Below are 143,692 nucleotides of genomic sequence, written 5' to 3'. Positions count from 1 at the left end.
CCTGGGCCACGTGGCCGGGGCGGCCCTTCCCCGCTGAGGCTGGGCCTGTCCTCCGCCTCCAGGTGGAACAGCTGCAAGCAGAACAAGCAAGGAGCCAACAGCCGGACCGTGAACCAGACCCCCCCACCCGAGGGAGAAAAGCTGCACAGCGACAGCGGCATCTCTGTGGACAGCCAGAGCCTGCACGACCAGCAGCCCCACACACAGACGGCCGCGGGCCAGGGTGAGCAGCAAGGCAGGGCGATCGGGAGTGATTAAGGCTAGACTGTAGGAAGGACTGGCAGAGAGGCTGGTGACCCGTGCCTCTGGGTAGAAGGACAGAAGATGGGGTGAGGGAAGAGGTGGGGGAGGTCCTTTCCTGTGGAGTGACTTGGGAAATGGACCATTTGACAAATTGGAGCATCCAGACTCATCAAGCTAATTGTGCCCCCTAGGGCTAATTACTGCCCCAAGTGGCTGCAATTAGCCTCCTACCCTGGACTTTAAAGGAACAAGTAGTTAATTATGTCCCATAATTTCAGTGGTCCTTAGTCCAGCTCCAGGATACTTGCTACAGTTGAGTCTGGGACTTCAAAGTCCTGTCTCCTCTGCTTTGATTAATTGCAGGGGGCAGGGACGGGGGTTAGGTTGTGGGGAGAGTGTGGAGCTGTGGGTGGGGAGGGCACATGAGTCAGCCTCCCCTCCTGGCCCCGACCTCATCTTGGCTATCCTTCGGTGGCCATAGGCCCCCAAGGCCGCCCCAGATTGGGAGGAGAAATGCCTTGGCCTTTGTCCGGTCTGTCCCAGGCGCCCAGGCTCACTGTGGGGGGGGGGGTGGGGGTGGGAGAGAGCCTGGCGGGTAGTGTCTGACTTCCCCTGGGTTCTTGGCAGCCCTCAAGGGGGACGGAGGCCTCTACAGCAGCCTGCCACCAGCCAAGCGGGAGGAAGTGGAGAAGCTGCTCAATGGCTCTGCGGGGGACACCTGGCGGCACCTGGCAGACGAGCTGGGCTACCAGCCCGAGCACATAGACTCCTTCACCCACGAGGCCTGCCCGGTCCGGGCCCTGCTCGCCAGCTGGGCCGCCCAGGACAGCGCCACGCTCGACGCCCTCCTGGCCGCCCTGCGCCGCATCCAGCGAGCCGACATTGTCGAGAGCCTTTGCAGCGAGTCCACTGCCACGTCCCCTGTGTGAGCTGACCCCGGGGCCCCTGCCCTGCCCCGACTCCAGTGACTGATGCTCCGGCCGACCCCCATGGGCCAGCGTCAGGGCTGAGCTCCTCTGGGCAGAGCCGGGGGCCCCTAAACCGCAGCCCTGTCGTTGCCCCCTTGTGGTCCCATCGCTTCTGATCACGCTCCCTCTCCAGCACCAGAAGTGCCCCTGCTGCCTCTCCCTCCCCGCCCCCGCCCCCTCACCATCTCTGCCTTCCACTCCTTCTCCCCAGACTTTGAGGTGGGCCAGCCCCTCCCCCTGGGAGCAGGTGTCCTACCTGGAGGGCTGACCCCAGAGATGGTGGTGGGGTGAGGATAGGGCCCCAGAGACTCAGAGAGAGAGACTGAGGAACCAGAGCCATGGACTCTACACTGTGAACTTGGGGAACAAGGGAGCATCATCGTGGCCTCAACCCTCCCTCAGCCCCACCCCGTCTCCCGTCTGGCCTAAGAGGAAGAGGATGAGAAGCTTGTCAGAGCTGGAAGCAGGGTTGAGATCCAGTCCACCCTCCTTGTTTTACATACAGGACAGCGAGGCCCGGAGAGAGGCAGTGACTGGCCCAAAGCCACTCACCAACAGGGCGGCCAAATGTGGGCTGGCCTCCTTCTCTCTGAATGAGGGGTGCAGCCTTCAGGTTTTCTTAAGAGCTGGGAGAGGGGAGCCAGGCGGCCCTCTGGGAAAGGTCTTGCAGCCAAATCTGGCCCACCCTCCACCATCTCCTGGCCTGTTCGACTCCCGTGGAGACGGGATACTTTACCCAAAGCCTGGTCTGTTCATCCAACACGACCCAAGTCAGGTTTGCAGTTTGTAGAGAGGGGTGCTGCTTCCCTCTCCCTGTCCCCCCTCAGGCGTGTCCGAGTGGCATCTGTGAAGTGGCCCGGTCTGTAGGCGCGTCCCCATCCCGGCCCTGTGTTGGCACAGACCCAGAGCTGACACGGCAGTACTGGGGATCATGGGCTGAGGACCCCCCGGCCTGCCGCCCACCCACAGCACATATACACGGGATGAGAAGTCTTTTCTCCACAAGTTCCTTCTCTTAGGCTGGGACCGGATCCTGCCCGGGGCAGCTGCCAGACAAGCATCACAGGGGACTGAACTCTGCTCGCTGGCTTCCCTCGCCCCCGGGTTTGGCGGGCCAAGGACGGCTGAGGCCTGAGCTGGCGCCTGTCTTCCAAGGGCCTGCACGTGGAGGAACGCTCCCCACTTCCTCCCCATCCCCGAAGCCTTGGGTTTGGCTGGGCCCCGAAGGTTGCGACCAAGAAAAGTGGACCGGTGTGGGAATGCAGCAAGAAGGAATTGAGTCAAACTGCAGCCAGCCCTGGACGGTTTGTCCCAAGTTTAGAGGACCCTACAAAGGACAGTTTCTCCCTAGCTTGGTGCCAGGAAGGGGCCTCGAGGTCCCCTCCAGGCCTGTTCTGTTTTGCTTGATGTTGGAATGAGTGGTTCCCTGTCTATTTAGCATGAACGAGCCCAGATCAGGACGTGCACTGACAGCCGCCCCCGCCCAGGGTCCTCCCCTCCCTGTAAGGGGCTGGGAGCACTGTATGTAGATGGTGTTTCTTTGACCTCAATCTGCAGTGGGAGGAGGAAACTCACCTGCTGGCCCCTCACCTGTGCAGCTGGGAGTGGGACAGAGTCTGAGTGTATTTATTTCCCTCCCCAGCAGTTGGGGGAGGGGGGTGGGGGTGGCAAGTATGTTTTAGCATGTGTTTGGTTCTGGGGCCCCTCCTGCCTCCCTTCTGGCCTCCCAGCGGGGGGCTGTGAGCTCCAGACTCCCTGACACCTTTCCCTTGCATCCTGTGTAATCCATTTCTTGGGCCCTCCTGAAACTTACACATAAAACATAAATGGTGAACATTAAATAGCAAAGAAAGAAAATCTGTGCCGTGATTTTCTGCAAATGCACGTGCTTTGAGTCGGCAGAGGTTTGTGCGTGCCCCTTCCAACTCAGTCCCTGTCCTGTTTCTCCCCGCATATACACGCACCCCAGATGGGGGAGTGTGAACAGAAATCCAGCAAATTCACATGTACTAGCCATGGCGTTAATTTATGTGGGATAGGAAAGGAGGGGGGGGGCCTTTTGCCTCCAGATCTTGGAGAGGGAAAGTGAAAATGGCCATGCAGGAAGCAGGCCAGCTGTGAATTTGACCAGATGGCAAAAGTGAAAGTGACCACAAGGGAGCCAGAGGCCTGCTAGAAGGGCCAGGTCACAACCCTGCAGCTCCCAGCCACCCACGTGGTCTGGAAGACAATCCACCACCGCTAAACCTCATCCCCCCCCTCCCCGCCCCGCCCCGCCCGCAGCCAAAACACATGCACAAGCACAGGGTCTGGCTCCAGATGGCCTGGAGGAAGCCCGGCTGGCCTGGCCTGGAGTTGGGCAGGGCCCTCCCTTGTGGCTCTCCCAGGCAGGTCCCAGACCTGGCTCCTACTAGCCTGGCTCTGAGCCCCTGCCTGGCCCAGGCCTGGGAGCTCCCTGGGCTTCAGGGTTCTGGGCCCCAGGCCTGTTCCCCTGTTTGAGGCTGGCCCGGGCGGCTGATCTCTTGGCCAGCTCCCCTGATGGGGCTGGCTTGCGGTTGTTGGGAAAAGCACGGGAGGTTTGCTCCCAGAAAGAAAAGCAAACAAACCTTCCCAATCCCCAAATCCTGGGAGGGGCCAGCCGAGCCCCTGCCAAGAGTGAGGCATGAGTTGGAGGGGCAGCCGACCTCCATCTTCCACCCCCAGGCCATGAGGGTGGTGAGGAAGGTGCGTGTGGGGGGCGCAGATAGGTAGGAGAAGTGAGCCTGGAACGTGGGTAACGCTCAGTACGCAGTGTGCGCGGGAGACAGTCTCTGTCTTGAGGGAGCCTATCATTTGATGGAGAGACGCAGTCCCAGACTTGAGGATACTTCCGATCTGACGAGGGAAGCACCATTCCTGTCCTAAGGGCACGTCCATTCTAATGGGGAAACACCTCCAATGTGGTGACGGAGAGCCAGTTGCTGCCTGTGCGAATGAGGGAGACGCAAATCCCTGCCTTCAGCGATCTTCAGTTCTCGAGGCGGTGTGTGTGTGTGTGTGGGGGGGTAGCAGAAGGGCCCTGTGTGGTGGTGTGCAGCGCCACCCTAGGGGTGAGAGGGAGGTCCCAGCCCCGCCCCCACCTTCTGCCAGTGAGGGAAGGTTTCTTAGAAAAGAGACATTGAGCCTGAGTCCTTAGACGGGTGGAGTCGACGAGCTGAGAGGACAGTGTTTCTGGCAGAGAACCCAGTTCAGCAAAGGCCCTAAAGAGAGAGAACAGAGCTCACTGGGCCCAACGCCTGGAGAGTGAGCAGAGGTCAGGGGGGCCAGGCGCAGAAGGGCAGACGAAGAGACACGCTAAGGCGTCTGGACCGCATCCTTAGGATGCTGCGCAGCCCCTGGGGTTGTAAGCAGGGGGGTTTCCACAGACAGATCTGCAGTTTAGGGAGCAGCAGGTCTGGCTGCCGTGTGCAGGGCGAGGGTGCAGTGGGATAGGCCGGGGGTGCAGGCAGTGGCGGCCTGAGGTAGAGAGGGGGCCACGAGGATGGGGAGGAGGGGGCATCCTGAAAGTCGCTCAGAGCACACAGGACTGGGTGAGGCAGACAGAGGCGACTGGCTCTGGCTTGGGGCTCCAGGGTGGGGGTGGGATGGGGGCCAGAGAGCCTGAAAGACTTGTGCCAGATACTTGCACCGACCCCCTAAACTGTGGAAAAACCCTGCTTGCCCATCTTTAGCTTAACCTCTGCCCCTTTTCTCCAATTCCCCCGGGAGGGCTAATGAAAATGCTTCATGAACTTCCCGTCCCTTTTTTCCCCTTTATTTTTTAAAAAATATTCTATTTATTTATTTTTAGACAGAGGGGGAGGGAGGGAGAAAGAAAGAGGGGAAGAGAAACATCAGTGTGTGGTTGCCTCCCTACCAGGGACCTAGCCCGCAACCCAGACGTGTGCCCTGACTCAGAATCAAACCAGCGACCCTTTGGTTCGCAGGCCAGTGCTCAAGCCAATGAGCCACACTAGCCAGGGCATTTTTTAAAATTTTTACTGCTGACATGATTGCAGATGTCCCCATGTCCCCTCCCCCCACCAGCTTCCCATCTTTAATGTGGCCTGCACGTGTTGCATGAACCCCTGCCAACTCCCCCAGCCACCCTCTTCCTCACTCTGTTCTCCCCGGAACCATCCATCTTACCATTTTTCAAGCTTTGATGATCCCTCTAGCCACAAGGCTTTGGCATACGCTGTCCCTTCTATCTGGAACACTCCTTCCCCTTCTTTTCCAAGTTACCTCCCAGTTCAGCGCTCCCCTGGGGAAGTGCTCATCACTCTCTGCGCCCAAATCTCCCGTCTCGCTTCCAGGTCCAGAGAGCAGCACCACGTTGCACTCCTGTCTTCAGACCACTTATCTGCCTTTGCGATTAGGCACCCGTCTGAGTGATTATTTGATTATTGTAAACTCCAGGAAACCAGAGACAGGGTCTGGTTTTGCTCACTTTCTAATCCTCAGCACCTTGCCTGGCACAGAGCTAGCACCCAATAAAACTTTGTTGACTCAATGAAGGGAGCTCTCCAGAGCAGCCCTGTCCAATAGGGAGAGAACGGGAGTGACATAGGTGACTTTCAAGTTTTTAGTAGCCACGTTACAAAATGAAAAAGAAGCAGACGAGACGAACTTAATATTTCGTTTAGCCCAGTCTGTCCAAAGTATTATTTCAACATGTAATCAATATTTTTAAATTATTAATGGAATGTTATTTGTTTTTTCCTACTGAGGAAAGAATTTTAGTCTTACAGTACCTCTCAGTTTGGACTAGCCCCATGGCGAGTACTCAGGGGCCACAAGTGGCTATGGGTATCACACCAGGCAACTCCAGAGCTTCTTATGTCCTGGAGCAGGGACTCATTTGGAGCCCCCAGTGGGCGCAGAGGACAGAGAGATGCTCCCTTGCTTCTTCCTGTGTCATCGGTCTCCTTGGACCCGAGGCCTGTGGCTCTCCCTTCCCACCCCTCCCACTGTCCCCGAGGCCTCTCTCCTCCTCCCTCATGTTGGGGAAACTGTTCCGTCTCTATTATTCTGTAGGCTAGAGGGTGAGACCCTTTATCTTCACTGGCCCAGCAGACCCCCTTCCCTTCCCCTCCTGCCTCCCTCCTCTCTTTCATCCAGTGCAATGAAGCCGAGATGAGATTTGGAACAATGTGAAAAGCCTCTTCATCCAGTGGGGAGGGGTGTGGTGGGAGCCACTGAGCTCGCAGCCCCATGCTCCGGGGGAACAGGGGGCTGGGCCAGAGTTGGGACCAGGAGAAGACATTTCCCATGATGCTCCTGGCTGGGGGGTCTGCTGACCATATGCCCGGGGGACGCGGCTCCTCTGATAATGCAAAGCAGATTCCTGCCTAGCTTTGTGGCAGCTGGTGTGCAGAAGGCAGGCGGGTAAGACTGAGCCCTCAGGAACATGGATACAGAAGAGGCAAGGAGGGCTCTACCAGCCTCGTGCCCCGTCATCCCTGTCTCCCCGCAACATGCTTGCCCTTGTGCTGACCCCTCCCAGCCACACCAGGCTCCTCTGCAGGAATCCGCCTGCCCCAGGCCCTGCCCCAGACTCCGGATCACTCTCCAGCTCCATCAGAGACTTCCAGTCCTTGGCACCAATCCTTGGGGGTCTGAGATGCCACACCTCCATCCAGGTGGGCACCCAGTATTCTTCCCAAGGCAGACCCAGAGCGGCCTTTTCATCTATTCCTACACGCAGGGTGATTCTTCCCAGATTCAACAGAAAGTGAGGGCTGCCCATTTCCGCACCTCAATCCTACCTATTCCAGTCCCCCAACTATGTCAAAGGAACGGCCAGAACATTTCCCCAAGGCTCCATCATGAAAGAACATTCGGAAACATTCCGACTCTCACCCACCATCCCTCCCAGGGCACTCAGCCCTGCCCTCTTCCCACAGCATCCGGGCACTTCTCAGTCCCTCCGCTCCCTTCCCGTCCGCTCCCTTCCCGGTAATCCCTGCTCCAGCTGTTTGCAGCTACATTCCCGAAGGGCTCCTGGGAGAGGGGGGATTGGTCTCCTCCGGTGATGACTGCTCCCTTTGGAAAAGTCCGGGAATGTTCCCATCCCCATCCCTTTCTTTTTCTTTTTTTTAAAAAGACTTTATTTATTTATTGTTTTGGAAAGGGGGGAAGGGAAGGAGAAGCAGAGGGAGGGAAATGTCGATGTGCTGCAGATACCATTGGCTGCCTCTCGCACGCCCCCTACTGGGGACCTGGCCGGCCACCCAGGCATGTGCCCTGACTGGGAATCCAAACCAGTGACCTTTCACTCGCAGGCTGGTGCTCAGTCCACTGAGCCACACCAGCCAGGGCCCCATCCCTGATTCTAATGACTCATAGAATCTGGGGGTCCTTTTGCATCATTGCAGCAACACTCCACCTGGGCAGCCTGACGCTCCCCTGAGAAGTGCTTGACACTCACTCTCTGGCTTGGGCCTGAGGCTCAGCGTCCACATTCCAGGGACCCAGCCCTAACTCAGGGCCTAAGCCTTCAATGAGTGGTCCAGATGGTACTCATCTACTCCTCGGTGTGCCACCAGGCCACCCGGGGTATGCGGGCCATGGGCACAGAGCATCCAGGCTTCCATCCCTCTGCCTTGGAACCGAGGGAAACCACACCGTGACCTCCTGGAAGATGATGCCAGGATTCAGAAGCCAGCCACCTGGGAGCTCCTCCCTTCTCACTTTTGTATCAGTTCAGATTTTTTGGGGGGATGCAAGAAGGAGAAAACCCAACCCAGGGTGGAGCAAGGGAATTTACTGTCCGTCAGAAGTGGAAGGTCCACCGGGTACGGCTGGCTCTAAGCCCAGCTTGATTCAGGGGCTCAAATAACATCCCAAGACCCAGTTTCCCCCTCTCCAACCCTTGCCCCTATCTCCTCCTACAGACAGTTCCCTCGTGGGTTGGTAAGAGGGGTGTACAGCTCCAGGTTCAATCACGTGGGAAAGAGAACCTCAAGTCCTGGAATTCCAGCGCAAGTCTTTGGGCATCCTTGGCTCTGATTGGCCCATCCCAGGAATGGTGATCACTGATTGGCTAAGGTGGAGGTCCTTATCTGGGGCTCGATTTCCTGGGCAGGGGTGTGCCCTGTCTTTCAAAGCATCCGTGGCTGAGGGGGGGGGGGGACGGAATTGAGGTACCGTTTGAAAAGGGGCTCTTTCTTGTCACCAGGCAACCTGAGCAACACTCCACCTGCAGCTGCATGTCCTTCTAGTAAGAATCGCCATGAAACCGTAGGGATGTAGGGGAGTAAGGGCGTCCAGGAGGCACTAGGGGTCTGAGGAAGGAAGAAGTCCTCGTGGGGAGGGTCTTAGAAGGAGAAACCTTGATCTGATTTTGAAGTTTTGAAGAATGGACAGGATTTGGATTAGGAGGATGGAAAATAGGTGGGGGTAATAGTTCCCCACCTATTTCCAGCAAAGGAAACAGCTGGAGCACAGACACAAGAATGAGGAGTGAGGCATAGTTAACTTTGACTGGCATAAATAATAATGGGAACTAAGGGAAAATCAGGCCAGGTCTAACAGGGACCAGAATGCCAGGCTGAGGAACTTGGACTGCATGGGGCAGTCCTGAGGCTGTCTGAGCAGCAGAGTGTTCTGGAAAGAGGAAGGAACCAGAGGCAGGAAGACCAGCTGAGAGGTTGGTGCTGCAGCCATAGAAACTAGCGGTAGGAAGGAAAAGAGGGAAGCAATTCAGGAAACATTAAGAAGGGAGAATGAACTCGCCTTGGCACCGGATCAGATGGGAAATGGCAAGGCAGAGAGGGGAGTCTCCCTGATTCCCAGTCTCCAGCTTTGGCAGCTGAGGGCAGACAGAGCGCTGGAGGAGGAGCATGCATTTGTGGAGGATCGAGAACCCCCTATTGAGTTTCGGAGTCTGTGGGACATTCAGGGAGAAAGGCAAGAGGCATGGTTATACAAGTCAAGAGCTCAGGGAAATTCCAGGGGATGGATTATAACCACCTGCCAGCCCCTTGGTGAGGTCTCCCTGCGACAGAAGGAGAGAGAGCCCTTTGGGCTAGGCCAAGGACAATGGGGCAGAGCTGACCAAGAAGGACCAGTCAGCGAGTTGAGGGTGGGGGGTGGGGCCTGGGTCTTGCAGCACCAAGGAAGGCCAAGAAAGGAGGGTATTTCCAGGAGGAGGCAGCAGGTGATCCACAGAGTGGGTGCTGCAGAGAGTTCTGGAAGGGGGCGTCTGGGACGAGCCCTTGGGTTGGACTGCGGGGGGATGCAGGAGATGGACGGCAGTCGCCGGAGGAGATAGTGGGGACACCGTTGTATACACAATGTTTCTTCTCCAAGCTTTGCTGGGAGGGGAAGGAGAGAGGGCAGGCCCTGAGATGGGGAGGGACTCCGTTAGAGGAAAAAGGAGGGACGGTGTGATCTCCACGGTCAGGGAGCTTTAAGATTTCACACTGGCTGGCTGGAGCCATTCCTCTCAGCTTGGACTCCACAGCCTAGGTCCAACCACCCGGCCCCTCTGTGTGGAACTCCACAGCTCTGAGGGTCCAGGCTTGCTTCAAGGGGTCAGCTTTGGTCCTCAGGATCCTACCTCTCTCCTTGCCTTAACCGTCTTGCCCTCTACCCCCTGCCCATTCTTCAGGTCCCCGCCCCCCCAACACCCATCTCAGAGCCGATGGTGCAGGATTAAGTAGCCAGAACCAGTGCTTGTTCTCAAGGGGCTCAGAGTTCAGTTAAAATGAAGAGAAAAATTGTCTGAAAATCTAAGTGGGGTTGGATTCTGCCGGAAGCACCACAACCTAGATCCCTTGTCAAAATGCCACCTCTCTGAGGCTTTAATAAGCAGCCTCACTCCATCCCTTCCAGGGGAATGGCTGGAAGCCAGGGCAGGACCAAAGAACTGCCAGCATCACAATAGGTTCATGCAGAATCCACCTTGGCAGCTCCGCGCACAAAGCCCCACCTCTTCCTGGGGTAACACATGGACTAGGCACGTACCCAGAGAGTGCCACATGCCTGTCAGGCTGGTGCCTGTCTCAGGCCCCTCCAGGGAGGCTGCCAGAAGCCCTGGAGCAGGGCAGACCCAGAACAGTGACTCAGGCGAAGAGTAAGGGCTGGGAGAGAAGGCTGATGTCCAGGCCAGATTGTGCCCCACCCTTCCTCCCACCAGGTGTCTGGCCAGTCAAAGGTGAGCGGGGGGAGCATGGGTGCCAGGAGCAGGGGCTTGGCATCCCATCTGGGAGCAGGGCATTGCGGCTCTCTTGGTAAGAGAGAAGTCTGCTTGGGTGACTGGCATCGGGGCTGACTCAGTCTGACCCAAACTCAGACTTGATGCCCAAATGCCAGGCAGTCCCCCATCAAGGAAGAGCTTCCACTGAGGACAAAAGAGCGGCCACAGTCCAGGCCTGGGAGGACGTGTCCCTGGGGCCTGCAGTGAGGACAGGACTGAGGGTAGGGCTGTCAGCGGGCGCCGCAGCCTGATTCCCTGGACTCTGGGCCCTGGTTTGGCCCAGAGTAGGGGAGAGGACCTGGAGAGCCCAGGGGACCTTATGGGATGGAGGCTAACCACAGCCACTATAGTGAGTGAACCAAGCAACACAGCACCTAGTAACTGGGCCTCTGAAGACACCATGCAATGATAACAGGTGACATTTGCAAAGCACTGTCACAGCTGTGATTTCACCTGATTGTCTCATTAGCCCTACAGGGAAGCATTAGTGCACCCACTTTATAGATGAGCCAACTGACACCCGAAGATTTGCCCAGGGCCGCCTGATAGCAAGTGGCAGAGCCCACCTGGGAGACAGATACGGCTCCCCAGCACCCTCCTCTCCTGCTCTTCCCCCTGGCAGCTGAGTCTGCTGCTACTGGGCAGAGGGTAGGGTGGGGACAAAGAGCGGGACAAAGGGCTTGTGTGGGGAGGCAGGGAGCCTGTGGTGGGGACTGGAATTCAGACAGAGGGATGGAAGTTAAAGATAAGCTGACCTCGTGTGGGTATTTCCAAAGGTTCATTTCCCCTTCCAAAGTCCCCTGCCCCCTCCCGCCAAGAGTGGCAGGGACAGCTGGGACCCACAAGGGGAAGTAGAAAGAGGATCCCAGTGCAGAACCTGGTGTCTTAACCTCGATGCTGCCACCAGCACCCACTTCCCTCTACTCCCAGACCCCACCCAGGCTGCCGGAGGCCGGCATAGAGCCACAGGGGCCAGGCCTGGTCAGGGGGACACAAGGCCACCATGGCCACACTGCAGCGCCAAGTCCCACCCTGGGGGACCCTGGCTGGACCCCTCTGCCTACCCCCAGTGGGCCACCACTCTGCTTGTTCACGGAGACTCCTCAAGATCGGAGACCTCCGTCTAGAATTCAGACAAGTCTGCTTTTTCGAGACACTGCACTCCTCACCCCCCATGCCGGGCTCTGCTGGTCCGTCCCTGGGTCCTCAAAATGAAGGCTCCAAGGCCCTGCTGAGAGAACAGTCTTCCCACATTTGCTGCTCATTATTTTGGCCCCATCACCCAAGGACACAAGCGGAGAGGATGCGAACCGAAGAGTCACACCATCCTGGGTTCAAACCCTGGCCTCGCCACTTGCCAGCTCTGGGATCTAGGGCAAGATGGTCACATATGGTCACTGAGCCTTTGTTCTCGATGCCAAATGGGAAGAAACAATAGCTCCCTTGGAGATTTGCTGTAAAACTTAAAGCTTCAAGGGTAGATCAGGCACAACCTTAGGTCACAGAGGATACCTGAGTCACTGTCACTGTATCCTGGCACTAGAGGTCTCCATAAGCCCCTGACCCTGCCCTTCCAGTCTAGGTCCCACCCTGCAGCCGGACTGGGTGCCTTGTGTCCCCTAGCACAGCCATGCCTCCCGCTGGGACCTCTGTGGCTGCATCTGCTGCCTGCGGGGTCCTCTGGCCGCCCAACCTGTAGCCACATCCCTTCCCCAGCTCTTCCCGGAAGCCCTCCCAGATCTCCCTTTCACATTTCCTCTAGGATCTGCTCAGCACTTTGCATAGAAAGAGCTCCATTCTATTTTGAGTCCTTGCTTTATATCTTTTATTAAACTACAAGGTGATTCATTTCTGCAACTCTCTCTATTCCCACCGAACCCCTCCCCCAGGCCCTCCTGCACAGTAGGTGCTCAAGAACCCATGGAGTGCCACCTGCGTTTTCCTCCCATGGAGTGCGCCTCCCTGCCACCTGCTTGGGCCCACTGCCACATGGAGCCTTCACACCATCCAGCCAGGACCGCTGCTCACCAGGGAGAACCTGGAAGCTAACTGTCCTCAGACGGAAAGACTGGGAGAGTGGAGGGAAGCACATTCATGGGGAACCAGCCCTGTGACTTAATCCAGCTTGACACTGTTTGGCAAGGCCGTTCAAGTCGTCCCTCTGACTCCAGCCAGGCCAGCAGCTCAGCCTCCCCGACTCTTGGCTGATGATGTGGAGAAGAAGAAGCCACCCACCGACACCAATTGTGAGACAGACGTTGCCTGGGCCTCCAGGCAGGCGCTGGAGGAAGACTGAGGGGTGGGGGAAAGTCACATCGGGGAGTGATGGCTGAGATTGGCTGCACCTGACACGGGGCTGGAGACAAATGCATCAGATACCTGTCTGCCTTCCAGGCCGACACACCGTCCCCACTCCAATCCCTTTTAGATTTCTAGTGACGTCTTCTCTTCATTTCACCTGAACTGTATGCTCCTTGAGATCAAGAGACTGGCTCTTACTAATTAATCCACCACACCCAGTGCTGTGCTTGATGAACAGCTGATGGTATCAGGACCCTGTTGTACAGACGAGGAAAGTGAGGCTCAGTTAGGTATGTGACTCTCCCAGGGTCACACCATGGATGCACAGCTGATGTGGGAGCCCATTTGAGACACTGGGCCTCTGAATGCCCTGGGCGCTTCTCCCCACCACCTGGGGATGGGGGAATCTCAAGGGCGAGATACAGTCTGCAAACAAATTCCCAAAGCTCAGCAAATTCTGGCGGCTTAAGGAGCAGAAAGCAGGCTCCTTGCTCCCCAACCGTAAACTCCCAGGTCTCTCCCAAAGCTACCTCCTACCTTAGAAGGCCCTGAGCAAGGTCACTGGCTCCCGACCAGAGGAGCTTCTCTCCCGGTTTTGCAGCAAACCTCTACCCTTCCACCTTCCTTCGCCGCTGGGTCCCACCCACCAGGGAGGACCCCCGCCCTGGGGTGCAGCGAGGCAGCCAGTGATGCACCTGGTCAGCAGCTCAGGGGTCTGACTCCCAGGGTCCAGGCTTTCTCGGACTCTGAACCACCCCTGTGTAAATAGCAAAGCTCTACACTCTCCCTTTGGCCTGCCTCAGGTCCAACTTCAGTGTCTTCTGCTATTTAAGGCAAATAAAAATTGCTTAGAGCAACCCTTGAGAAGCCCCCAGACGGACAGGAAAGGCATGATTCTTGTCTCTGGTCAGCTCCCCGTCTGACGTGGAAACAGGTCACCCTTGGAGGATGGCAGAGAGACAATGGACAGTGGCCATGGGGCAGGGGATTTGGGGGAGGGAAAGGGAACATGACATGCCTGGGCAGGGTAGGAGGGGAAGGAAGCTGGGTTGGGGGACGACCTAGGGGACGGCCTGGGGGAGGAGAGGAGACTGGGGGGGGGGGGGTGGAAGCTGCCCGCCAGGACTTGCCGAGGGAATGGAGATGGCTGAGCGGGTGGTGTTGGGGAGCAGGACCCCTGAAGGCCCCAGATCCTGGACTAGGCTCCAGCAGAGAAACCTAAGCCTGTGGGCCCTCCCCCTTCCCAATCCTCCCCGTGCTAAAAAGCCCGGGACATTTACGACTTCAGGAGGGTAAAGAGCCTGAGAAACAATCGCAAACCATATGGATTTGTTTCCTGGGTTTTTAAAAAAAAAAAAACTTTAATTGGGCGGGGAAAAGACATTGCCTCTGTCTCAAGGTCCCTGGATTCAATTACCACCCAACCCCCCACTAGCGCTGTGGCCCTTCCCACCACTGCCATGCCGGGGCTCAGAGTGGTGCCCTGCGACGGGGTGGCCCAGGGAAGGCAGCAGGAGGGATGGGGACCAGGGGGAGCCGGTGTGAGAGGTGGGGGGTGGGAGCTCACTGTTTTTACTCAAGTCCAATAGATTCAGTATTCAATCTCGAGGCCGTGACAAGCCCTCACGCCCAGCCCTTCTCTTCCTCATCCCTGAGAAGGAAGAGGTCTTGGGACAGGACCTCCCTGGGTTCCCTTTGTCTCTCTGCCAGGAAAAACTTCTTGACATCAGAGGAAAATGGAATCATTGAACAAAGTGAGCGATGGAATTATGGGTGTTTCCCCCAAAATGTTTTTATTGGTGTGACACTTTCTCTACAATAAATGAAAACAACTCATGAGAAGGTCCTTAGTCTTTCCACCTGTGCCCCGGGTCCTTCCTGAGGACCCCAACCCCTTGGTCTATAAGCAGCCCCCCACTTCTCTCATCCTATAAACACCTCCTCTGAAACCCACCCCCCTCTGGAACCCCTGTCCTCTCGCCTTCCCTGTCAAACCCCAGACTGAGGGAAAAAGAGGTTCACCCCTCCTCCCCCCCACCCTGAGCAGCAGCTCCCGGCTCTCCGCCAACCCACACGCCTCTCCCGCCCAAGCAGGCCTCCTTCTGGTGGGATGCAGCTCTGCACTCCCAGGCCTCACCCTCCCAGCCTCCCTGCGCCTGCGCATTGGAGGGACACAGCTTCCCAGATAGGGAAACACACACTTCCCGGAAACGGAAACCCTGTCCTCCCTGCACTGCCCGGCCCTGAACCGCCTCTCCACCAGCTCCATCTCTGCTCACCGCAGCAGCAGACCCAGGGCACTGGGTCCCCTTCCAGGCCCTTTATTCTCTCCTGGACCCGTGCCGTCTTCCTGTGTCACATGACCCACTGCAGGGTGGCCCTTGTCCCCACTCTAAATGGCACCACCCCTCTCCAGGCCCCATTTTCTGGTCTCCTGTTGGAGACCACCTTCGGCATGTGCTACCGACATCTCAAACTCAACCTGCTCAAAATGCAACAGCAATTCATTCTTTAGCTCCACCACTCCTCCAAAAACAAAACAATGACAAAAGTTCCTCCCTCCGTGCTTGGTTCTTTCTTCTTTCTCAATTGATAAACTTTATTTTGCGGAGCAGTTTTAGGTTCCCAGCAAAATTGAGTGGAAAGTACCGAATTTCCATAGACCTTTTGTCTCTGTCCCTCCAAAACAATCCTCCCCCACTCTGGGTATCCTGCACTCCAGTGGTGCATTCGTTACAATGAATGAACCTACACTGAAACATAATTACCACCTAAAGCCCGGATTTACATTAGCATTCGATTTCTGTGTTTACAGTCTATGGATTTGGGCAAATATATAATGATGCGAATCCAGCATTGCAGGGTCATGCAGAAAAATTCCACCGTCCCGAAGATCTCTGCGGCCCCCCATCCACCCGTCCCCCTCCCCACCCCGTGGCAACCAGTGATTCTTTTACAGGCTCCATAATTTTGCTTTTCCCAGAATATCCCATGGTTGGAACCATACAGTAGGTAGCCTTTTCAGATTGGCATTTTTCACCTGGTAATGCATATTTAAGGTTCCTCCATGTCTTTTCATGATTTGATAGCTCATTTCTTTTTAGCGCTGACTACTATTCCATGGTCTGGATGGACTTTGGTTTGTTGCTTCTTTCACCTACTGATGGACACCGTGGCTGTGTCTAAGTTTTCAGCAGTCGCTGGTATCAATACAGCTGCCATAAATATCCATGTGCAGATTTTTGAGTGGATAGAAGGTTTCAGTCCATTTGTGTAAATACCAAGAAGCACAACTGCGGGATCCTATGTTAAGAGTATATTAGTTTAGAGAAAAAATACAATAAAAATAAACTATTTTTAAAAGAGAGCACGTTAGTTTCCTAAGAAACTGTCGAACTGTCTGCCGAAGGGGCTGCACTGTTGTGCAATCTCACCAGCGATGGACGAGAGCTTGTTTTGCTCCACATGCTCCCCAGCATTTGGCATATCCAAGTTTTCCATTTTGGCCATTCTGTTGGGAGTATAGTGCTATCTCACTGTGGCTTTAATTTGTAATTCCCTAAGGATGCATGAGCTTATGATCTTTTCCTGTGCTTACTTGCCAAATTTGTGTATCTGCTTTGGTGAGGTGTCTGTTAAAATCTTTTGCCCATTTTTTATTCAAGTTGTTCATTTTTTTACCATTGGGTTTGAGAGTTCTTTATAGATTTTGGACAAGAGTCCCTTACTAGATATGTTTTTTGCAAATATTTTCTCTCAGTCAGTGGCTTGTCTTCTCATTCTCTTTACATTTTCTTTCACAGGGCGGAAAATTTAAAGTTTAATGAAGTCCAGTTCATCCGTGATTTCTTTCTGTGATTGTGCCTTGGGTAATGTATCTAAAATGTCATTGTCCTAATGAGCATGACATAGATTCATTCACTGAGAGCCCTATATGCCCAGGCAGAAGGCTAAGCACTTGCTGTGCATTATTTTATTTAGTCCCTTTCAAAAAACTAGAGACAGGAAATGTGTAGATAAATAATTTGCACAAGATACGCACAGCTAGTCAGTGGCGGGACTAAGATGTTTAACTAATTTTAACTGCCCCATTCCTTACTAACTGAAAAAAAGGGTAAGCAACCCAAGATGCTCTAACAGTGTTTCTTAAATATGAGGAATGTGTGACCCCCTTTGAATCCCCTCACGGATTTCTCCATCACTACATCCAGGTCAGCTCGAGAATGTGAAGGGGGAAACGTGATAGACCTGGCAAGCCCAGGCGGCCACGTGGCAGGCCTGACAAGCTGAGTGGCCAAAATTAACCTCACAGGATGGTCTGGCCATAAACTGCCAACTGGGCAGGTTTAGGTGGGCAGTCCCATCCCCGGCCTATAACTTCCCTAGCAGAGGTCAACCTTTGCCATAAGTGATGCCTGTCCGTTCTTCTTGCACATCTAAGATAACATACCTTTGAAATGTTAAAGTAATTTTTGCTTCCAGACCCCTCACAGGCACAACACCTGGCACCAAAGCCTAAGCCCACGAAACTCCTCATTGTTGTCTTGTAGACGTTAAATGTGAGCTACTCTGTTCCTACCAACGTAAAAGAAGTGCGGATCTCTCCACTGCCGTCCGATCCCAGCGATGACTCTTCTTTGCTTCCCTCCGCCTCCCTAGTCCACCACCAGCGGACTTCGTGTAACCTTCCTTCCATCTTCTCATTTCACTCTACATTCATAAAAAGAAATGTAAAACTCCAAAAAAAGGGATCACATAACCAAGGTCAGTTAGGTTTTCTTCTATGTTATCTTCCAGGAGTTTTACAGTTTTGCATTTTGCGTTTGGGTCTGTGATCCATTTTGAGTTAATTTTTTCCTTTTTTTTTTTTTTTTTTTTTTTGCCTTTGGTTGTCTAGTTGTCCCAGAACCATTTGTTGAAAAGACTGTCTTTTCTCCGTGGTATTACCTTTGCTCCTTGTCAAAGATCGGTTGATGGCATTTACGTGGCTCTGTTTCTGGGCTCTCTATTCTGTCCCTTGGTCTGTCTGACCATTCTCTCACTAACACCACACGGCTTTGATTACCACGGTTTTATAGTAAGTCTTGAAGAGCAGTATCAGCTTCTGACTTTGTTTTTTTCCTTCCATATTGAGTTGGTTATTCTGGGTCTTTTCCTTCACCATATAAATTTTAGAATCAGCTTGCCAAATAACTTGTTGGCATTTTGATTAGAACTGCATTAAATCGATACATCAGGTTGGGACTGAGATCTTGACAAAATCCAGTCTTCCTGTCTGTGAGCCTGGAATATCTCTCAATTTATTTAGTTCTTTCATCAGAGTTTTGTGGTTTTCCTTATATATCTTGTACATATTTTGTTAGATTTATATTTCAGTACTTCATTTGGGAAGATACTAATGTAAGTGGTAAAGTGTTTTTTTCTATTTACTTTAGAGGGGAAGGGAAGGAGAGAGGGAGAGAAATATCAATGTGTGGTTGCCTCTCGTGAGTCCCCTGCTGGGAACTGGCCTGCAGCCCAGGCATGTGCCCTGACTGGGAATCGAACCACGATCCTTCGGTTTGCAGGCCTGTGTTCAATCCACTAAGCTACACCGGCCAGGGCAAAAAGTGTTTTTTTTTAGTTTCAAATTCCACTTATTCATTGCTGGTATAGGAAACTGATTGCCTTTCATATGTTAACCTTCCTATAATGACTCATTAATTTCAGGATAAGGGTTTTTTTGTAGATTTTTTTTATTTTCTGTTTAGATAATCATACCATCTGTGAACAAAGATAGCTTGACTTTGACTTTTTCCTTCTCAATAACTTATTTTCTTCTCTCATTTTACTGGAGTAGCTCGACTCGCCAGTACAGTGTTGGACGGCAGTGCTGAGAGGGGCACCCTTGACTCGTTCCTGATCTTAGTGAGAAAGCGTTGAGTTTCCCACCATGAAGTATGGTGTCAGCTGCAGGGTTTCTGTAGATGTTTACTACTGAGTTGAGGAAGTTCCCTCTATTCCTAATATACTGATAGGTTTTTTTTAATATCACGAGTGTTGAATTTTGTTAAATGTTTTTTCTGTACCTATTGATATGACCGCGTGATGTTCTTTTTTAGCCTATTGAGGTGATAGATTACATTAATTGATTTTCGAATATCGAACCAGCTCTGTATATTGGTTGTGGTACATACACGTCTTTTTACACATTGTTGGAATTCATTCGCTAGTATCCTGCTCAGGACTTTTGCATCTATGCTCATGAGAGAGTTTGGTCTGTGGTTGTCTTTTTTTTTTATGTCTTTGTCCGGTAGTTAGAAAGTATTTTACCTTCTGGAGAAGATTATAGAGAATCGGTGTCATTTCTTCCTTAAATACCTGGTAAAATTCACCCATCTGGGCTTGATGTTAGAAATGTAATTAATTACTGATGGTCTATTAGTACTATTTTTAATTGATAATACTTTCACCCACGCAGGCTCAGAAACTTGGTCATCACTGACTCCATTTCACCCCAATTTCTAACAGCAAACCAGATGAACAAATCAGCAAACCTGAACATTCGTGCAGGTCTCCCTCCCTCCAGAGTAACGGAGGGATTGGAAACTAGGTTCCTGGAGACTAAAAGGGCTGTTTCAATATTGTCACTCACCAGCTGTATGACCTTGGACAGGAAATTGAATTGATTTCAAATCCCCTTTCCATGAAACGACGAGGGTTGGTTGTCACAGTCACACTGCACTGTAGCACGCTGCCGGTGCGGCAGTGAACTCGGCAGTGAACGACATTTACGAGGCCCAATGCTCTTTGTAGGTCGTTGTTATTTTCGCAAGGCTCGACGTTTAACAAATCGCGGGAGACTTGTCTACGGTTATAACCTAGCAGGTAAACGTGCATGACTTGATGTGAAAAATACTGCTCCCAGTAGTGGAGGAGCAGAAGGAAGAGGAAAGGGGTCGTGTGGCCCTGTAGTGGCAGCCTGGCAACGTGCTGAGCGTGCAGGTGCCCAACCTCCGCTCCCCAGCTCTGATTCAGAGGCAGGGTTGCTGGGCCGAGGCTGGACCTCTGAGCCCAGGTGATTCTGCTACGGCATCTGGTCTGGGATTCCATCCTGAGAGGCAGTTCTCTGTGCAATGGGCTCCTTTTCCTCAGAGAGTTGCTGGGAAGGGGGAAAGCCTGATAATCTCAGGGCTTTAAGACTCTCCCAGACAGGGCCCAGTGGGGAATTGAGATGCTGGGGGATGTTCTGGGAGGGAGCCTAGGCAAGCAGCGGGAGGTGAGCTTGGGTGGGGGACTGTCGGCACCCTTTTAAAATCCCCTGTGCCCTGGGCTCCCTCCCATCCCAGATTTTATCTTTAGGTGCCTGTCCCTGGACGGAGCTTTCCCTGGGGCACCCCAGGACCCCCATGGTAGGAGGAGGGGGCAGATCAAAGGGCAGGCTCCCCGACAAGGGAACCTGAGATGCCTTCTTTGTCTGTACCCTGGAGAGGCCCAGCCTGAGACAGGATGGATGGGAGCCCTGGGCCAGCGGCTGGGATGGGGGTGGGAGTGTCAGCGGAGAAACCAAATCCTGCTGTATTCACTGTGGACAAAAGGAAGGGCTTGGAGAGGGGGTCCGGCTCCCCTCACCAGCTGTTCTGGCTGGAGGCTTCTGGCAAGGTCTTGGGACATCTGAATCAGGCTCTCTTCAGGGGAGAGAGAGCAGTTTGTAGCCCTCTTGGTTGGAGACCTGGGTCCACTCACCAAGTCCCACTTTTAGCTGATTCCAAGTCACCCACAGCTAACAAGGGTCCCTGGTGCCGAACTGGGCAGGGAGAGGGTTGAGTAGGAAGTAGCCCCATCCAGGTTCTCCCATCTCAGACACCCCCTGACATTCCCATCCCTCCTAGGAAAGCAGACCGGCCACTTGGGTGTAACTCTATCCCCAGGCTCTGGGCTCCCCCACATCTGGATCCCCAGCTGCCAGCCTCCGTGGAAGCCGTGAACTTCCCTGCAGCCAACAACAGCAGAAGAGCCAAGGGGAGCAGCAGCTGTCTGTTTAGGGCTGTCTGGGCCACAAGCAGGCGCCTGGTCTCCATAAGGGGGTGTGGAGGGGGAGGATCCGTGTTTCACCTGCCTCTATGGTAATTCGGGGCCTTACTGCTGTCGTTAGGATGGGGGTGGTGTATGTGATACAGTTAGCCTTATGCCAAATTTGGTCTAAATTCAAGGGCACTCAGAGACTAGCACCTCCAAACCATGTCCCCCACAGGTCATCCACTGAGACCACTTAGAATCCACAGGGACTCTCAGGTCAAGTCCCCGGTATAGAGGGGCCAGATGCAGAGATGGAGATAGGGAGGGGAGGGGGAGGTAACCCCAGCGGTGGTGGCCATGTGAAGGCCTGAATGTAGCCTCCGTTCTCTGGGTTCTCTGACACCCATGACCCCCCCCTTAGTGTTGCTCCCTGGAGCTCATTGCCCCAAGCCCACCCGGATTGGTTGCCCAGTAACACATTACCACAAATTTAGTAGCTTAAAACACACACAGACTTTTTTTTTAAGATCTCAGTTTCTCTGAGTCAGACTCTAGGTCCAGCTTAACTGGGTCTTCTTTCTGCTCAGGGTCTCATGGTCTGTGGTCAAGGTGTTGGCCAGACTGTATTTGTTCCTGAGTTCAAGGTCCTCCTCAGAACTCACACAGTGATGGGCAGTATCCAGTTCCTGCAGGTTCAGGACTGAGCTGCTCTCGGCTCCCCGAGGCTGCCCACAGTTCCCGGCCACAGGGCCCTCTCCTAAACCCCCTCACCCCCTGGGCAGGTTACTTCTCAGCCCAGCAAGAGGATCTCATGATCTCAGGGAGGGTCTCAGTACCTGTTTTAAGAGATTGCACCTGATGAAGCCAGACGCAACAGAGTTGTCTCCCTTTTTTAAAGATTTTATTTGTTTGTTTGTTTGTTTGTTTTTAAAGAGAGGGAGAAAGAGAGGGAGAGAAACGCCAATCTGTTACCTAATGTACACACCCCAGCCTCAGGACTGAATCCGCAGCCCAGGCATGAGCCCTGACCGGGAGTCAAACCAGCGACCTTCTCCTTTGCAGGACGTCGCCCAACCCACTGAGCCACACTGGTGGGCTCATCTCCCTTTTGAGATTTGAAAATAAACTGATTTGGAATCTTAGTTACATCTGCAAAACCCCTTCACCTCTGTCGTATTCTATTGGTCAGGAGCAAGTCCCAGGTTCTGCCCATGCTCAAGGGGGAGGGGATTACATGAGGTGGTGACTCGATGGGGACCACCTTAGTGTGTCTCTGCCACACCAGCCACTGAGGGTCTTGGTCGCTATTCCTCCTCCCCCAGACTTCTGCCCTCTCTGGACTGTGAGACAGTGAGCCTGCTGATGGGGTGGGGGGCCAGGTGTGGGCCCTTTCTTTTTCTACCTCCACTCACCAAAGGGCTGTTCAATGCGCACAAGGCATGCTGGGGTGTGCAGGTGGGTGAGGCTGTGGCTCTGGCCACTGGGACGCCCGTTCTCAAGAGGGAGGCCAGCCCCGCATGAAGAAGCCACTTTAGACCTTGAGGGGAGTCTGAGGGGGCTTGTCAGGGGCAGGATACCCTGTGCTGGGATTTTGAAGACGACCAAAGTAGGGGGGGCGCGGCAGGAGAAAGGGCTATTAGGGCTAAGGACAGCTTACAGGAAGTGAATCTGGGGAACAATGTGGCTGTTGACTACAGGCCTTTCCATTAGAAAGCCGATGAGGGAGGGCTCAGGAAGCCGTGAACGTGAACTTCCGTGAGCAGGGGAAGGATGCGATGATATCTTGTCATGGACACCTCCGGAGAGCCCCATCTCTCTCTCCACGTTGAGCTCCCACTGAGAGCCAGACACCGAGTTTGGCGCTGGGAACACAATATTAAGTCAGCAGAGAGAGGGGACCTCGGGGATGCTAAAGAGGACTCAGGGACACAGACATTAACCAAATCATCAATTACATCTGGAATGTGAGCTGAAAAGAAAGAATAGGCTATTGTAAGAGCAAAGAAAAGGGGCCCTGCCCTAGTCTGGCGAGTCCACAGAGGCCAGGGTTAAGGTGGGGGGTGGGGAGCTGGTATATCACAGCCCAGCGGCAGAAAAGAATGCACAGGTGGGCGCTGTTTCTGCTCCACACGAGCATCTTCGGTCTGAATGAAGGCAGCTCTCTGTCCCTAATTCTCACCCTCTCTCAAGGCAGGGGCCGAAGGCACGCACTCCGTGCACCCAGCTCTGAGCTAGTACACTCCCTCCAGCTTTGCGCACTGCTGAAGGGAAGAGCCTTGACTTTCCTGCTTGCAGAGACCCTCAGTCAGGGGCACAACCACGGGTCCCGAGCGATGGGAGCTCCCTTGGACCTTCGTCCCTCCGTACTACCACAGCAGGCCCAGGGGACCCTGCCCCACTGCCTGGCCTTGTCTGCACACCCGTCCCCAGATGTTCTCACGCCCCGCTGCCCCAGACACAGCCCCAGACAGCTGCACAGCTGGCTGTCCGGCCTGTGGGACAAGGAGCCTGCCAATAGCTCTGGGAAGAAGGGCAAACAGGGGACGCGCCTCAGACAAACAGCGGACTCCCTGAGCCAAAGCATACATTGGTCAGGGGCCTGAGCAGGCAGGCTGGGGTGGTGAGGGGGCGTGCTTAACCCCTTCCCTCCCAGCTCAGCTCCAAGGGGTGCCCCGTGTCCTCATCTCTGCCATTCCCTTGCCCTCCAGCCAGATGCCCCCGCCCCTCAGCCATCACAGCAGGCCTTCTTCTGGCTGGACAAGAAAAGTCTTGCTTGCTCCCCGGGGAGCAGTGTCACTCATTCATTCATTGTTACTGAAAGACGATACAGTTCGTGTCCCCGAGGAGCCAGGGTCTGGAAGTCCTTTCTGTTGTCTGACCTTGCTCCCACTCTCTGGCTTGGTCACTGCCGTCCACGTGCTGTGGCAGCTGCCGACTCCTCCCCTCTCATCTCCAACGCCCCCTCAGCTTCCAGGCAGAGAAACGAGAAATGGGTGTAGAAAAAGCAGGAGAAATGGCAGCAACAGGGTCTGGAGAAGCCTCCAACCCTGTCATGTCCTAAGGCCACCGCTTTGCTCTAGAGGCAGCTCAGCGCAGCAGGTGAAGCTGAGCTCCCATCTCAGTGCCCCCCCACTAACCTCGCATCTGTGGACAAGTTCCTGGGGTCTCCGCGAACCTCTCTCTGAGACGGCAGGAAGTGCAGGAGCTGCCTTAGCCGGCTCGGAGGGCGAAAGGAGGTGATATGTTCGAAGGCCCGAGACTGGCACCAACACCCAGAACTGCCTGGCTATCCTCCTGACGGCCCAATGCCGGGCGGCTCCAGGCAGAGACGATGCCTGAGCCATCTTGAACTCCCATTTTAGCGGCCAGGCAGACACTGAACATGTAAACAATGAGCACGTGAGATCATCCCAGGCTGTGACAGGTGACAGGAAAGAACTCGGAGGGGTGAGCAGGAGTCTGAACAGAGGAGTGTGGGCAGCATGGGAAGGCCACGCTGGTTAGAGGTCAGCTGTTTGCCCGTCTCTTTGGTGCGTCCTGCTGTTTAGCGGAGACTCAAAGGTGAGTGGCAGGCAGGCCCATCACCTTCAGGGTGACTAGGGCTCAGGGAGACAGAGGGTTACAGGGGCATCCTTCCCGCGGCCGGCGGAGGGAGTGGACCCCCTTGGGGCTGTTGGAGAGAACGTGTGAGGCTGGGAGGAGGCAGGGCAGGCCCATGAGTCCGAGTGTGAAAGGAGTTGGGATTCGGAGTTGGGACATTCTCCTGGGGCACTGGGGGAGCCGTGGGAGGTTTGAGGTCCAGAAGTGACCGCTCAGATGTGGGCTGGAGGAAGATCACTCTGGCAGTGGCGAGGGGAAGAGATGGGAAGGGCCGCGGCTCAGGGGAGGCAGGGAGTCCAGGCAAGAGCCAAGTCTGCGTTTAGGAGAAAAACCAGCGGCTCCTGGCGCCTGACTGGACCTCCTGGGTTCTGCCCGGGAGCTGGCCTCTGACCCATCCCACACCCACAGTTCCCCATCTCAACAGCATCTGCTGGGGCCCAGGCATTGGGACAACCATGAACAAGCCAGGGATCTCAGGCGGATGCCAGCCAGTGGGGGAAGCAGGCATTAAACAGATCGCACGGGGAGGGATGGCTCGTGAGTTATTAAGGGAAAGTGGGGCGGGCTGTCTGCTCCAGACCTGAGCTCTCTGAGGGCAGGGCCCTCATTTCCCCTTCACCCTGGAGAGGCCTGAGGTCAGGGCAACACTTTCCCCGTGAGGCTGGAGGTTCCCTAAGGCAGGGTCTGTTTCTGGTCCAGCCACCAGGTGCCTGCCTGCTCCCACATCTCCCGAGGGGCCAGGAACAGAGCGAAACCGGTCATGTCATCCCGAAACACTCACCAGCCCCCTGCCATTTCCTGAACTGAGCCCACAGCCCCCGGGCAGTAGGGTAAACCTGCACTTTCTCAGAAGCACCTCTCAGGGGTGTGGCCGGGCCAGGGAGGGCCAGCTCCCACAGAAGGTCTCCCCTCGGCCTCAGCTCCTGCTGCCCACCTCCCTCCCCGCAGCTCCAGCCTTGGTGGCCTGCTGTCCCCCCGCCGGAACTCCCGCAGCTGCTGAGGTTGGGGATAATTGCTGCGTGGGGCTGAACGGGCTCTGGGCAGAGCCAAGGTCCCTACTCACCCTCAGGAAGGACCTGCAGGCAGGACCAGGGTTGGAAGAAGACCCAGGAGAGGTTGCTAGAACAAGGTCCAGACAAAGAGCTGGGAGAAAGGGCCCTTAGCCTCTGCCCTTAATTCCCATGGGCCTTGGGTCAGCCCCTTCAGTCCTACTGGCTGGTTTTCCTGTGAGCCTGCGATGGTCACTGCCGTCCCTTCTGCCCGCACGTTTTTCTTTATTCCAACAGGGACAGTACATCTCCAAACACTGAAAGGTCAGGGGACACCTCGTGTGAGAGTTCAGTACAGCCAAATGAGAGAAGATGCCACAGCGTGAGAATTGGAGGCTGACACGAAGAAGGACTTCCTGGAAACTTCTGGCCAAGATGGAGGCATAAGTAGACACACTGTGCCCCCTCACACAACCAAAAGGACAACAACAATTTAAAAACAAAACACAACCAGAACTGACAGAAAATCGAACTGTATGGAAGTCCCACAACCAAGGAGTTAAAGAAGAAACACTCACCCAGATGGTAGAAATGGGCAGTCGGGGAGAGAGGACTCGTGGCAAGACGGCAATTGGCGGACCGTGCAGTCCCACATTCGTGTGCAGATTGAACCGGGAGAAACAACTGGGGAGCGAAACAGACCACACAACCCAGGGCTCCAGTGCCGGGAAATGAAGCCTCAAACCACTGACTGAAAACACCTGTGGGGGTTGAGGTGCCAGGAGAGACTCCCAGCCTCACAGGAGAGTTCGTTGGAGAGACCCACAGGGTCCTAGAACGAACACAAGCCCACCCACCTGGGAACCAGCACCAGAAGGACCCAATTTGCTTGTGGGAAGTGGGGGAAATGACTGAAAACCATCAGAGAGCAGAGCAAGTGCCATTGTTCTCTCTCGACCCCTCCCCCATGTACAGCGTCACAACACAGCGACGTGGGTTACCCCACCCTGGTGAGCACCTAAGGCTCCATCCCTCACTATGTAACAGGTGTGCTGAGACCAGAAAAAGAAAAAAAATGATCCAAATGTAAGAATAGATCAAAGCTCCAGAAAAAATACAACTAAGTAACAAAGAAAATACTGGTAATCAGGATGCTCACAGAATCGGTTGAATATGGTCACAAAATAGCAGAAAGAGTGAAGACTATGAAAATTGGAAGAAAGGATAATGTACAGGGAACCAAAAGTGACGGGAAGAAAACTGGGACTCAAATGAACAGTTTGGAGCAAAAAAGAAACATTCAACCAGAACAGAATGAAGATACAAGAATTCAAAAAAATGAGGAGAGGCTTAGGAACCTCCAGGACATCTTTAAACGTTCCAACATCTGAATCATAGGGGTGCCAGAAGGAGAAGAGGAAGAGCAACAAATTGAAAACTTATCTGAACAAATAATGAAGGAGAACTTCCCTGGTCTGGTAAAGAAAATAGACTTCCAGGAAGTCCAGGAAACTCAGAAAGCCCCAAAGAAGTTGGACCCAAGAAGGAACATACCAAGGCACATCATAATGTGCCCAAGATTAAAGATAAGGAGATAAAGATAAATCTTAAAGGCAGTAAGAGAAAAGGAGACAGTTACTTACAAAGGAGTTCCCATAAGCTGATTTCTCAAAAGAACCCTCGCAGGCAAGAAGGGGCTGGAGAGAAGTATTCCAAGTCATGAAAGGCAAGGACCTACATCCAAGATTACCCTATTCAGCAAAACTATCATTTAGAATGGAAGGGCACATAAAGTGCTTCCCAGATAAGGTCAAGTTACAGGAGTTCATCATCACCAAGCCCTTATTATATGAAATGTTAAAGGGACTTATCTAAGAAAAAGAAGATAAAAAATATGAACAGTAAAATGACAACAAACTCACAGGCAGCTATTAACTGAATCTTAAAACAAAAACAAAAACAAAAACAAACTAAGCAAACAACTAGAACAGGAACAGAATCACAGAAATGGAGATCACATTAGGGTTAGCAACAGGGGAGTGGGAGGAGGAGGTAGGGAGAAAATGTAGAGAGAAGAAGAAGCATAAATGGTAGGTACAAAATAGACGGGGGCAGGTTAAGATAGTATAGGGAGTGCAGAAGCCAAAGAACTTACATGTACCACCCATGGGCATGAACTAAAGGGGGGGATGTAAAGGTGGGAGGGGGTGTGCAGGGCAGAGGGGAATAAAGGGGGGAAATGGGACAACTGTAATAGCATAATCAATAAAATATATTTTTAAAAAGGACTTCCTGGAAAGGAGGGATATGAGCCGCAGGACAGGCCCTCTGTCACTACCTTGCAGGGCTCCATCCGGCTGGACAGCAGGAGGGACCTGTGGCCAAGGCAGCATTGGAAGAGACCGCCTGCCTTTGTAGCCAGGATGGGGACTTTGTCCTGGGCAGGCTGGATTTCCCTTCCAGGCACTCAGGAGGTGTGACTTTTGACCTTTAGCTTGGTCGTAGAGCAAGGCTGTCTGTCCAGTCACCCCATACCCCTAGGACGGTGCGGTGCCAAATGCTGGGTTTGAGGTTGGTGGCAGTCTGCCTGGTGGGGCAGACACAACACCCGCCTGCAGGGAGCTCCTGATAGGAGGACAGGCACTGACCCAGGGAGCTCCGGTCTGATGGGGGCCACAGAGCTCTTGTTTGCAGGGGCCCCAAGACCACAGAAGAGTCACAGGCCCCACCTCAGGTAAAAGACCTGCAGCCTGGAGAGATGACCCGGGAGTCAGGCAAACCCCAAATCCCCCACTCTGGAGGCAGCTGGACCCCCAGCTGCGTGTGAATCTGAAACTGGATCGGGGAAGCAGACATGGCAAAATGCCCAGCATTATGTTGGGGAGCTTGTGGGGGTGAGGGAGCCATGCACTGCCTGCCGCCAGCCTGTCGCAGACATGTGCTTGGGTGTAAGAGAGACTGAGAAGTCAAAGCCAGCTGGAGGCTGTGTGCACATCTGTGGGCAGATGTCCTGACACCTGTGCTCCGACCTGGGGGATGGGTGTGCCCAGTTCATGTCCTCAGTGCAGTGAGCACACTCCATGCAGAGGCGATGCAGTTTGCAAGCGCGGGATATGCAGGTGTGTGCATGAGGTGTGCAGTACATGTGCCTGAGTCAGGTCGCTGACCCCTGGGGGTGGGAAGCTTGGGCCTGGCCTCTGTCTGGGTCTCAGACCCTTGAAGTCATGCTGGGTGACCTGTGAGCCCTCCCTGGGCCTCAGATGCCCTACACTCAGGAGGGCTGTGTGAAGCTTTCCCAGCTCCATCCCATCGGTCTGGGCTCTGAGCCCCAGGGGAAGCCCCAGAGCCCCTACACACCCACCTCCAAGCCTTCTGTCTGCCCTTAATCCCTCGCTTTGGCGCCCAACAACTGTGCCTGACCAGTGAACACAGACCAGGCCAGCTGTCGCTGTGACATCCATTCTCCATGGTGGGTCTGGGAACTCCCACCCAGTCCCCACAACTCTCTCACCCTTCTCCCTCCTCATTGCACCCACACTGGGGAATTAGGCCCATGTGACCTGGAAGCTTCTGTGGCCATGGCATCTCTAACGGGGTTTGGAGCCTTAATCTTCAAACTGGGAAGGATTAAGGAGACAAGGAACTCTGCTCCCAGCACCCCCAGAGAGAGTCTCACTTCCCACTTCCTCTGTCCGCAGGGCTCCAGGAGGACTTCTGGGGCCCCAGCTCAGGTCCGAAAGAAGTGTACTTATTTGCATATCACTTACATCTGATTTGCATATGCCTCCTGGTTGGCCATTTCTAAGCAACGCTGGAATCTGATCTCACAGGATGAAAAGGCTTTTCCCAGGGCTTGTTTCCTTCTATTTCCCCTGGAGCCAGATTTCTCCTGGGGGTTATCACCTACATGTACACATACATACACACACATACCTATGAATTCTGTCTCCACAATCACCTGAACTTATGTATGCACATGCACAAGAGTATACCAGCCTGCACCCACACGTAGAAACCCCTGTGCACTCTCACCGATGCCCTGTGGGACCTGCGTCAGATGTACACTCACACAAGAAACTGCCCACGGTTCTGTGCCTTCACATGCACTAAAATTCACACACATTTGTCTATACTTGTCTACACACATGCCCCCATAGCTCCAGCACATTTTTTGCACACAGATTAGTGCACAAGTGCACACAACTGAGCTCCACCTAGGGGCCCAGGGCCTGCACGTGGCCTGTGAGCCAGGGCTGGCTGCCACCGAACAGCAGAGCGCACCCAGACCCTCAGTTGGGCAGGACTGGAAGGGAACCCCTGAGTGACTCTTTTGGGGGAGGCAGTGCTGATCCAGTGGCTGGTTTTAGTGCCTTTGCCGCCAGCAACCCTGGAACACCACACTCAGAGCAGTGATCCTCTAGTCAGAGCTTCATCCCCACGGAAACACGGCTTGGCCCCGAGTCTTCCCTCATCTCAGATGCCTCCCTCCCAGGCTCCTGATCTCATGGATCCCCAAACACAGCTCCCTTAGGTGGCCCTGCCCTCTGGCTGTCTGCCGGGCTCCCCACGGAACACCCTCTGCTGCCTTCCTCCAACATAAACACTCATGCCTTTTGCTTTTGCAGCATTCCCTGTCCTAGATGGGCTTCCCTCCCCGTTCACCAGGCACAGTCCTACACATTCTTCAAGTCCCCTTCAGATGTCACCTCCTGGGTGACACCTCCCCTAGCCTCACCAGGCAGAAGCAATTGCTCCGCACTCCACACCTGCTGGAGCAGAGCAGTGGGGCGGAAAGGCAGGGATGGCCCTGAACATCTGTACAGGGCATGTGTGGGGGGCTGGGAGCTGCGGTCCTTTGTTTGTAAAGGGGCCAGAGAGCTTTTCTGAAAACTGTAATTACGCGGACAGCACTTTTGCTTCAGCTATATTTGTGTTTATTTGGGGGAGAAGAGCATGGGCACCGGAATCAGACAATGATGTGTCCATCCTTTCTGCTGTGCACCTTTGGGTGAGCGTTGCAGCCCCTCTGGGCCTCAGTGTCCTTGTCTGTAACCTGGGCTTGCCATGGGGGATTATGAGGACCCAATTAGAGCCCCAACAATTATGGCCCGAATTTTCATTTAATTGAAGAGTATGTTTTGATTTGGCTCGAAGGATTTTTGCTCACTTCTCTGTCTCCCCACTGGAAGTTCCGTGAGGGCAAAGGCAGTGTCTCTGTCTACAAAATGGGGATAACAATAGAACAGGCCTCATAAGCTTATAGTGAGGATTAAATGAATTAATTCATGTCATGCGCTTAGAAGAACTCCTGGCGCTTCCTACTCAGCATTTGCTATTGTAGTTATTTCATACCCTATCATTTAACTCCTACAACAATCTTGTGTTATTGGGGATACTGTTATCCAACTTTACAGCTGAGGAAAGTGGGGCTCAGGACATTTAAGGGCTTCCCTGGCAAAGTGAGCAACTGTTAGAACCCAGATTTGAACTTGGACTTGGCAGACTCTTAACCACGCAGCAGGATGTGACTGTGCTAGGGAAACTGATCAACTATCAGGCCCAGGACCTCCTGATACCACTGATTTACCCCTGGCCACACCCCTCACCGTGTCCCTACAGCTTAGAGGCCTGCGCTCCATCTGGTCTCATAACTGACGACAGCGTGGGGATACCCTGCAAAGGAGCTGCCCGTTGGCCTGATTCCCACAACTAACTGAGGTTCATCAGCACTATCCTGAGAACAGGATTCTGTGTGGGGAGGGGGAATCAGAGTGAGGGCCTGGGGCATGGGGTCTTTGTCCCAGGATAGGGCGATCAGTCAGACCTTCCCCTCATATCCATTCAGCATCCCAGCCCAGAGCACCTGGCTGGAGACACCTTCGCCACTCCACACTCACACAAGTGCGGGACCCACCTCCCCAGAAGCTTCCCCGGCATGCATTTCGCCGAAGCTCCACCAGCTGGGCCTCACTCACACCACCCTTCTACTACATACCCTGGGACAACAGCCTATGGGGGCCCTCTGTCTGTCTGGGGAGGGTCTGGGGGGGGGGGTCTGGGGGCAGTGGAGGACCAGGGAAATAGGGACACATAGGTTTCCTCTGTGGCAGCTGGGCAAAAGCTAGGCCAGAGAGTGAGTCTTGCACAGTTGGGCCTGCCCAACTCCCGGAATTAGTGGGACCCCCCTTTCCCTGGCCCTGCTGGGGGCTAGGCCAGCAGGCAGCTGGAGTCCCCAGTGCTCTGCAGGGTCTGGTATCATGTGTACACCCAGTCAGCTTCAGGGAGGGTGGCCCCAATGGCCAGAATCCCAGCAGAGACCAACTAGACATCTAAGAGGCTGCAGAGATTCCTCTGATCCTGGGATAAGACACGCCTAAGAGCCTTCCAGGCCTGAGATGGCAAGTCAAAGAGGCTTGGAAGAGGGAAGAAGGGCCTTTCTTGGGATGAGATGAAGAGAGACACGGGAGTAAAAAGCATGCAGCTCAAAGCTGATCCTGCTCACAGATGTCGAGGCCTGGACCCTGGACCCTGGACCCAGGGAGAGACGCAGGGAGGGAGACGAGAGGCCGAGATTAGAGGCAAGGGAGTGTGGAAGGAGTGACTTCTTGAGCTCCTTTAGGCTCTGGATCCAGCCTGCCCTCTTCATCCCAAACCCAAAGAAGCGCATTCTCGAGCCCCGCAGACACTCTGGAGTGACCAGGGCTATAGAGAGAATTACCTGGTGGACAGGGAAGTCACCGGTGGACGCTGGGGTATACCCCGAGACCACAGCGGCAGCGACCCACTCTAGAAGGCAGCGAGCCCGGCCACGTGCGGCGGCGCCGCAGCGCCCTCTGTTGTTCGGAGGCGGAGGCGGCCTGTTCAGAGCTTCATGGTGTTTAGAGGTATATATAGGGTGCCTGTCGGGCTGGCCCAAAGCAAGTTCTGTTGAGTCCCAGGGGTCAGCACGGACTGAGGCGGTCATCCGACGTGGGAGGACCTGGGAGGACCATAGAGTTGCCTGCGTCAATCCCTGCTTTATTGCTGGGTAAATTGAAGAGCGAGATGACTAGCCCCAAAAGAGGTCAGGGCCAATGATAGATAGGACTAAGGGGCTAAGTCCCAACTGTGGTGCTGTGGGATGGCCAGGGATTCCAGATCAACCCACTGCCAGCTCCCTCCAAACAAGTCTCCCAGCACTGCCTCTGTCTCCCACCCCTCTGTCCAAACCCCCTCCCATAACGATTCTAGAACTTCCCAGTCTTGCGCCAAACCCCCTCCTCTTCAGCCCACCCCACTCTCCCAGCCTCCGGTGACTACCTGTGCGCCCCAACACACCAAACAATTTCCCACAGAAAGCCTTCTGCTTTTTCATCCCCCCACCCCCCGCCAGGAAATGAAAACTTAAATTTTTCTTTTCTTAATGAACTTTATTGGATTTTCTTTTTAATTACAAACCATAGTACTGCATGTTCTTTGTAACAGCTTCAACCGACTAAAGGGACCTAAAGAAAAAGCCGACCGTCTCCCCTCTCCCCTCCCAGCCCCACAGCCCTGAGTCACTAGCGTGGCCGAGGAAGGTCTGGCTTCTCTCATATTTCTCTAGGGGGCTCACTCAAGAAGGAAGAAGTTTCGAAACCTACTATGCATCGGGCCAGATGCTAAGCCTGGGCTACGGGAGCAAATCAAGAAAATATGGTGCCCACTGTCCTAATGAGGCGTTCATTCTAGTGGGGGAGAGGCGGCAAGAGTCAGTGAACTAAAATGTTTCAAAAGGTAATGAATTCTCTGGGTTGGGCAGAGGGGAGTGGTGGGGCCTGGGTCAGGAACCAGGCTGCTGTAACTGGAACTGCCAGGGAAGGGCTGTCCGAGGGGGGACATTTGAGCAGAGCCCCAGTGGAGGGCGCTGTGGGCCACTGTGAGGGGTTTGCTATTCCGAGGGCGCCAGAAAGGCACCGAGAGCACAAGAACCCCCCGGAGTGTCCACTGGGTGGAGAGTGGATTGAAGGCGGGCCAGTGCTGCTGCCGGGGCGGGGGGGGGGGGGCATGGAGATGGATAGATAGTCAGCCCTTCATCTTACTTAAAAATGGGCTCAGACGACACACGAGGCTCTGCCCTGCTCCCTGTCCTTCAGTGCTTGCAGGCGGGAACACGCTGCTCTCGCCGCAGAGGGGCAGCAGTGCGCTCTCCAGGCGGCCAGCACCCGGAGAGCTGCCTCAGCCTGGGTTGTTAATCTTCCATTTTTTGCAATCCTCAGGGTAAATAAATACATCACGTCAACTGGAGGAACGGAGTACTCAAATTGAATAAAGTACTATTGGATTAAAACCCAAAATATAACGTAAATATTCATGAGCCCATACTGACTTCAGTATGCGACTGACTACATTAATAAGTGGAGGTGGGGGAGAGACAAATCTCCCAGGCAAAGGAATTCCACATAAGTGATGTGGATACTTCATCCTCAAAGAGGGGGCACATAACCCCCCCACTGCTTCATTTTGGGCTGCACATAATACCTTCCTTCTAAAAATTACAGTAGAGAAAGAGGCTGGGAGGGGAAGGGGTAATTTTACAGTGAAGACACCTGAAAAACATCACCTCAGCCAGGTGATCGAGGTCAACTTCATCATCAGATCACAATGATGGTGTGTAATGCACTAAGAGTGGATTTTTATCCCTGTGGTCACCTTCCCCCAAACCTAGAGCCCCTGTCTACATCAGACAAATTCCAGTAGAGGGGAATTCTACAAAATACCCAACCAGCACTCCTCAGATTGTGACAATCGTCAAAAATCAAGACGGGGCTGGGAAGGTCACCGCCAAGGGGAGCCTGCAGAGACTAAATGTAAGGGGCTGTTCTGGATGAGATCTGGGGACAAACACAGGACATGAGAAAAAAAACTAAGAACATGCAAATAAACTATGCACGTTAGGAAATAATAGGTCCGCACTGGTTCTTCAATTGTAACAAAAGTGCCATTTGTAAGTTGTTAGTAGGGGAGGAAACTGTCCCGGGAAGTCGTCTGTGGGGACCGTCTGTGCCTTCTGTTCTATCGTCCCTGTAAATCTAAGACTGTTCTAAAAACGTAGCCTATTGACCCAAAATACGCATCTCATCGTTTTTTATTTGTATCTCCCTCCCACTGAGGCTGAGTCTCTCTTCCGATAGATGTTCTGTTGTTTTTTACACTTGTGCACATTCTTTATTTTCGTCTTTTCCTTGGTGTATGACATTTTTTTCATAGTAAGGATATTAACCCTTTTCTTCCAGTTGCAAATATTTCTTCCAGTTTATTGTTGGTCTTTTTATTTTGTTTATGGAAACTTACATCAGTCAAAAATACTTTTCCCCCCATAACCAAGCCTTTCTTTCTCTCTCTCTCTCTCTTTTTTTTTATGGCTTTTGGATTTCCTGTCCCTTCAAAGTAAGAGAAGTTTTCTTCTAAATTTCCTTCTAATATTTTTAGGTTTTATACCACTTTCAATCTTTAATCCATCTGGGATCTGTCTTGTCAGGTGGAAGGTGAGAATTTGGCTTTATTTTCTTCCAGGTGGGTCACCAACATGGCATCATGGTTAATTAAACCAACTGACCTTCCCCCTCAATGGACATTTCCCCTTGACAGATAATAAGCTCCCAGGTAGGTCCTTGGATCTGCTTCTGCCAGACCCACCCCTCCAGTTCTCCATTGACATCCAGCTCAGAGGTCCCCACCCACCTTCTCCTCGAAGGCTGTAACCAGCCGCCCATTCCTCCCAGCGGGGCTTAGCCTGTCCACTTCTTACCCGCCCCCACGGAGCTCGTTCATTGCATACATGCACTGACCTCCTTCTGGGTGTCGGGTGCTGGGCCAGAGAAGGCTGTCCCTGTTGACTTCCGGGGAGGAGAGAGCGGAGAACAAAGTGCAATGATGTTGTGAGGTCAGGTGGCTGGAGGGACAAAGGTGGGAGAGGTCAGTTTCAGAAAAGCCTCCAAAAGAAAATGATGCCAGAGGTGGGGGTGGGGGCATCACCTGTGGTGAGCAGGCATTTGCCCCACAGCCAAGAAGAAAGAGGAGGTCGGGCGGAGGGAGCAGCATGTGCAAAGTGCAGAGGCAAAGCCTGGTGTTTGGGGAGCTGCGAATGTTTCAGAGGCCGCAGCCGGGGGTGGGAGGTGGGGCGGTGGGGGGGTGGGGGGTGGGTGGATGGGGTGAGCGGGCCTGAGCACTCTCGGAAGCACACTAAAGACGCTGCTCTTTCTCCCGAGGAGCAGCACATTGGCACATGGCGGCAGTGTGCCCACACCTTTCTTCCACATCCACACGGCACCTGGGTGTTATCATCCTCTTACTACTTTTCCTGCAATTAGCTACTGTTTTTCCTAAAATAGATTCCACTTAGAGGGATGTTACCCACTTCCATAAATGGGAAACCCGCCTCCCTTGCTGTAAATAAAAGGGAATTGAAAAGCTCAAAGGAAGCAGAGTTCCATGAAAATTAAAATTGTTCTGCAATATCAATAAGAGGAATCTCCCAGCCAACACAACAAAGACCTCCTCCCAGGACACACTGGTGTGTTGGTAAAGGCATGGGCTCTGGAAGCCAACCGTGTATTAGCTGTGGATCCTTGGGGAAGTCACCTCGTCTCTAGAAGCCTTGGTTTTCTCATCTGTAAAATGGGGCAGTACTAGAACCTACTTCGTTGGGTGGTGCAATTAAACGAGAATTTGGTTCACGTGTAGTAGGTGCTGCAATGCACCTTGGCAAGTCTGGGACCAAGGGTTTGAAACAGGAGAGGGGCACCATCTAGTTTGCATCCTAGAAGTCAGCCTCCCTCTGGCTGTGCCATGGGTGAGGAAAGCTAGGGGAGACCCGCCCAGGGCTGCCCAGGTCCCAGTGAGCACGGGTGGAGTCCTGAAGCCTGCGATGGGGTGGAGGAGATACAGCTGGGTATCGGGGAAGGAGACCAGAGGCAAGGCTGGCACCAAGGTTCTAACGAAGTGGGGTGCATGGCTCTTCCTGGAGCGGGCAACACAGGAAGCCACGTGTCTATGGGTCAGAACGTGCTGAGTGTGATTTTGTTTACCCTGAGTCAGCAGAGTCCGTGGAATCCCACGTCCAGAGGTAGCCGACGTTAGGCCTGGCATTGAGGAATGAGTGATTAAGGTCCGGCCCCCACCAGCTCGCAACATTCCCTGGGTGGGTGAGTTTGCAGGGGTGGGCAGCCACGCCTCCATGGGGCTCCAGGCAGAACAGGGGTAGGAAGAGCATTTCCAGGTGGCGTCCTTCCTGTGGCCTCTCCAGACCTGCTGGGCGCTAGGCGCCTGTGGCCGCAGGCCTGGGAGCACCAGGACCGAGACCCGTGCAGGCTATGGTCATTCCCAGGCTCATTTCTCCCCATGTACTGCCCTACACTGTCTCCATGGAAACCTTAGGGGCTGGGGCACCAATGTGAAACAGTAGTGACCCCAAACAGTGTGGAGGGAGAAAACCAAGGTCTTTCCCTTGAACTTGGTGCATCATCTGGCTACACCCCAACCCTGCCCCTTCCTCAGTGGGCCTTGGCTCCCCTCTCTGATCTGATGGGGAGGGAAGACCCTAGGTTCTGTCTCCCCAGCAGAAGCCCAGCGCAGGGCTGCTCCGGGAATCCCTTCTACCTACCGGATTCTCCTGACAGTGTCTGTTCCCTCCCTCCCCTCCCCCATTCAGAATGGCCCCCAAGGTGCAGACTGTGAAGAGGTTCTCACTACCAGCTGCCGAAGGCGTGGAGGTCGCGGTTGTTCTCCCCTGTGCCGCCAGGCGTCACTACCGGCCTGGAAATGAAAGGCGCAGCCAAGCCAGTGAGTTCGCTGGAAAAGGACAGAAGCGCCCAGGCAGCCCAGTGCAAGAGGGTGGGGACGATTTGACCCCCGGAGGTGGCTGCCACTCGGTGCTGTAGCCCCAGTGTCCTTCGGAGGTCCAGAGAGGCAAGAGGCCCTGAATTCAGGCCGATGTGTCCAGACTTCACGAGGTAACCTGAGGGCCAGAGATGCAGGAGAGCTTGTGGACCCCCGGGTGCCCTGCCTCTAGGCGCACCTCCCGCCTCTTCCCGTGCAGAGGAAGTGGAACTTCTCACTACAGATGTTACATCGACCCACTTCACAAATAACAGACCTGAGGCTCCGTTTCCATGCCCCAGTTTGTAGGAACCCCCTCTCCCCTGCCCAGTCAAGGCTATTGCCCTACAGACCTGTCTCCCTGCAGGCTCCTGCCATTTGAAAACCCCGAATGAGTCAGTGAATGTAAATATAACAATAGCCGGAGTTTACTGAGCACTTACTATGTGCCAGAGGCTGTTCTCAACCACCTTATATGGGGATACTGTTATCATACCCGTGAAGAAACTGAGGCACAGAGAGGTGAGGTAATTTGCGGCACAGTGACAAAACCAGCATTACAACCCAGGCAATCTGGCTCCAGAGCGATTCGTTGTTTTAAGGAATCTTTATTAAGCTCCTCTGCGCCGGGCGAGCAAAGAGGATCTGAGCACCGGTAGGTTCTGGGGGACTGCACACTTTGGCAGGTTCCACCTCGCCTTTCTTGCTTCTGCAAAGCGTCCACAGGAGGCACCCCAAGTGCCCACCAGGTGGCGCACGAACCCCACTTGCCTTGGACGCGACACACCCACGCGCCTCTCCATTGCCCCCTATGGGAGTTGGCGTGAACTACAGCCACATGGGTCCAGCTGACAGGTGGTGGCCAGGTGACCTGGTGCCAGGTGTCAGCTCCCGGCCAGGTGTTGGCTCTATTCCAGATCCCCTGTCGTCTGGTGGCCCAGCTCAGGCCCTGTTTTCCCCTCTTGCTTCTCACCTGCGAAGCCAGCTGAGATGTAGCAGGAAGGAGCATGACCAGACTCCTTTTGTTCAGTGCGTCACTGATTACAAAGCACTTTCCACCAGCTCAGTTCAGACAAGAGACCAGGGGGCACTGTGTGCCCAGTAGAGAGCCGGATGCACTCACAGCCAGCACATCCTCCCCTGCATCAGATGATCCCACTTTATATGCAGGGAAGTGGAGAAAAGATTCATCCAAGGTCACCCAGAAAGCAGATCTCCGAGCTAGACTCTAAATCCAGGGCTGCTGGGCTCCATGTCCTCGCCCCTCCCACTCTACAAGAACACTGGTGAGAACCTTTACAGGCTGGAGGTCCCTCCTGGCTGGTGACTCCTGTGAGAGGCAGAGGTATAAACAAAAGGACCTCTCAAAGCCTGAGGTGTGCGGTTCCGTGTGTTAGTGGGCAGCTTCCCTCTGGACCTCCAGACCAGGGCTCTGCCACCTGCTTGCTTGCCCCTCTGCAGCCCTGGTGCCCCCTCTCCCCTCACTGCTCCCTACAGCTGGCCCGAGCAGTCCCGTCTCACACCCTCCCAGGAAGGGTCCTTTGCAAGCTCTTCACACTTTCCCCTCTGATGATTCCCGAGGCTCATCACCCCCTGAAGTTAGCACTCCACTCTGTACCCAGCCATCCAGCTACGCACCCAAGCTCCCTGGAGCACCTCCCTCCACCTGTGCAGGGCAGGGTGCTGCGTGTCACCCTGCCAACCTGCCCCTTGTCCTGTGTCCTCAGGCCGGAGAGCTGGAGGTTGTCTTTGATGCCTCAGCACCTTGTCCTGGAGTCTGACTCCTCTCCCTTCCAGCCCTTGAACGCCTTTCAAGATCATTGCCTCCTCCCACCCCGATGGCTTCTGCCCTAATTCAGGCCTCTGTCATCCGCCAGCCTCCTGTTTCACCCATCCTCTCAAATCCACCCTCCACCCTGTGGTCAGAGTGGTCTTTCCAGTGATTGTTCTAACGTGCAAATCGGACCTGTTTAAAACTTGAAATTAAAAGAAGAAAAACACCCAATCACAGGATAAAACCCCAAACCTTAACTAGATCCATAAAGCCCTAGATCCGTTCCCCACCCATCTCTCTGGCTCAAGGCCCTCACCCTCACCACCCCACTTCACTACCCTCGGTGCCCTCAGCTCCTCCAAAGCACTCAAGTCTCCCTTCCCCGCGCTGTTCTTAGCACGTCCTGTTCCCTCGGCCTGGAAGGCCCCTCCCCCGGCCCTGGGGCTGGCCAAGGCTTCCCCACCCTTTAGGTCTCCACTGAGGGGTCGCAGCTCTCAGGCCTGCCCCTGGCTACTTCCAGGTAAATCGGGGTCCCTCCTCGGTTCCTCTGGCTCAGAACCGGCTGTTCTTCCTTCATCCCACTTGCCACCGTCTCAGAGCTGCGTCCGCTCGGGCGTAACCGTTTAATGTCTGCCTCTGCCAAAGCCCAGACTCTCCCCGTGAGCGAGCCCTGCCACCTCTCCCTTCGCGGCTGCACCCCCCCCACCCCCCCAGCCCAGGGCCCGACATGAAAGTAGACACTGGATAACTATTTGTAGAACAAATGATTCTTTCTTTCATCTCGTCTTCATCAGAGCCCCGTCCCAGGCTTGCTTTCATCTCCGGCCTTTGCAGGGTTCCTTCCTCTGCCTAGAAGTTTCTTTCCTTCCCCTCCTACCCGGGCTGATCCACATACCACAAGATAATTTATCTGGGATTTGTCTTTGGCCCCTCACTTGAATTAAGGTTTCCTTCTGGCCTCTGCTAGTCCCTTCTACATAGCACGTAACCCTTTAAAATCGCAGGTTGCCGGGTAAACACGAATGATTGTTCAGGATAACAACCGTTTCCGACCCCTCCTCCTGTTCCGCTCTGCGGCCGCTGGCTCCAGGGCATCCGCCCTCCGCCTTCCAGACCACGAGGAACCCCGTTTTCTGTTCACTCGATAGGCACCGATCTGGCCCCTACTGTGTCGTTTTCTTTTCCACAGCAGTGGAGAGGCCGGTGGGAAACAGGACTCGTCCGAGGGGGAGACCGAAGAAGCCAGTGAAGGCATCGGAAGTGCTAAGCAAATGCTCAGCTAACCCGCATCCAGGGTGCAAACGGCCTGAGGGGTGGGACTAGTGCGTAGAGTACCGCCCTCTTCACAGAGCAGCAGGATGTGGCGGGGAGGAGAGTTGCGGGACCCAGAAAGGTGAGCCCGGATGCCTGGAGTCGTGGCCAGCACACCCGTGCACTGTTTTCCCACCCTGGGAGCCGCAGGAGGGATTGAGGTCAGGTACAGGTGTGGAGGAATCGAGTCAGACTCAGCACTCTCTGCTCCGTCTCCGCCTTCCCAGGCCACTCTGCTCTTTTCAGCTGCTTCTTATTCCCTCTTATCCGATGGTCCCCACACACCAGAGTTTGTCAGAATGAGGTCCAGAGGTCACCTCCATCGGCATCAGGAGGGCAGGGGCTTATAACAACGCATGTTCCTGGACCCCCGTCTACCGACGAAGTTTCCCTGGGGTGGGACCCCTTGGAATCTGTGTACAGCTGAAGACAACCCCATCAGCCTGCCTGCCCTCCTTGCCCCTGGCTGCCTGTTCCTCCCCAAGGACCTCTGGGAGCTGTTCTTCTACTCGCCCCTTAAATGTCAGAGTGCCCAGGACCATTCCCCCCAATCCAAGCCCCTTGCTCTTCTTATATATCCACACCCTCAGCACCGGGGGAAAGGATCAAGTCAGCGTCATTTGCTGTCTTGGCACCATCTGCGGAACAGGCTTGTGACCTTGTTTTATACACAACTGTCATCTTACTCTTTGGAGCTTATGTCCTCAGGACGGGGAAATTACTGGAAAGCAAGAACAGAACTAACCCTCCCTGTGGCCCCAGGGGGAAGATAACATCAGAACAAACGGCAAACTCAGTTACAAAGCCCCAACAGCCCCCGGGGGGGGGGCACACAACTGCGCCACCCACCCTTTTTTAATCCAATGATCATTCAGTAAAAGCTCAAAACCCCTCCCCTCAATGCCTTTGTATCTCTCCACATCATGCCCCTCTCCTTTCTTGGAGAGTGAATAAAAACTTTACTCTGCATTTTCTTCTCTTTGTGAGTTCTTTCGCAGCCCGCATCACCAACCACCCCAGTACCCACAGCTAGACTTTCTTCCCTCCTGGGGTGGCCAAAAGCACCGGGATTTAACTTGACCAAAGCTGACCCTACCACCCCCTCCCCCCCAGCACAGCCCATCTCCTTTCCCTCACCTGCGGCACCCATCTCGGCAAGCATCCCACCTGTTACCCAGGCCAGAAACTTGAATATCATACCCGACTCCCTTTCTCCCGTCCTCTCTAGCCTCGGCAACCACCAGACCCTGACTATTGTACTTCCTAAGGACATTTCCCCTCCCCCTTCTCTTACCTCAGGCCGTGGCATTTACCTCCTAACTGGTTCTCTCCCTCTGGGCTTTCCTCTTTCCAGTGAATTCTCCAAAAGCTTCCTAAAATGCAAATCCGACTGGAATCCCCATCCTCCTTATTAAAACCCTGCGATAGATCCTCACAAACAAAAGCCCTGGTCCCTTGACCTGACACATAAAACCCTTCATTGGCTGGTCCCAGCCTTCTGCTCCAGCTTCCTCTTCTCCCCTCTGAGCTCCAGTAACAGCAAACTGCTTCCACTGCCTCTGAGCCCCGGAGCAGTCAGCGCCCCTTGCCAGATACAGCCCTTGCCTGGCTGATTCCTCCTCATAACTTCGACATCACCTCCTCCGGGAAGCCGTCCCTGCCCCACCCTGCCCCTGCCTGCACCACGCTTGCTGCATCCACAATGCCCGGTATAGGAATCTATTATTCCATTCACCACACTGAGTTATAATCATTGATTTCCATGTCCTGGTTCAGCACCAGCCAGTGAGATCCTTGAGGGCAGGGACGGTGTCCCATTCATCTCCGTATCCCAGCCCCTGGCCTGGTGCCTGACCCTGCAGACAGACTTGATTAATGGTTGATGGATGAAGGCAGAGGGGAAACTTGAAGGAAGTGAGAGCCAGGAATGGCCAAGAGGGCAGTGAGGGCGAGCCTGGCAGGAGGCGCAGGCAGAGCAAATGTGTGGGAAGTGGAAAGGCGAGAACTTCCCTTCACTGCTCTCCCACGACTGCATGCCAGCCATTGTGCCTGCGCTTTGTTTGTACATTTTGTCTCACTTTGTTCTGCAGCAACAGATCAGGAAACTGGCACCAGAGAACCAAAGCAACCTGCCCAAGGTCACACAGCGGGTGGAATCCAAAGCTGTCTGGCTTAAGAAGCTGTACTTACTCTGCGGGGCCACACCGCTCTCCTGGGGACAGGGCCTTCTGGAGATGTACAAGGAGTGGGCCCAGCTTTGCCTCTGCCTAGCTGCGCCGGAACCAGCTGCCCACGCTCAGGCGGCCGGCTCCTTCCTCCCAACCCGGACAGGAGGCCCCAAGGCCAGACAAGGATTTATCTGTTCCTTCCTTCCCTGGCCTTTGGGGTCTTTGATGAGACACGCACGCCTCACCACCACCACTAGGGAAGGGCTGGGGCAACTGGTACCGCCCAGGGTGCCTGGGAACGCAGGGGGCTCTGTGACACTGTCTGGGTTCTGCAGAAGCTGTCTTCCTCGTTGCACTTGGCCCAGGCTGGTATTAAGATTCATCTGCATTCTCAGCGCACCCGCCTGGCAGATGGTGGGGGAGGAGGCTGGGTGCCTGCTGAGGGCTGCAGCCAGAGACCAAGCTGGGACCCGAGGGCCACAGAGCAGAACGCCCACACACTGGGCCCCGTGGGTCCAGCCCAGGCTGGGGCCATTCCAGATCCCAGGGTATTTCCTCACCCTCACAACCTTCAAAGGGTACTGGGACCTGACCTTTGCTCTTTCTAAGGATTAAAGGGGCTCTAAATTCCAGAAAGGAAATGGGGAGATTGGTGGGGGGAGGGTCTTACCTTTGAGAATCTCCTATCAGGGTCTTGTTTTCCTCATTGCCCTGGAAATGTGCAGAGAACAGAGATAACCAGGGACCTTGCTGGAATAGGAGCCCCATGTCCCAGCCTAGTGACTGCCCGGGTCATGGGGTCAGTGAGAAGGAAAAACAGAGAAGCAGCCTCCACAGAGGCCTTGCCCATTTCACTAACTTCAACCCTTGACCCCAGCCTCAGAAGTTCTTCTCAGAAGCCTCAGAAGAAGTTCTCGGAGAAGTTCTTCTGCGTGTCTAGCCTGACCCCTAGTAGCCTTTCCAGCCCAGAGCGTTAGCCAAAGTTTCCTGTCACAGCGATTGCACTGAAGTGTGTGTGTGTGTGTGTGTGTGTGTGTGTGTGTGTGTTAGGGTGTGAGAAGTTATTCCAAGCCCTCTGAGTAAAGTAGAAGAGGAAAGAAACTGACATTACAACTACAGGAGTACAGGCTAGACACCCAGAAGAACTTCCTTCAGCAAGGAAGCAAGTGTAACAGACAGAAAGTGGACTTTCGACTGTGGGGAGAGGTTGAACTAAGGAAGACTTTTGTTGTTGTTTGTTTTGGGGTTTTTTTGTTGTTTTGCTTTTGGTTGTTGGAATGGATTTGGAAAAAATGTTCTTTCCAAACCCCAGGTCTCCTAGGGTTGAGGGTAGGGCAGCAGATGCCCAGCGTCCTGCCAGTCGGGTGAGGAAGGTAGGACACCTCACCCCAGGCTACTACCCTCTCCCTGCCACCAGCACCGCCTATCCCCTCCCCTGCCCGGTCCAGCCTCCTTTGTCCTGGGTCCCCGGGCTGCTGCGGGCCGGCAGGGGAGGAGTTAACTTCGGAGGTACAAGCTAGGCTCACAGTACCTGTCGCTGCCGCTGCCGCCTGTAGGAGGGACGAGGCAGCAGGAGCCGCCTGGGCGCCAGGAGCGCTCCAGTCTGGCGGGTGCTGCGCGGGGAGCGGCGGACGGGTTCGGCGCCGCCAGGGGCGTCCGCCAGGGGGCGCGCCACGACGGGGCGGGAGGGGCCGTCTGGTCAGGGAAATTAGCACTAGGGACGGGCGCGCGCGCGGGTCCCCAGCACATCTGGGCGAGAGCGGCGCCGCTGGAACCGAGGGGGGCGCCGAGCGCAGATCTGGGGCGGCAGAGCCACCTTGCAGCTGGGGCCCCTCGAGGCGCTCGGGGCGCACATCTGGGACCTCGAGAGGGGGCAGCTTGGCGTGCAGCTGGACCAGGGAAAGGGGGCGGCGGCTGCACAGCTGGACCGAAGGGGGCGGGGTCGGTCCGAGGCGACTGGCAGAAGCGAGGGCCGCGAGTCACCAGCGACCAGAGCATGGGACGCCTCTCCTGAAAAGAGCAGGGGTGAGGCAGGGGCCTGGGACCCCGAGGGGAAAAGAGAGAAAGGGGCAAGAGAGCAAAGGAGGAGGATGCAACTGACTCGCTGCTGCTTCGTGTTCCTAGTGCAGGGCAGCCTCTATCTGGTAAGCGGTCCGCGGGGAGCTGCGCGGAGGGCAGGGGCTCGGAGGACTCGGGGAGAGCGCGGGAAGCTTCCGAGCCCGGAAACTTTCTCCCTTCCCCCCAGCATCCCCGGGATGGAGGGAACGCCTGAAGGCTAGGGGAGAGGGCGGGTCTGAGACCCAAGAAGGTAGAGAAAGGGTTAATAGGGGCGGAGAGCGGGTGCTTTCCTGGCCCACCCATTCGGCCGCTGGTGGCGGGAGGTGCGACCAGCACGAGGGAAAAGGCCGGCAGCCAGGTCGCCAAGGGTTACCCGACCCCGTCCAGGCGCCCGCCCGGGACGCGTGGAGGGGGCGAGGGGGTGGGTTGTGGAGCTGGTGCCTCGTCAAGTCTGGGGGCTTGGGCTTTTCCCTGATCTCGGGGACCCAGAGGGCCCCGGGCTGTGGGTCCCCTAGCGCGCGGAGCCGGTCCAGGCGGGGTCGGCCCCTGCGTCCCTCGCTCCCGCTCCCTCCCGCTCCCGCCCTCCCCGCCTGTTGTTTTCCTCTCTTCTCCCGGCTGCGCGCAGCCCGAGCCCCACAGGACCTGGGCAGGCGGCTCCCGCCCCAGGCTCTCGCGGCAGCCGAGCTGGGCACCCAGATCCTGTTCCTCTTGATCTTGCTTAAGGCTGCCCGGGAACCCCAGCCCAGGCCCCAGCCCAGGTCTTAACTCCTCTCCGACCCAGCGCCCCACCCCCATCCTGTCTTGGAGAAGCCTCAGCTCCACATCTGGATCTGCTCCTTTCCTCAAAACAATAATCCCCTTTGCCATCTCCCCTGTGCAGTTCACTGTGTGGAAGAACCCTTCCCTTCTTCTCACATCCCACCTGCGGCCCTTCTCCCCAGCCTCCACCCATTCGGCTGTGACCCCCCGGGGCCAAGCGCACACAGGTCTGTGGCCTTTAGTCTAACCCCCAGCAGCCCTCCTCCTGCTGCCCAACCCCACCCCTGGGGCCTGGCAAGCAGGGCCACTGCACACATCTGCCCACAGGGCCAGGGTCAGAACAGGGAGCAGAAGCCCCCAAACCCCTTTTGGCATCCAGCCCTGCCTCCAGACTCCAGCCCTCAGGCATCCCCCCCCCCCGCCCCGCCCCACCTCACCCCAGGGACACCCTGCTGTGAAGAGGTGCCCCGGTGTTGGTAACATAGCCGCATAGGGTAAGTGCTCTCGTCAAACGCTGCGCAGACACACCCCAGGCAGCTGCCCTCAGGAAACCTTGTCCGCTCCTGGATGCCCTCCAGAGCTGTCCCGTGTTTGCGCTCGGTCAGGCTGTCCCGCTGGCCCTCGCCACCGCTCTTCCAGGAAGCCTCCCCAGGAGTCGCCTGTTGCCAGAGTGGTCCAGCAGAGTCCGGCAGTTTTACAGGAGCTTCGGGGTGGGGATGGAGATTGGGGCACATCTGGTCTGTGAGGCTGGGAGAGTGCGGTAGCGGGGGAGGGAGGCTGACCCTGGGTGACTGAGCCTTACAGTGACGCAGCCTTTGAAAGCTGGGTGCTCTCTGTGAAATAGGGGTGAGAAGAACCCCTACCTCAGAGTGCAGGAAATGCCTGGCCTGTCATCGTCAACGGTCCCTTTGGGGGTGTTCGGCTTGCTGCTCCCTCGGCCATCCCCAGTGTGAAATTCACTCCGGGCCCCCCCAGTCCTCTTGCAGTTACACTTGAGAGAGGATGTCGCCCTGAGGGTAGCAGCTGTCCCAGGTGGAGTTGCGCCTCATCCAGCAGACTAGGAAGCCCCGAAAGGCAGGGGCTGGACCTCTCCTGTCAAATGGTGGGGGGCTCTTCCAGCTTTGGGGTGGAGCTCTCCTATCTGCCTTGGGGCTCTGAGGGCAGATACTGTGTGTCCCCCCCACCAGCCTGGGGTTCCACAGAGGCAGGGACTCTGCTGCTGTGTCTGGGGGCTCTGACAGCGCAGGGCTATGCTCCTGCCATCAGGCAGCGGCTCTTCCAAGATCAGGTTGGGCCTCCCCCATCTGACTGGGCCCCCCCAGGGGTAAGGGCCATGAACCCCCGGAGGTGCGGTCCACTGCAGAGAATTCTCATCCATCTTTTTAGACTTTGAATAGTGGCCAGAGGCAAGGCAGTGAGGAGGAGAGGTGGAAGGGGGTGACCAGGGTATCAGAACGTGAGATGGGACCATGACAGCAGCCAGTATACATGGAGCCCCTAACATAAATGGGCAGTGTGCAGGGGCTCCTCAGCCCCAGGTCAGTGGAAGAGACCAAGAGAGATGATGCCGGCGACGGGAAGCAATGGACCAGAACTCCTGGGTCCTCTGGGGACAGGGCTCTCACACCTGTCCCAACTCCCCCCACAGGTCATCTGTGGCCAGGACGATGGGCCCCCCGGCTCAGAGGACCCTGAGCACGATGACCACGAGAGCCAGCCCCAGCCCCGGATGCCTCGGAAGCGGGGCCACGTCTCACCTAAGTCCCGTCCCCTGGCCAACTCTAGTCTGCTAGGGCTGCTGGCCCCACCTGGAGAGGCTTGGGGCTTCCTCGGGCAGCCCCCCAACCGCCCGAACCACAGCCCCTCACCTTCAGCCAAAGTGAAGAAAATCTTTGGCTGGGGCGACTTCTACTCCAACATCAAGACAGTCACGCTGAACCTGCTCGTCACGGGGAAGATCGTGGACCACGGGAACGGGACCTTCAGCGTCCACTTCCGACACAACGCCACCGGCCAGGGCAACATCTCCATCAGCCTCGTGCCCCCCAGCAAAGCTGTCGAGTTCCACCAGGAGCAGCAGATCTTCATCGAAGCCAAGGCCTCCAAGATCTTCAACTGCCGCATGGAGTGGGAGAAGGTGGAACGGGGTCGCCGGACCTCCCTCTGCACCCACGACCCGGCCAAGACCTGCTCCCGAGACCACGCGCAGAGCTCAGCCACCTGGAGCTGCTCCCAGCCCTTCAAAGTCGTCTGCGTCTACATCGCCTTCTACAGCGTGGACTACAGGCTGGTCCAGAAGGTGTGCCCGGATTACAACTCCCACAGCGACACTCCTTACTACCCCTCCGGCTGACCCCAGGCAGGCCACAGAGGCCAGGCCGGGGCTGGAAGGACAGGCCTGCCCACACAGGAGGCCATCCGTCTGGACACTGGGCAGGGAAGGGGAGGGGCCTCAGGCTGGGAGTGGGATGGAGAGAAGGAGAGGCCAAGTCTCACATGGTGGGGAAGGGGTCTCACGGGCAGGCCCCATCCTGAGGTCATGGAGCGACTCGGGCACAGGCGCACTAGAGGGGAGTGAGTTTTCCGTGTCGCCTCACAGGGTGTCCCCACTGAGTGAGAGGCAGATGCTGTGTCCAGGAAGGCCCTGGGGCCGGCAGACCAGCCTGGCCTCAATCAAGTCCTGGAGAGGAACCTGAAACCTCGGCTACCTCCCTACCATCCTGAGACCAGACAGCAACAAGGAGAGGGCTATTTCCTCAGTGCTGACACCAAGTGGGAAGGGAAGGATGGCCGAAAAGGGGCCTCCTGAGAGCCAGCGCCAGGGGCCCGGGGAGGAGAAACTGTCCAGGCCCGCTTGGCTGGCACCCTGGAGCCCCTTGTCCTGGACTGTGGACTGAGCTCAGCTTGAGGCTGAAGTGGTGACTTTGGAGTCTTCGATGTCATGACAAATAGATCATCGGCCCTGTGCCCCCAGCCAGGCCACCCCTTTCCAAAGTTTCCTCTCCTGCCATTGTGCTCCCATCCCTCCCCGTCGTGATAGGACACCGGCCCTCCAGCTGAGATGGGGGTGACCGTGGCTCTCCCAGCACCGGGGCATAGGTGGAAGCCCCTCCACCCCCTCACCCCCGCACGCTGTGTGCCCCTCCTCCAACCCAGCCCCGCTGGCTCCTCTGGGAGCCCCCTTGTCCAGCCAGCCACCCTTCAATATCAGTCTTGCCTGTCAGGTCGGGGCCAGATGGAGATGTCACCTCCCCTCTTGGCTGTGGGGCTGGGGGAGGCCTGACTATGGAGGGCGAGCCGGACCTGTTTCGTGGTGTCTGTCTGTGGGTGGGTGGGTGGGGGGAGTCTTGTGAAATCACCCGATTGTCAGCTTCTGTGTGCCGAATCGTGTTCTCGGAGCAGGGAATAAAGCTTTCCCAGGGCATTGGGTTCTCATCAGAGGAAAGGGCCCGGGCCCCCCATAGGCCAGCTGGCCGGGCTGCAGGGCCCACACAGCAGTGAAGGCTGCCAAAGCAGCTTAGGGAGGGGAGCTGGTGGGTGGGGTGGGCCGCAGAAGGGTGCCCCAGGCCCGTCAGTGTTTTGCTCTGTGGCCTTGGGCGAGTCCACTCTCTGGCTTGCTTTCCATTCCTTCCCTATGAAATGAAGAGCTGGCCCAGCCCAGAGGTTCTGGAACAGGGGCCTCTGTACCACCACGAGGGTTTGTTAAAACATTTCTGGGTCCCGTCCCGAGTGGGCTTGGGTGGGGCCTAAGCACTTGCCTTTCTAATCAACGCCCTGGGGGGGGGTGCTACTGCTCTGTGCTCAGGGGTCACACTTTGAGGACCTTCAGACGACCTCCAAGCTCCTGTCTGGCACTGGCTGCCCAGAATGCGGACACACCTCTGATGCTCGCCCCAGGCTGTGACTTGCCCCTGCTTCTCCTGGGGAGGGGCTCTCCTGGGAAGGGTCCTTTCAGAGAATCAGGGGCATTGGGATTTCAGTCTGATGACCTTATAGTGAGGACACAGGCCAGGGTGGAATGGGGACAGACAGGGACTTAAATCAGCCATTCCCCTGCCACAGTCCATAGGAGGGCCTTGGAATAGGTGGCTGCTGGTGGCACCTCGTCTGGGAGTTGGCAGGGCCCTTTGGGGCTCAGTGAGGGGAAGGCTGAACCCTCACTACCAAGATCACAGTGTCCTCTCTGGAGGTCACTCTGGGTCTGGGGGCAGCACTCAGGTCCTCGGGGCCCCTTTTGGCCATGCAGCCACCACGAGGAGAGTCCTAGCAGGAGGGAGGACAGTCCCACTGCCCCCAGCCTGCTTTCCCTGTCCAGCGGTGTTCAGCGTGGACCAGCCTCCATCCCACTGCGGAGCGGAGCTGGATGGGACCTTAGAAACCACCTTGCATAAGTGACTCAGAAAGGGCACATGACTAGAGCTCATTCTTAGTCCGGCTTCTTTGCCCTGCACCACGTGTCCTGGGGCCACCTCTCCTGGGCAGACTCAGACACTCCCACACTGCCACGCCACCCTCTCCCTTCCCACCGTGAGGATGGGGACTCAGTGCTCAAAGAGGCCCAGGGCCTCAGGCCCTGCTGCAGGGGGCTTACGGTTGTGGAATCTGGAGCACTGTCCCATCGTCAGAGGCCCACGCCCCAGACACCAGCCGGGGGCCCCTGTGGGTGCTAGAGGACTGGGGCGGGGGGTGGGGGACGTAGCAAGAGGTAGTCCTGGGACCTCCTCTGTCTGGCCTGGCTGAACTGTCAGCAGGACCCGGGGACACTCTGACCCGCCCCCTCTGGCTCCTGTCCTCCTGCGGAGAGCCAGATGCCACCGACAGCTGGAGGGCCGGCCTGCCTGGCATGCGGCTCTGCCTGCTCAGGGGGTGGGTTCATTTTAATAACTTCATTTCACCCGCACACACACTCCATCTCCTCGTCCTCCTTTTCTGCCTTCCCCATCACCCGGCTGCTCTTCTCAGCCAGGATCTTGCTGACAGATATCCTCTGAAATCATAATTCTTTTGGAATCACCCTCTGGGCCCTACTATTCTTGCCATCACGATACTTCCTCCACCATTTGTCTTCACAAGGGTAAGGGGTCCATCCAGCTGTCTCTGGCTACAAAGGTGCCAACCTCTGCTCCCCTGGTGAGCAATGGTTCTGGCATCCCCCGGGAGAGGGGCCCACTCACTGAGATGGCCATACACCCTTCCCCACCCACCACCGCCCTTCGGTGACCAGGCTGCGGCCCTGTGGCCCTGCTTCCCCAATGCTCTGCCTACGTGGGGGCTACCCCAGGGCGGGTTCTTGCCACCTCCATCCTAGCGGAGGCTCTAGGACATGCCTGCCAAGGCCACGGGCTCTTTGAGGTCATGGCATGGCATCTCCCCATCAGCCTGGGAGCCAGGGTCTGTGCCTTCCCCACCAAACTGGACGTTTCCTGAGGGCAGGGCCTGCAATGTGGGCGCAGGGGGATCCCTGGAGAATCCCTGGAGACCTTCTCTGCACTCAGACTTGGTCCAGGCGCTGTTTGGGCCTCAGCATTTGCATCTCTAATGGGTGAGTCTGCCCAGCAGCCTGTGAAGCTAATCAGAGGGGATGCCCATTAGGGCAGCAGGGCCGAGTCTCCCCCCACCAGTGAAGCTTGAGGCACAGCAAATGGGCGTCTGGGTCCCTCCCCCCTCAGTCTCCTTTCCTGGGATGAGCAAGCAGGAACTGAGTCACCCCCTTCCCCCTCTTTGGCAGGAATGCTGGTGACCTTGCATGTGGCAGACTCCTCTGGCGAGGCCCATTGCTCAGAGATGCACGAGGTGGTGGGTGGGTGGGGAAGCTCAGAGAAGGGTGTGTGTGTGGGGGGGAGNCTTGAGGCACAGCAAATGGGCGTCTGGGTCCCTCCCCCCTCAGTCTCCTTTCCTGGGATGAGCAAGCAGGAACTGAGTCACCCCCTTCCCCCTCTTTGGCAGGAATGCTGGTGACCTTGCATGTGGCAGACTCCTCTGGCGAGGCCCATTGCTCAGAGATGCACGAGGTGGTGGGTGGGTGGGGAAGCTCAGAGAAGGGTGTGTGTGTGGGGCGGGGGGGCGTCCAAAGGGCAAAGGGAGGAGACCAGGGACCTGGGTCATTGCGTGGATCTGTGTAGGGCAGCAGTCCCCGATCTTTCTGGCACTAGGGACTGGTTTCTCCATGAATGAGGTGGGGGTGGTGAGGGTGGGCACAGGTGGGGAGGGTCAGGAGGTGGTCAGCTCCACCTCCTGTCCACCTATTCCTAAAAAGCCGCTGACCCCACCAATACCGGTCCTTGGCCAGGGGGTTGGGGACTGCTGGTGTAGGGGGTTGTGGGGGATACGATGAGCCAGTTGCTCTGTGCTGGAAAGTGATCCAATGTCATGGTTGAGAGTGGGAGAGAGAAATGTTACTTCCAAAGACTCTGAGTCTTACGATACTGTCAGGGGAACCGGGGGCTGGGGTGACAGGCGAGGAGAGGCACCGCCAGCCCCACTAGGCAGGAGCAACATAAGGTGGGGGCAGCACCCGCCGATGACGCGAGGAGACGCCCAAGCCCTAGAGTGGCAACCGCTGCTGTCGCCGAGGTACACACGCCGGAGGAGACCTGGCACTCAGCAGCTGGGGGCCGGCTCCTGGCCCCCTAGGGGAGGACCCTGTTTCCTGTCGACCTGCCAAGCTCAAAGCCTGACCTGATAACAAACCACCCAGAAGAAAGATGCCTGGCTCATCATCGCAGGGCCACCTGGCTGAGTGGTCCCAAGACACAGGTTGGCACTTCCTGAACCACAGAGGCAGTCAGGGAGTGAGCCATGTAAGTGCTGTGGGAAGATAGAGCTGGGTTCCCACCCTGGGTCTGTCATTTATTAGCTAGGTGGCTTGGACAAATGACATAATCTCCCAGAGCCTCCTTATGTGAAAAACCAGCATCTATCTCCCTTGGAGCATTGTTGGGAGAATTAGAGAGACTGCTCAACGGACGTACTTCCTCCTCTTTGTCTTTGGAGATGGGTTGATGTCAGTTTCAGCCTTGCTCCTGGGACGGCCAGGTGGAAGGACCCTGGCTAGACGTAGGAGGCCTGGGTTCCCACCCTGGTTCTGCCCCCTAACGCATGTGGCAGAGACTGATGATGGTTTTATAGCATCTATTTCCCCTTTCTTCACAGTCATGATATCCTCAGTTTCTAACTGGGCACATGGCTGCCTGCAATAAATACATTTTTCTGCCTCCCTTGTGCCAAGGTGCAATCATGTGACTAGGATATGGGCAGTGACATAGCAAAAGGGTCATTAGGCGACTTCCAGAGATCTTGAGAGAGCTGAGCCCTTCTTTGTTCCTTCTTCCATCCTGCTGCCTGGAATATGCATGTGATTGCTGGAGCTCTGGCTGCCATTTTAGGTCATGAGAATAAGAACCGTAGCCTGGAAATGATGGGAAACATCTTGTTTCCTGAAAAATTTGTGGGATAGAAATATACCAGCCCTAGGCTGCCTATCTTCAGATTTTTATGCGGAAAAAAAATCCCATTTCTGTCTCATTTCTATCAGGTTTCTATCTTACCTGGTCTCCATTTCTAGCAGTTAAATCTGGGTCCAGCGGATCCAGTGGATGTGTTTGAGCACTTTATTTCTGTGGACCTTGGTGTCCCCACTGGTGGAGATGAGACTGCTCACCTATCGTGCAGCCCATCAGAGGTCTCTGAGACTCACAGACGAGAACAAACGTGGGGGAGCTCTGGTCCTCCACCCTGTCTCCGGCATCAAAGCACACAGCTTCAGTTTGGGGAGGCGGAACGACTTGAGGCTGCATCGCAGGGAGCCACTGAGGGGCTCCAAAGGATTCTCTAGCCTTGTCTGGAAGGCCTTTACTCCCCCCCCCCCCCCGATTCGGCCCCCACATGCCTCAGTCCCCATCCACATTCTGATATTGGTGACACGGAATCCTCGTTAAGGGCCTGACTGATCCCAGCCAGATGGGATCCTAATTTAATTAAAAACCTTTAATTACCTGCGACAACACAGTGTTGGAAGTCCAATGCAGAAGCAGGCCTGGGACAGGGGGTTGGGGGGAGCGGTTGACAGGGGAGAGTGCTGGCTGCCCTCCCATCACCCAGGGAACCCGTGGGTGTGAGGCGCATCTCCTACCCAGAGACAAAGGCGTACACTGCATGGGCCAGCCAACACGGCCGTGCTTCGGGCTGGGCAGATGGCCAAGTGGGGGAGTAGGGCAGACCCGGCCTCGGGGAGCAGAGCGCCAGGCTGTTGAGCCCGAAGCCCTCAGTGGCTTTTTGTGCTTACACTGAGACCAGCAGAGACTGATTAAACTCAGACCTGAGCTCTCCTGAGCCCCTGGCCCTGCCTGGGACACTGGGTGGGAGCAGTCACAGTTCTGATTTCTCTTGAACTGACCTGGCTTAAGAAATAGGGGCACCTCTGCACCCACCAGAGGAAATGCATGACCTTGCAAACAGGGACTTTGCTCAGGGGTCATCCACCTGGGGAGTAGACGAAAGGGAATGACTAGGCGAGCTTTAGAAGGGCCAGGTAGTTTCTTGGGGACTAGGAAGGACACCCACCTCCTTGGTGCTGGGCCTCAACTAGCTCCTCCCTCCAAAGGCAGAAGGAGGGAGCCCAGCCCAGCCCAGAGCCTCAGCAGGGACAGATCCGGAAACCCGGGCTCTCTGAGCCAAGCTATTTTTAAGCTTTGTGGACATCATACGTTAATACCCTTCTGTTCTCTTAGTACTTATTCATTCAACAAATATTGTTTAATAAAGCCTCTATAAGTTCCAGCTGGTCTCCACGGTGCCAGGAGATCCAGGGGAAGAGGTTTCAGTCCACATGGGAGCCGCTGTCTGAAAGGAAACACTCCACAGGGGCCAGTGTGATGTCAGTGGCCAGTTGAAGGGAGAAACCCCCAGCATAGAAAGAAACTCGGGGAGCGGGCAGCAGGAGTCAGCAAACCACGCCTCTCCGGACCCAAAGGTTCTCTGTAGGATACTGAGTCTGGGAGACTCTGCAGCTCGCCCTGCTGACCATGCCCCTCTCACACCCGGCCCCGGCCTCCAGGCCTTTGGGTCCCACCTGCTCACCCCATGCTCTGTTCCAGCATCTGGCCCCAGCTCCACACTCATCTCGGTTCCTCTGTGATCCTCTGAAGAACCTGTTCCTACCTCTGATTCAGGTTGAGTCTGGAGCACTTTGTACCTCCCAGGGTGGGGACAGAGGAAATGTGGATGCACCCTCCTCCCTACCCCCGCCTTTGACTAACAAGAAACAGCTGTTCCCCCCTCAGACTGGGGACCGTGAGAGCAGGGGACCCCGTCCAGCTGGCCTGGAGGCTCCCCAGAGGCAGGCGGCCCTACCTCCGAAGTGGATCTCGTGAGCTCACCTGGCCCGGTGTCCTGCACACCATGCTCTCCATGGGCGGGGCGGGGGGTCGTCCCAGTAGGCCTCATTGGACGCTGTGCCAGGGGGTGAGCACAGCCTCCACTCAGCCACCGTGGGAGAGGGAGAGCGACTGGACTACAAGCCGCTGCACCAATCACATTCCCACATGCCCAGGTCCTCCGGCTGGAAGAGACCCAGGTTAGCTTCTGGGGTGCAGTGGGAGGCACTGAAGCCAGGGCCTCAGGCTCCTAACCCAGCGCTTTCCTCCTCACACCAGGCTCCCTTTCACGGTGCGAATGGTTCCAACTGGGTAAACGGCCTGTTCAGTCCCAAGGAGCCTAGGCTCCCCCGCCTTGGGCTCAAAGTGAGACTACGCCCAGCTACAAGGTGTTTAAAGAGAGCTGGGCTTGAGTCTTAGCTGTCATGTGATCTTGATCTAGTCACCTCGCCTCTCGTGAGCCCGCCTTGGATGGCCGTGCTCTCCCCACTTGCTCACGGCTGACTGAGGGGCAAGCTGGCTCTGTGAACAGCGGCACCATGTCAGTGTAGGGCTATTGCCATCTAGCGCCCCCCCCCCCCCCCCACGGCATAACAGAGCCCACTGGGAAGGGGGAAGGCTGCTTTCCTCGCAGGGCAGGCCGTGTAGTGCAGCTGCTGACAGCACGGATTCCGGAGCCCGGTGGCCTAGTTGGAGACTTCGGGCACGTGACCGAACATCTGTGTCTTGGTTTCCCCACCTGTAAAACGAGGGTGATCTTCACTTGCGGGAGGGCTGCTGTGCATTGGACCAGGTAAAGCAGTTGGGATGGTGTCTGGCTGCAGCAAGTGGCTGCGAGCGCAGTCCAGCTCACGGGGAGGGCGGTGGGTTCTGGCCTCACTTGGGCCTGGGCAGGCTGGCGGGCGGGCTGGCGAATGGCCACGGGTTCTCTTCTTGCTGCAAGAACAATGTGCAGGAACCCCCCCCCCCCCAGGGGAAGGCTGGAGTTCTGTCAGGTCTACAAAGGACGGCGCTTACACAAAGGCACCTACTTCTGTTCTCCTTGATTCTGGCCAAGAACCGGCCACTTGGTTGCATTCCTGCTGCTTCTGCAGCCCAGAATCTCACATTCTGCTCTCCGGAAGCCCCTGTGGCACAGGAGGGGTTCCTGTGCACAGTCCCCCGGGGACCTGTACCCGTAAACATAACACAAGGCTCAAGGAATGCAGGTGGCCAAAGGGTCTTTATTTAGAAGCACAGGGTTCAGCCCTCGGCAGTGAGCCACACGCCCTGTGTGTCAGCCCACCAGCAAGAGCCCTTCCTGCCACCCCTCCCTCCCCTCCCCCCTCTACACTCCAGACCACACACCCTGATTTCTCCCCCTGCCCCATCTTCAGGCCGCCTCCACTCAATGTCATTTTCTCATTAGCCTGGATGGCCTGCAGTCGTTGCTGGCACCCCTGGGAACTGGTGTGTGAAGAGCACCAGCTTGGACTGTACCAGACAGTGAGTCCCGGGGGACTGAGCCTCACATGGCCCATTTCTTCCACACCTTGGGGAGGGCCAAGTGCCTGGGCTTCACACAGGGCTCGGCCAGTAAACCTTGACTCATGGGTGAACTCTGAACTCGATTTCTATCGTGGGCACCTTTCACAAGAACAGGAAAAAGAAGAGACACACACAGGTCAAGGGGCAGCTAAACCCTGTAGGGCGGCATCTGCAACAGATGGGAATGATGCTGGTGTGGGGACATTGGGGGGCAGGTGAGGGGTGCGAGAGGGTGGAAAGGTATATAAATGCCCCATTTACCAGTCTTGGCAGCCCCGGGTCTGGGAGAGGAGGGGGCCGCTGCTGCTCAGTCAGGCTCTGCCATCTGCCACATCTCAGCGGAGACCAGCACTGGAGGGCTCGTTGTAGGCAGAGGTTTTTTTTTTTGCCTTTCTTTTTATTTTTTTATGCGGCAGGATCAGGCTCAAGATGTCACTCTAGTGAGCAGGACTAGAGATGGGGTAGAGAAATGTCTAGGAAAACGAAGAAGAAATAAATGGAAGCTTCTATGCTCCAGGAGGAAGGAAGATCAGGGGCGGAACAGGAAGAAAAAAAGAAGCTAAAAAAGAAAAAAAAGTGTAAAAAAAGATGGGATTGATTTAGCAGGTATGCACCCCCCATCCTTCCCTGGCCCCTGGGAGGTGGCAACAGTCCAAGAAACAGGGCTCCTGGGTCCTAAAGTTACCTGCTTCCTCTCCCCAAGCCTCATTTTCACACCTGTTAATGCAAGCTGGCATGCTCCCGCCCTGCCTCTTCCCTCCCTCCCGGGAGCGCCTTGTGTCAAGCACTCCCAGCTTTTGGAGATGATAACCATGATGACAGTGGTGACCGTAAATGAAGAACAAGTTATTCCAGGTGGCTGGCGGACTCTTCCCTGAAACCTCTGTGGGCTCTCCCTCCTGCATGAGTTACAGGCAGGTGAGAGCCCAGAGCGCCTGGGATGCTTTCGGGAGAGTCCTGTGCTCCCGAAGGTGCCCAACCCAGTGTCTTATCGCAGATCTAGATTTCATCCCAAGAAATCTTACAAGGCAATGGACTCAAAAGACTACATATGGCTTAGGTTAGAACCACCAAGAACGAAGTAGCAGTAACAATAACACTAACATCTGTACCCTGCTGGAGCCCTCGTTCCATGGCAATCACTGTGTTAAGGAATTGACATACACTTTTCCTCACTCATGTCCCAAGAGAACTCTATGAGAGAGGTCCATTTTGCAGATGAGACAACTAAGGCTCACGTAGGCAAGTCCTTTGGCCAGCATCTTGAACGTGGCGGGAGGCTGGCGCCAGGCCCCTGGACTCCAGCTGCTGTGCTCTGCAAACACCCCTCTGCGCGGGACCCTGCGTGCAGCCTGCACTCACCAGACTCTTCCCCAGCAACAGCTCAGATCACTGCTCATCCCACCACACTTTCCAGGAATTCTCAGCCATTGCCCTTCTTGCCCAATGAACACTGAAAAACATACACACACCCCAGATCAAAATGTGCTCAACTTCCCACTATCGGACAAATCCACTTGTTTCTGCAGGGCTCTCCCCAAACCCAGAGAGTGTCCCTCCTCTGCACAAGGCCACCCAACCTTCTCCTCCCAGCCCTCAGAATCTCATGGCACAGAGTGTCTGCTGGACCTCACTCAGAGCATTCACTGCTTCATTTCTACTGGAAATGGTCCATTTCTACTGGACCTTCCTACCAGCTTTAAACATGCTCGTGGCTTTCACTAGGAAAAAGCAGAACACCCCCTGACCCCACACACTTCCCTCCTCTGTTTCTGCCTCCAGTCACACCCCTTCTTCTCTTCCCCTCACCCCAGCTGGGGTTCCTTCCCTAAAAAGGCTCTGGCTGAAGTCACCAGTGACTTTCACAATGCTAGCTTCCATGAGCATTTAAAAATTCTTTCTCTTATTCCCTAGCATTTGATACTTTCAACAATTTTGTATTGCTTCTTTTCATTTACGTATTTTTTTCCTATCTTGACCAGTTGTTCTCCTTTGTGGCTTATCTTCTTTTACCAGACGTTAAATGTAAGAGCTCCTTAAGGTTTAGTCCTGGGCCTCCTTCTCCCCTCACTCTGCCCTTCTTGGAGATCCAACAAACCCCAGGACCTCAATGATACCTACAAGCCAGTACCTCCCCAGAACCTCCTCTCCAGGCTTCACCGCTCCTGAGACCTGGGCTCCAAAGTTCAGCAGCCCACGTGACGCCTCCTGCTTGGGCCTCTCAAGGCGTCTCACCACTAACGAGTGAAATTAACAATCCAATCTCCACCCAGCCCGTTTATACTCCCATGGGTCTGTACTTCGGTGAGTGCACCCTCGCCACCCCTGCATCCCGCCTCCATCCAATCCATCACGGAGTTCTGCCCATTCGCCTCCTGCATCTCAGACATCCGTGCTGTTCCAGCTTTGCCACTTCCCTCGTCTGAATGATCTCCTGCCTTCCTCCATTCCTGCTTCCAACATTAACTTTTCTATACTCCAGCTAAAGAGCTTATTAAAATGAAACTTGTCACCCCTCTTAAAGCTCAGTGATTTTCCCACTGTGCTTTGTATAAGCCCTGTACGGTCTAAACACGACCGAGGAAGGACCTGTCAGCCTGGCTTCCAGCTTGCTCTCCGCCTCTCCACGCTCCAGCCACCCAGCCTCCTGGAGCACACCACGCTCCCTCCTGACTCGGGGCTTCCTGTCTGCGAGGAACATGCCTCTCCCACGCCACTAAGCTGACAGCTCCCATCCTTCAGCTCTCGCTCTCAAAAGCTGCAGTCTGTGGGAAGCCTGTCTGGATCTCCCAGGTGAGATGGATTCCCCACTCCCATGCCGTCACCGTGCCCTTTCCACTTCATCCAGAGCACTCACCTGGGCGGGGCGTTGTGTAGCTGGGGGGGGGGGGTTCCTCAGGATGCTACCTCCCCATAACTGGAAGTTTCGCTCACTGGTTACCCCTAGAAACTGGCACAGCCCCAGGCACACCATTAGCAAACGTATACATAAGTTACTAGCAAAGGAAACAGAAAGGTTTCTAAGAACTCATTCTTAAAAGGTCAAACCAAGGCAGTTTTTAAAACTCGGGTGGGCATAGGAGACCCTAGCGATCACCCGTTCATATGCTGAGCTCTCTCCAACGTCCTTCCCTTTCTGTTTTCCTCTTGAACTTTCGTGTGGATGAAACAGGGGCAGGAGGGAGGGACGCGCTCACTCGGAGACCACAGCCCTGGTTTCTGGGTGGCTGGGGATGATACCAGATTGTCCGTCAGGGGATGGGCCTATTTTTCATTAGTGTCTCAATAAAACACACACTCCCAGTACTTGTAAGAGACATAAAAAACATTTAAGCAGAGATTAAAATGTGTTACTATGACTGTTGGTTTATGTAGCAATGCCGATCTACCTACAGATTCTAGAGAGGCAGGGCTCCACTTTGCAGCTGAACCACACCGTGTGGGCTTCCAGGAAACAGCGAGGCGCACAGATGTTGGAGGAAAAACCCGAAACCGCACCAGCGAGTGGTGTGTCGGAGCTCGTTCCCACTGGCTCTCTAGAGCCAACCGTTACATTTTGAAGAATTTCAAGAGCTCGTTGAGTGGCCAGTTACACATTAAATTGTATTAACATATGATTAATAGCAAAGGTAATACTCAGAATTCACCTCTTAATAATTCTTTTACACTCCACTATCATGCATGCTCTTGAGGTTTTATACATCTGTTTATCTGTATGGTGGAAATGCTGTTTATCCGTACGGTGAGCTGTGCGTCCCTTCCTGACTCTGCACTCGGGCACGGGCGTCCAACCCGCAACCTGCATGTGGCCCAGGATGGCAATGAATGCGGCCCAGCGCAAAATTGTACATTTACTTAAAACATTGTTTTTGTTCATCAGCATTTGTTAGTATTTGCGTGTTTCATGTGTGGCCCGAGACAATTCTTCCAGTGTGGCCTAGAGACACCAAAAGGTTGGACACCCCTGCACGACTAGGTCTCCTTGGAAGTCTGAAATGGGCTGTGGGGGGAGTGTCTACACCACGGAAACTGACTAGCGCTACCAATCAGATTATTCGGGGGAAGTGAATGATACCCCTTTAGCAGCACGCCACTGGCTCACGAAAACATCTGAGAGGCTGGTTTACAGTAAGTTCTAAGCAAACTTTTACTTGGAAGATGGAGAGGCTGAAGTACAGACACACATCTGTCTTTAGGAAACCATTCTCAAAGTTGTGGCAGGGCTGAAGGTGCTCGTTTCTTCTCAATTTAAAGCTATAATTATTCTATAAACATGACTTCTGTTACAAATACCAGTTATGAAAGTATCTAATTTTACAGAGCAACCTGTACATGATGACTTCCAGACAAAAATAAACGTGTTGACTAAAATGGAGACATTCCCTTCCTCTCTCCCCGCCAAACTCCTGGAGTGAGTAGCTCACACTCAATCTGCGTGCTTACCTTCTCCTCGGTCTTGGCTGCTGCCTCCATCACTTGACAGAAACTGCTCTAAGGTACCACTAACCTCCTTTTGCGTAAACTCAGTACCTCTTCAGCCCTGAAGCTCATTCCCCTGCCTCCTTCACTAGACTGAACCAGAAGAACAGAAACCCCACCCTCCGCTTCAACCCTAGCCTCACATAACGTCCGGTGCCATCCAGTGCTTGGCTGTCGCCTGTTGGGTCAGTGGCCTGAGTTTTCATTTCTGTGACCTTGAGTATGTCATATCGGTTTTATGGATGTGTTTTCTCAGACATGAAAGGAAGATGAACTATGTGAGGATGGCCCTTTCTTCTCTTCAGTTTGTCCACAGCTCACCTTCAAGGGGCTTGAGGGGGCAGAGACTCCTCCCCCCTTCAACTGTGCAGTAAAAGCAGATATGTCCTCTTTACCACCGGGCAAACTCTTGGATTTTCGCTCTTTGTTCCTTGGACCTATGCCCCAAAACTATTCCTTTGCCTTCTGTTGCTCCTTGGCCCGGAGCCAGGTTGAGTGACCTTGAGGAAGGTACGTTATCACCTTCCCAAGCGCTGCAGCTGGGACGGATGGGAGCTGCAGGAGACAAGCCAGCAAGTGTTCAAAGTCCTGCAAGATCTGGAAACTGCGGGCTGGTGCTGCATTCCCACACCTGGGTTAGCTCTATTTTATCTCCATGTTTTCTCCCTCGGGTTGATCCCCTTCGACTCGTTCATCATTTCTGTTGCTTGTACTGAATTCCCTCAAGTCTAAACTTTTTTTCCTTCAGAGATGCAGAAATCTGAACCAAATGGTATTCCACATGCCAGCTTCCGCTCTAACATTACAAGGTTTCTAGGGGGAAGGGCACAGGGGGTTGATCACCTTGCCAACAGTTTAGTGGCACGAAGACCTATCGGTCAACGATATTCAAGTTTCCGCTCTCATCTGGAGGTCAAAGCTTCTGGTTCTCCCAGCTCATTATCCCAAATGCTGATCGCCCTACATTCACTTTCTTGCTCACTGTCTCCGCCAGGTGCCCACCTCGTGGGTCAAGGGTCCCAACGTGGTGCAGTCACCTCTAAGATTAAAAGGGGAAAAACACATCCGCCTTGCGCACACACGCACATGAAGAGCAGTCCAGCGGTCCTCCCCTGAATGTGAGATTAGTCAGCTGTTAGAAATGAATCTAAACGACGTCGGTCAGAGTTCAGTGAAAAGTCATGAGATAAAGCAAAGCACTGGGCCCAGGCTGATTAAAGAGATAATTAGTTGTGGGAGATAAGATTGGGCTCCAGCCAAGGGTTTGTTTCTGACAAAGATAAACCAAAGGATCCAACACAGTATGTTGGGAGAATTTAGTTGTTCTTTTACAGGAAATGAGGAGCCAGAACAAAGCACCAGTCGGTTTCAAAGTGTGACCCAACTCCCCCGTTTGTGGTGCTGCGTGCACGCAGCTGCTGCTTCTCATCTGCACGGGGCTCGCGCAACACGGAGAAGCCATGATAGGTTTAAACCAAATTCATAAATAAACGTGCAGAGTGGTGGTCAAGGCAGAGATCTTTTTGGCTTAATAAAAGATCTTAATGTCTCTAGCTGGAATTTTTTTAAAAAGAGGAATCTCTTTAAGGCCCAAAAGGCCAGCTGACTTAGCAGTGAAAAAGAAAAGGCATCTCTCACCTAAAAAGTTAAAACCCATGAAGGTGGTTGAGATGCCCATTAACAGAGATTTCATCTCCACATGGGGAGTGGGGACAAGTCTCCATGGATGGCTCACTGTTCCCACGTCCAGACAGAGGGGGCTGACAACAGGGGGAGGGGAGCAGGGCAGTGACACCAGATACTCAATTTGGACCTGATACAGCAACCCCAAAGGCTCTCTGAAACTCCTTGCCTGAAATATTGTTTCGATAAATAAGCCATCTCCCCACGGAACTGAAACCTCCAACTGTTCTACTGGCACGGCCACCTCGGCAGCGAGAGCACACGCCCCAGATTGCGGAGTTAGCGTGAATTAAATTTCAGATGTGGGGGAGCTGAGGGAGGGGGTGGTGGCAGTGGGAGGTTTACGAACAGTATGCTGGGGCTCTGATGTTGTCACAACCAGATGGCGTCGACTGTAGCATTTAAACACAAACAAACACGTCCAGAAATAATGTAATAACGACAGGAGAAGCACGGAGCAGCTTCACCTGTACCTGAAACCCTAATGGCTTTGTGCCCACAGTAAAGCCCACATTAGAAATTCCATAAATAATGGGAAATCCCAGCAGAGACCTCCATCCTGCCAGAAGCTCAGTGCCGGGATTGCTGCCCTCCTGAGGACATATTCTCCGAACCCCAGCCCCAAACCCGCAGCTTTCTGTGAATGAAGAAGAAAGCAAATTTGAAGTCTGGTTTGTCCTCCGGGAAGCGCTGAAGAGCAAGCAAGCAAAGGCATCCTTCCAGAGCTCCGCTCCTGCTAGTCCCCCAGAAAGGATGCCTTGCCTCCCACTTCGCACCTAAACATTTCACAAGAGAAACTTGCTCTGTTGCTGACAATCTTTTCAGGGTTCTGCATGAGAAGGACTGTCACTCAACAGTTCTGTGATCTCAGGCAAGTCCCCTGACTGCCCTCATCCATAAAATGGGAAGATATTTATCACTCGTCCTACCAAACTCAAGTTGTTGGGAAGCTCACGTGAGACACTGGGCAGGGTTTGCTGAAAACAGAACTGCGGAGCAAACGCAGTCGCCCTGGAGACCAGGTGGTAGGGAGCCTGTGCCCGCACGACCCCTGGAGTAGGTGCTGACCTTCAGGCCGAGGCCAAGGAGGCACAGGGGCAGCAGCCGGAGCCGGAGAACTGGGCACTTCTTCACGTAGGTGACACTTAGGAGGAAACCGAAGGAAACCAAACAGTGCAATGGAGTGGTTGGCTTCCAATAAACAGATTCTGTCTTTGATTATACGCATAATAAGTATTTATTCCATTGCAGGGGCGGCCAGATAAATGAAAACTGAAATACCTACAAAGGCTACAGTCCCTGAAAGGAAATGGAAGGTGAAACAAGTCGAGATGCCATCTAAGGCCAACTAAGACATATCTTGGCCAGGTGGCCAGTGCGTTCTCCAGGGTCCCCCTCCATCCCGTCCCCACTGCTGTGTGAAAGGCAGAGGGGGCCCAGGGCATTCTCTTGAGCTCACTGGGGGATTCAGACACCACCTTTCTGAAGACACATTGAGTCAGTGACAGACCCCGTCAGAGATGATAACGTCCCTTTATTTAATCTCCATACCCACGTCCCCATGATGTTTTATACTTCACTGGGAAGGAAGGCCTTAAAGCATGTCGGGGCCGGAGGGCCCACTCTCACTGCTTGCCCCGGCAGAGGCGGGAGCCTGACCCCAGCAGAACGTGGGCTGCGATGTCTCAGGAGGGCAAGAGACTGGCAGCTGCCAGCTCGCCAAGGGAGTGCGGGCTCAGGGAGATGCAGTAAGTCCCCACCCCTCGGATGTTTCAAACCGAATCTCTGCCGGCTGAAGGACTGACTGAGACCCTCGAAACCCCTTAAAGAGCTCAGACCCAAAGGACAACTCAGACGGGTGAAACAAAAGACCAGAGATACCACACAGTACAAAATAGTCATTATTTATATTTTCAAAAAGAAAAAAAATGAACATTTGGAACTTCTCCCCTGCAGGAAGAGGGGTGCCTGGAAGGGGCAGACTGGCTCCTGCGCAGGCGCAGGACAAACAAACGGCTGAGCACTCGGGGCTGGGGTTTTTCACACAGCATTAATAATAAAATTTCCTTTTCTCTTTTTTGTTCTGTGTTTTTTCCTCTTTTTTTAAGAAAAGGGGGTGGGGGAGGAACAAGAAATAAAATCAGAGAAAAATGCCAAAAAACATTTTCCACAATATCTAAAAACAGAGAACCATAGTTCTTGTCAAGACAGTATGAATTCCGGGTGAATTTTTTTTTCCAGTTTTCAACACTAATAAAGGTTTTCTGCAAAAGCCACCACATCAGAACACTCATCTTCCAGATCAAATGACCTCCTCCTTTGCCTTCACTCGTCACTTCTCATAAAGGGACAAAAGGGCAGGTCCTGTTCTTGCAAACAGTAAGTGCTAACGACCAGAGAGCGCTTCGTGGCATGGTGAGGGGTTTTCACAAACATCCCCATTTTAGCACAGCTGGATGGACCGAAACGTCTCTCAATATAAATAGTACTGGAATCCGCAAACTGATTTTTGAGAAATTCTGCAAAAATCCTTTTTTCTTGCCTTTTCTTTCCCCTTGTCTTAAAACTAAACGTCCTTCTTTCTTTTTCCTTTTTGCTCCAGGCACCTGAGGATCTGCTCTGCTGGGTCAGAGGCAGACAGGTTTCTCCAAGTCCCGCACCGCCAGGATGTCCTCAGGGCCAGCGCCTAACCCGGATCCCCGCAGGATCGCACTCGGCCAGGCCAAAGGGAACACAGTGACACAGCGACAGGGTTTCATTAGGTCGAACAGCCCCGAGTCCCTGGCCCTTCCCTCCCCCCATTTCCCCAAGTTTATTTAGTGCTGCTTTAAAAGTCTGGGGCCACAGTGCAGTCTCCCCACAGCAGAGTAAAAGCTCCACGGACTGCGCTGTCTACCTGGTGGTCAGTGGCAGCAACAGTGGCTGCTGCTTCTGGAAAATAAATGGAGTCTTACAACAGCAGGATCTTAGGACTGCTTCAGGCGCTTGCGTGGGGGTCCCAGAAAGGGGCACTGTGCTGAAGCCAGAGAGCGGTATGCCTCAGCCACCAAATGGGGATGTGACACCACCATGGACTTCCACCCGGAGGTCTCCAAGACATCCGAAGCATGACTAGGAGAGATGTGGAGAGGTGGGTTACCAAAGGAGTGAGTGAAGAATAACTAAACAGCCACCCAGACAGCCTAATTTCCCAGAGTTTGCAAGAAACACTCAAAAAGAAAAACCTTAATATGCGTAAGAATTTGCTTCTTTAGTGCACAGAATTGACCGGACTGTGGCTGTTGAACTCTGAAAACCAGGACTTTGCGCCACCATATTACCAACTGCAAGGTGAAGTGCTCCTCAGGCTCTTCGCTACACTGTCCATGCTCTTCATGTTGCTAATGAAGGAACAACTCTGAGCTTCCTTCTGGCTTTGCCATTACCAGTGCCCTAACCAGACAGCAGATCAGAGCCCGGGCCTATCTGATTATAAAAAAGGAGGGGATGCTAGCCACACTTCACTGAACGGTTAAATCTACAAAGCACCAAGAACCTCTCCAGCACAGAACGAGCACTCACTAGGACCAACACTTGGTGGCCCCCTTCTCTTTTGCTTCAATTGGTAACTCCTTTAAAATAATCTTATAGCCCTGGCTGGTGTGGCTCAGTGGACTGAGCACTGGCCTGCAGACCGAAAGGTTCCCCCAGGGGCACATGGCTGGGTTGCAGACCAGGATCCTGACTGCGGGTGTGCGAGGGGCAACCAATTCATGGATGCTCCTCTCACACACCAATGTCTCCCTCTCTCTTTCCCTCTACAAGTAAGTAAATAAAATCTTCAAATAATCTTACAGACACACTTAGAGGACTGTGTTTCCTGTTTGGGGCCCTCTCTGTGTTGAATAATGGTCATCATCCACCCGGCAACCTCTTTGACCTGCCTCACTCCAGAATGGTGGTTGAGAGGGCTTGTTAAGGCCTCCTCCTCTTCCTCCTCAGGCTTTCTTCTGCCTTTGCTTCCCAGTGGGCAGGGGAGTAGAACATGCCCCACGGAGAATTATTTCCGAATGTGACATGGCCAGGTCATTTGTCATTTAAGCTTGAGGAACAGATCCACTGGAATGAACATTTCTTTCTCAAAACTGTATTTAACAACCTCATCTACTGATGGTCCCTTCTCTTTCCCTCATCCCACAACGAACCATTAGATGGATTTTACTAACTCATAAAAACACACTTCTGCTCTCTCCGAGATCTACATGCCTTTCATCACCCAGTGCCTGCGAAGGAAAGATGCTACCATTTGGGGCACACAGCTTTTTCTGGCCAGCAAGTTGTCATTCTCATCAACTCTGATCACTATAAGGAAATAAAACTCTCCACTCAGCAATCAAATTAGACCCATGAAAGCAAAACCATCTTCCACACTGCCGAGATAAAGGGAAAGATGAAAATTCTATACTTACTACTAAGAGCTTAATGAAGCTTCTCGCCTATTTTACTCACTAATTCAAAGTCTTTCTCATTTCTCTAGCTATCCCAACTACCCCGAAAGGAGAACTTTGAAGATGCCAACTCACTAGTTGATGAAATCCACTGCCTGAGTTTTCAATTGATCTGCGCTGTGGAGGTCAGCCAAGATGAGAATTTCTGCAGCGTTCTCCACGGAGAGGTTACTGCAGAGGGCATCCTCACACATGACCTTCAAACGCTCCAGGGCATACTGGAAAACACAGGCGCCACGGGTCAGAGCAGGACTCGCTTTGGGCCGAGCGCTACTGAAGTTGTTTTCCGCAGCTGTGCCATTGTGTCCCGGGCACCCCAACGAAGCTGCAGGCTGCGAGAGGGCCACTGCTGCAATTACAAACACAACTGTGCTCTGCAGGCTGAAAAGGAGACAGCTGGAATAACCTGCATGCCTCCCACTCTGGTTCTACAGTTTACCTATGAGAAAAATGGCAATTACGAAGTGGACCCGCATTCCCAAGGGTGCCCTGTCCCAGCTGTGATTAAAGTGTTTCTACCCTTACAAGGAAGCACTACTCTGCTTCAAGTCACCAGGGACATTCCATTTTAAATTTCTGCAATCTTTCTGGTTAGGGCCAGACTAGAGTGGAGCACAGTCCCGTTTACTTAAGCACTGTCACTAGCCCGGCAGAGCCTCCCAACGGGACTGCCAGGCTGTGGAGAGGAGCCCTGCGGTGACATTCACCAGCACCTCTGCCACCAGCTGTTCCTGAATAAGGGTCAACCGAGGCCACCTTTTAAACAGAGAAGGATAAATGGAGTCCTATTTTACTGGGGTTGAGGTTAAGATTCTCAGGGTAAAAGAACAAAGCAACAAAGACCCCGGATCCAGTTTCAGTCTGAACACTTCCTATCTTCCAAGTAAAGGGTACAAGGCTCTGGAAATGAAAGTCTGGGTTAATCCTGGGCACATCTGATTTAGTTGACTTGTTTTGATGCAACTGTACTCCCTGCTCTCAAATATGAGATTCTGAACTTACTAAGGAACTTCAGGGATAGAAGGAGGAAGGGATAAAAGAAGGTGCAAAATAAAAAGTCGTTAATCAGGTCACAGGAAAGGGGTTTGATTGAGGGCATCCAGTCTCCATACTGGTCCCATCTAGGGGGCCCAGAACTCAGTGATGCAGCACTCCTCTGGGCTGAGTCACGGCCATCAAACCGGGACAGCTTTATCCTCATCACTCCTGGGTAAGGAGGCCTATCGGCTGGTGCTGTGACCTCCTGCAGCAAAAAGAGAGTTTTATTGGTTTTGGTGCAGCTTTAATTTTTTACATTTGAGTAACTGGAAAACAGTTTCCATGGAAAACAGGAGCGACACTAGACAAGCAAGAAATTAGGTTTTTGTTTTAAGGGCTGGAAAGGGTTGAGTAAATGTTCAGTTTTACACTGTGCTGCAAAGAATATTCTTCTTGCCCTTTCTCAATTCACTCTTTTAAAAGGACTTTGACTGTGAATACCTCTGATCCCTACTGTACAATTAGACCAAAGTAGCCACTCTTGACCCTTGGGAGACAAAGATTTTTTTTCTTAATTATGCTTCTGAAAAACCTGCCTAATAGCAGTACTTACCCGAGAGATTGCAACTGTGTCTCCCAGGCCTGGCCAGTGCGTTTTGTTTTGTTTTTGGTCTAATTACACATGTTCCCAGGAGCCTGGAAGAGCTCAGAAACTGTTTCGGCCTGGAGGGTAAATGCTAGGTGTTTAGATCCCTCCACGACAGATTTCTTATTCTGTTTTCCTGAAGCTCACAAGGAGGTATAAAGGTAAAAATGTTTCAAATAAGCTTGGAGCAAAGAGTATCTAAGGGGAAAGTTTGAAAACACACCCTTCAGTTACTTCTCATTCATAAATTTATGGAAAGCACTGCTGTGATTCACCCGCTTTATCTTTTAAAATCCCAAGTTCACTCACTGCACTGAAAATTCCAACCCCAGAGTGTCAGTTCAGGCTGATCCTCCTGCTCTGAGCACCCACAGCGGGCTCCCAGTAGGTGCTCCGGCTGAGGAGCAGGGACTTAAACCCAGGGCCATGCACTGTCTAACCGTGGCTCCGAGAGGTTACAACTCAGCCTCAGTGTTTTTGCACCCGACCTTAGCCAAAGGCCGAGAGCTCACTGTGTCTATTTCCTTATTGTCTGCACTGGAAGCAAGTTTCCTCTGGTCAGAACTGAGCCAAACTGCAAGGGCGTGGGATGTCCGCACTGCTTAGCTGTGCTGATCAAGTCTTGAAAGGTGGAGGGTACGGTTATTATCCAGTCCTTTTCATGTGCAGCACTGACTGGGTTTACATGCCTTATCCTCTACAAGCACTCCAAAAAGCAGATCAATAAAGATAAAACACCCACTGTAAACAAACAAAGGTACTGTCTTCTGTCCTCAGGGATACAAAGGGAGGTGAAAGGAGACTACTCCCATGAGCAGGCCCTGAAAGCCCCACGCCCTACGTCAGAGCCAGCTTTGCCCTCAGAGGGGTGCTGCGGCCTCGAGGCAGGAATGGGAGGCACTTCCGGCAGAGAACCACCTCTTCTCTCACAGGGTCTCCTGGTCAGGTTTAAGCCCCCTGACACGCTTGCCTCGGCTCCCCTTCCCAATACAAGAGAAGCTTCCACAGGGTAAACGGTAATCACACACACACACCCATCATGTTTCCTTCGACCACAGGGCCACAGAGGGCAGGTCACTGAGCTCTCGCTGATGTATTTACACAATGAAAGTCGGTTTTCTAAGGTGTGTTTCCGGGAACACGAATCTCAGGGGCGATCCTCGAGGAAAAGAACTCTAGGGTTGACTGAAGTGGGGAAACACTGTCATATTCCCTTCCAGAAAACTCAGGGTCCACCCCACACACCGAAGGTCCTGAGAAACCCTGCACTGAACAGCAGCACACAGACGCCCATGTGACTGGGCTAGACTCAGGACCTCATCAACCATTCCCCCCAAGCTCACTGTGGGAATCACCGGCACGCCGTTTTTAGGTGGTCACTGTATTTCCTTGCTAAGATCAACGTTTTTATTTTCACACCTTATCTCAAATCAAAATGCATCCTACAATCAAAGTATGCGTTTACCGTAGTAGTATCTCTTTTTTCCCAAAGAGCTTTAATCATCTTTTAATTTTGAATATTTCAATAACTACTTAGGGGAGAGTTAAACCACACTGGGTAAGAGATTATTCTCTTATTAAAAGAGTTTAAATAAAAGTTAGTGAACTCAAGAACATTTTATAAATAATAAAGCTAAGTTATAAATTATGACTCCAAACGTGAGTACTACCTGAGTCTTTAGTATCACTACGGTTAAATTCGAGATGGGAAGAGAGGTGCACGGCAAACTCCCTCTTCTTTTCCACAGGCGGGGTGACCGTGTTATTTACCGCTTGAAGCAGGCTACTTTTGAAAATAAAAAGGGTGCTGTTGACAACTGTGCTGTAACATGAGCGTGGACCAGGACTGTCCAGCCAAATACTTATGCTCACCTTATCTACAATGCAGCGTAACAGCCCAGTCGTGACACTCAAGAGGTCACAGAAACTCCCCGTTCTGTGATTATTTTTCTATTCCCGTCTCACCTTGTCAGCAGCTGCCAGCAAATCGTCAGCCATCTTGTCCAGGTTCGGAGCCTTCCCCGTGTAAATGAAGCACATCATTTCCTTGAACACTTCAGGCTCCACATCATTGATTTCGACCCGATTCTGTGTCAGAAAAACCGGAAGTGAGACACATTCTAGCAGAATAAAAATCCCTAAACAACTTTCTTCTTTTTTAAAATGCTCACCCAGGGATATGTTTATTGATTTTAGAGAGAGGGGAAGGGAGGAAGGGAGCGAGGGAGCAGGAGAGAGGGAGAGAAACATGAATGTGGAAGAGAAACACTGATCGGCTTGCGTCCCGGTGGTGTACGGGGCAGGGCTCCCACTGACCAACCGAGCGACCGGCCAAGGCCCAAAACACTTCTAGTTTTCAGCACAGGTGAGGAGAGAATCATTCAAAACCTACTATGAAGGGAAAATTGCTCTTTGTCATAATGGACTGTAACAGCCTTTCTCCATCATAAGTACCGCCTTTATTTTCTCAAATACAACGGCCAGACAACTTTACCTTCCATTTCTGCCTTTCTTTTCCTGAGCAGACACATGTCTGCTACCCCCCTCCCCTCAAATGTCTGGGTGGTCTGTCTGGGAGCGAGTGACTCTGCTCTTCCTAGAATCCTTCTGGACCACCTCTCTGCTCTCAGAAAGCGTCTATTCAGGGAACTTGTACTCCATTTCAGTACCACAGTAAGAAAAAATAATCAGAAAAATAAATCTGCCAGATTGGAAAAATCATCTGAATCTAGTCACCTAGCTAAAAGACACACTTTTATCCTGATACATACCTTTTTGCTCTCCTCCATTTCATGTTCGAACATGGCACTAAATACTGGAGAACGAGCTAGAGAGTGAAAGGCAACAGACAGAGATGTGGTTATCACATTGGAATCTCTTGGTTCCTCTGTTATGTAAGAGATCATTTTCTTGCACTGGTACAGGAAAGGGTTGTAGCCTCAAATTATACCAGAATTATAAAACTACTTTCTTTTTACATTATACCAATAAGTGAATAATTATAATACATAGGGGGAAAATTTGCTACTTCCAAAATAATTTATTAGCTGGATCCCAACCATTCACATTTTAGGGAAATGACTCAAATTACCTATGTTGGATGACAATGGCATCATCTGGGTAGATTTTGGGGTTCGAATGGAAGGTCCCTCAGGGTCTAAGCAGGATGTTCTGCTACCCAGATTTTTGCCTGGAACAATGATACCTACTTCTTCCACTTTCAGAGACCACATACCAAGGAGGTCGAGAACAGGGCTGAATGGCACCGATGGACACGATGACGCGCATGCCTGTTTATGGCAAGTGTTCTGCTCCTTCAAGGCGTGCATTCTCAACAGAGATGATAATAGCCCAAAGGGGCAAAACACATCATAGGTATTATAATCATTTGTGGCCCTTCAAAGCTCAACCCTACCTAACAAAATCTTATTCCTTAGTATTTAATGTCTCTCATTAGGGATAATTTAATTCTTTCCCTTAGGGGTGGGAATAATGAAAAAATAATACACAATTCTAGTCTAATAAATACATAAATAATAAGTAAACTTAATTTTAACCATGAAAGTTAAGGCGGCTAAGAACTCAAATTTTATCATGTTGTCCAATAAATCAGGTATTTGGGTCTGAGGTGAGACTCCCAATCTCCACCTGAGAGAGGAAGGGCAGATGGAGCGTACGGCAGGTCTCTAGCTAACAGGTAATGGAAGTCTGACCGACAGCGTCAGAAAGAACTAATCTTAGACCCGCCATTTTTAAGCACACAATCTTGGGCAAATCACTTAATCCTCTGAGCCTCAATGTTTTCATCTATTTCAAAGCATATTAATTCTCACTGTTCTTATCTCAGAAGGTCTACAGACTAAAAGGTACTAAATAGGCACATCACAGAACATGAAGACTTAAGGCTTGGCGCTTTTAATAAAGAGGGAAGGGTCCAAAGCATGATATTCTAGAGTCCTACAGTGGACAGACAGAAGCTGATGTTATGAGGACAAATAAAGCCACCTGGGAGAATAAGCAGAGTGAACACAGGGCTGATGGGTGAAGAAGAGGAAGGCTCCAGAGTAGAAGTAGCAAGAAACCCGGAGGAAAACTAGAAGAAAGAAGTCAAATAATACACGAACTAAAGAGTCCCTTAAATTTAAGAACTAGCAGGTCATGTAACTTTGGAAAACTGCTTTCACTGCATGAAGGTGAACTGAGGATAAGTGAGAGGAAAGAGGCAGAGACAGTGAATGCACTAACTTAAGAAACTTAGCTCTAAAGTAAAAGAGAAAGAGATGGTGAAGATACTAGTAACAGGTGAAGATACAAGTAAGGCTTCTGAGAAGGCAGTATGGATGGGGCGGGAAACAGAAACAGAAAGTATGTCTGCTGTGAACACCAGGAAGAACATGCCTACCACTGAGAATGCAGGGAAAGTGGGGCAGGTGAGAGGCAAGAGCTAAAGGAAAGGACCTCAATTTTCTCTTGGAAGAAGTAGCAANTAGCTCTAAAGTAAAAGAGAAAGAGATGGTGAAGATACTAGTAACAGGTGAAGATACAAGTAAGGCTTCTGAGAAGGCAGTATGGATGGGGCAGGAAACAGAAACAGAAAGTATAGTCTGCTGTGAACACCAGGAAGAACATGCCTACCACTGAGAATGCAGGGAAAGTGTGGGGCAGGTGAGAGGCAAGAGCTAAAGGAAAGGGCCTCAATTTTCTCTTGGAAGAAGTAGCAAGGTCATCTTTTAGGAGCTGCAGATTAAAGGAGAATGGTAAAGGTTGGAAATACCTATTGTTGAGAAAAAGGGAGCTGGCTAATTATAAAGAGTTCTTGGCAGTGCCAAGGGACTAGCTGAGTATGGAATCATTAACTTAAGAGCTGGACTTTCTTTTTTTAAATGATATTTTATTGATTGTGCTATTAGAGTTGTCCCAATTCTCCCTGCTTGCCCCCTCCACCCAGCCCACCCCACTCCCTCAATCTTCACATCATACCATGTGTATAAACTCTTGGCCACTCCCTTTCCTACACTGTACTTTACACCCCCAGGGCCATTCTGTAACTACCTATGTGAATTTCTTAATCCCCCATCTCTTCACCCATTCCCCACCACCACCCATCTGACAACCATCACAACGCTCTCTGTACCCATGATTGATTCTGTCTCTGTTTTGTTTGCTTAGTTTGTTTTTCAGATTCAATTGTTGATAGATATGTATTTATTGCCACTTTATTGTTAACAGTTTTGATCTTCTTTTAAAGTAAGTCCCTGTAACATTTCATGTAATAATGGTTGGGTGACGATGAACTCCTTTAGTTTTTTCTTCTCTGGGAAGCTCTTTATCTGCCCTTCAATTCTAAATGATAGCTTTGCTAGGTAGAGCAATCTTGACTCTGGGTTTCTGCTTTTTATGACTTTGAATATTTCTTGCTAATACCTTCTAGCCTGCAAAGTTTCTTTTGAGAAATCAGCTGACAGTCTTATGGGTACTCCCCTATAGGTAACTAACTGCTTTTCTCTTGCTGCTTTTAAGATGCTCGCTTGGAGTGGGCCTCTTTGCACCCATCTTGTGTGGGACTCTCTGTGCTTCTGGGACTTACAGGTGTACCTCCTTCACCAAATTAGGGAAGTTTTCTTTCATTATATTTCAAATAGATTTCCAATTTCTTGCTCTTCCTCTTCTCTTTCTGGCACCCCTATGATGCAAATGGAATGCTTGAAGTTGTCCCAGAGGCTGCTTATACTCTCCTCATTTTTTTTTGGATTTTTTTTCCTTCTTATTGTCCTGATTTGTTGTTTTTTAGCTTCCTTAATGTTCCAAATCACTGGTTTGATTTTTTACTTCATCCACTCTACTGCTGTTTCCCTGTAAACTTTTCTTTATTTCAATTAGTGTATCCTTCATTTCTAATTGGATCTTTTTAGTGCCATTGAGGTCCCCACTAAGTTCCTTGAGCATCCTTATAACCAGTGTTTTGAACTCTGTATCTGATACATTGCTTATCTCCATTTCATTTAGTTGTTTTTCTGGAGTTTTGATCTCTTCTTTCATTTGGGCCATGCTTCTTTGTCTCCTCATTTTGGCAGCCTCTCTGTGTTGTGTCTATGTATTAGGTAGAGCTGCTTTGACTCCCTGTCTTGGTAGTGTGGACTAATGTGGTAGGTGCCCTGTAGGGTCCAGTAGCACAACCTTCCCTATCTCCCAAGCTAGGTACTGGAGGTATACCCTTTGTGTGGGCTGAGTACACCTTTCTCTTGTAGTTGAGCCTTGACTGCTGTTGGCAGATCAATGGGAGGGATGTACCCAGGTCATTTAGCTATAAGGACTGGCTGTGACCACTGACCACCACCCTCTGCCCCTTGTGGAGGATCAGCTGTGCAGGGGCAGGGTGGTGGTGCTCTGATGTGGTCTGTAGCTGTCTGCTGGGTGCACAGGCTCTGGGGTTTCCCAGGTAGTGCAGGGCAAGGTCAGCCCCCACCTGTGGTTTGCCCCAGGGCCACCCTTCCTGATCTGTAAAGCAATCTGAGATGGCTGCTACTTGGGCTGGGCTTGGAGATTCCCAGGCAAAGCCAAGCTGTGAATCTAGGCTGGGTGCTGCTAGTGCCAGGCCTGGGACCATTTACCAAGAGTTATAGGGGCTAAGGGCTTACTTGGCTAGCTGTTGCTTGTTTGATAGGACTTAGGAAGTTGTGAAGCATGGGCCAACACCAGTCATTCATATGGAAATGTCATGGTTAACGGTTTGGGTGGGTCCATAAGCTAGGTGGAATAAATCTCAAGTGATCTCAGGGCAGGGAAACAGTTTTAGCCAGGTTGATGGAGTCTCAGATATGGTACCCACCTGCCAGATCTGTGGCTCTGTTGGGGGAGGGCTCAGAAAAGGGACAATGGCACTGGCTGGTGTGGTTCAGGGGATTGAGTGTGGGCCTGTGAACCAAGGGGTTGCTGGTTCGATTCCCAGTCAGGGCACATGCCTGGGTTGTGGGCATGTGATGGGCAATCACACACTGATGTTTGTCTCTATCTCTTTCTCCTTTCCCTCCCCTCTCTCTAGAAAATAAACAACTAACATCTTTAAAACAAAGGGACAATGGCCTTTGCCCATCTTTGTCTCTTGGTGAAAGCTGTCTGTCAGCTACTGCCTTGAAGCTAGACACTTCCATTCCTCCCTGTGCGCCACTGGTGCCTTTCAAGCTGCTACCCCGTGATGGAGCTCAGAGGGAGTGAGTCCATGTGTGGGTTCTTGAAGAGGAAATGCTTGGGACTCCTGTAGTTTTTTCCACCTACTCAATCTCTGCTCATTTTTGCAGCCAGAAGTCATGGGGACTTCTCTTCCTGGCACTGGAACTGTGGGCTGGAGGGCCTGATATGGGGCTAAGACTCCTCGCTCCTGAGATATCCCTCCTGAATTCTTATCTACCACACCGTGGATGTGGGGCCAGCCCTCTCTGCGACTCCACCCCTCCTACCAGTCTGGATGGATGTGGTTTCTTTCAATTCCTTGACTGTCAGACTGCCATTCAACTCAATTTCTGATGGTTCTGAGTGATGACTGTTCTTTATTTTAGTCGAAATTTTGATGTCCTGATGACTTTCTTTAGCAATACATGGTAACATCTAGTTGAGAGAGGTTTTGCCAGATATGTTATTTTAGAATACTGGAGCTGAGGGTCTTGGTAAGAAATCTGTTGCCTGGAGGTTCATGCTGTTTTCTTTTACGTCTTATGGCCTAAAGAGAAGGTTGTGGCTGACTGTTGTGCTTCCATGTGAGATAAAGTCAGTCCTGCCTTATCAGTTCCGCCTCTGTGTCAGTCTTTCTAGTCTTAAAGACATTAAATTAAAAACTTAAATATCCCTAGTGAGAGACATTAAACACTAAGGAGTAAGATTTTTGTTCGGTAGGGTGGAGCTTTGAAGGGCCACAAATGGTAAGAATAAGACCTGGTCCTACATGTCACTGGCAATATTCTCATTCTTCTAATGTTTACATGGAAAAAAGGGCTAAGACTTATTAGATGTGAGTTTAGTCCTGAGTCCAAAATCCTCTGTTACACCCTAAGTCCCTGTCTAGGGACTAATAATACCTGGTATCTTGATCTGCATTTTGACATCTGTTGTTAGATGCAAAGGTATTCAATACATATTGTAATCCACTCCTTGAAAATGGTGGCCTAAGGCCACTACACAGAGGAAAATCAGAAATATCATTTTTATGGAGAGTTGCCTTTTTGGTTATGACAAGTAATGTTGCCACAATTTTAAAATACACTCAGTTGCAATTTTTTCACACTAGTTCAAAAGGCTAAAGTTATTCAGAAGGTCACTGTTTTTCCTGTTTCACCAAAGCAAACGCTCCCCATGAATGGATACTAACCTGCTAAGATAGCTTTGTGAGCCTGGAACTCCTGGCCAGCAACACACAAACAACAGTCTGTGAACCGGGAATTCTCCCACAGTCCTCCTAACTCATCGGCTAGCCGGCACTCGGGGACCTTCACCATGTTCATGGTGTTCTGGCCAGAAATGTTGACGGAATCCTGCACCACACTCACCTGTGAAAGACAGGGGAATACAGTCCAAAGCTTTTGTTACCAGGAATTTTCTTCCCAACAGGAAGAGAGATGACTTTTCCCTCACTGACACAGTACATTTGGACCTAATGTCAGTCATAGTCTCCAGAAACCACCTCCACAAATCAAGGCTCCATCCTGTGGACCAAGCAATCTCTGATCTACCCCAATCATCCTTAGTCTACACCACCTAAGGAAAACGGGGAGAGCGCCCCACAAATCTCCTTCTCCCCCAACTTCTAATACACTCCCCTCCCCTTCCCTGAAAACCTGGGCAGAGCCATCAGAGGAAAATTACGGACAGAAACAAACGTTAAACCTCAAGTATTTACCTTATTCTGCCTTAAATAAAATGTTAAATACAAAGAACTCCTATAGAAACTATCATTTAAATAAAACTCTTTATTTTGTTTAAGATTTTGTTTTATTTTTTTATTTTTAGACAGAGGGGAAGGGAGGGAGAAAGAGAGGGAGAGTAAACATCAATGTGTGGTTGCCTCTCATGCGCCCCCTACTGGAGGCCTGGCTTGCAACCCAGGCATGTGCCCTGACGGAATCAAACCAGCGACCTTTTAGTTCATAGGCCGGCGCTCAATCCACTGAGCCATACCAGCCAGGGCTAAATTAAACTCTTTACAGAGAAAAATCTAGTACATCTAAAAGAACTTCGCTTACTTCACTTAGGTCTGGAACTTGAAAATAAAATGCAGCTTCCACAGGCCTGATAAATAATTGGTACTCCTCACAAATGTTAGTTTAATGAACAGGACTGGGGTTGGAAGATCACTCTGGTATGGTAACTGAGTGAGTATCACACACCATTTATACCCTTACTCCACACCCTTTATACCGTTTGTGACAATGACATACGAGATGGCTGGCTCCAGCTAGACATGCACTTACAGCTTTGGAACAGAATGATGAGAACAGGTTTAAAGAGGGATCCAACTTGCCACCATGGCTGCAGCAGCAGCATGTTTTAACCAGTTGAATTAACAGTTCAGCCTAGATAAAAAAAACCAAGGTAACTTCTAGATGGGTCAGTGAAAGCCAGGTAAGTTTGTTAGCAAACCAAATACAAGGATTTGTAAGTCATATAACATCACAAAATAAATCTCAGAGACCAAACTGAAGACGAGACTCAGCAGATTAGTTGTCTGCCTGACAACACCACCGTGCTTCTACTCCTGCATCGTATCAGGTCGGAAACATTAAACTCAAAGGGGAACTCAGATACCTTGAGACTCAGCTGCCCGCTCTTGCTATTCCTACGAGTTAGAGGAGAAAGGCAGCATAAGAACATCCTACATGACCCAAATTTCTTTTAACCTTCAAGATGGGGAAATCACTCCCTCCAATGTAGTCATAAACCCTGAGGAAAAGTTAATGCCCCATCCATATGCCCCTCAGTCCCTCCTGTGCAGGAGTGCGATACTTACTATCAGGTCAAGAAATGTATTCATTTCTTTAAAATGAGCTGTTATAGTCTTGAGCAATGAAGGAGCCAAGTTAATCAATTATGAATACACTCAGCAGAAGCAGCACATTTATCAGAGCCAGATTATAGCATTATTTTAACAGTCTGAACCCCAGCACAAACTACCACGCAGAGATTCTCTCTTGTCCTATGTAAGATCTCTAATTTGGTTCAGCCATTCTCTCATATTAATACCTTTACTTCTTTGATATAACACCAATAACAAAAGTAGAAATTGTCTGTTTCCAGTTATAGCTTCAAAAATAGCTGATTACATTTTTTTAAGGAAAAGACCAAGTCAATCCAAGCCAACTTCCCCATAGAGAAAGGCAAGAATCTCTTGGGACGACCAATGAAGGGAACGGAGAATGCTTTTGGCACTAAGTCCTAAGCCTGAATTACACCAGGACGACAGGAGCCAAAAGTCATTAACACTTGATGGCAATGTACTAGACTGGGTAAAATGAACTGGCAGGAGAGAAGGTGCATTTCAAACTCTAGTTACCAGTGGACCCTCTGCTGGTTAGATGCATAGTTGGCAGCGAGCGGGGGCCCAAAGCTGTGACTCCTCTCACAGGGACAGTTCCCTTCTCTAGACACAGACAGGGACACAGCAGGAGGGAGAATGTACCTTTGCTGTTGAAGCCAGACTTGTTCTGTAAATATACGGACGCCTGGAGTCTCCAGAGCTCTGAATGTCTGGCACCTCTTACCGACATTAAATACACATAATTAAAAATAAATTTTAAATGGCATTCACAAATGAGTCTTCAGAGCCCAAACTTTTAACTTAGAAAGGGATTGTTTTTCCTCTGCAAATGACGCTGCTAAAATGAAACCATTTTGAGAAAAACTAAAGACTTTTTTAATGCCTATGAAGCTGACTATGGAGACTCATTCAGAATTATAGCTGTGAAGATGACGTGACAGTGACATTTATGTCATCTTACAAATGACTGCATGAAAATGTCTCAGGAAGGCTCTATAACCCTGAATTTCAAGTTGTAAAAGGGCCTCACTTTTAAAGTCACTTCCTTTTCTTAAAGAAAATTTCATAGAAGACTAAAGACTGTGCCAATTCTCACACAATTATCTAAACATAGAAAGTCAAAATATACAGGAACTAGTACAAAGGACACAGGGACAACAACTAAGGGGGGTGGAAATGGGAGGGAGGGAGGGAGCACTGGGGGAGTGGGCTGGGATGGGAGTAAAGGACAGAAAACTACTTGAACAATAATTTTTTTTAAAGTCAAAATAAAACCAATGGAAATATATTTTTTAACTTTGATGTAATTAGAGCAACTGAGGGGGAAAAGATTGCATATCGATTGTTCATAGCAGCAGCACTACTTCTAATCAAAAGACGAGCAACGCTCTCAATGTCCATCACCAGGAGAAGAAATAAACTGTTGCCCACACAACCATTACACAGCCCTAAAAATGAATGAACTACATAGCTGCCTCCACAACACAAATTTCAGAAACATTTGAAAAGAGCAAGTCCTAGATGACCATATACATTCTGATGCCATTTTTATAAAGCCTGAAACCAATCAAATGTACAAATACACTGTTCAGGCATATACATAATAAATAAGCAGATGATCACATACAATTCAAAACAGCTCTTAGTAAGTTCAGGGTGGGGAGACAAGAGGTCTAAGGGGTGGGGGCAGGGAACACAGGTCAGTTCTAAGTGCTGGTGATGCTGCTGGGTCGTAGGTCCACATTTACCAGATTTTATAACCTATAATAATATTACATATTAAATCATCATTTTTGTAGGACAGAAACATATATTAGCCTTTTCATACAGTTCAACTAATATATCCAAATAATCCATTAATAAAATGATAAAAAAGAAAAAAAATAAATAGACCTATATATTTAAAATTTGGCAAAAATCATACTCCCAGGCTAGGAAGGGATATTCTGTATTTGAGAAGGAAAGGAATGTTTTAAGAGTTAACTATTTTATACTTCCTTACGGTATTTCATATTTCAATTATAACTGCAACATTCAAAAGAAACACTGGAATCTTCTACCTATCAAGCGCATATACAATGATGATGGAATATATGCATTTTCAATGTTAAAACCTACTTGTTTTCAACATAAAGAAATGGAGAGAAGTGTCAACAGAAGCTAAAATATTTCAGGTAGATTTTCTGTGGTCCAAATTATTAAAGAGAAAATTAAAAGTATAAAGCTTTCTTGATTCTGTTTCATTACCACAATAAATACTGTTAAGAAAACTCAGTAGAGCCCCCGGTTCCCTGCGTGAATGGCGTGTGGCCCCACTCGGTGCGGCCCAGCAGACTGGGGACAGAAAATGGAAAGCTGACACGGATTCACCGCTCAACGTTAGGAAAAAATTACCTGACCTCCCCAGGCACTGCTTCTCTCCCCAGCAACATGAAATGAGGATAAGAGAGGTAACAGCCAGACAAACCTAGCTCAAAGGATTGTGAAAAGAGAGGATTCAAGGAATGCTTTGAAAATGCTTCCAAATACATTAACTAAGCAACGTCAACTTGGAAGAATCGCCTCATTTCCTAACAGTCAGACAAAAACATCACCAAGAACTGAAAGTGAACCTGGTGTGGCAGATTATAAGCAAGGCCACCCGTTTGGCATTTTCAGAGTCTGCATCTAACCTCATTTAAATATTCATTAACAGTAATACTACTGAAATAAAGCCCAAACACACAAATGAGTGATTCTCAGTCTTGCGCCTTAGGATTCTCTCTTGTGGCCTCTGGGAACATCCAAAAAAAGAAACACATTTATGAAACAACTATACTCATTGCATCACAATAGGTCAGAAGTATCTGGGCCAAAGGCTGGGTGAGGAATGGAGCGGAGTATTCACAATCTAAATTTGTGTGGACATCAACTTCGTAGAGGCTTCTAAGCAAAAAAAAAAACACAAAACAAACAAACAAACAAAAAACCTAACTAAACGAATAATAAATAAAATATAAATATGAGCTAAAATAAACTTGTATATATATTTTCCATAGATAAAACAGAGTAACATGTCACGGGGACAGAACTCGCACCAAAGAGTGACCCAGCTTTGCAAAGCAGTGAGAACTCAGATGAGCCGCAGACATTAAAAAAACCCACACATCCAACACACTCCCCACGCAGCAGTCTTGCAGTGCTGAATGCTACTAAGTCCACAGAGAGCCTTGGAACAGAAACGAGTCTCACTAGGCACTGGCCCAAGTACGAGCAGCAACACTCAGCACCTGTGGCCGACAGAGAAGTGTGAGAGGCACAGATGGCATACCTGGGCCGATGGTGAGAAACCGATGGCATCAGCAGAACCCAGCAGACGTTTCCCTGTTCAACATCTCCTCATTTCCAAAGTGTCATCTCACTTCCCTTCTAAGTCAGTAAGGCAAATCTAAACTTAACCACAGGATTTCTCCTAAGAGAATTTTATATGGGGAAGTGAAGGGGGAGAGAGAGCCTCAGTCTTAACCAGAGGATGAGAGATTGCCAAGTGAGGGCAGGATAACTGGTTTCCAAATCAAGAATGACAATACAGGGGTTGGAGCTTAGAGGAGGAAGGAAGCATATGAGAAAAGGGACCTACTGCGGACTTGAAGATGCTATAATGAAGGTTATGGCACTACCTGAACCACCAGATGCAATATTTAGAGGAAACAGCTTTCTTCAGAGAACAGTTAAGATTGGTTTTCATTTGCAACAGAAATTAGAATTTTCCACTATTTTAAAATTTTTCTGGAATTTAGGTCTTTAAGATAGGTGAAGATTAAATTGATGGACAGTTTATATAACATCTGAACTCACATGAAACCACCTGTTGTTTTCAGTTCTTACTTGGGCAACTGAATATGTAACTAGCTAGATTTACATGGAATTCAAATTTCAAGCTCATCAGACAGAAAGTAACTGCAACAGTTTCTATATTTATCTAGATGTCATCACATCAGTATTTCCTCCTTTTATTTAGAAATTGGAAAGAAGAGAAGGTAGCTTTTATGCGAACTGCATTTTATGTATTCAGTGCGGCATTTTAATAAACTAACCTCTCAAACTTCCTAACCACCATGAACTATTCCGTGAAAATAATCAATGAGCTGCGACTCAGAAAAGAAGCGTGTTACTACTACTGGCCAGGCCTCTTCTACAAAAGGGCAAGATTCCTAAGGGACACTCTTCCCGGCTGCACAGGTGGTGACATACCTTTGGAATTGTCACTAACTCACAGGGTGAACCTGTTCTTGAAGGGAACTCGCCTGCACTCTGCCCGTGAAAATACAGTGGTCATTCTCTCCACGTGGAGCTGCTCAGGGAGTGGTTCCTCGACCACACAAATGTCTAGGGGACACTGGCATCTAAGTTGACTAGAGGTTGTATTCATTTATTACACCGTGAGCTCGTGAGTACTTACAAACGTATTGGTAACGGCATGAAACAACTTACTCATATACACTCATCAAAGAAACCACTTCCCGACTCACTCTCAGTTTGGGAATCTTACTTCAAGGCTTCTCCTGAAAACCTGAAAGGCTCTGAGGCTGTTGCTGACAGAAGGACTCTCCCAGCTGACCACAGATAACTCTCAGCCAACGGAGTGAGCTTTACATAACCTTCACTCCAGACAAGAGGGTTCTCGCCTTCCTATTTCACAATTACTCTCGCAGTCAACATCTGATAAGTCATCTAGTTCAAAGAGCAGAAAGGAAAAGTAATCTGCGGTCAAACTCATGTGGACTTCATGTTCAAGGAGAAGCCAAAGCTTAAGAAACAAATATACGTACGTACTTGCTGGCCATTCTCCTCAGCTTGACGTGACAGTCCCTTCCAAATGCTATCTGAAAACGCCCGCAATGAAAAGGCCAAAATCCTGACCCAAGCAATTAAAAATCATACATGCCAAGACTGTACACAGTCTCTGTTTTTAAGGACAGCAACAAGTGGAAAGCTGAGAGGCCCAACGACCTTGGAACCACGGCAGTCTCCAGTCACATACTCAGTGCTGGCGTGGCACCGCTTCGCTTGCGGGGCCCTCCCAACCTCCACCCCGATACAATACACTTAGTCATCCCGCCTGGGAACTGCTGGTCTCTCAGTGGGGTAGAGGCACTCACCTCACAGAAGAGGGTGAGCTTGTCATCGGGGAGAAGCCCATTGGCTTCGTCCAAGAGAAAATCTCTGCGGATGAATTTTTTGAAGCCCCAGTCTTTGCCTTGCACAAACCTATACGCCCGTTGACTCTCTGAAGTGGGGGGAAAAAGTCATATTTAGGGTGACTCAAAAAATCAGAACAAATCTATAACTCGTCATTATATGAAGTTGTTGGACATGAAAACAAAGAATCAACAAAGAGGAAAACATTTACCCATAGCTTTGGTTTCTTCTCCCTTGGCATTCAAGATGGAGAATTTGAATTTTGCCCGAACTTCACTCTTTGGACAGCTGACCAGTAACAGGTAAAGTGACAGGTAATCTTTGCTTTCTTCATCTAGCCCTTTTGGGTTTACTCTCAAACACCTGTCCAAAACAGGGGAAAAAATGCTGAAAGTATTCATGCCGACAGGCTGGGGAAGTGACAGGAGAGAAGAACTAGGACGTCAGAACCGAGAGAGGGAGGTTTACAACACAAACCAACCAACCAACCCACCCAGGCTCCGTAACCAGGAAATTCCGATTCAATAGAACAGCCATTTAGGAAGCCCTTTTCTAGGGCAATCTGAGTCAACTTTTTAAAAATAAGCAACAAAAGTAAAGGGCATTCTAGAATCTGACAACATATCCCTTACATCTCTGCCTCTTTCCTCATCACCTCCCAAGTTCCTCTTTTCCCTTAAAATATTTTAGAAGTCGGGCTATTCTAACCCTCGCTCTCAGGAGAGGCAGTCCTGCATTTTTTGGGACTGTGGTAAAACCATGGGGAAAAAAAACAAAAAAATGAGCCCTTTAACAACTGGGAAACAAAAAGTATTCAAGAGAAATATGTGAATAGTACATAATCCTTTAAAGATATTTTATCTCCTGGCTGGTGTGGCTCAGTGGTTGACTCACTGGCCCGCAAATCAAAGGGATGATGGTTCAATTCCCAGTCAGGGCACGTGCTTGGGTTGTGGGCCAGATCCCCAAGGGCGGGTGCACGAGAGGCAGCCACACACTGATGTTTCTCTCCCTCTCTTTCTCTCTCCCTTCCCCTCTCTGAAATAAATAAATAAATAAATAGTTAAAGATATTTTACCAGTCTGGCAATAATATTGCAAGATTAAAATAAAGGAGGCAGTATGGAGGAAGTAGAGATGAAAGTAAACTCCCATTACACAGGTTATAGTTCCAAGCTCTATAGTCAGAAATGCCAATCTGCCACGAATGAATCAAAACAAAATTCAGACAGAATTTAATAGGTTCAACTGAGCTAACTTGTAAATGTCAGTTGAACTACATGTGGTTCAGATACTGCTTCTACCAGACAGGCCATATGTATCCTCGGGCCTTGCCAGTGTTACCACTCCTCTCTCAGACAGGTGGCCCCACCAGTGCTTCTCTAGGGAGTGCGTATGCCACTCACTTCTCCATGCACTGTGCTAAAGATGTAGATTTAAATACAATGTCTAGGAATAAGTATTCTCTCAGCTCCGAGTAGCATAGTGCTTAATGTATATAGCCAATAAATACTAAATGAGGAGTTATTTAACTTTTCAGTGGGTTATCCAAGGTCCAAACTGCTGGTTCACAGACATGTGTTCTGGTCTCTGCAGTGAGCACATGAGAGCATCCCTAACTGCCTGTTCCTCCTCAAGAAGACACAAGGTTTGGCTGCCACTGACCCACCACTCAGATGTATCCTCCTTGCCACAGGGGTCAAGGGAACCAGAACTAAACCAATCAGTACAGGTATGACATATTCTTGGCCACACCATTCAGAGGAAGTTGAAAGACTTCTGCTGGATGATAGTGGGTTATGCCCATTACTAATGCGAGTCATCCTTCAACCACCACAGAAATGGGACTTGAGATCTCCAACAGTGTAGAGAGCAGAGAGAGATGGGTGCTAATCTAACCAGTGGGATGCTGGATTGAACTAAGCTTCAGAACTATCCTACACCCTGGGCATTCCAGTTACATAAGCAAATAAGTCTTTATTTTTTCAAAAAACAGGGAACTTAAAAGTCAAGAGATTAAATGTTGAAATCTAGATTTCTTATTTTTCTTGAGCAATCAGAACATCTGGTGATGGTCAGCCAGTCCTTGTTCACACATGGCTTTAGTCAGCTGGATCTCAGTAACCACCGCCCCTTCTAGAAGCACACTCACTAGGTTTGCCTGGCAGTCAGCACTTACACCAGACATGGGTATCACTTACAACACTGGCCGTCTTCACTCACTCACATTACCCTACAACTGAAACGCAACAAAGGATTTGTGCAGTGTATGGAGAAGGTGCTGTGACTGACTGAATGTGTCAAAAGTGGTTTGTGAAGTTTCGTGCTGGAGATTTCTTGCTGGATGACGCTCTGTGGTCGGGTAGAGCAGTTAAGTTGACAGTGATCAAACTGACGCATTAATGGAGAACAATCGACATTATACCACATGGGAGATAGTCGACATACTCAAAATATCCAAATCAATAGTTATTGGTGAAATGAAAAATGTGTCTTTCATTTTATGGAAAGAACCATACAGACGTTTTGGCCAACCCAATAGCAAGCACCTGTGTATTCCAGGCACTGCTCTAGGCTCTGGGGAATACATTAAGTAGGAAGTCCCTGTCTCTAAAGATCTTACATGCTTGTCAGTCTCCCTGTAAAACCAAGCAAAACAGGCAACTTTTACAAAAATTTGTATAGCTAGATATATTCTTCCTCACCATTTCAGTTTATCATTGGCTCCTGATGAAAATGTTGAACTTTTAATGACTTCACCCATTTCCTCCCGGCAAAAGCTAAAGTTGTTGATGGTCCACATGTAGGAGAATTTCACTACCTTGATCTGTTGATAGAAAACCAGGAAAGCAATTAAACAGAAAGTGGGCAACCTATAAAACAGCCTGAAGATCAGACCACTGTGCCCCTCCTCCCCTCCCGCCACATGGCCCCCGGGAAGGCAGCACTGTTTGGCCGGCATGGCGGCTCTGTGTTTTCACGTTGGGTCCCTCGCCCAGTGACCAACTGTTTTCACAACCTTGCCCAGCTTCTGAGAAATACTGAATGGAAAGTGAGGAAAACGTGGACAGGGTTGGGAAAGCAGATGATAAAGCCACACCTAAAATGAGCCTCTGCGCAGAGCATATTTGACAATTGAGATGCTGACACCATACTACCTGGGGCTGCAAATCTCAAATCTAGTTTCCTTTTGAGTTGCCCAACAGAGGAGCACATTTACATCAAGGAGGATGTAAGCGCATCTAGTTCAAAAATTCCCCCCTTTCAACCTCCAGTGAAAAGCACTGGCCTAGGGTATTCAGATTCCACTTGGAGAACCAAGGAATGGAAAGCTGACAAGTACCTTATCTATCTACTATGCAGCAGCTGTGTCCCAGAGAAAGGAAAAAATCCAATGTGGAAAGAAATCTTACTCCTTTCGTCCACCAAACCCTCCCAAGATGCAAGACTCACAGGGCGAAAATAGGAGCTCACCTGTGTGTAGCACCAGCTCTCAGCTACAGGGCCGCTCGACATTTCTGCCGGGGGTGGAGGACTTGGAACCCTTGACATCGCCAGTTTGAAGGTTAAACGAAATTTCCAAAGTTAGGGGACAAAGATTTCTGTTCTCTCTTCACCCTGGTTGGCCCAAGAAGCAAGAGAATGTTTCAGATTAATGGTGTATTATCCTCCTATTTCTGTCTGACCTTCCAGAGACTGGAAACTTTGTCTCCTGCCTAGAATTCTCTTTGCCTATCATTCAAATGAGTTCTTAGGATTCCGATCTCAAGTTTAAATGTTAACCTTGGAAGTCACCTACTCTTAATCTAGTCTCCTAGTCACAATTCTATCACCCTGTTTTAATCCTCTGCACAATACTTAATGTTATCTTACCAAACGAATTTACTCAACGGGTACATAAAGTACATCCATGACAAGGCTGCCTGAGGAGGAGACAGCATAGTGAACACCACATACAACTATGTCACTGGCTCCTTCACTTGGGACATGAACACTCTACTCCTAAAGGAAAACGACCTTGTTAGCTCTCTACCTACTGTCTCATCTTCCCTTACTCTTCAGTACAAACTTTCGAAGAGCAGTCTCCTGTTCCTCAACCCATTGCTTGCTGCTCTCTTGAAGGGCAACATTTACCCCTTTCCTAGATGTGTTCCTTTCTCTGCACCATTACAGACCTCTCCTCACTTACACGACATCACTATTTGATTTTCTAGATTCTTCTATTTGCTCTCGGCCTCTCTGATTTCTGATCATACTTCAGTCTTTTGTTGGATTCTCTCCCTCCACTACCGCTCCCCATGGTTTAATCCTCAGTCATTTTCTCAACCTACACTTTCTTTCATGGCAATTTTATCCATCCCAACAGTGTCAAATTTCTGCCTTTACACAAATATTTCCCAAATTTCTCTAACTTTGACCTCTCAAACCTCAGGCCATTTTCAAATAACGTCTACACGTTTATTTCAGCAGGGCGTCCCAGTAGCAAATCAAATTCAATTCAAAATTCTCCCCTCTAGGGCCTTGCAAAACACAAAAACCACTCAAAAAATCGATGAATTTGGTTCCAATCTTTTAAGTACTATAAAGACAAATACAAAAAAAAAGTTTGCATCACATGACAAATAATTTCACTAATATACAAATTTATATATAAATTGTTTCTACAAAATCACTGAAAAAGGCCAGATACTCTAGCAAAATATCATTCACAAAAAAGAAAACAAAATTGTTCTAAAACATTTTACTATCAGATCTGCAAGGAAAAAAGAATCAACCAAACCAGTATGGGGATATGGGAACTCCCATATGCTGTTGGTGGGAAAGTGTGTTTTGGATGGGAATTTGGCCATTTCTAGTGAAGGCAAGTATTTGCATACACTAAGACTCAGAGATTCTACTTTCAATAAAGTACTGCACTAGAGTAAGTTATCAAATCGTAGTGTGCATCAGAAGCACCTGATAAGTAGAACCCTCAGAGTTTCTAATTCAGAGGTTTGGAAAAAACCCGAGAATTTGAATTTCTAACAAAGTTCCCAGGTGATCTTGATATGCTGGTCCTGAAACTGTATTTTGAGAAACCATTGCCCTAGAGAAACACATATGGATGGATACAGGAAGACACAAACAAGGATGTTCAATGTAGCATTGTTTATAATGGTGAAAAACTAGAAACAAACCGAAAATCCATTTGAAGGAAAAGGTAACTAAATTGAGGTATTTTTGTATACTAGAAAACTGTATTTTAGGATTAAAATTAATTAATAAGATATAAGTACTATGAAGATAAACAAATCAAACATAAGGCTAATAAAGCAATTTTTGCAACATCATATTTAGTAAATTATTTATACAAATTCAGATTATATATTATTTACAGATATATGCATGCAGCAGAAGTAAACAAAAATGACAAGCTACAGATCAGATTCATGATAGGAGAGCAACGGAGAAGAATGAGGCTGGGAAAATTATACAAGGTATTTCAAGCTGATCTCATGTTTCTTTTAAAATAAGGATGATCTTAGGCTAATACACAGTACAAAAAATGTCTGTTAGATTTGAGATAACTATTTGAGTGTGCACTTTTCTTTATACTGTTCTGCTTAATTTTTAAAAACATATTATATTAATCATAGGCATAAAGTAAGGATGTGTTCCATTATATCAAACACTGTCTGCAGAAATTCTTCCCTGAATTCTGGTTTGTTTTTAGCTATGGATGGACAATATGAAGCTCATCATGTTGCCCTCTCTGCTTGGCTACGAAGAAACCCTGAGACAAATTTGTGCTCTATCTCTTGAAGCTATAGGTTATTCTATATGCTCATTCTATAACAGCTTCATTAATTACTTAATGTAGCTATTCCCTTTGCTATAATTCCCTCAAGTGATTACTCTTTTTAAATATGTTAAGTATTTCTGGAAACTGCCTCAAATCATTTGGAGAAAGAGGTATAAATGAACGAAAGATCTCTCCTCTCGTACACAATCACTGACCACTTACATAGAAGTCACCGGGGAGGAGGTGGAAGACTCAGTTGCACCCTCACAGAAGAGTACCATTGGTACCATCACAGTCCCCATTGGTTCTAAACACTATTCTACAGGCATTTACAACTAAAGCATCCCATGTAATCACAGACAGAGTTGCCTTACACATGATGTGCAGTTTCCCTTAAGCGAGCAAACAAAGCATTGCCTTGGCATTTGAGCCTCCTTGATTCATGCAATTCATGGCCCTATGATAACATCAAGAAAAGAGACCAAATGCTACACCTGTACTCAAGGCAGGCAGGCACTGGATGCAGAAAGCACATTCTCATAGAACTATCTATTTGTCTAGTAGAGGCCAGAGTGAAACTTACAAATTCCTACTTGAAATCATCTTTTGGGCAGGCTAGCAATGAAGATGTGAATTCCACGTGTTAGTTAAAAGCATAAAATTAAGCTCTGGAGGTGTTGGGTACAAGCTCAGCTCTATACTGAGCAATCATAAAATACAAATTTGAGTTTGTTTTGAAGTTTAAAAATACCTCAAATTTATCTAACAATTAACAATTTAAGAATTCTCTAAGTCGAAGAAAAGGACAAATTTAAAAACGAGTTTATTTTAATGGCTTAACTGTTGCTACTGAACTATGGTCCATTACTACAACCAAAAAGAAAAAATACTACTTTGGTCTTAGCCATTTTTTTTTTTTTTTGCTTCTCACTCATTTTGTAGCCAAGTCTTTTAAAAAAAAATAACATCACCTTTCTTCCAATTAAAAAAAAAAAGTCCAACCCAGCAGCTAGGAAAGCTGGAGAATCAGCCTTAGATGCTGAGGAGCTCTAACCACACAACCTGCTGAGAGGGAAATTGACTAGGATGGCACAAGTCTAATTAATTTCACTCATAGCAGGCACCGTGGGCAACATGTAGCCGGGTGGTACATGAACTCTCTAGCACTTCATGCCAACTGCGGGACACCCAGCAAGAAACAATTTTAGGAAAGAGGAGATCCATTTGAGAGTTATGGTTTGAGAACCTTTGAAGGAGACAACTAGCACCAAAATACGAGTATATTGTTCTGGACTTCAAACAAGTTAAGACAAACTGTCCAAGTTCCCAAATGAGAAATGTATTCTCCAAAGCTTAGCAAACTCCCCAGTACGTTGACAACCATGAGGCTGAACATATGTTATATACCACCATTTATTTTCTTGTTCACTGTTATTAAATCCAGACCTGTGAGGTTATACCTCTTCTGAGACACACCAAGAAATAAACTTACCTATATTTTGCTGTGTAGAAAGCGCATCTTTTTGCCCAACTTTTTGAGGGAAAAATAAAGATGCACATTATACATGGGCAACACTAAACAAACCAGAGGTGCGCATTATACACAGCAAAATACAGTGCAATATCCGTGGACTGTAATCCTGCTCAGATTCCAATGAAGGTCATTATCAACTAAAAACAACCTCAAACAGAATGCTTCCTAGCAGGTATTATGATGCATAGATAACACCTTCAATTGAACCTACACAGAGTGCAGTTTTTTTATGCCTATGAACACTTCTATCGCCGCTAAGCAGACTTTTAAAAGGAACTTAAAACTAGTCTTTGTATCCCCTTCACCACCTAGCACAGTCAGCCTGGAACAAGATATTCAGCAAAAATACTTTGATGACTGAAACATTTATTCAGTTGATATTCAAGTTCATTAACTTTTGTTTGCTTCTTTCACATATCTCTAAAACAGACCTTTGAACAGTGCTGAGTATATTAGATTTGCAATGTAATGAAAATCATTAATTTGTTCTTTTGGATGAGGTACAAACAAAGCCAAAAACTCCTAGCCTGGCACTTCTCAAGTTTCGGCCCTGGTAAAATTGAGTTTTTCATCCAGTATTAAGTGTATCTTCATTCTACATGGAGGGAGAGACATTATAATTTCTTTCACTTTGAAAACAAATCAGTAATTTGAACTCTTACATAATCAGATTCTTTCAGGGTAGAAGATGAATCCCCTGTGCAACAGGGGGAAGTGTTGCCGTAGTCAGTGTGTGCAGAGCTAAGCTAGCACATTCTCTGAAAAGTGTTACATAGACAATTTATGCAGTTATTTTTTATCCTTCTTTTATTCTCTATAAGCACTCTTCCACCTCTGATCTAAATTCAGGCATCCACAGAATTAAAAAAAAACAACAGCAGGCATATCACACACTTATCTATGAGTTAGCCTTATACTCATCAGCCTTAAAAACTACAGGAATAAGGTTGCAGATATATTAGACTGAACCATGTAATTGTTCTGTAGGCCAAATATCAGCAATTTTATGTGGTTCAACGTAATACACAAACGTTTGCAAGCTGGATGGCTGGGAACATAGCTTCTTGCCAAAGAATAGTTAGGAACTTTTTAAAAGCTTATCACTTTTTTTACTTTTGGTTTAAAGACTTGCACAGTTTCCAAGTAAGGAAAAATCCCAATGTCATAACTATTTTAAACCTGAGAGACGTTTGCATTTTCCACAACAGAAGAAGCCAGAAAGATTGTTGACAATTGAGAGAAATGGAGATAGAGATGGGGAGGGCAGAGAGGAGAGGGGGGAGAGAGAGAGAAGAGAAAAAAAAGAAAACTGAACTATAGAAAGACTTGGTTATACTTTTGAGTAACTGATGTGACTTCAAAGGAGCATTTACGTTCCTTCCGTTACAGTGATTCAATTGTACACAGTCCAGGAGGTAGTAACTGCTTTCTTATTATCCCAAGGTCAGATTATTTTAGGTCATACTGACTTTCTCTGCTGCAAGGTTTGAATGACTTTTGAATATTTCTTATACGTAAGCTTTCTGAAGTTCAATCTAGTCTAACCAAATACTTTTTAAAGTGCACTTCTGTAAAATTTAGAATAAATTTTAAAATAAAACTAAGAGCAATCAAAGAGATCTCAATTAACAAAGGAAAGATTGGGTTTCTCTTATGTCCCTTATCGGGTTCATGCTTTATAAAATTTGTAAGACATAACTTGACAAATAACAGTTTTTTAATTTTTTGAGAGGTATTTAGTATTAAGCAAATTTGAAGACCAAGAAGAAAAAATCAATACCCTAAAAAAAATGGGCAAAGAACAGTCAATAGTTTATAGAAATATAAATACCAAAGGTTCTTAAATATGTAAAGATATATTAAGCTCTCATTCATAGTAAGATAAATGCAAACCAAATGGCTCACTGATTCACCCAATGAGTTGGCAAAGATCAAAATGTTTATTTCTGCCCTGGCTGGTGTTGGCTCAGTGGATTGAGTGCCGGCCTGTGAACCAACGGGTCACTGGTTTGATTCCCAGTCAGGGCACATGCCTGGGCTGTGGGCCAGGGGGCATGTGAGAAGCAATCACATACTGATGTTTCCCCCCCTTCCTCCCTCCCCTCCCCTCTCTCTGAAGCTAAATAAATAAAATCTAAAACAAAAAAAAAAGTTTGATAATACTTGCCCAGGGTAGGAAGAACATTTCTGATTAGAGCATAAATTGCTACAATCTCCATGAAGGGAAATGTACACAAAAATGAATAAGAAATGCACATACCCTTTGATCCAATGATTCTGCTTTTGGAAACTGACCCTTTGATGTACTTAATTATGACAAATACAAGTTATTTCTCATGATAACACTATTTGTAATCACAAAAGAATGGAAATAATGTAAAAGCCCATCAACAGGGGCTTGATTAAATTATGACTCAGAATGACAATGAAATAAGCATCGGTTAAAAAAAAGAAATGAGGAAGCTCATTCTATTTAAAGAGGCAAAAACATTTGTTTCAATGTATATTAAAGAGGTATACATACCTTGGCTCTGTAAAGCTAGGGAAACTGGTTACTTTCAAGGAAGGAAACTGGATACTTGTTTGGGAAGGAGAATTTACACTATATTACCTTTTTTACTTTCTGAATTTTGAACTACATGACTGTGTTACTTTTCTAAATAATAAATTAAAAATATTTAATCCTGGTCAGGTAGCTCAGGATTAGAGTGTTATCCCGATAAGCCAAGGTTGCAGGTTCCATCCCGGGTCAGGGCACATGCAAGAATCAATCAATGAACACATGAACAAGTAAAACAATTCATTGATGTTTCTCTCTCCCTACCCCCTCATCCTTTCTCTCTCTGTCCCTCCCTCTCTCTCTCTAAAATCAATACTAAATGGGTAAATAAAATGGGTAAGTAAAATGTAAAGAAATCAGCAGCATTTACAAATAATTTTTAGAAATTATGAGACGGCGTATAAAGCAGATCCTTGTGAAAAACAAGACAGGAACTCTTCAGTGGCTTCCACTGCTATCTGAATAAATCTTTGTTCCCTCCTGACAGCCCAGTCCTCAGTGCACCTCCCTGACCTCATCTAACACTTGCCCTTCTGAATCACGATGCTTCAGTCACTCGGGCCTTCAATTCCGTTTAGTGAACAGAACAGGCTCTTTCCTCCACCCAAAAAGCTCTTTCTTCCCTCAGTTCTTTTCAGAGTTGGCCCCTTCTTGTCTTCAGAGATCCTATCAAATGTAGTACCTTTTGGATCACACAATCTGAAGCCCACTTCTGGCCCATTCCTTTCATCATATTACCCCATCTTATTTTCTTTACTACCACCACCTGAAATTATCATTTGAATTTTACTTGTCTATTATCTTCCCCACTAGGAGTTAAGTTCAATGAGACAAGAGCATCCCCATGTGCCTAATCGCTCAACAGAAACTCAATAAATATTTGTTCAATGAAATTGCTGTTGAATAACTAGACTCACTGTGTTTTGGGATCATATTTGTCTTAATGCGTGCTAGTTAAAATGTTGAAAATTTGGGAGTTACTGAATGAATAACAGAGTAGGAACCCAGGCATATTTTTAAAACAACAGAACATTTTAAAAATGATCAGTTCATCTCACTCTAACTTTTAAAAAATTCATTCAATGAATTCCCAAACTACACTTTCTTTGATTTAAAAAAATCCAAGAAAACGTGGGAGAAAAGGGCTAGATGGTAAGTTCCTGAGTCCACGAGACACCCGTAATGCGCAGACTCTCTGGGGTACTCCAGTGCTGGGCACAGAACGCACCACAGCAGCCGCCGCCAGGGATTCAGGCTGGACTCCAAGTTATTTCAAGTTAAGTTCTAGATAATGAAATTCCAACATACTGATAAAATGAGGCAGATCCTTGGCATTTACTTAGATTTGACTTATAATTTTCATACTACCTGACATGGATTTGATTCCCTTAAAATTGGCATGTAGAGAAAAGATAATTAAGCCAAGGTTGCAAGGTCACTCTTATCTAATTAAGAGTGAAAATAAATAAATAAAATGTAAAAAAAAGAAAAAGACTCTCATACCACAAAGTAAAAGTTTGAAGATGTTGTTAGTCACAGGCACGGCCAGCTCGCTCAGTTAGAGTATCATTCACACACGGCAAGGCTGTGGGTTTGATGTCAGATCAGGGCACACACAAGAAACAACCAGGAATGCTCAAATAAGTGGAACAACAAAGCAATGTTTCTCTCTATACATCAAATATATACGTGTCAACATGCATACATATATAAATATATATATATACATGTCTTTAAAACATGTGTAGATGCATAACTAAATTTTTTCTATACCGGGCCAAGATGTAGACCATATTTTCTGCCACAGCCAAGCTTTTATCTAATTAAGAGTGAAATTGTTCTTTGAACTGTTGTGTACAAGGAAAAATCAGAAACAACTGCAATATTGTATGCGCATGTCAGTACCTTTAGGATCGGCCCAGTTTACAAATATCTCTTAGGCAAGCACAGACTCTAAAATGACCGAGGATTAGGTATGTTCACAGTACATAGACTGGTTATTTTTCCTTCTCCTCAATCTAAGTGTTGTGAGGCAGAGTTTATAGAATGGCCTCGCTGGTGAGTCTCATCCAGACAAAGTCAGGATGAACAAGAAGGTACATGAAGAATCTCCCGTCACAGAAGGCAGTGGGGTAACCAACAAAACGCTCCCGCTGACTCCCACACCTCAGTGTGTGCTGGCTGTTTACAGTCTCTCTGCCCTTTTCTACAGGTTATAAATAACTACGAAGTGTCCTTGCCCCCAAGGAGACCTTGGCAGCCAGCTCAGAGGTTAAAATATGGAATAATTCTCACTCTGGATGCAACTTTTCAGCTAGGAAAATAATCAAAAGAACAGAAACATTTATTGCCAATTTAAGAGCTGGGCAATCATCCTCCCAGTGAAAACTAGCCATTATGTGAGTGCTGTTGACACAGACGTATCAGCATAATTCCCTACTCCCGAAATGTGCGCAGGGTGAACGTGGCGAAGGCTCTGCTCCAAATGCAGAGGTCGCTCCTGGAAAAGAGGCAGGCAGGTGAACAGCCTTGTAGGACTCTGTCTCCTCAGACCTTAAAAAAACTTTTTGAGTTTTGTTCTTGTTTTTTAATTTAGACAAAAATGACTATTGAGCTAAATATATCTATAAAACAAGACTGGAAAGAAAAAAATTCCTGTCTCCACCTGGATGGAGGAGACGGCAGAATAAACCATGGCTGCAACCATCAGAGGTTTCACAAGACCTAGGTTAATTCCGTCGGGTGGTATGCTACTACTGTTAATTACAGAACCCCAACCAGGAAAAAACAAATTCCTCCAACTGCTTTAAAAAAAAAAGGCAGACAGGATTCATCAGATTAAGCCTCTCCACACCGCACGTCACTTTCAAACTCCATCATCGGGGAGATGTCTGGGGTGGGACGACATGAATCCAAATCAGCAAACAAACCTGATTATAAAGGGCTACTTCACTTCACAGTGGGTCTCAGTTCCAAAGGAAAACACAATTAGAAATGAAGTTAGATAGGCAAAACCAAATAATCAGCAACTTCTCTCTTTTCACGAATTATAATAATGTGTTGATTCCATTGTATGGCTTTGGAGAAAATCTCTAAGGCTACAAAGAGCAAAGTTAGGAAAGATGAAGATTTTAACACATCCCACGTGTTATCAAAGATTTCTCCTCTAGGTTGAGGAAATTTATTCTAAAACAAGAGCTGGAACAGAATTTTTAAAAAGAAAGAGAAGGTGGGGAGAGGGAAGGAGGAGGGGAAGGAGGTAGAGAGGGAAGGGAAGAGGGAAGAGGTAGGGAAATGGGGCATAGTGGGAGAAAACCTTATGGCTAAGAAGACTGTTTATATATAATCATATTCCCAAAGTTGTTTTGAGAATTGAGAGGTTTTTCACCTTTTCCCTTCTACTACAACTAGGAAGAACCTTATAAAATCCAAATAGTAAACAGGTGAAAAGCTTGGTCTTAATGCAGTTTAAGCATGTCCCATCTGCAAAGAATCCAAAAACAAAAGTTATTACATGAAACAAATAGGGAGAGGTTGGATAACCCCATAGGGCGCCCCCTTTACAGAAGCCAAACTCAACGTGCAGTTCTCTTTGGCCATCTATACTTTAGTCAGGCCATTTAAAAATATTTTTCTGCTAACACAATTTAGCTACAAAAAGGGCCCAAGGAATATATAACAAAAAATAAAGTCTAAATTGTACTTAAGGCATACAATTTAGAGTAAGTTAGAAGCTGAAAAGGTCCACCTGCTCCAGAGGATTTGGCATATGAGGGGTCCCCCTCAAAACCCAGAATTTATTTATAAAAATTGTGTATTTATTCTTACATGTTTAAACTTCAGTCACCTTCAAAGTACCCTCCATTTGATGAAACACACTTCTCAGGACCTTTTTTCACTGCTCAAAACAGTTTTTGAATTCATGATTTTGATTCCTTTTAATGCTTCTACTGTTATTGTTTCACCCCTTGCACATCAGCAAAACACTACCCCTCTGAAGACTTTTTTCATCTGGGGGAATTGCTCGGGCGAGATTGGGTGAAAGGGAGGGTGGGGCACTGGGCAGTGGCAGCCGGGGGATTGTTTTTGGTCAGAAACTGCTGACCACTCAGTGCAGTGTGGGCAGGTGCACTCATAAATCACCCACCAGGAAATGGGCAAATGTGCTGAAAGGTTCTCCAAAATAAATTCACTGAAGGCAAACACAGTCTGTCACAGCAGCATCAGCTGGCACCGGGTTACAGATGGGCTCCTAGAACACTGACCTAGTGGGGGACACCTGTACTACAAGGGGCCCACCCTCCAGGAGATAATTCTGGGTTTTGGGGGGGTCCCCCTCATATTAACTACATGGGCAACCAAGTCTTGTTGCAATAACTACTATAATACTATCTAGCTTAAATATTTTTTTTAAAGTACACAGTTCAGTATTTTCTGGAGATACTTCTTTTAAATAGGATTTTATTTATTTATTTTTAGAGAGGTGAAGGGAGGGAGAAAGAAAGGGAAACAAGCATCCATGTGTGGTTGCCTCTCGTGCTCCCCTGACCAGGGACCTGGCCTGCAACCCAGGCACGTGCCCTGGCTGGGAATCGAACTGATGACCCTCTAGTTTGCAGGCCAGCACTCAACCTACTGAGCCACAGCAGCTCGGGCTCAAGACACTTCTTTATGAAACACCTAGACCTCCCTTTAACTATGAGAGACCGAGGTGTACATATGCTTTCGTGTTCTTTAATTACAGTCTTACTGAAGAAATCTGATGACTGTTTACATGGACCCATGCTCCTGGCCTAGCAAATATTGGCAGGAAAGAAATTCTCTCTTTTGCTAAAGTTATTAAAATAAAGCAATTTCTAGGTAAATGTTAAGGTTCTAACTAACCTAAATGAAACAAAGGATGGGCAGGAAGTTCTCAGCTTTGAATGTTCATTACAAAATTCATGACACAAGGAAAGAGCAAAACCCCACAGGCAGATAAAAACTAGGGAAAGTCAGACAGGATGCCTGTCCTAACAGAATTTCCTGGCTCCCAGTGATTTGTGTCAGAATTTAAATAATTAACATGCAATAACACCTATTTTACCCACTAAAACACTATAAAAACGTACATAAACATTTGAGACAAGAATCTCATACCAGCCCTGCCTGGTGTGGCTCAGTGGGTTGAGCGTCAACCTGTGAACTAAGGCATCGCCGGTTTGATTCCTAGTCAGGGCACATGCCTGGGTTACGGGCCGGGTCCCAAGCGTGGGGTGTGCCAGAGGAGACCACACACTGATGTTTCTCTCCCTCCCTTCTCCTCTCTGAAAATAAATAAATAAAATGTAAAAAAAAGAAAAAGACTCTCATACCACAAAGTAAAAGTGTGAAGACGTTGTTAGTCACAGGCACGGCCAGCTCGCTCAGTTAGAGTATCATTCCCGCACGGCAAGGCTGTCGGTTTGATGCCAGATCAGGGCACACACAAGAAACAACCAGGAATGCTCAAATAAGTGGAACAACAAAGCAATGTTTCTCTCTCTCTCCCTTCCCCTCTCTCTTTCTCTGAAATCAATTAAAAATAAATAAATGAATAAATAAATGTATGTATATATTTATATATGTTTAAAAAAGAAAGAACCCCACAATGCCAGCTGGAATGGTAGAAAGATCTTTTAAACTCCTCACAGAGAGATGAGCCCTAACGTACACACACAAAGGCAATCTGCTCTAAATCAAACTCCTTCTATAGAGTAAAAGGAAGCCCATGAACTGCGCAAGGGTGTCCAACCTTTTGGTGTCTCTGGACTACACTGGAAGAAGAGTTGTCTTGGGCCACACATTAAATACACAAACACTAACGAAAACTGATGAGCAAATAAAAGGTTTTAAGTAAATTTACGATTTTGTGTTGGGCTGCATTCAGAGCCATCCTGGGCCACGGGAGCTACAGGTTGGACGCCCCTGCTGGGGGATTAAGGTACCTCCTTTTCTAAACTGCAATTCTGATTTCCCTGAAGATCTTTCCTAGGGAAAAAAATCATCTTACTCTGAGGTCTCAAAATCACGTACTATCAACTGTTAGTTAAAATTTAAAGCCAAACATCTCTTCTCCCCTCCACCCTCAGTGAGGAGCCTAATCCTTTCTGCAAACCGACAGCCACCGCAGGAGGTCTGACTAACTCCGGCTTACTCTAGGGAAGACTATTTAGAATAAAACTTTTTGAAGGCATTTATAAAAATGTTTCTTTCAGTTTGTAATGCTCATTATTTTTTTTAAGATTTTATTTATTTATCTTTAGAGGGGAAGGGAAGGAGAGAGGGAGAGAAATACCAATGTATGGTTGCCTCTCATGAGTCCCCTGCTGGGAACTGGCCTGCAATCCAGGCATGTGCCCTGCCTGGGAATCGAACCGAGATACTCTAGTTCGCAGGCCCACGCTCAATCCACTGAGCTACACCAGCCAGGGCTCTCATTATTTTTTTTTTCATTTTTAAGTACCTTACATGCTTACCTTCTATGACTTCCAACTTTACATATCATTTGCACCAAAATGAAACAGTAGATTGCACTCGAGATGTGCATTTTTAAAAATCATGGTAAATATTTCTATGTATTTCATTCCACTTTTTCCCTCATTATCTTAAACTAGATTTAAAATAAAACTCTATAAAAAGTCACTAAGTCAGTAGGGGGACTAATTTGTCTCATCTGACAGGAAATCTCTGTTGGAAACAGAGACGACGAATCAGACCTGACCCTGAACCTCACCCACTGAGTCCCCCTTACTTTGGCTGTCCTGACACAGGGGAGTCTTAAAAAAGCGGTGATGCATTTGCTAGGGTCTACAAATCAAAATGACCACTCTTATATCTCTAGTCCTGAGTGCTGTACTTTTTAGTCATCTTTCAAAAAGATAATGCTTAGAAATTAAAGTCAGAAAATCCAAGCTAATTCTTCTAATGAAATGGCCTATGAATGTAGCAAAAATGAAACAGGTGGCTTGCCCCCATGTCAACAAGAGAGCAGTGATCACTTTTGCCAGCTACCTCACAACATATTTAAAAACTAACTATTAGGTCTTTATGTACAATACCCTTTTAAGAAAGTGCTCTATGGGTCTATGACACCAATGCAAGATGCATTTAAACAAAACAGTGTGACCTATAGTTTTTACAAAAGTTGTTATTTACTTATTCTTAGAGAGAGGGGGAGGGAGAAAGAGAGGGAGAGAAATGTGTGAGAGAAACATGACCAGTCTCTCTCGCATGCCCCCAACCAGGTGTGTGTGCCCTGACTAGGAATCGAACCGTCAACTTTTCATTTTGTGGGACAACACTCAACCCGCTGAGCCACATTGGTCAGGGCTGTATCCTACAGTTTTAATAAACAGCTGTCACTCTGAGGTTTCTGTTGCAGACTGGTGAGGTAACTTGGCTAGACACCACCATCATGCCACCCTAAAAATCTACCATACCCTACAAAGTGACTCAAAACAGAAACAGGAATACAAGTGGTCACAAGGCTTCCAGGGGCCTCATGCAGGCAGGAAATTCTGCTGCTGTCTTCCCTTTTGCAGGAAAATAAAGTGCTGCATACACTGGGGTAATTCTTTAAAAATAGAATCTTTGCCCTGGCTGGTGTAGCTCAGTGGATTGAGTGTGGGCTGGGAACCAAAGGGTCACCAGTTAGATTCCCAGTCAGGGCACATGCCTGGGTTGCAGGCCAGGTCCCCAGTGGGGGGGACACGTGAGAGGCAACCACACACTGATGTTACTCTCCCTCTCTCCTTCCCTTCCCCGCTCTCTAAAAATAAATAAATAAAACCTTTTAAAAAATAGTCACAGGTAATAAAATACTTTAAAAAAAAAGAATCTTGAGGGGAGAGGGGAGGGATTTTCAGGGGAAATAAGGGAGGGATTTAGAGGAACCTATATAAAGGATACATGGACAACAACTGAGAAGGGTGGAAATGGGAGGGAGGGGGGAGGATGGGGGGTGGGATGGGATGGGAGTAATAGACAGAAAACTGTACTTGAAAAATAATAAAAAAATTGAAAAAAAAAAAAAAGAATCTTTTCCTGAAAATGTAACCACTATCTTTAACTATTACACTGTACAAATAAGCTTCTCTTATTTTGGTAAACCAAATCTGGTTACTACCAGGAACGGAACAAGCCCTCACCAAAAACCGCCTTAACTACTGGTGCTAAAACAGGCCAGCTGTGCTCAGAAGACTTAAGAGAAGATAGGGAGACTCAGGCCGACTCCAGCTAATAAATATTTACCAAATACCCACTGTGCAAGACACTCTTTGAGATACAGTAGTTAAAAAAAAAAAAGACAAGGTTCCTGACCCTCTGAGGGTAGACAGACAGACACATGACTTTAAGATTTTATAACTACCTTAGGCAGAAGTTATTAATGAACTTAGATAAAAATGCTCTGAATCTGATTCTTAAAGCCGAAACCAATACCTTTAGTCCTTTACTCTCCTATATATATTTTAAGTTTAAGGTTTTTGGTGTCTCAGTTAATTTGGTGGAACAAGCACTTTTAGGCCCAAAGGATTAGCAAAGGTTAGAGTGACAATACTGGTAAGGACTAAGAAGAACAGAAGAACAGGGACACTCTCACACTCTTGGTAGAGCAAATTAGTACCACCACTTTGGAGAAACAGTTTATTATCTAATAAACCTAAGGATCCAGCAATTTAACTCTCTGAGACGGGCCAGAGAAACTCCTCCTGCAAATGTCTGTCAGCACACATTAAAGGAAAAAAAAGTTCAAAGCAGCAATGTTCATAACAGCCCAAAACACCAACAGTAGAATGGCTATACAAATTGTGGTAGGGTGTATTCACGTAATACATGCTGTATGGCAATAAAAGTAAACTACAGGTCTACAAAATGACATGATGAAAGTTACAAACACACTGTTAAGTTCTGAAAGAAGACAAAAAAGAGCACTTACAGTATTATTCCATTTCTATCAAGTTCAAAAGCAGGCAAAATTAAAACTGTACTGGTTTGCAGTAAGACCTCAATGGTGAAATCACAAAGGAAGGAAATAATTATCATAAATTTTGGACTAGTCATACCTCTGTGCAAAAAAATATGGGTTATAAGCTAGAAGGGGCACACAGCAAGCTTGTTTTGGGTGCTAGCAATGATGTATCATTGCTAGGTCTCACTGGTAGTTATATAGGTACTTGTTTTTTATAATTAACCTTTATGCAATTACACTGTGCATCTCTGTTATATTTCATAATGAAAATGTTCTACACATGTTAAAATAATCCAACAGAGTGTGTATATATAGTTGACCTTTGAGCAATGCAGTTTTGAACTGCATGGGTCCACATACACACAGACTTTTTTCCAGTGAACATTGTAAACGTATTTTCCTCCTGATTTTCTTAGTAACATTTTCTTTTCTCTAGCTTAGTTTACTGTAAGAATACAGTACGTAGTATACATAACATACAAAACACGTGTTCATTAGCAGGCTATTAGCAGTTCAATTTGGGGGAAGTCAAAGCTACATAAAGATTTTCAGTGGCACGGAGGGGCTGGCATCCCTAAACCCTGAACTGTTTAAGGGTCAATTTTGTGTGTGTATGTGAATTTTATTTATATATTTACTGAATATATTTAATATTTATTATAAATAATATCTATTTATTTCCCTGTATGTCTGAGGGCAAATAAATGTCTTACGCAGAATACACCCTTGATTTTCCCCCTGCAAGACAATCGAGGACGAGAACTCAGTAACAGGGCAGGGCCACTAGGAATGAATACCTACAGACAGGCTTTCTTAATATACTCCCTTTCTTTGAATTTATATGCAATATATAAGATCTGCATTTCAGAAAAACTTTCAATACCGACACAAATGTTTAAATCTATATATATCTACTCACCTGGAGCCATTACTTAATACCCAAATTATTACAAGAGATAAGCAAAAGCTTCTGAAAAGGCAAAGTCAGGATACAAGTATTTCTTTGTATTACTGTTGCCCCTGATGAAACTTCCAATGACTTCCCATCTCACTCCAAGTAAAAGCCGAATCCTTTCACTGGCTGAAAGGCCCTGCACAGTCTGGGTGTCATTACCTCACCAGCCTCATCTCCAATTACCTTCTCCTGGGCTCACCTCGTTCCAGCCACAGAGCCCTTCTTCGCTGTTGTTCTTCAAACAAAAGAGGTTTGTTCCTGCCTCGAGGCTTTGTGCTTGCCCTTCTCCCCACCTGAATAACTCTTCCCCGAGATAGTCTCTTGGCACACTCGCTGACATTGTTGGGTCTTTCCACAATGGTCACCGGCTCTGTGAAGCCTACCCTAACACTCCTAAAGATGCAATCCCCAACCCTGCGACCCCGATTGTATTCCTCCTTCTCTACTTTTTCCCTACAGCACTTAAAGTCATCTACCCGACTGCGTTTGGAATGGAAGAAGGCAGACTCTTGTCTGTTCTGTCACTGCACCCTGTCAGTGTCTGGCACACGGAAGGCCAGAAATAAACGCTTGTTCAATAAACGACTGAATTAATCTTTTCTTTTAGATTTTGCTTGAAAGATTAGACAGTAACCTCATACAGTTAAAACAAATGAACAGACAATGTTTCCCCTCACTATATGCCAAATTTAATATCAAAGTTTGTTTTACTTGCAAGTTTCAGGGTTATGATCCTATTAACATTAAGGAGTCACAGGTAAGACTTATATAAAGTTGACACAAACTAGATTGTATTTTCCCCTAAAAAATGTGCAGCGCCTGTTTTAATGACGATGCTGGGGGAGCCCAGAGACAAGCATGCTCCTGTGCGGCCAGTGCGGGCAAACACTGGCATGACCGCTGTGGAAACCACCTGACAAGATGCAGCATGCAGACTGAGTGATTGCTTCCTACACAGCTAAAGCTATATTTTTTTGTTATTTTTAAGTTTTTAAAAAATAAGCATGTTTTACTTTTTTTAAATCCTTACCCGAGAACATTTTTTTTTTTTGGTGCTTTGGGAGAGAGGGAAAGAGAAACATTGATGGGAAAAAGAAACATCAATTGTTTGCCTTCTCATTCATGTTCCCACCATGGATAGAACCTGCAACCTGGGTATGTGCCCTGAATGGGAATTGAACCCATGACCTTTCGGTCCATGTGTCAACACTCCAACAGAGCCACACCAGCCAGGGCAAGCACGTTTTATTTTTATTGTCAGAGAAAAAGGTGTTTTTTAAAAATTTTGCAAACAAAACATAATTTCAAGAAGTTCTTTACATTATCTGTTGACTAACACAGAAACAATAAAGGCTTCTATTGTGTATCCAGATGAAAATAGCCCAAGAAGGGGATTACAGTTAGGGGAAAAAACATTTTCTTGACTTAGAAACAGAAATTTTATGGGGAGTTTCCAGAGTGGAGGGGAAAACAAAACTCCATGGTGTTCCTACTCCATAAAGAACATAATTTTATTCTAAAGACAGATTTAAAACAGGAATATTTCTCCACAGGGTAAAACGCAGGACCAATGTGGTAGAGTGCAGGTAACGAGCTCCACTCAAACTTCGTGGCCACAAGGGCGTAAGGAAGACAGTTCGCCCGACAAAGCCCACTGGGTGACATGACAGGCACTTCTGAGCACAGAGGCTTATCCTCTTCATGAGCTACTTTGCCAGTTAAAGACGGAGTACGCCTAGATCCAAAGGTTACTTTCCAATCACACCTGAACCATATCCTAAGACCTAATAAATCTGAGAGAAAATACACAGCCATCTGATATTCTACAGTTATTTATTATTAAGATTTCCATTTTGAGTTTTATTGTTTTTAAAATATGCAGCATATAAACTCTTCTCAAATTCTTAAGGTAGGTGAATATATACTCATACATGAGGTTGCTGCCCAAACCAGTTAAAGAATTCCTACTCAAATACTTGCAGCGGGCAGCATTCTTATCAAAGAGTAACAGTCTTCATTTGTAACACTTCAGCATTCCCAGTGCTCAAAGCTCAGAATAGGATTCACATTTAAAGAGAAAAAATATGGAATATAAAAATTAAAAGTATACTCAACCTCACAATAATTAATAAAAGTATAGTGGATTTAAAGATTCCAGAAAAAAGTTGTCACTGAAAACCACTGATCATTAAAACAGATGGTCCCTGAGCAAAATTTACCTCCAATAGTTTCAAGTTAAGGTAAAAGCTTGTATTTTTTAAATGCTTAATTTGACTAAACACACTCCAAAAAACGCTTTCATAAATATCAGCTGTATCTGGATCATGCTGAACATACAAGGTAACATAAGAATTGTATGCACTGGACTGGAGATCACTAAACAGGCCTACATTTAGTGGGCAGGGAATATTCTAGGAGTCAAAAAGTAGTAAAAGAAACTTAGAAGGGGCCTCGACTTGGGTAGCTCAGTGGATTGAGTGCGGGCCTGCGAACCACACAATCACGGTTCAATTCCCAGTCAGGGCACATGCCTGGGTTGTAGGCCATTTCCCAGCAGGGGACGCATAAGAGGCAACCATACATTGACATTTCTCTCCCTCTCTCCTTCCCTTCCCCTCTAAAGATAAATAAATAAAATCTTTAAAAAAAAACCCAAAACAAACAACCCCCCCCCACACACACAAAAGAAACTTAGAAGGGGGAAAGGTGAGTAGTTATTGACATTTATGAAAAATAGCTGTTGGATGTGAGAGAATAAAATCACAAAATACTAACAAGCAAAAGTTGCCAAATTTATCAAATTCCAGAAAAAATCCACAGGAAAAGAAATTTTCAGGGCCTCTGGCCTTAGAAAAAGATTGTCATTCCAAGTTACAGAAGATTTTCCTTATCCCTCCTCTTCCTCAAATGATCCCTCCCTCTCCTCAAAGTGGTAGACCAAGGGGGAAAATTCAAATAAAAGATACTTAGACATCGGCTGGTGTGTCTCTGTGGGGTTGAGCGCCGGCCTATGACCTGAAAGGTCACAGGTTTGATTCCCACTGAGGGCACACGCCTGGGTTGCAGGCCAGGTACCCGGTTGGGGACATGCGAGAGGCAATAGATCAATGTTTCTCTCCCTTTCTTCCCCTCTCCAGAAATGAATAAATAACATCTTTTAAAAAAAAAGGTACTTAGAATAGAAGCAAACCACCAAAACAATAAAGTAAGAAGAGGATGAGGAAGAGGAGAAAACCATAAGGCATATGTATGAGGGACATGTTCATTAGAGTTTTGTCTTTAATGGCAAAAAGAAAAAGAAAAAAAGAAACAACTTATATAGCCACCAAAGGGTTTTGGAATAACTGAAACAGTCATACAGTGAATAAAAACAAAACAGCTAAAATGAGGGACCCAGATCTAGACATATCCAGATGGACAGATGTTGAAAAACAAGAATAAATGAAAAAAAAGACTTCCACAGAATTTGTTTATATACCTCTTACACACGTTTGTGTGTTCCACACACACCACACTGGAAGAATGCACACTAAATCTATGGCAACAGTTACCTCTGGTGAGTGAGGGTGGGAAAAGAACGAGAAAGTGAATAAAGACGACTTTAGTTGAAGGTGTTTGTCACAATCTCTCTACTTGTTTGGCTTTTTGAAAAAACTTTCTAAAAACAATGAATTCAGAGGAAAAAGCAAATTAGAAAAGCTTTAAAAATCAACATCAGAGCAGTATTTTCAATAAACAATACTGTAATCAAAATCCAACCAAAAAAAGCCAGTGAATCCCTGGCTGGTATGGCTCAGTGGAGTGAGTGCTGGCCTGTGCAACCAAAGGGTCGCCAGTTCGATTCCCAGTCAGGGCACATGCCTGGGTTGCAGGCCAGGTCCCTGGCAGCGGGTGTGCAAGAGGCAACCACACACTGATACTTCTCTCCCTGTCTTTCTTCCTCCCTACACTTCTAAAATTAAATAAATATAATCTTAAAAAAAAAACTAAAAAAAGCCAGTGAATTCAGTTCCAATCTTCTCAATAATGAGAAGTCCAGCTTTTGTTGGTAAAACAGCTTGCCCAGTTGGTGGAAGTTACATAGCACAGGGGTCACTTGAAAAGGGAGGGAGTAAACAGACCGACTTCATATACTTCAGTAAAAAAGTACATTTTAAATAAAACTAATACTCACAGTAATCCGGCATATGTTCAGAGAGACCATTAATCCTCACAAGGATTCATATACCCACAGAGCACCTTCTCTCTCCTTTCTGACCTTGTGACCTCCTTAGACCTCTGTCTGTTCTAACTTCTAACCTCCTGCAGCCTTGTCCTCCATCCTTCCCGTGCTACTCATTTCCCTCCCTACAGACCAGTCCCCTTCTCTAAGCACCTCAAATTTTAATACCTATGTACTAAAGACAGATTTTTTAAAAGAAAACTTTCTGAAATGCCTTAAGCTTTTTCTCCTCTTTCAAATACGTTTTTCTTCCATCTGTTACCTTTTCCGTCCTCGACCTGTTTTTCCCCTTCCATTTTAATTTATTTTTAACTAATTTTTAGAGAGAAACATTGCTTTGCTGTTCCACTTATTCAGGCATTCCCTGGTTGCTCTGTGTAGGTGCCCTGACCAGAGATCAAACCAGCAACCCTGATGACCAAGACGATGCTCTAACCAACTAAGTTCCCAGGCCAGGGCCAACAGTTGCTTTCAGCTGCTGGCAAGCCTCCACCTTGTTTCTGCACTTCACTGCTTAAGGAAAAGATACTCCCAAGGAAACTGAACAAAATCCCACTCCACAGCTCAAAGGTCAAATAGAGGGGGGGAAAACGAAAGTAAAAAATACTAGCCATATTTTGCTGCCTTTCATTTTGACATTATGGCTAAGGATAAAGTTCTAACAACCTAATGATAATGAGAGAGCAAAACCAAACTTGCTTGTACATTTTATCATCTTTATAGTATTGTAAATGTACCTGGAGTCCTCTACTTCACAAGGTTCTTGGGTTAGGAACAGTAAGACCATCATGTCTGACAGCTGAATACTACAGCCTGGTAGAAACACAACCTCAAGATTCACAGTATAGATACAACCCATACACTCCCACCTCATCCCCCTGGTCTAAACCACCCCCCAAAACCATAAACAAAAACTTCCAAGGTCCTTTTTGCTAACTGCCTTGAGCTACATAAGCATTCCCTCACAAGCAGTAGTCAGTGCTTTAGTCTTCAAAGTCTCTGACACTCCTGATCTTACTCGAGACTTTAAACCTCTCTGTAAGGCACGCAGGGCATGTGTTTTACAAATAAGGAAACAGAAACTCGGCGGTTACAGTCTGTCATGGTCACACACCTATTAAGGGGTTTGAGTTCAGAACTGAATCTTTCACTTCCTAATCCAGTACTGTGTAGTTTATGTGACGAGGTGATTCTTAGGTCAGGCACGGTCTTTTATTCAACCTGTAGGAACCGGAAAAATATGAGAGAAGGCACATTCACATACCCTAGCTTCCGACTCCAATTTCATTTTCAAGTGGCAACTCTGTTGAAAAGTATGCTCTTTTGTTCTTAAGAATTCTGAGCACCATTATCTTCTTTTAAAGATTTATTTATTTTTAGAGAGAGGTGAAGGGAGGGAGAGAGAGGGAGAGAAACATCCATGTGAGAAGCACTCACCGGCTGCCTCCTGTACGCACCCCAACCCAGGCATGGGCCCTGACTGGGAATGGAACTGGAGACCCCTCGCTCTGAGGAATGATGCCCAACCAACTAGGCCGCACTGGTCAGGGGCTGAGCACCATTATTAGTGAATATTTGGCCAACTGTTGATAGGCTCACGCCTATCTACTTTCAAGACTGGACCCTGGGAACAAAATCGTATGCCCTAATACTTTTAGAACGACTCTCCTTGCTTTAGTAGCTAATCACCATTAATTTAAAAACCAAAATGCCTAGTGTTCTAACGTGCCAGAGCAACTTCCTAATGTGAGTTTCTGAGGAACAGTGTCTTTTTCTCCGGAGATCTCTATCTCCCTTTTACCACGAGATTACAGAATTTGAAAATAAAGTTTCTATCATTACTTAACTATACTCAATTTGAGATATCTAACATGACTAAAACGCTAAACGAAACTGTCTTCCACCCAGTTGCTCGACCCCAAACCTATCTTTTCATACCCTATCAGGAAGTCCTGTCGGCAGTCCTGCTCCCTAATATATTTCACATTCACCTATTTTAATTTTATCCATTTCTCTGCCACTTTCTCTTACCTAAACCAGTGTTCACTGGCTTCTAATTGATCTCCTAGCTTACTCTATAGCCTAATCTAGTCTCCACATAGCAGCTGCAATGAACTTTTAAAAAAGAAATCAGCCCTGGCTGGTGTGGCTCAGTGGATTGAGCCACGGGCTGCGAACCAAAGGGTCGCCAGTTCGACTCCCAGTCAGGGCACATGCCTGGGTTGCAGGCCAGGTCCCCGGTGGGGGCCATGTAGGAGGCAACCACACATTGATGTTTCTCTAACTCTCTCCCTCCCTTTCCCTGAGTAAAAATAAATAAAATCTTAAAAAAAAAAGAAAGGATAGTGAAAACACCTCAAACACTGACATCCTGCGACCGAGCTTTAAAGTCTTAACTAGTATGACTGTTCAAAGACAACTACCCAACTTCATGGCCCATACACAACAGAACTGAAGTGGTTACACAAACTGGGCTCTTCCCTACGTGTGCAGGGTTACAATGACAAATTTGCAACTCTATTTGTTCTGAGCCTTCTATAACCTTTTCTCCTTTCAATTCAACCAAACCTTTACTGATTAAAACTGCACAGACATGCTCTGACGCTGATCCTCAAGATGTGAAAAGGCTTTACTCTATTTCCTGAAAATCTTTCCTTTGAAAAGCAAAGATTCATCTTATCAGCCTAACCAAATTGTTATCAATAGAGTACCTATTTTGAGAGAGGCCTATGGATGATTTAAATTATGGAACAGTAACATTCCCCACCTCTAAAGTAGTAGAATCACAAGCAAAGACTGATTTTTATCCTAAGTTCAACAACTAATCTTTACATTACTGTTTCTACTGCTTGAATCCTAAAGTCAATCAACCATAGAAAATATTCAATAAATGCAATTTACATGCTAGTCCTAAAGTGAACTACCAGCCTCACCACTACTGATTCCTTTAGAATAATTTTGCAATGGCTTAGTTTAAATAAAGAAAAAATGAGCTCCAGACTGCAAAGTAAAGGGTCACCAGTTCGATTCCCAGTCAGACTACACACAGGCCAGGTCCCCAATAGCGAGTGTGTGAGAGGCAACCATACACTGATGTTTCTCTCCCTCTCTTTCTCCCTCCCTTCTCCTGTCTCTAAAAATAAAAATTAAGAAAATCTTTTTAAAAAAAAGAAAATCTTTAAAAAATGGTTTTAAAAAATTTTACCACCATCTTTTACAGTATACTTTGCTTTTAAATAGCAAGCCAGTTAAAAGTAACAAAAATTATTCCTCCATCCATTCACTTCTGGATATTAGATGAATAAAAACTCAGTAAAATCAATTTTATAAATCAGAACAGTCAGGTATTCAAATAAAAAAGGGAAGCTTTAGACTCTAGTCACAAATTCACTTCAAATATTATATACTTATAGAACTCAAAAACAAATCCATTCACTTTTAGAGGAATGAGCCTCCAAAGTTACAAAATGTGGTTAAGAGTTATCACTATCACTTTATCTTTACTGCTAGAGGTAAAGACTTTCAGAACTGTTTAAAAAAAAAAAGTCGACCGACTTCCTTCCAGTCAAGATGGCCGTATAGGGAGGCATGGCTCGCCTCCTCTCATAACCTCATAAATATTACAACTAAAATCTAAAACAAACATTAATTAGAACCTTCAGAAATCGAGTTGAATGGAAGTCTGAAAACTACAAAATTAAATCTATCCAGACTGGTAGGAGAGGCACAGATGAGGAATGGGCTGGTCCCACATCCACATGTGGTGGATAAAATTTGGGAGGGGTATCTCGGGAGCTAGAAGTCCCAGCCTCACACCAGGCCCCCAGCCCAGGGTTCCAGTGCCAGGAAGGTAAGTCCCCACAACTTCTGGCTGCAAAAACAAGCAGGAATTGAGTCTGCGGAACAAACTTCTGGAGCCCCAAGCAGTCCCTCTTAGAGAACCCATGCATGAACTCACCTACTCAGACTCACTCCTCCTGAACTCCAGCGACAGGGTAGCAGCATGAAAGGCACCAGTGGAACACTAGGGAGAATCTGAAGTGTCTGGCATTAAGGCGAGCAAAAGCCATTGTGCCTTTTCTGAACCCTCCCCCTACAAAGCCAGCAAATTGGTGCCATATCTGAGGCTCCGTCAACCTGGCTAACACAGTTTGCCCAGCCTTGGAGATCCTCTGAAACTCCACCCCACTCAACTTATGGGCCCACCCAAATGCTTTTCCATATGAAAAGCTGGTCTTAGCTCATGCTTCACAACTTCCTAAATCATCTCAACCAATAGCTGGCCTCAGTGAACCCCAGGCCTGGCACTAGCAGCAACCAGCCTACATTCACAGCTTGGCTTTGCCTGGGAATCTCCAAGCCCAGCCCAAGTAGCAGCCATCTCAGATTGCTTTACAGATCAGGAAGGGTGGCCCTGGGGCAAACCACAGGTGGGGGCTGACCTTGCCCTGTACTACCTGGGAAACCCCAGAGCCTGTGCACCCAGCAGACAGCTACAGACCACATCACAACACCACCATCCCGCCCCCGAACTGCTGATCTTCCACAAAGGGCAGAGGGTGGTGGTCAGTGGTCACAGCCAGTCCTTGAAGCTGAATGACCTGGGTACATCCCACACATTGACCTGCCAATAGCAATCAAGGCTCAACTACAAGAAGGGAGTATACTCAGCCCACACAAAGGGCACATGCCTGGGTTGCCTGCCCAGCTTGGGAGATATGGGAGGTTATGCCACTGGACCCTACAGGGTACCTACCACATTAGTCCACACTACCAAGACAGGGAGTCAAAGCAGCTCTACCTAGTACATAGACACAAACACAGAGAGGCTGCCAAAATGAGGAGACAAAAAAGCATGGCCCAAATGAAAGAAGAGATCAAAACTCCAGAAAAACAACTAAATGAGATGGAGATAAGCAATGTCTCAGATACAGAGTTCAAAACAATGGTTATAAGGATGCTCAAGGAACTTAGTGGGGACCTCAATGGCACTAAAAAGATCCAGTTAGAAACAAAGCATATACTAATTGAAATAAAGAACAATTTACAAGGAAACAACAGTAGAGTGGATGAAGTCAAGAATCAAATCAATGATTTGGAACATAAGGAAGCTAAAAACAATCAAGTCAGCAAAAAGAAAAAAAGAATCCAAAAAAGTGAGGAGAGTATAAGCAGCCTCTGGGACAACTTTAAGCATTCCAGCATTTACATCATAGGAGTGCAAGAAGGAAAAGCAAAAAAGCAAAAAACTGGAAATCTATTTGAAACAATAATAATACAAAACTTCCCTAATTTGGTGAAAGAGATAGACCTTAGAGTCCAGGAAGCACAGAGAGTCCCAAACAAGATGGATGCAAAGAGGCCCACTCCAAGACACATCATAATTAAAATGCCAAAAGGTAAGAGAGAAAGAGAGAATCTTAAAAGCAGAAGAGAAGTTAGTTACCTACAGGGGAGTTCCCATAAGACTGTCAGCTGATTTCTCAAAAGAAACTTCGCAAGCTAGAAGGGACTGGCAAGAAATATTCAAAGTCATGAAGAGCAAGGACCCACAGCCTACACAGCAAAACTACCATTTAGAATCTAAGGGCAGATAAAGAGCTTCCCAGACAAGAAAAAATAATAAAGGAGTTCATCGTCACCAAACCATTGTTATATGAAATGTTAAAGGGCCTTACTCTGATTAGAAAAAGAAGATCAACACTATGAACTATAAAATGGCAATAAATACATATCTATCATTAATTTAATCTAAAAATCAAACTAAACAAATAAGACGAACGGAGACAGAATCATGGATACAGAGAGCATTTTGATGGTTGCTAGATGGGAGGGGGTTGTGGGGGAATGTTGAAGAGGTGAGGGGATTAAGCAGTACAAATAGGTAGTCAGACTTCCGCCAAGATGGAGGCATAGGTGGAAACACTGTGCCTTCTCCCACAACCTAGTTTGAATACAACAAAGGTTTGGAGAACTAGGACACACCCAAAGACCAGAAAATGGAATTATACGGAAGTCCGACAACTATGAACCGTTCAATGGGGACAGTAAGAGGGGCGGACCCAGCAGCGAGCAGGGTCGGGCAGGACAGATCCCCCGACCTAGGCGCGCAGGCAGCCCGGAACCAGTCGGGGTGCGGGGCAGACTGACCGCGGTCGCACATTCGCGCACAGTGAGACGGACCATGCAGGCCCCAGGGGGCGAACCCAGTGGTGGAGGGCTGACGGTGGTGGCACACTCACATGCAGTGGAACGAAACACGTGGGCCTGGTGACGGTGGTGGCTGCAGTGCTGGTGGGGGCTGTGGCGGCAGGCGGCAGAGGGAAGCCATTGTCCCTCTTTAACCCCGCCCCCACATACAACGTCACAACCCAGTGACTTAGTTGCCCTGCTCTAGTGAACACTTTAGGGCTCCGATCCTGCTACGGAACAGGCACGAACAGCCCAAAAGATGGCGCAAGAAGAATTCAAAGTCCCAGAGCCAATAACTCTAAGCGACCAAGAAATTGCCAGCCTCTCAGAAGCACAATTTAAGACACTATTTATCAGGATGCTCACAGAACTGGTAGATTATAGTCACAAATTAGAGGAACATATGAAGGCTAAACTAATTGAAATGAAGGGAGATGTCCAGGAAACCAACAGCGATGGAAAGGAAACTGGGACTCAAATCAATGGAATGGACCAGAAGGAAGAACGAAACATCCGACCAGAAAGGAATGAAGAAATGAGAATTCAAAACAATGAGGAGAGGCTTAGGAACCTCCAGGACATCTTTAAACGTTCCAACATCCGGATTATAGGGGTACCAGAAGGGGGAAAGAAACAGCCATGAGTGGAAAACTTATTTGAACAAATAATAAAGGAGAACTTCCCCAGTCTGGCAAAGGAAATAGACTTCCAGGAAATCCAGGAAGCTCAGAGAGTCCCAAAGAAGTTGGACCCAAGAAGGAACACACCAAGGCACATCATAATTACATTAGCCAAGACTAAAATGAAGGAGAGAATCCTAGAAGCAGCAAGAGATAAGGGGACAGTCACCTACAAAGGAGTACCCATCAGACTGTCAGCGGATTTCTCAAAAGAGACCTTACAGGCAAGAAGGGGCTGGAAAGAAGTATTCCAAGTCATGAAATCCAAAGACCTACAGCCAAGATTGCTTTATCCAGCAAAACTTTCATTTAGAATGGAAGGACAGATAAAGTGCTTCTCAGATAAGGTCAAGTTCAAGGAGTTCATCATCACCAAGCCCTTATTATATGAAATGCTAAAGGGACTTATATAAGAAAAAGAAGATGAAAATATTAACAGTGAAAGGACAGCAAACACACAGTTATTAACAACCACACCTAAAACAAAAGCAAACCAAGGGGACAGCTAGCTCAGGAGTGGAACCATAGAAATGAAGATCACATGGAGGGTTAGCAACAGGGGAGTGGGAGGAGGAGAAGGGGGGAGAAGGCACAGAAAATAGCATAGATGGTAGGCAGAAAATAGATAGGGGGGAGGGCGAGAATTGTGGGGGAAATATAGAATCTAAAGAACTTGAGACACGTGGTTATAAACTAAGCGGGGGGGGGGAATGGTGGGGGAGGGAGTGTGTGGGTGGAGGGGAATGAAGGGGGGGAATAGAACAACTGTAATGGTATAATCAATAAAATATATTAAAAATAAAAATAAAAATAAAAATAAAAATAAACAAAAAACCCCCAAATAGGTAGTCAGAGAATAACCATGGGAATATAAGGTACAGTACTGGAAATGGAGTAGCCAAAGAACTTATATGCATGACCCATGGACATGAATAATGGTGGGGGGATTATCTGAGAGAGTGGGTGGTGCTGGGTGGAAGGGGGACAAAGGGGGAAAAATCAGGACAACTGTAATAGCATAATCAATAAAATGCAACTAAAAGAAAAGAATTTAGCCCTGGTTGGTTTGGCTCAGTGGATCGAGTCCTGGCCTGCTAACCAAAGGGTTGATGGTTCGATTCCTAGTCAGGGCACGTGCCAGGTCCCTGGTAGGGGGTGCATGAGAGGCAACCACACACCTCTCTCTAAAAAAAAATAATGTTTTTCTTCCTCTCTTTTTCCTCCCCTCCCCCTCTCTAAAAATAAGATAAAATTTTTACAAAAAAATTAAAAATAAAAAAACTGTATTAGAAAGGTTAACTTTTATTTGGTCTTCCAAAATCAATTCTTCACAACAAGAAAAAAAAATAATTTAAATAAACTTTTAGAATAAGAATACAAGTAAATATATTTGTAAGCTTTTGCCTTTTTAGAACCTGAATTCTAGGGCAAGCTTTGCAAATACTTTCAGAAATCTAAATTTTCTCATCTTTAAGTTGAGTGCAACTGTCCAAGAATCTCTAAGGTCCCTTTCAGAGCTGAAGTTCTATGCTCCTTTGGAAATACTGTTAAAATTCTATCTGCCTCTCTTCATACGCGTTTTGAAAATGAAAAGCAGTACACACACAGAATAATTCAAAAGTTATAGGCACCCAAATCCCTCTTCCAAAGCCTAAAGACAACCAGTTTTTTTTTCTTACTCAGAAACAAACAAAAAACCACAGAAAACCAAAAAGGGGCGTGTATCAGCAAGCACACACACACACACACACACTCGCTCATATGCTCTTGTAGGCACACATCCCCGTACTCTTTCTAACAGCTGCAAGAATTCTGTCCACTGATGTGTGGCTGTCAGGATTCTGCTGCTGCAAACAACGTAGCAAATAGGTGTATCTGAACATCAATGCAACCAAGCCCTATAAAATACTGTGTCAATAATACATACTTCCCACACAATTGCTTGATTCCCCATATTTCTGAGCATATATCCTCTTGATACTCATCCAGGATGGTCAGAGAGACGAAAACAAACCTTTAAGCAGAAGAGCCAGTGACATTTAGACCATCTCCCCCTAGAGAAAAGGCCAAAAATATCTTTTAGGAATTAAGTGGAAAGACTCCAGCCAAAAATATACCAGAAATGATATGTGGTACTTGTTTGTTTACAAAATTTAAGTGTTGTTTCCTTCATATGTTTGTAAAAGATACTGATAGAAAATAAATTTGGGGAGCACGGAGAGAAAACATAAGGACAGCAAGTGAGCAACTCATACTGCAGATTCTAGTAATTACAAGGAGACCCAGTCCTGTCCTAGATCAGGGTACAGATTTAATAACATGTTATGACTGAATTCCTCTATATACAATCTGGCTACTTTTATCCAGAGATGGTTATCCACAGTAAAAAGTCAATTTAGTTCCTTATCTTTACCACTAGCAAAGGATCCCTATTAATGCAGCTTTTACCCCGAAATTAATAGGAATAGTGCATTATTCCAGAAGTACTAATAGCTACAGCCAGAGGTGAACTCTGAAAATAGTTTGCTATTCACTTGACCCAGAAAACACCATAAAATCACGCAAATCACAAGGTTCAACTCTTCATGCTCACTTTAAGAACACTAGTTAAGCTGCCCAGGCCATCAAGGTACGCATGATCAAAAAACCACCAAGCATCCGAAGGATGTCACTTTACAGAAGCAACGTGTGCCATGTGCCATTCTGTCCTTACAACGATAGAGTTGGCAGGTGTGCCCAGGCCAAAGAGTGGGGCTGGATGTAGGATTGGTGGCCCATAAAGAATGCTGTATTTTTGCTGCACATGCTTAAAAATGCAGAACGTCATGCTGAACTTAAGGGTGCAGATGTAGATTCTCTGGTCATCCAGCACACCCGGGTGAACAAAGCTCCTAAAATGGGGCACAGAGCCGACAGTGCTCAGGGAGGATTAACACTCACTTGAGCTCTCAGACCTGCCACACTGCAATGACCCTTACTGGAGAAGAGCAGACTGTTCTTAGACCAGAAACAGAATTTGGGCAGAAGAAAAAGATATCCCAGAAGAAGCTGGAGATACAAAGACTTATGACCTGAAAGTATATTCAGCATAAAATTTTAAAGTGTTAATAAAGCACATAGGAAGCAACTCTTGCTGTATTTTAAAAGTGGTGTTTACTAAATAATTGAAATAATGCCTAGCATGCAGTAGATAATAAATAACTGTTAAGTTATTCACACTATCCACTTTGAAAATTATCTTCTTTGTTTAATAGAAAGTATTTGCAAAGGACCATATGAATATCAGGCAACTCTAGGAATAAGTGTACGTGTGAATGTATGTGTGTGTGTACATGTATGGGGGAGCACACAAGTTTCTACAATCAAAATAAATATAGACAAAAGTCCTCATTTTACTGCCCTATAATTTGCTATTATAGCTGACCTTTAAACTGCATGACCTTATAAGCAGAATATTTTTTAAAAAATACACAGTTAGCCCTCTGCATCCTCAGGTTTCCCATCCACAGATTCTGGGGGTACAGAGGGCCGAGCCTACACACTGCTCTACACCACTGTATATGAGGAACCTGAGCACCATAAGATTCTGGTTTCTGCCCACAGTGGGTCCTGGAACCAATCCCCCACAGATACTGAGGGACTGTAGTTAAGTTTTGGGGAAGTCAAAAGTTATACATGAATTTTCAACTGTGTGGGAATCAGTACCCTTAACCCCCCACATTGTTCAATGGTCAACTGTATAAGTATTTATTCTATCTTCAGTTGTAAAATGCTATCAAATTGGGGGTGGGGGCAGAAAACATTATACTTTGGTCTTACACTGAAATGTGCAAAAATTTTTTTAAATTTATAATCAGGGAAATGCAGTATATCTAATACAATATGTTTGTTTCCAGCAGAAGCTCCCTCTAATTTTTTAAGTAGGAAAATACAATTTAGGAACACTCAATGTGAGATTATTCCCAACACATTCTTTTCCTCTCCTCGCCCAAGTAAATCAACCATATCCAACATTAATTCTCTTAAGAAAACTTCCCCTGGTTTCTTCTATTATCAGAGGTTTTCTTTTTTTCTTCAAAAAAAAGCAATTTCAAGCATTAATAAGAAGCAATTAGAATCAAGGCAAGCCTTATATATACCTACACATAAACTAACCAAGTGCAGGACGTCCTAGACTGAGGGCCAGAAGGATCTCTTTTAAAATGAGGCTGTCTTCTCAACCCTAGTTCTGACTACATCACGAATGATCGGTGCCAATGCCAGACACTGGACTCAGAGCACATAGTTCCAGGCATCCAATAAGCATCAGCTGGGAAAGGGAGGGAGAGTTGAACTAAATGGGCCACAAAGTCAAATAAAAGGGCTACTTGGCAAATGTCATGTCTATGATATTATCAAAAAAAATCACGTGGGAGGTCCCCAAATTCTAATACTAATAAAGAATCCCTTACCCGTAAGTATATGATTTGGATAGGCCCTTTAAGATTAGCTGCAGCTGAAGAAAAAGTCTTCTGGGTGCTGGCAAATTCTACTGAAGGGAGTTCAATGTCCCATCTACCAGGCTGAATTCCACAGATTTGTAGATAAATATTTTAGGTTAGAAGTTTTCAAATAAAAATTATTAAGGAAAGAAAAACAAATACTCCAATCACATAATTAAAGAGCAGGCCTCAGACCAAAATGAAATAATTCTATCCTTCAATACAATCTACTCTTTCCAAGACACATAAGAATCTGTTTCTTGGACTTGAGATTGATATTAAGTGGCAATGGATGAAGAGAAAATAACTGACTACTTGAAATTAATCCAAAAGTCAAATCTAAAGGCATCCAATTTAACACTGAGCTTGTACTTAAGTAAAAAACAAAGTAAAGCAATTATTTGGTTGGGTTCCTGTTACATGGCAAGCTACTATGACATAAAAGAAAATAATGGTTCATGATTGGCTGTAGACAGTCTAGTAACCAAAGTGTGTACCTATTGGTTACTTCCCATACTTGCCACAAAAGTTTATCCAATCAAATCACGTAACGCAAATAATTTTAAAAAGTAAGTAATTTGTTTGTTTTTTTATTGTATGTGTTTTCAATAAGCATGTACTTTACACAATGCTCAGTGGTCAAGGCACAGTGCAGGAGAGGAACAGGGGTGTCTCAGTCTATTGCTGCAAAAATTACCAAAAACTAGTGTCTAATGTCCTCGAGACTTCCACATAATTTATAATTAACCCAATCGCTTCTATAAATATCGCATGTCTATAAACTTTGATTTTCATAACTGATGTTAATTTAGCTAATTTAAAATATCTTTACATTATAGTTGGCAATAAAGACAATACTGTTGTCTTCATTATTCTAGAATAAAATTATGATCTTTATTTTAATTCCTACCATAATTAAAGATGAAAACTTATTTAAAAAAGAAACTTTGAAAAATATTGTAGATACATATAGTGCAATCACTCACAATTTACTGGGGAAGAAAGACCGGAGTCAATATAGTGCTCACTATCCAATTTGCAGATTCTTCAGCTCCTTTGCTGCCTCCCTGTCTTCAAACAGTGATAACTGAGTAGGAAGAGAATAGATATATTTAAGTCCACCCATTCTCTTATTTGTGAGCTTGGTCAAAGAACTGGTGACAAAGTTTAGAGGAATTTGTTAAAATGAGGTTTTGGCATTATAAAAAGTTCTAATCAGATAGGTTAAAAGAATGTAAGAGAAAAGCATCCACAGAACTCTGGGATAAAAACTGAATGCATTTTAAAAACAATTTTATATACAATAAAATTTACCTTTTGTATAAAATTATACAGTCTCTGAATTTTGACAAAATGCACATGTAATCATCACCACAATCAAAATAAAAAAACAGTTTTCATGTGACTTTTAGGACAACAACCATTAATAAGAGTTCTCTAAAGGGCTTACTTCAAAAGATTTCTTTTTACCAAGTAAAAGCAGATAAAAGAAGGCCTAAAAATTTAAACAAGGATTTACTGAAAATAGAGGAATACCAGACCCTCTTTACTTTTACTCCTGCCTTCTAGCCAATTCAAATCACTACAAATCACCCCCACCTCTTCAGTTCCCACAGCATCAGTTACCACGTACAAGCGTATTTCTTCTGTACCACAAACTAACTTCCTGCTATGAGATGTTTCGTGACTACACAATGAAAATGAAAACCCATTTTCCTCCCACCCCACTGAACACTCTGTTTTCCAGTAATCCTGCCATTCATCCAAGTACTCAAACTAGAAACCTTGGAGCTATCCTTAATTTCCCAAGCCCCCTCACTACCCCCACACCTCCATTTCTCTGCCCCTGATTTAGTCAATCACCATGTCCTGTCAATTTTACCTCAGATATATTATCCCAAAACAGCCTATTATTTCTCTTGATCCTCACAAGCAACAACCAGCTTAATCAGTTCAGAACATTAGTACACTACAGTATTACCTTAATTAATGCAATACTTTCTTGTTTCATTCCTGCGGAATAAGCCGTTTTTTCACCGCAGAATCTTTACATACAATGTTTTCTCTACCCAGAAGACCTTTCCTTCACCTTTGCAAACATCTACTCTAATCTCTCCAAGTAAAATTAAATGCTTTCTCCTCATCTCTTTTATTTATTTATTTAGACAGAAGGGAAGGGAGGAAGATGAGAGCGAGAGAAACATCAATGTGTGGTTGCCTCCTGCATGGCCCCGACCAGGGACCTGTACCTCAACCCAGGCATGTGCCCTGACTGGGAATTGAGCTGGTGACTCTTTGGTTCGCAGGCCAGCACTCGATCCACTGAGCCACAGCAGCCAGGGCTCTCTGCATCACTCTGAATGTGTAAACCTCTTGCTGATGCATTTATTTGTGTTTTCCACTAGATTCAGAGTACCAAGAGGGCACTTAACTGTGTTATATATTCACCTTGGTAAGTCTGGTGCCTAGACAGTGCCCAGCAAATTGTAGATGCTTAATCAATGTTTTTAAAAACGAATAAATATCATAATCCAGATAAAATGACTTCCCTTTGTTAAGATTCCATGCTTACCAAGTGATCTTTTGCTTAGCCCAACAGAGCAGTTGTATGATTTCGGGGGAGTTATTTAAAAACCTCTGTGCCTCAGATTCCTCACCTGTAAAATACTGATAAAGAACACCTCTCCCATAAGGTTACTGTGCAGATCAAGTGAGTCATATACACATAAAATGCTTAGAGTAGTACCTGGCACACAGGAAGTGCTCAGTAAATATTAGCTACTGTTATTAGTTTTTTAGTAATACACAATGCTAGGAGAATGGACTGAGCAGACATGTTTTCTTGGTCATGGAAAAGACTACCCCCCAAAGTACAGGAGGTTTCCTCTGTCAGCCCCTCGCAGCCTGGTTAGCCACTCTTCCGTGACACCAATCAACCCTGGTGACGACGAAGAAATGGAGTTTACTTGGAAAACATGGATGGGTCCTGAATCTTGAAGGCCCCATCAAGTTATCAGCATCCTGATAGGACTTGTAAGAAAAGCTGGTTGCTCACCTCTGACACCTTACCTTGGTTCCCTCTAAAGGCAACGTTTTGGTCAAAGAAAGTACAATTTAGTGAAAAGACTGTGAGGCTAGGAGGGAGATACTTAAAGTATGTCACTAACTAGCTTTAAATATGATTGTGTACTTGAAAGAGTCTCTGAGTTAAAAAAAGTCGCCTCTCAATTATTCACACTCAGGAGCTGAAAAGTGATATAATTAATTCAAAACAGATCGTAAAAATGAAGTCTTAACCTTAACATTTTACTTTAGAATGTATTGTATATTTTCTCCTATTGATTTATATCTAAAATTGTATTTGGGCTGAACTAATAAAAAATGTATTTCCATAATGTGACCATACATTAAAAACATCATGGGCATGAGCTAAATGCAAAAGAAGGAAGCCAGCGTGAGATAAATTCCTACAGATAATTTATATGAGGATAATTTAAAACTGACTATTACTATGTAATAATTCCTCTCAACCTCACAGCATCCTCTTGAGGTTCAATCTTAGCCATAAAATTCTTTCAGATGAAAATCTCTAAATGTCACTTAGAAATAAATGATGAGAACAACTGAGTGTTTAAAGGTGAATCCATCTAAACCTCTGAAGCCATGAGAGGATCACCCAGCCGAGGAGCTTTGCAGTCCCAGGTGCGGACGCGCATCATTGTGCCTAAACAGCCAGAAGTGAGTACCAGACTAACTATAGGCCAATTTATTTCATAAAATCAAGGTATTCTAGAAAGGTCATGTAGCAATTTCAGTGCCAGAAAATACAGGGAGAAATAGGACAACTGTAATGGCATAATCAATAAAATATATTTTAAAAAAAAGAAAGTACTTTGGTGACCACCTTGTCTAAAACCTTTGGTTTTATAGAAGAAACCGAGATCCACAAAACTTGCAGCATGTCTGTCAAACTACATATTAAAATAAATATTTAAGTATTGGAAAGTTCATTAAAAAACTGAGATGTAACTGACACATACCACTGCATTAGTTTCAGGTGTCCAACATATGATTCAATATCTGTACATACATACTGTGAAGTGAGTGCCACAGTGAGTCTACTTAACATTCATCACCACACAGAGTTAGAAAAACATTTTTTCTTGTGATGAGAACTTTTAAGATCTACAAGAAGTTCATTATTTAAATAATTCAACCATGGCTGGCGTGGCTCAGTGGACTGAGTGCTGGCCTTTGAACCAAAGGGTCATGGGTTCAATTCCCAGTCAGGACACATGCCTGGGTTGCAAGCCAGGTGTCCGGTTGGGGGTGTGCGAGAGGCAACCACACACTGATGTTTCTCTCCCTCCTTCCATCCCTCTCCCTCTGTCTAGAAATAAATAAAATCTTTAAAAATTAATGAATTCACTTACATAAATAACCTACAGATCTTATAAAAAGAGACTTCAATATATTCACTTTTGCTTAAATTGGGCCACACCTATATATCTGCTTTATTTTATAGCTCCAAACCACTTCAGATGTCCTAAAAATAAAACTGGTCACATGGGGCATACCTTTAACCCCGGACAGGCCCCTCCAACACACCGCCACGTGAGCCCATTAGTCTAGATGCCACTACCTGTCGGCTCGTGTGTACAGTCACGTGTCCTCTCCCCCATGTGCCTTCCTCAGATCTGTTCATACTGTTCTGAAAGCCAGGAATGTTCTCCCACCTTCTATCTGAGTATCTCCTTCTGGATCCAGGTTGAGGCTTTCCGTAATCACCCAGTTCACTCTGAATTCCCACAGTACTTGTTATCACTTTCTTAGCAGTTAGCAAATGTTACTTAGACTCCCTTACCTCATAATTAACAGAAGATGCCTAGAAATGTAGTTGTTTTGTGTATATGTCTTCGTCTACCCGAAAATTCTCTTTTGATAGGTCTAGTGAGACCTAAGAATAGGTACTTAAAAACCAAAACAAAAGTAAAACAATAAAACTGATTTTTCCCTTTATTAAAATGTCCTTTAATGCTGTTTAAATTTCCTTTTAACTATAAGAATAGTTAAAGAGTAATTAAGAAAAAACTGAACATTGCATACCCTTTAACAGAGAAATTCCTGCTTAGTATATAATAATTTATATACAAATATTTTCATCATAGCATAACTTATAACCAAAAACTGGAGAAAAAAGAAATTCATTAGTAGGGAACTGGCCAAATTAAATATGATGCAGCTATACAACAAAATTCTATGTATTACTTTAAAAGATTATTTTTTAGTAACGTGAAAATGTTTAATTTTTTTCCATTTATACTACAGAAAAAGCAAATCTTTTTATTCTGAAAAGAAAATACAGTGTAGATTTTAAAATTACAAACAACTCTTTCTAAGAATTTAAGTGTGTAGTGCATTACATTTATTATTATCATCACCACTTAAGGAGTAACATACTACCTCATGGAGAGAAGTAGTCCCTAAAATGTATATAAGTCTACACACAGTCCTGGCTGGTGTGGCTCAGTGGATTCAGCGCCAGCCTGCTCAACAGTCATCGGTTCAGTTCCCAATTTAGGGCACATGCCTGGGTTGTAGGCCAGGCCAGGCCCCCAGTAGGGGGCGTTGAGAGGCAACCACACATTGATGTTTCTCTCCCTCTTGCTCCCTCTCTTCCCCTCTCTAAAAGTAAATAAATAGAATCATTAAAAAAAAAAATCTATACGCAATTAGCTTCCCTGCTGTTTTCATGTTGTTTCTTCAAGCAAGAAGTTTCTAAAATAACTGACCATTAATTTTCACTGAAGGAAGTTTCTCACCCATGCAGAGTAGGCTTCCATTAGTGGTGCCAGGCTGGCAACAAGTCAAAACACCAAGACAAGTTATATTCCAAAGGTCAACCATCGCCACCACCCCCATCACATCGTCAGACCACCAAGGTGGAGGGGAACTGCCACTGGTGGATTCAACAGCTCCGGTCAGCAGGTTTGAGCCCTGGGGCACACTATGACCCTGTGTATGGAGACACTGTGTCTCTGTGTTGCTGACAGGATTTCAACTCCAGTGGCTCCCAGGGCCATTCCACTGCCGGAGCTCATCCACATGCAAACCTTAGCAAGATCTCTTGGAATTTTCTCTACTTCGCAGATACTAACTTCTGAATTTTTCTCTCCGAACTCCTATTCCCTCTACCAAGAGGAAGGGAAGAGTCAAAATGGGAAAACAGCAAGTGCAGAAGCCCAGAAGGAGGATCCAGCTGAAGAATAGAAAGAAGGCCAGTGCAGCTTCAACTTGGTGAACACAGGAACAAACAGTACGGGAAATAGGAAAGGACTATATATATCTCAGAAGAGCTAATGGGTCATGGTAAAGATTTTGGATGTTGTGATCTTCATAAATTTTGCCATTCCCATGGTGAATCGATTACATATAAATGAAACCTAAATTTATGTTTCAAACCTCATCTGCTCTTCCAAAACCCAGTGCAAGAGATTCAACTGCCTATCTGCTAGGTAGCCTCTCCTAAACAGCAATACATGCAAAGTCAAACACTATCTTTTTTCCCAAACCAGCTCCTTCTGCTTGTTTTACATCTGCTGACAGACTAACCACTCTTCCAGACTTGGTATCTCAAAGCTATCTTTCATTCCTTCCTATTGTCCACTGCCACTAGATGTAGGCTCCACAGGTCCTCAAATCCCTAACTCTCTCGTTCTATACTAGTGCCGTCACTACCACCCTAATCCACATCACCATCCATTCTTGTTGAAATTACTGGAAGAGGCTAACCAGTGCATTTCCTCACCCAATTTACCCTATATAATATCATTTAGATTCTTTTAAGACTACCGATAAGCAGATAACATATAAATGTATTAACTCAAGTTCTGACTTCAAGCTCCACTCATCTTTCTGCCTACTTAACATACTTATACTTAGCTTCATTCACATCTCGAATTTAACATGTCTAAAATTGAACTCCTGATTTCCGATCTTCCCTCCAAATCCCACACCTACTCCTCCCATCCCTCTACCCCCCACTCCCATCTTAGTAAGTGGCGCCTCTACCCATCCAATTGCTCGAGCCAGAAACCTGGGAGTCATCCTTGACACTTTCTTCTCCCTCAACTCCCACATTCAATCTATAATTAAATGAATTCTTTCTTTAACACACTTCCTAAATCCATCTACTTCTCTCCATTGCCTCTGCCACCAAGTCCTACCTGCAAAGATCCTTATTTAAGTGCTATGAAGTGCAGCCCAGGCATCAGAATTTTTAAAAGCTCCCCAGGAAATTTTAACATGCAATTAGGGGGGAGAACCACTGCTCTACAGGTTCTCCCACTAACCTCTGTGGCCTCATTTCTACCACTTTCTCCTTTGCTCACTTGCCTCTGGCTACACTGGCCTCCTTGCTGGCTTCTTGAACTTGCCAGGCGCACGTACCTTCCTCATGGTGCTCGCCCTTGCTACTCCCTCCTCTGTCTAGAGAGTTCTGATTCACTCCACCTTCTATAGATACTTGTTCCAACATTACATTTTCAGTGAGATGGTCCCTGGCCCTCTATTGAAAACTGCAACCCCACCTCAACATTCCCTATCTCTTTCTCCAGCTTTATTTTTTTCCTTGGGACTTACCGCTTTTTAACATATCATATATTTTATCTATCTTGTTTATATACTTAATGAAGGCAGGAATTTTTGTCTGTTTTGGTTAACTATATCCCCAGCACCCAGAATAACATCTGCCATAACACAGATAATTAATATTTAACTCCACATCAAGGCCTTCCCAGATTGCAACTAAATTTCCCTATTATTCCCCTAACTTTAATTTGTTCCTTTCCTTCATAACATTTACAGTAATTTGTAATTTTATTTATTGAAGCTCCTTTCCTAGACTAAAAATTCTATGAGAATAAGGACATTTTGTTTGGTTCACCATTATACAGGGTAGGGCAAAAGTAGGTTTACAGTTGTTAGTACATGAAACACAAAGTATATTCTTGTATTATTATTTATTGCGTTATTTTCCATACGAACAATTATAAACCTACTTTTGTAGCATAGGCTTGAGTATGCGAAAGTTTATTCTTGTATCATTATTTATTAATTACTGTATTATTTTTCATACAAACAACTGTAAACTTACTCTTGTCCCACTCTGTATACATCATTCCTCATGCTTAAGTGTCACAGAGTAACTATTTAAAAAAAGTCAATGAACCCTGGCTGGTATAGCTCAGTGAATTGAGCACGGGCCTGCGAACCAAACGATCACGGTTCGATTCCCAGTCAGGGCACATGCCTGGGTTGCAGGCCAGGTCCCCAGTTGGGGGTGTGTGAGGGGCAACCATACACTGATGTTTCTTTCCCTCTCTTTCTCCTTCCCTTCCCTTCTTTCTTAAAAGTAAATAAATACTGGCTGGTGTAGCTCAGTGGATTGAGTGCGGGTTACCAACCAGTGGGTTGCTGGTTTGATTCCCCATTAGGGCACATGCCTGGGTTGCAGGCTGGGTCCCCACTGGGGGCCACATGAGAGGCAACCACACATTGATGTTTCTCTCCCTCTCTTTCTCCTTCCCTTCCTCTCTCTCTAAAACTAAATAAAATCTTTAAATGTTCTGGGCCAATTTACTTTCCTGTCTTATCTCCCATTATTCCATGCGTCTTTTGCTTCAGCAATGCTACACTGTTCATTATTTCTGGTACACACCCAATACTACTAACACACATTGCATTTCCCCACCTGCAGGCTGTTGTTCATGACCTTCCTTTGAAATCCCTCCCCACTTCTGCCTATTAAAAGTCCAGCTTTCAAACTACCTACACCCTTCCAAACCCAGCTCAAAAGCAACCTTCACAAAGCCCTGACTCCCACCCCAGCTTCCCCAATCGAATGGCCTCTTCCTCTTCTGAAGACCAAAGTGAGCTATATTGGTTTAATGCCATACTCTTTTCCCAACATACCCTTCCCCTACCTTTTACAAAACCTTTTGTTTATGGTCAATAGATAGATATTTGGTGAAATAAAGTCAGTTAACACCATTACTCCTTTCTCCGTCACAAAATATTTAAATTAGGAAGGGGGGAGGTACAAAGCTGGAATGGTATTCCCTTCTATGCCTTTTCTGAAAAAGCAAGATCTTCTTAAATGCAATTTTTGGAGCTCAGACTTTTTAATGTATTCAATTCTTGGAAAAATGTTGAACTTCAATGTGCTACTATGATGACATAAATTTCAGAAGCTATATTAAAATGAGTTACCCTAAGATTATCACATACTTAAAAGAATAGCTGGCAGAAAATCTGCATACCTTAAACTCCCTGTTGTCTGAAAACAGTAATTACTAGAAAAACATAGTTGTTCAACAAGAAACCGGAAACATTTTATGACCTTTTGAAATACCCCATTCATTTGTTTAAGATTTTATTTATTTATCTTTAGAGGGGAAGGGAAGGAGAGAGAGAGAGAAATATCAATGTACGGTTGCCTCTGGTGCGTCCCCTGCCGGGGACCCATTCGTTTTTATATCCTGTTAAGTGACATTAAGGAACATCCTAGCAACCCAGTAAAATTCTACCACAAAACACAGTTATACCTAGTTATACCGAGGTTACAGACCTCGGTTTCCCCACCCACGCCCTCTCATAAGGCTGCTGTTCCCAAAGTGTATCCCTGGAGGTCCCTTTCAAGGAGGCCACGAAGTCGAAACTATTTTCATAACACTAAGAAATTGTTTGCTTTTTTCATTATGTTGACATTTCCACCGGTGGTATAAAATCAATAATGGGTAAAACTGCTGATGCTGATGCCTTAGCAGAAATCAAGGCAATGGCAGCCAACTGTACCAGAGTCATATGTCTCTTACCACCATATACTGGCGATTTTTAAAAAGTCAATTTCACTTAAAAATGTTTTTGATGAAGCAGTAAAAATTATAAATTTTATAAACCTAAACTCTTGAGTCTCTAAGAGTTTATAAAACTAAGACTCTTGAGTCTTTCAAATATTCTGTGTGATGGGCATGGCTGGTGTGGCTCAGTTGGTTGGAGCACCGCCCCATTAACCAATAGGTCACAGTCTGATTTCTGGTCAGGGCACATGCCTAGGCTGAGGGTTCAGTCCCTGGTCAGGGTGAATAGGAGAGGCAACCAACGGATGGATGTTTCTCTTTCACACTGACGTTTCTCTCCCTCTCTCTACCTCTCCCTCTCCCTCCCTTCCTCTCTCTCTAAAATCAATGAGCATGTCCTCGAGTGAGGATAAATAAGTAAATAAATATTCTGTGTGAAATGAGAAATATGCAAAAAGCACTTCCGCAGGGTACTCAAGTACAACGGTTTTCTCTAGGAAAAGCACATGTGACTCTGACTTGCAAGTTGAACTGCTTTTCCACAGAACACTACTTTTACTTGGAACAAAGCACAAACTGGTTATTCAGACACGACTATTTAGCAGACATTTTCTTGAAGATGAAATGAGTCTGTCACTTCAAAAAAAAAACGACTGACAGTATATGTTGCCAATGATAAAACCTAAACCTTTAATCAAAAATTAGAAATTTGGAAATCTTGTGGCTGCTTGACAGATTCCAAAAAGTTTTCTGATGAGATGGGTGGTGATATTAACTAACATGCGGGTTTTTTTTTTTTTCCAGTCGTCACTGGAGGATACAGTCATTGATGGGGGGGTAAGGGAGAGGTGGGGGGAAAGGAAAGGGGGCAGAGGGAGAGAGGGAAACACTGATCCGTTGCCTCCAGTACACACCCCCACCAACTGGGGATCAAACCTAAAACCTAGGAACGCGCCACGACAAGGAATTGAACCCGAAACCTTTTGGTGTATGGGACAACACTGCAACTGAGTCGCCCGGCCAGGGCAGCTACCGTGGGTTTTGATACGGCACTACAAAATGTGTCATTTGGAAGATCTGCTTAACTTGATGAACCAGTATCTCCCAAGCAACCAATTCATGATTCTATAAACTCATACAGGCAAAGAATCCATTCAAAGTGTAAGACACAGCAATGGATTAATCTAACGGTAACATCAATATGATTTCAGACTCTACACTGCAACATATAAGAAACTACCATTTGTCAAGTTTTGGTGTAGTACCATAGAAGAATATGCACAATTGTCTGAAAATACTCCTCCTTTTTCCAACTACATCATTTGAGGCCTTATTTTCTTCAAATACTTCAACCAAAACAATCCATCATTCAGACTGACTATAAAATAAATGAGAATCTAGTTGTCTTCTATTATTTACAAGATTTGCAAAAATGTAAAAAAAAATGGCACTCTTCTCACTAGTTTTTAATAGATTTTACTTATTTTTAGAGAGAGGAGAAGGGAGGGAGAAAAAGAGAAAGAAAAACATCAATGTATACATCGACTAGTTGCCTCTCGCACGCCCCCAACTGGGGACCTGGCCTACAACCCAGGCGTGTGCCCTATCTGGGAATCAGACTGGCAACCTTTTGGTTTGCAGGCTGGCACTCAATCCACTGAGCCACACCAGCCAAGGCTCACTAATTCTTTTAAAAATTATTTACATAAAAATACAGAGGTGGGGAAAAAGTAGATTTACAGTTGTACTACAAATAAACAATACAATAATTAAAAGAACTATTAATAATAATAAAAGAATAAACTGTTTCACATACTCACAACTGTAAACCTATTTTTACCTACCCCTATATATTATTTATGTTACCATGAGAAAAATAACATGTTACTTTTTTAAGTAATCAATATTTCTAAAATATATTTTCCATTTTGATTTCTGATCTGGTTCATATCAATAGCTATAAGCCATGTAAACAAAAGCTTTCTGGGGCCTCAATAATTTTTTAAGAGTATAAATAGTCCTGAGACCAGAAAGTCTGAGACCCACTGGTCTAAGAGAATCTCCCTCTTATTCCAGCCACTCCCAACATTGCTGTTTGTACCAAATCTCCCTTCTGCCCATCCTCAACCACAGGTGAACCTGGGGCAGATATCTGGCTGAAGGGAAATCAAGCCTTAGGCTGACCAATCAGGGGTATGAACTACGTCCCATGGATACTGATGCTGTTTATGGTGGAACACTAGTGTCCGTCAACTCTTACTGCCGAAGTCCTTGGACCTGTTTTTGTTCCAGGCCTTTCTGAGGCCTGATTGTTTAGCTTTTCCTTGGATTGTATGACTGCTATTTCCTTTTGATAAATCTTTTATATGAGCTATATTAAATAAGTTTCTTTTCCTCCATTTGAAAGATCAGATCCCTATATAAAAATAAAAATCCCTCCCAAAAAACTAAAAGTTAAATGGAAATTTTAGCCTCATGCAAAACAAGAGACAAACTTAATGATCAGCTGTTAGATAAGGGAGGCTTATTTTTTCCTTTTTCTGGAAAAAACCATTCTATATATCATGTCAATATATTTTAGACTGCAAAAGGCTTCATTAAAATATACCAATCTGCCAGGGTTTTGCAGGGAGGTTGATAAACAAAAAAAGAACAAGGTTAGTGAGACTTCTCCTACCAGATACAAACAATTATTACAAAGCTGTGATAATTAAGTATGCACACAGACTAATAGTACAGGGCAGAAAACACAGACACAAATACTCATATATTTGGAAACATAAAGTAGTAGGGGGTTTAATAAATGATGCTGAGGTAGCTGGTTATTCTCATGGAAAAAAAATTAGATTCTGTTTCACACCAAATATCAAAATAAATTCTAGGTAGATTAGAGAGTTAAATGTGAAAAGCAAAACTTTAAAGCTTTTAGAAAAAACTATAGGAGGTAACTATTACCTCAGTATAGGGGAGAAGACCTTCATTCAGAAACAAAAAAAAAATACACACTACAAAGGAAAAACATAATAAACCTAATTCTATTAAAATTTAAAACTTAGTTTCAATAAAAGAGAATAAAGTTAAAAAACAAAACACACTCATTAGGATGACTACTATTAAAAAAACAAAACATAAAATAACAAGTGCTATGGAGGACGTAGAGAAATTGGAATCCTGTGCACTGTTGGTAGGAATGTAAAATAGTGAAGCCACTATGTTAAACAGTATGGCAGTTCCTCAAAAAAAAAATAGAATTACCCTATGATTCAGCAACTCCACTTCTGGGTATATATCCAAAAGAACTGAAGGCAGGGTCTCAAACAGGTATGTTTACCATGTTCATAGCAGCATTATTCACAATAGCCAAAAGATGGAAGCAATCCAAGTGTCCATCAGTAGATGAATAAACACATACAATGGAACATAATTCAGCTTTAAAAAGGAAGGAAACACTGCCCTGGCTGGTGTGGCTCAAGGGATTGAATGACAGCCTTCGAACCAAAGGGTTGGTTGCCAATTCAATTCCCAGTCAGTGCACATGCCATGTCCCCAGTAGGGGGCGGGCAAGAGGCAACCACACACTGAAGTTTCTCTCCCTCTCTCCCTCCCTTCCCCTCTCTAAAAATAATAAAATCTTAAAGAAAGTAAAAAGCAAATAAAAAGGAAGAAAATTCTGACACCTGCCACAACATGGATGAATCTCATGGACATTATGCTAAGTGAAGTAAGTCAGACACAAAAGAAGAAATATTGCATGATTCCACTCATATGACATCTAAAGTATCCAAAAATCACAGAAGCAGGACGTTGTACCTGTTCCTAAATGCCAGAAAAGAATTACATAAATCTCGAATTAAGGAGATGAATGACTACATATACATTTTTTCTTACAAATAAATAAGAAGAATTAGAGGCTCTCAGGAAACCACTGCAAGCCTCCTTTGTCGTAGCTGATGTCACAGCAAGATTTATGCCAACAGCTTCTCTAAAAGAAACAGTCAAGAAAAAAGGCCTTTGTGGTCAAATCAGGGTTCCATCATCACTCTGAGGTCTGCACCCAGCTCTCCCCAAGCAGCACCACAGCCTTGCCATACAGAGCTGGTAGGCACCTCCTACTCCACGACATGACCACAGCTGGGGGAACGAAGGCCCACGGTTTCCCAAAGAGGCTATCCTTCAGAATACTTAAGAACCTTTTTTCCTAGGGCGGGAGTTTGCCAAAAACAAAAGAAAAAGAAACTAATGGGTCTAGTAACAAACGTGTCAGCACAGCCTTTCGGAGTGATTCGCCACGCCTGAAAACAAACACGAGAAACAGGTGTGCTTCCCTGAATACACAACCAGGATTTCACATGGGGCCAGCACTGCTTTATGGAACCAGGCTGAGAATAATGTTATAATGTGTGGAAGCAAGTATGACAAGACGGTGAAAAGAAAAACAAATTTCAGATAAATATCAGAATACTGTTACTGTCAGGCTTTGAGTAATCTGAAATCAGTTCACTCAAATAGGTTTACTCAAAATGCTACTACATCATAGGAGTCGAATACACACATTTTTTGCTATGACAGAAAATTCGGCCAGCCCCTAAAACCAGCTGTAGAATGCAGTTCCACTGTATCTTCCGTTTGTAGCAACCGTCACTAGTGTGATGGACTCTCAGAAAACACTGGATGCACCAGCACAGCTCTGGAGTCTACAGTGCACAGTAGAAACCCGCAGGATTCAGCGCTGTTCCAGATCAAGTTGAGACAGCTAGATATTGAAGTTCATGGCCCATCTGAAAATTTTCCCTAATTAAGAACAATTTGTCTCACTGCTTTTTTATTCTGAAAATCTAGTGGTAATGTAAAAATATGCTATTGCAGCACAATCTTACATAACACTCCAACTGTCTGGAGAAATGCATGTAATTTGAGAGAGAGAAAAGACAAATAAATACTTGTGCATATAGGCACACACACAAGGATGTTTTCATATAACAATCAAAACCCCACAGCTCCCGGAAAGCTTATAAACACAATTTCAGTCTCTAAAGTTCATTCTATGTGCCCCTCGTCTCAGAAAAAAAGCAACACGGCTCACAAGGGAAGAAACTCCCCCACGTCTTCTACAGCTAGCCTTTTGTTCAGGGGGCGGGGAGTGTAAGGAGCAACACTCTCTTCAGAGACACTACCTGTCTTTCACAAAGAGTCCTGAAGAAAGGGAACCTGGGATGTCTCAGGTCCAGCATCCAGTAATGCCAGTGGCACAGAAATGAGTTGAACACTAGGTGCATTGTGTTAAAATAAAGGCACCTTTATTTTTTAGAATTTGGTTTCAGAAACTCCATAGGGAGATGAACAACATAATTTATTAAAAGGGAAAAAATGTGACACACACACGCACACGCATGCACACAGAGAGGCAAGGGTTCTGCACCAGGGACAGGAAAATACAAAGTGAGCCAGCAACTTCTTGTACTAGAAGTCAAGGAAGCAAGGAAGTGCTCATACATCAAGCTTAAAGGGCTTCCACAGGCCAAACATGGGACATCTTGATCATCAAAAAAAAGTAAATTTTGGTAAAGCATAGAATAAATTAAAATCCATTAAGTTTATAATCACGCTAAAGCAAAAAGAAAACAAAACAATTTGCCACCATTAGAGGTGATCATTATACCATCTCCTTACTCAGAAAATTGTTAAAGGGAAAATTAAGAATTCACCTGAATTTTTTGATAGAAATTATAATTTATTCCTTACTGATGACGGCAACTTTTACAGAACACTGGCGATTTAGAAAATTACCATTTTACAACAACCAAAGAAATAACTGGCAAGGATCGTCCTCATCAGATGAAAGGTTGCTGGAGAAGCCTAACAGCGGTGCCAAAGTGTCACCACTCTGCAGATTACTTGCTAATTACAAAGAAAAAAAGTCTTTTCAATAGAGATGCATGGTATTTATCATCTTAAAAATGATCATATTCAGTATCATTAATAGTGAAACATTACAACACTACATCTCTCTTACTGTAATGCAATACGAGGTACAGAGCAAAATCTATGAAGTATTCGTACCAGAAATGTTAAACCTGATTCTATCAGGTCTTCAGACTTCAATGCCAGTTTATAGGAAATACAGGAATAATAAAGGAACAAATTAAATAAAACTGAGAAAACAATCAGAAAATTCTAGAAGTGACATATTCTACAAGACAAATGGCCTGGGCTCTTCAAAAGAAAATCAGTATTACGTGGCTTCTATATAAATTGTTCTAGACTTAAAAAGAGACTAAAGAGACATGTTCAGAGAAAAAAATACCAACAGCTAAAAGTTGTCTTCAAAACAAATGGGAAAATCTGAACATGAAATGGGTATTAGACGGTATTAGAAAATTACTGTTAATTGCCTTAACTATGGCAATGCATTGTAAGAATAATTAAATAAAACAATGTTTTTAAGAAGATGCATCTAGCATATTCAAAGTATTAATGTATTATGTATGACATCTGCAATAGAAAATGTATACATATAAACACACGTGCACAGATATAGAGCAAGTATAATAAAATGTGAACAACTGTTGAATCTAGGAGATAATGGCATAAAGGTGATAACTGTACTATTCTTTCAGTTTTTCTGTGCATTTAAAAATTTTTTAAAGATTTTATTTATTTTTAGGGAGAGGGAAAGGGAGGGAGAAAGAGGGGGAGAGAATCATCAATGTGTGGTTGCCTCTCATGCGCCCCTTACTGGGCACCTGGCCCACAACCCAGGCATATGCCCAACTGGGAATCGAACCAGCAACCCTTCAGTTTGCAGGCTGGCACTCAATACACTGAGCCACACCAGCCAGGGCAAATTTTTTTATTTGAATAGTTGTAAAAAAAAAAGTGGTGCTCAAAATACAATTCTTCCAGGAAGGTATCCCAAATGAACTCTTCTAAAACTCTTAATCCTTTGTTTACAAAGTCCTCTCAGCATAGAACATTCTGTTTTCTGTTCTCTTATTATTTCATATATTCAGTAGATTTGGCTGTCCAACCGGATTGTAAGCTTCTTCAGGAACAGACATCTTTTAATGTTTTTCTGTTTCCTCACAGCTCACAGTGAAGTATTTTGCAGTCAGCAGACTTTTTTTTTTTTAGAGATTTTATTTATTTATCTTTAGAGGGAAAGGGAAGGAGAGAGGGAGAGAAACATCAACCTATGATTGCCTCTCATGTGTCCCTTGATGAGAACTGGCCCACAACCCAAGCATATGCCCCACCTGGGAATCGAACCGCAACCCTCTGGTTTCCAGGCCTGCGCTCAATCCACTGAGCCACACCAGCCAGGCCGCAGTCAGCAGACTTTTAAATAGTGGTAGTACCAATATACTCTGAGTTAGCTTTTCAATTCCTCAATAGACTGTCAGTCCATGTGTATAAAGCATTAATGAGTCACAGCTATCAAAAGATCCTAAAACCTCATTTATGGACTTATAGCAGTTCACATAGAAAAACTGGCATCTATAGTTAAAGAAATGAGAATATAGGTTTTACACATCTTCCCAGCACTGTTACAGGCTGGCGTGTTATCCAGGCATGGGCTCGACTCCCATGACATTATTCTTCAGTTGAATAGTATCTTCCACCACCACCACCATGTGCAAAATAGCAACGCTATTTATCCACAACTCCTGGTGTAATGAAGCTTAACAAGCTATATAATGAACCCTAAAATTTAAAATATAAGACCATACATAGATAAAAAATGTTTGACAATACAGCTCACACTCTTCGGACAGGAATATAAATTCATACAACCTTGATGGAAAGCAATTTAACAATATTCTCTGATTCTGCCCTTCTACTATGAACTTACCCAACAGACACCCATGTACATGAAAAGTATATACAAAAAATTAATTGCAGCTCTGTAAACAACCTAAATTTCCAGTAATAAGAGCTAGATGAGTGATACTACACCTACGCAATGGAACATCTGCCAGCTTTTAAAAAGAGGCACTCTATATACTTTATTAACTGATGGCCAAGATATATAAAATGAGAAAAGCAAAGTGCAGAATAATGAGTATAGTTTCTTACCATTTGTGCAAAACAATTAAAAGCAAAAATGCTGCCCTGGCTGGTGTGGCTCAGTAGACTAAGTGCCAGCCTGTGAACCAAAGGAATACAGGTTGGATTCCCAGTCAGGGCACATGCCTGGGTTTCTGGCCAAGTCCCCAGTAGAGGGCGCATGAGAGGCAACAAGCGTTGATGTTTCCCTGTCTCCCTCAGTTCCCCTCTCTAAAAGTAAATAAATAAAATCTTTATAAAAAATGACAAAGAATATATGGTTGTATGTGCTTGTAAAAGCATCAACCATCTCTGGGAGGGTAAACACAACAATTTCCTTTGGGGAGGGTAACAAGATGGATGAAGGGACAGTAGAAAAAAGATTTTTTAATTTTTCTGTGTGCCTTTTGAATTTTGTTTCATGTGTATGTAAATGTGTTTCTCATTTTAAAGAGTTTTTTTAAACATGGTTCTGCACCAGTAAGAATTATTTAATGATACTCATCTTAATCCTGAAAGCATACCATGCCTTGGTATCATAACAATTTTAAATGAGGCTTCAGTAAATTGAACCAGATGAAATGTTTGCAGCTAAAAACAAAGCATCCTAGAAGACAGACGCCTACCAAGAAGAGAAATGGACATTTATTACCTCAATAGTTTTACTTCAGGATTTTACCAGAATGTCTGGACACAGACAACATTAACCCCTCGCCAGAGCTCTAAAAGGAGAGGTCACTAAAGTACCAAATGGGCCTCCCTAAGTGTCACAATAACTTAACACTCCTTGTGCTCAAACAAGGGAAAAAAGGTGACTCTCCAGCTCTTTCCCAGGGCAAGGACGACACCCACCCCCCCCAATTCCTATGTTTCCTCTGTGTCATCTCTTGGCTCCACTGTAACCATGGCAACATAAAACAGCACAAAAGACAGCTGAACCATGCAAAGGCCAGAGTTAAATGAGAAAGTGAAAAAGAATATACCCGTATACTTTAAGGCCCAAGAACATTAGGTCCTAGAACTAAAAATGGCAGCCAAAAAAAGCCTTGAGAGAAGAATACCAAAGAAAGAACACAAAGGAAAGAGAACAGAAAATAAGGCTTATTAATATATCCCATTCCCAGTTATCCAGATAGGAGACAGAATTGGCAAAGATATATGAAAAACACAGAAATGCATCCTTGTCCTGCCACCCCCCGCCCCCCTGGCGCCCAACAATTTAGCTATTCATTTCAGTGCTTTTCAGCAAATCCTGTTATCATTTTCTCACCCTATTCTGATGACAGAGGTAATAAACGGCAAAGTACGCAAAAGAGTGGCAACACAGGAGCGAATTAAAGGTCCACGCGTAGTCTGCCACCAGGACGTTGATCACTGGAATATTACTGTAAAGTTCCTAGTTTTAAATTGCTGTTTGTTACTTGCAGTCTCATTACTTAGAGTTAAAACCTCCACTGGATAAGTTACTGTCCACAAGTAGTTTCAGATTGCTTTTGTCTTCATGTGACATTCACAGAACATCAATAGTGTACAGCTAAAACGAAAGCACTAAGGAAGACCTTCTTTTATTAAGAAAGAGGTAAATAGGTCACATAAATATGAGGCCTGGAGAGGAGAGAACCTGGATAAGTTGATTTACAGCTATTATTCTAAACCTTATATTGTACGCTCTTTTTCTATGCCTTATCTAGTTCTTTGAATATAATTAAGAATTTTGCTAAAAGGAAATCCCCTTTACTGTCTTTTTTGACCCTTAGTCCTCTGAAATCCTTCCAAAATCCCCTGCCAGAGTAATTGAATGGGCTTGGGCACCTACTCCAAACCTTACGGGATGTTTGCATTAAAGACACAGTATAACGATGGGAGTAAAGAAAAGTAATGCTAGAACTGTAAGCTGTAGTGGCAGTTTCAAAAGAAGGGTCAGCGTGGGGCACGTTGGCTCTAGAGAGCGTTCGTAGCCTGGGAGTCTCTAAGGCAACACTAGATGCAAACAGTGCTCTGTCAATAATGCCCTCGAACAATCTAAATTCTCCCTTCAGGATAGGAGTAACAGGCTCTCTGGCAGCAAGTCTAGCCCACTGCCGGGGAAGAAGGCGGTCGCGTGGTCAAGGGGCTCTTTATCCCGCAGGTCCCTGCAACACAGCGATGCGCATGCGCCCCGAGGGCAGCGAACAAGCACCCCGAGCTCGTTCACACTCGCGCATGCGCAGTCACCCATCTCGCCGCAGGCGACAGCTCACTATTTGGCAAGGGGGATGGGGCTGGGAAAATGATGTGGGGGGGCGCTGAAGGCAGGGGGCGCGTTTGTGTCTCCTGAATGCTTGGGATTGAGAGAAGGAACGGTTGATTAAGCTCTGGCATTCACAAGTCACGTAACCCGGGATGTGGGAAAAGGGGCAGAGAAGAGTATATGTGTGCCTGGAGGAGGGGGCGGGTGGAGTGTGGGGGGGGGGTCAATCACCTCTGAAGCGAGGCGCCCCCCACTCCGACAAGACAACCCTCTCCCTCGACTCTCCTCCCCCCCACTCACCTGAGAACGGCGGCAACAGCTGCTGATCCCCGTCCCCCTGCGCTCGCCTCATACTGTCCGCAACATCCGGGACCTGCGGGACCGCCGGTACACAAATACACACACACTGTGAACGCGCACACTCACTCACACACACACATACACATACACACACACACACACCGACACACACCGGCCGGAACGTGATAGCGTCAGCACGTCGACGTAGAGAGCGCGCACCCGCCTGGCCCCACCCCGCGCGGCCTCCGCCCCTTCTACTCCCCGCCCCTCCCTGGGTTCTCCTGCCCCTCCTCCTATTTCCTCAGGACTCCGCCTACTTTCCCCCAGCGCGCATGCGCCTCAAGGATCACACTGGGGATTTGAAGGGAAGGAGGGGCCTTAGAAGAAAGAGGCGGGAATTCGAAGGGGGTCGCGTGTGGTGGCCCCCCCAGCAAGCTGCTCCGAGGTGCGAGGACCGAATAGAGGCACACCGAGGGGAGAGGGGTGGGCGGTGTAACAATAAAGGCATTTAATAACAGCATCTTATATTTGCAGGCAACTTATGAATTACCAACAACTTTTACATGCATTACCTCTTTTTTTTTTCTGTCAGTAAAATGTATTTTGGACTTCATGAAAATGCTAGAGATTCTTTTAAGTAGCTTAAAATTTAGCATTTAGAAACAAAAATAAGAAGGATCATTTTGGGGGTGAGGAAGGTGGGCATGTGAGTAACAACTGAAAGGGAGCTGATTCAGTCAGTGATAATTTGTTGTCTTGGACACCTGGGTCTCCAGATGGCCTCATGTCTTAGCTCTCAGGGGCCATCAGCGATTCCTGAGTTTAGGAAAAGAAAAAATTCTCAGAGTATCTTGGCCCTGAGAGGGAAAATAAGTCATTTCCCCCATACAGTAATAACATCAGTGATGGGATATTTATTATTGCTACGATTCTTTTCTTTAGCTTAAACTTTAAAACTTATTCTTACTGAATCAAACTAAATCATCCTGAGCAGGCATTGTCTCTTACACCACGCTGAGATACTATCATTATGTAGACACACACACACACACACACATGGATGCAGAAGGAGGCACTGGACCCAAAAGAGCAACCAAATGAACCTGCAGGTCATGGGATGACAAAGTGTGCGTCCTGCCTTGGGAAAAGCTTCTGGAAGCCCTACTGCTGTGGGACCGTCTCCTGGAGATGCTGCTCACTGTCTCCTGCCACAAGTATGCTGGTGGCCGGTGGCTGGAGCATCTATTCAACAGGGAAGGCTGGGATCACCTAAATAAAGGTATAGGGGTTGGGAAAGAAACCCCTGAGAATACCAGGCTGCCTTCCATTTTAAAGTACACAGGCAGACTCTACAATCCCAAAGCTTAAAATGTCTTGGGAATCATGGGCAAAACACCCCAAGCTCCTAGAGCGTGCCCAAACTGAGTTTCAGTAAAAATGATCAGGAAATAGGGATTCTAAATCTGTGCCTGCCCCACTTGAAACAAAAAGAGCTTTTGTCACCTATCACGTTCATGCTTGAAACTTTCCAATTAGATTTCACTCAACATGATTATCAATGAACATTCATTCCTTTAGCTGAAGCCAGCAAGATTTTTAGTCCTTGTGAAAATTCAAAGCGCCTCACTGATAACCCAGTAAGCAGTTACTAGTAATTGACTCCTGGTGTCATGAGGCTGTTTGTTCTTACTTTAGCTCTCACGGGACAACAGAAAAGAAAAAAAACTGGAGTACTCACTCCTTAAAGGGAGGAGCATGGAAAGGTGGGGGAGGGATGGAAAGCAAGGAAACAGGAGGCAGGGACAATATGCTTTAGCTACCTCCCAACTTGGTACCTCAACTCTAATCATTACAGTTGAGCCAGATTTGCGGGCTAGTGAGCCTGTCAGCAGCTTCTGCAGGCTGGCCTTGAGTCCTTAGAGATCTGGAAGGACCTAGGAGTCCTTTCCCCCATCTGTATCCTGATGCAATGAGGCTCCCATTCTACGTGAAGGGGACCACACCACCCGCCTGAGATGTGATCCCACCAGCCCCTGTACAAAGGACTTTGCTTTGGTGTGGATCTGATTAAATGACTGCCGACGTCCTTGGGAGCACTGTGTGGAAGAATTTTAAACAGCTTCTCCTTTTTAATATGCACTTCCTCTTCGGCTTTAATTATTTTGTTCCTACATTTTCCCTTTCAATTTACTAAAACCTAGAAATGTAATTAGAGCAAAGGCTGGGCTCAGAGAAAGCTGCCAGGATTTCTACAACATGATTAAATATACTAGGCATCCCTTTAGTGTGGGGCTGAAAAATAGGATTCTCATTATCATCTTTCCTTATCCAGGGAAGAATCAGTGCCACGTACAGATATGGATTTATTGAAAATGCAGCACTAATTAAAAACTCACCCAGCCTCTTGACCAGGTTTGAGGGGGTGGGAGAGTGCAGTTATTTCATTATTCCCTCCATTTATTGTTTTGTTGTTGTAACCTCGAGAAGCCCCTCTCACAACTCTGTCCTCGGAATAAAATTCTTCCCTCCTCAGGAGGGACTTAATGAGGCTTTTATCTATGCAACAACAGTCAAGCTTACAATGGCACCGATTCAATTCACTGCCCCTTGTGACGCTAGGAAACATGCAGAACTCGTTTTCTTAATTTCAAAACACAAATGACAAAATGTTTCTTGGCCATCAGGAATCAGGTCTGGGCTAGGGCTTTGTCCCAAATGACCCTAAGACGTCTGGTATTTATTTGGCTGATAAGGACTTTCAGCTCCATTTTACAGTCCAATAAGCAAAGGCCCGGTTTCCCTTGTAATTATAGCTGAGGTAAAGATAGACAGGGTGGGACAGAAGGTGAGTACAAACTCCCGTTTGGGCTGCAAGCACTGTTGAAAGATGAAGTCCTCTCTGTTCTATACAGTTATTCAGATGGCCAGTCAATGAACACCCAGCACAGTGCCCTGCCACAGTGGAACCCCACGTGGAAATCAGAAATGGACAGGCAGGAAGATCCTTAGTAGGGACATGGTACTGGACTCTGGAGGTCTCCAGTCTAAAGAAACAGAGACAGCCCTGGCTGGTGTAGCTCAGTAGATTGAGCACGGGCCTGTGAAGCAAAGGGCCACCGGTTCGATTCCCAGTCAGGGCACATGCCTGGGTTGCAGGCCAGGTCCCCAGTAGGGGATACATGAGAGGCAACCACACATTGATGTTTCTCTCCCACTCTCTCTCCTTCCCTTCCCCTCTCTCTAAAAATAAATAAACAAAATATTTAAAAAAAAAGAAAAGAAACAGAGACAGATGACACGCCCTGGGGCACAAGTGTGAGACCACACACAAGGAAGCATGCCAAGGAGGAATGCATTGACAAAGCTATGCTGGGGCCATGCTGGGGTTAAGAGAAATTGGCAGTGGAAAAATATTTACTGATTGATTACATTGCACAGTGAGGCAGCTGTGGCTTAATGAATGAGATTTGGCCTCCATATCTGGGGACTTAAGTTCAAATCCAGCACTGACACTGTAATATAAACTTGAACAAATGTCTCTGAGCCTCCGTTTTTCCATAAAAACAACGGAGAAAATAATGCCCAACATATCATATTGTTGTGAAAGTTAACTGAGATAACATTGCAACATAGCACCGTCCTGGGTAAAGAGTAGACCATGCTGATTTATGGGTATGTTCCCAAATGTGGTTTTTTAGGGTGTTCATCCAGTACCAACCGGTCTTCAAGCCCCATTAAGCTGTGTACCATGCTCGCTCCTTTTCTCTGTGCCCTTTTCAGGGGAGCACAAAATCAAGGCGACAGCATGGACTTCTTTGCCGGAGCAGTGCCACTTGCGAGCTGGCATTCCCGAACGAGCTCTCTGACTGGGGAGTCTGTCTCCTCATAGGTCGGTCGGGAATTCCGGTGTGCAAGAATCGCACCAACTCCAGCTGTATCAACCAACACTGGAATTTATTGAAGAAATAGCTCTGGCTCCCCAAATTGAAAGGAGCTAAAGAACCAGACTTGGAAATTCGGCTGAAAAATCGAAGGCTAGCAGAGGAAGGACAATCCTCTTTAGCAGGCCATTCTGGCCAGGAGGTCCAACGGCTGGGCACTGCCCCAAAGTGCCACCACCAGACCCACGGTCACAGCTGCTGCCACTGGAAAGGATGTCTAATCTTTTTTCCATGTGCCCCACGCTCAGCACCCTGTTGGCCAATCGTAAGCCACATCCTGAGGCCTGACCGCCATGGTGGGCACCAAAGGCAGAGCTC

At 47.4% G+C, this 143,692-nt stretch overlaps 3 protein-coding genes across 7 annotated transcripts in view; 2 read left to right on the top strand and 1 right to left on the bottom strand.

Moving 5' to 3' along the window:
- NGFR (nerve growth factor receptor) overlaps positions 1–3,068 on the top strand; it is a 19,366-nt gene extending 16,298 nt beyond the window's left edge. Inside the window, exons 5-6 of the mRNA XM_037033460.1 lie at positions 63–223; positions 871–3,068. Of these exons, the coding sequence (XP_036889355.1) occupies positions 63–223; positions 871–1,172 (463 nt within the window). The 3' untranslated portion in view covers positions 1,173–3,068. The remainder of the gene's footprint in view (positions 1–62; positions 224–870) is intronic.
- Positions 3,069–44,119: 41,051 nt separating this feature from the next.
- NXPH3 (neurexophilin 3) lies at positions 44,120–48,544 on the top strand. 2 transcript variants are annotated; one of them, XM_037033488.1, is made up of 2 exons: positions 44,120–44,554; positions 46,876–48,544. In XM_037033488.1, the coding sequence occupies exons 1-2, from the start codon at positions 44,501–44,503 to the stop codon at positions 47,578–47,580; spliced, it is 759 nt and encodes a 252-aa protein (XP_036889383.1). In that variant the 5' UTR covers positions 44,120–44,500; the 3' UTR covers positions 47,581–48,544. The 2 variants fall into 2 exon arrangements, with proteins under 2 accessions (XP_036889383.1, XP_036889384.1); XM_037033489.1 differs by lacking the exon at positions 44,120–44,554 and adding an exon at positions 45,670–45,721.
- A 15,859-nt stretch (positions 48,545–64,403) lies between these two features.
- Positions 64,404–139,608, bottom strand: SPOP (speckle type BTB/POZ protein). 4 transcript variants are annotated; one of them, XM_037033598.1, is made up of 12 exons: positions 139,434–139,608; positions 119,987–120,087; positions 118,971–119,081; positions 87,080–87,223; positions 86,311–86,432; positions 83,818–83,969; positions 83,567–83,694; positions 76,764–76,941; positions 71,173–71,228; positions 70,367–70,489; positions 66,853–66,995; positions 64,404–65,401 (listed from the first exon to the last, which is right to left on the bottom strand). In XM_037033598.1, exons 4-12 carry the CDS (start codon positions 87,155–87,157, stop codon positions 65,257–65,259), a joined length of 1,125 nt encoding a protein of 374 aa, XP_036889493.1. In that variant the 5' UTR covers positions 87,158–87,223; positions 118,971–119,081; positions 119,987–120,087; positions 139,434–139,608; the 3' UTR covers positions 64,404–65,256. The 4 variants fall into 4 exon arrangements, with proteins under 4 accessions (XP_036889493.1, XP_036889496.1, XP_036889494.1 ...); XM_037033601.1 differs by lacking the exon at positions 118,971–119,081; XM_037033599.1 differs by lacking the exons at positions 118,971–119,081; positions 119,987–120,087.
- Between the last annotated feature and the right edge of the window lie 4,084 nt (positions 139,609–143,692).

Source organism: Sturnira hondurensis, unplaced genomic scaffold (assembly GCF_014824575.4).
Source record: "Sturnira hondurensis isolate 20B ecotype Veracruz unplaced genomic scaffold, ASM1482457v3 Scaffold0021632, whole genome shotgun sequence".
NCBI lineage: Eukaryota > Metazoa > Chordata > Mammalia > Chiroptera > Phyllostomidae > Sturnira > Sturnira hondurensis.
This window is presented reverse-complemented; position numbering and strand designations above follow the sequence as displayed.

What these genes read in the sequence shown, in the direction of transcription:
- NXPH3 (XM_037033488.1), top strand. Translation starts at nt 44,501, where the DNA reads ATGCAACTGACTCGCTGCTGCTTCGTGTTCCTAGTGCAGGGCAGCCTC. An exon ending in TGCAGGGCAGCCTCTATCTG is followed by an intron (nt 44,555 to 46,875) that starts GTAAGCGGTCCG and finishes CTCCCCCCACAG; the next exon opens with GTCATCTGTGGCCAGGACGA.
- SPOP (XM_037033598.1), bottom strand. Translation starts at nt 87,157, where the DNA reads ATGTCAAGGGTTCCAAGTCCTCCACCCCCGGCAGAAATGTCGAGCGGC. An exon ending in GCCAATGATAAACTGAAATG is followed by an intron (nt 83,970 to 86,310) that starts GTGAGGAAGAAT and finishes TGTTTTGGACAG; the next exon opens with GTGTTTGAGAGTAAACCCAA. An exon ending in AGCTCACCCTCTTCTGTGAG is followed by an intron (nt 76,942 to 83,566) that starts GTGAGTGCCTCT and finishes TGTCTTTCACAG; the next exon opens with GTGAGTGTGGTGCAGGATTC.